This window comes from Saccostrea echinata, unplaced genomic scaffold, assembly GCF_033153115.1.
Source record: "Saccostrea echinata isolate AGI-Se365-2 ecotype Australia unplaced genomic scaffold, CSIRO_AGI_Sech_v1 ptg000009l, whole genome shotgun sequence".
Classification (NCBI taxonomy): Eukaryota; Metazoa; Mollusca; class Bivalvia; order Ostreida; family Ostreidae; genus Saccostrea; species Saccostrea echinata.
In genome coordinates, this window is record NW_026889758.1 from 35,990,281 (window position 1) to 36,134,459 (window position 144,179).

The 144,179-nt window shown below is 33.1% G+C and overlaps 7 protein-coding genes across 9 annotated transcripts; 1 reads left to right on the forward strand and 6 right to left on the reverse strand.

Moving 5' to 3' along the window:
* Positions 1 to 4,119: 4,119 nt before the first annotated feature.
* On the reverse strand, positions 4,120 to 6,184 carry LOC133183639 (tyrosine protein-kinase src-1-like). The gene is made up of 6 exons (XM_061318572.1): positions 5,984 to 6,184; positions 5,681 to 5,884; positions 5,434 to 5,537; positions 5,091 to 5,238; positions 4,629 to 4,777; positions 4,120 to 4,501 (listed from the first exon to the last, which is right to left on the reverse strand). Exons 1-6 carry the CDS (start codon positions 6,065 to 6,067, stop codon positions 4,282 to 4,284), a joined length of 909 nt encoding a protein of 302 aa, XP_061174556.1. The 5' UTR covers positions 6,068 to 6,184; the 3' UTR covers positions 4,120 to 4,281.
* Positions 6,185 to 8,421: 2,237 nt separating this feature from the next.
* LOC133183640 (uncharacterized) lies at positions 8,422 to 9,848 on the reverse strand. Its single transcript, XM_061318574.1, has 2 exons — positions 9,697 to 9,848; positions 8,422 to 9,271 (listed from the first exon to the last, which is right to left on the reverse strand). The coding sequence occupies exons 1-2, from the start codon at positions 9,818 to 9,820 to the stop codon at positions 8,457 to 8,459; spliced, it is 939 nt and encodes a 312-aa protein (XP_061174558.1). The 5' UTR covers positions 9,821 to 9,848; the 3' UTR covers positions 8,422 to 8,456.
* Positions 9,849 to 13,360: 3,512 nt separating this feature from the next.
* LOC133182684 (chitin synthase chs-2-like) lies at positions 13,361 to 40,383 on the reverse strand. The gene is made up of 16 exons (XM_061317536.1): positions 40,307 to 40,383; positions 39,599 to 40,070; positions 38,530 to 39,479; positions 38,252 to 38,342; positions 37,290 to 37,399; positions 36,679 to 36,776; positions 36,370 to 36,523; positions 33,901 to 34,303; positions 33,474 to 33,608; positions 32,306 to 32,489; positions 32,016 to 32,216; positions 30,557 to 30,954; positions 28,212 to 28,376; positions 27,701 to 27,920; positions 25,209 to 25,749; positions 13,361 to 13,634 (listed from the first exon to the last, which is right to left on the reverse strand). Exons 1-16 carry the CDS (start codon positions 40,381 to 40,383, stop codon positions 13,361 to 13,363), a joined length of 4,473 nt encoding a protein of 1,490 aa, XP_061173520.1.
* A 7,322-nt stretch (positions 40,384 to 47,705) lies between these two features.
* Positions 47,706 to 95,746, forward strand: LOC133182302 (DNA polymerase subunit gamma-1-like). 2 transcript variants are annotated; one of them, XM_061317086.1, is made up of 25 exons: positions 47,706 to 47,862; positions 55,509 to 55,817; positions 56,072 to 56,295; positions 59,780 to 59,940; positions 60,262 to 60,457; positions 60,630 to 60,785; positions 63,048 to 63,191; positions 63,502 to 63,581; positions 63,986 to 64,168; positions 64,477 to 64,570; positions 64,698 to 64,786; positions 65,207 to 65,443; positions 66,572 to 66,752; positions 66,891 to 66,953; positions 67,166 to 67,320; positions 67,556 to 67,609; positions 74,293 to 74,410; positions 75,241 to 75,373; positions 75,686 to 75,792; positions 80,535 to 80,671; positions 82,942 to 82,974; positions 83,848 to 83,962; positions 84,221 to 84,472; positions 84,628 to 84,745; positions 95,401 to 95,746. In XM_061317086.1, exons 2-25 carry the CDS (start codon positions 55,568 to 55,570, stop codon positions 95,496 to 95,498), a joined length of 3,378 nt encoding a protein of 1,125 aa, XP_061173070.1. In that variant the 5' UTR covers positions 47,706 to 47,862; positions 55,509 to 55,567; the 3' UTR covers positions 95,499 to 95,746. The 2 variants fall into 2 exon arrangements, with proteins under 2 accessions (XP_061173070.1, XP_061173071.1); XM_061317087.1 differs by lacking the exon at positions 95,401 to 95,746 and adding an exon at positions 85,011 to 85,055 and having other exon boundaries at positions 47,707 to 47,862.
* Positions 95,747 to 97,026: 1,280 nt separating this feature from the next.
* On the reverse strand, positions 97,027 to 105,509 carry LOC133182304 (uncharacterized). Of its 2 annotated transcripts, XM_061317089.1 has the most exons (9): positions 105,413 to 105,509; positions 102,211 to 102,391; positions 101,751 to 101,792; positions 101,366 to 101,473; positions 100,552 to 100,680; positions 100,214 to 100,336; positions 99,608 to 99,940; positions 98,352 to 98,687; positions 97,027 to 98,076 (listed from the first exon to the last, which is right to left on the reverse strand). In XM_061317089.1, exons 1-9 carry the CDS (start codon positions 105,458 to 105,460, stop codon positions 97,820 to 97,822), a joined length of 1,557 nt encoding a protein of 518 aa, XP_061173073.1. In that variant the 5' UTR covers positions 105,461 to 105,509; the 3' UTR covers positions 97,027 to 97,819. The 2 variants fall into 2 exon arrangements, with proteins under 2 accessions (XP_061173073.1, XP_061173072.1); XM_061317088.1 differs by lacking the exon at positions 105,413 to 105,509 and having other exon boundaries at positions 102,211 to 102,581.
* Positions 105,510 to 121,650: 16,141 nt separating this feature from the next.
* LOC133182307 (cytosolic iron-sulfur assembly component 2A-like) lies at positions 121,651 to 125,296 on the reverse strand. Its single transcript, XM_061317096.1, has 5 exons — positions 125,192 to 125,296; positions 124,615 to 124,779; positions 124,032 to 124,081; positions 122,085 to 122,130; positions 121,651 to 121,864 (listed from the first exon to the last, which is right to left on the reverse strand). Exons 1-5 carry the CDS (start codon positions 125,250 to 125,252, stop codon positions 121,770 to 121,772), a joined length of 417 nt encoding a protein of 138 aa, XP_061173080.1. The 5' UTR covers positions 125,253 to 125,296; the 3' UTR covers positions 121,651 to 121,769.
* Positions 125,297 to 132,043: 6,747 nt separating this feature from the next.
* LOC133183641 (uncharacterized) lies at positions 132,044 to 134,750 on the reverse strand. Its single transcript, XM_061318575.1, has 3 exons — positions 134,602 to 134,750; positions 134,067 to 134,480; positions 132,044 to 132,973 (listed from the first exon to the last, which is right to left on the reverse strand). The coding sequence occupies exons 1-3, from the start codon at positions 134,675 to 134,677 to the stop codon at positions 132,519 to 132,521; spliced, it is 945 nt and encodes a 314-aa protein (XP_061174559.1). The 5' UTR covers positions 134,678 to 134,750; the 3' UTR covers positions 132,044 to 132,518.
* Positions 134,751 to 144,179: the final 9,429 nt, after the last annotated feature.

Here is a 144,179-nt window from a genome sequence, read left to right on the forward strand (position 1 = left end):
AGAAATACACGTATATATTTTGGAAGATTTTTTAATAGGTGTAATAAAAATATTGTTTAATAAAAGAAATTTAAAAAAAAAATATTTTGCTATAATATGTGGGTTTTGTAATTGTTTTCTGCAATAGCTTCAACGTTAATTACCATAGTAACAAAAAGAGACATTTTATTGTTTATATATATGTTTGTATAAATAATCATATAAGTAAGAATTAAGAATTAATTTTTAAAGTACTTTAAATATTGCATGATTGATATGTTCATTATTGTATTATTCATTGATGGAAGAGCCACTGCTCAAAAAATAATTACAGATTTACCATGGTTTTCTTAAAGATATAACGGAGATAATATTCAGTGAATTGAAATATAATGCTTTTATTGCAAAATTTCCCCAGTATCCACAATTTATACATATTTTTAAAGTTACAATTACCTGAAACATTAGTCATTAAAAGAATGTCATTTATGCCAGTTTTCAGTGATTTGATCATGTTGTTTACCAAAGCTGGAGATATTTTTTTAACTAAAAGATACTTCTGTTTATCTTTGTCTGACATGGCGGCCTATACAATTTTTGTGATTATTAATTTTTTAAAACTATATTCAGTGGAAATTAAAGCAGTTTTTCAACTTTTAACCTATAGGAATGTGAGTATGGAATAACCATAAGATAAATAAGAGATACAACACTATGGCTGTTAAATATATATATGGCAGAACTGGAAGGAGGGCAAATACTCAGTATGCTTTGTATTTATTTTAAGAAAATCTAAAAAACTTCCAAATAATTCTACATTAACGCACCTTATATTTTCCCACGAATAACATATTCATTATACACTATTTATGTAATACTAGTGATCAGCCTAAATTTAAGATGAAACATAACTAAGACAAACAATATTGAGTGAGAATTGTCATTTATTAAATGACAATAAACATATAATAAAATTATAGTTAAGGGGAGGTTACTGGAATAATAACAGCAACATTTTTCTTAATACAAAGGCTGATAAAATTTGGCAATGGGATTTTCCCCTGTCACAAACAATCATTAGTCTGGCAGAATTTATTTGCCTAATAAAAAGTACACAATACACAAAGTTGTGAAAACAAAAACCTGAACTTTGAATTCCTATTTTTAAAATTATTTCTTACAAGTAAAATGGCACAAATTATAATAAAGTTGACATAAATAGTATTATACACAGCATTACAAAAAAAACCCCATCTAAAATGATAGTTCGTGGAGCATATGAAGGGGGTGGAGATTGGGTAAATTCTCTGATAAATTCCGTATCTTGTTGGCAACCAGTGAAGGAAGACTATCTTGTGTCAATTGATTCGAACAGTAACTGTTCTTTGGTAATTAATTTTCTAAAACACTGGAATTGTTTTCAGAACATACACCCGCACTGGTATTTCAGAGTCAACACTCATGTTTATATTTTCAATATAAATGTCTTTTCATGTCATTTCAAAGATTTACTGTAGCATCTTAATTAGAATATTGACTAGTTTATCTCTTTGGATATAAGCAGCACTTTAAAAAAAATTCTGGCGAGTTACATGAAAGATATACATGTAAATTTTTATCTTGCGATAAGGGTTGACTCATGATTTTAAGAGTTTTATTGCCTCCTAAATCTTACCTCTTTATGGTGATTGCTGCTGCTGCAAGAACAACAGCTGTACGGAAAACAGACACCCATACAGCTGTTCAAATTACATCTAAAATAAAAACTGAGGACTTATTTTATTTTCCCCAGCTGTTTCTATTCTTAGATAATCATAATCTACAAGGTTATTAAACTACAGATCTATGTCTTTTTAAGACGAAGAATATGATAAGGAAACTAATCTAAAAACTAACTAACTAAGGATAAGTTCGTGTTTGTCAACAGATTATAATACTTAAGGAGGTAAAATATATCAAATTTATACATGTTCTCTGAAAACTCAAAAAAAAAAAAAAAACAAAAAAAACAAAAAAAAAAAACATATTTATCTGTACGCAATACATCTGAAAACACATATATCAGAAAACGTTACATTGTCTTTCTTTAAAACATTCGAAAACGTATATATTTTGTAATGAAATTGACGTATAGTATATTTTAATCAATTTTGTTGGTGTAGCATACTGAGTATGGGAAAAAGGTGAAGATAACGAACAGTAATGGATAAAAAAAAAGCCCCAAAGCAATACAATTATGTAAACAGGGGAAAATCCAGAGGTAGGATCAGGAACCTAGGAGGAGTTAACATCCCCTGTTGACCAGTCACATCCGCCGTGAATCCTTTGTATTGATAAGGTAGACAGACTATTCCGCAGTCAAATTTAGTATAAAACAAATGTCTAACAATTGGTATGAAACACGTCAGCCAAAATACGTCCCAGTGATAGGTTATATTTGTTAACAATATGCTGACGTTAAAAGAGGTTTTTAAAATCCCTATAACATCAACTTATCTGTCAGTAGCCTATCATCGGTATAAAAATTGATCGTATTCAGAGCATTCCCTTGACCCTAACAAAAATTTGCTATAGTTAACTATAGTTTACTATAGTTAACTATAGTGAAAACTTTGATACTTTGATTTACTTTGAAACTTTACTCTAGAACTTTTTTTGAGATTTCAAAGCCTAAAACCTCTAAAATCCGATAACAGTAATGTAAAATTTGGAAATAATGTGTGAATATACAAATAATATTTCAATTCAATATATAAAAATGTGTAGGTGTGAATTGAAGAACAAAAAATATAACGATCTGAAATCCATAGTAAAATACTTTGATTTACTATAGTAAAAAACTTTGATGCTATATTAAACTATAGTTAATTATAGTAAACTACATGTATAGTTAACTATAGTTAACTATAGTACTTTTTTGTTAGGGGAGAATCGAATAAGTTGAGAGATGTAAACTCCTAATATAACTGCATAAATAAGAAAGTTGACGTTGGAAACGCAGAAATCTTGTTTGTCATACAATTTAATTGTTAGTTGGCCCTTATCGTCTACAATCAGTAAAACATTAAAATATGAAACAGATGTTGCAGATTTTGTGGTGTATTTTATTTCAAGTTAACTGGGAGATATCGAGTTGAATGTCGAATTGAAGGTCATAGCAAGTGTCTTCTTTTAAAGTAGAAGTTTTTTCTTAAAAATAAATTCTGCTTCATGGAAATGTAGACACAAGTCGGCTTATTAATTAGCAAAATTAATTCCCATCGAAATTTCAACAGTCTGTTGGAAGACCTGGTTTTCGAAGATCACATAAATGTTGCCAATAGGAACTCTAGCATCCTTTTAATACCAACTTCAGAGCACTTTTGTATAGAAAGTAATTTTTACAAAGCAATTTTGTTGATGACCAATTATTGGATAAAAAAATTCGAATTCCATTTTATTGAAGAAGCAGTTGTCTGTGGTATCATAAAGCCTACATGTAGTTTTTAATTTATCATTAGGAATGGCTTTATAAAGTGTAGAAAAGTCGCACCGTTTTGATGTTGTTGACCTTAGAAAAAAATTCTAAATGTTCTTTGGGGTTTTCAGAATCCACTTTTAATTTACACCATTTCTAGTTCGTATTTATCTTTATATTAAGTTTTCTTTAATATATTTTTCTGTTTAATGGCAGGAAAGAATTTACTATATAGTATTATTGATTACACAATAAAAATCTTTTTCTCTTTTTTGTGAAAATGGTAAGAAAATTGTCTTATTTAGAGGAAAGGTAACCATCCACTATGTCTAGAAATAGAGTTGAATAGGCCTTGTTAGTTGAATTTTAATCTCTGAGATCAACATTTATTGATTACAAATTATAAGAAGAGAGATATTGTGTTTAATGATTAAAAAACCGGAATACTTTCGATACAGCATAATATTTTCTTTTTTTAAAAGTACTAAATCGTCGAATTTCTCAGAATGAACATATATAACAATAAAAAAACATTCTAAAATAATCATTTACCTTCTTATTCATAAGAAATATCTTATTTTCACAACATTCCTTCAATTGAAGATTTTGAAAATTTAGATTTTCATAAAAATCGTATATATGAGGGACAGGATACAACACAGATAAAACAACATATGCTTGAAAAATATTTGTAATAAAAACATTGTAAAATCAAACTATCATTGTTCGTCATGTCATTTTTTCTATATGAAAATGCATTTTAAAACTAGTTACTTTACGTCGATCTTGTACTACTGTATTCAAAATTAATTCTCTTTTTCTCTCTGTATGAAAACTGAGCGTTATTAATTATTATGTTGGAGAAAATTTTCATTGATGATTTCATAATGCCCTTCATCGTCCTCTAGTGGCTTGTGATAGTCATCGTGATCCTGAGAACTAACTGACGAATTTGCTACAACGTCCAAGTACCCCTCACCCCTGTGTGGACTACTCTGATCCGTCCCCTTGTAACTACATGTAGACCCTGATGCTGAGGTCAATGATGCATCCGATGAATCTAACCTTTAATCATAAAGCAGTTACTTGTATATGGTAACTTTTTAAGTCAATATACGATAATCAAAATCATTTTATAATTCATAACACAGATTTTAAAATTTTTGACGCTATTTTTTCTTGTCAAACTTACTTGCTTGAAAACAGTGAAATTATCTCATCAACATGTGGACGACTGGTTCTGTCAAGGTCCCAACATTTCAACATAACTTCCTCATACAACCAACTTGGACATAGTTCCGGTTTTTCAGGAACATGTCCATCAATTAAATGTTCCAACAGCTGCTTGTTAAAATTTAACATAGTGTGATAGACTTAAAAAAAAACATATCTATAGATGATTAACGTTAGAAACAATATGGTACCTTAAAATAATTTAATCCCAAAATATTTTAAAAAATTGTTAAGTAATAACACTTTGTGAGGAAAGTACATTACTTTGTATTTCAAGAAGTTTTTTTGGTACATTGATAAGTTGTTAATATTTTATTGAAGAAAAAGGCGTGGGGTGGTAAACGTAATAAAATCCACATCAGCAAAGCAAATGTGGTGTCCTTATTTTTGTGTATTTGAATTATTTAACTGTTACATTTACCTTGGATTTGTGTTTGTTCCCAAATGGCACACAGTCTAGACGATCCCGGCCAGAGAGAACGGAGAAAACTTCATAGAAAAGCATTGCCATCGTGTAAACGTCACTGCCACACGATAGTTCGTTGTGTCCGATTACTTCCTTGGGAAGCCTTAAAATATTAATGAATGCATGCTTTATTTAATTTCAAATTGCCAAATGGTTCGGGAAATATTTGCCTTTTGATTAAGTTAACTTGCTATTCAATGATATTGATCCATGTGAAAAAAAAAAAATAGGAAACAGTTATTTAGTTTTTCCATTCAGATTTTAATCAATCTTAGGAGAGTAAAATGAGTCATTTTACCAATATAGCATGTCTTGTAGGTCCTGATTGACTATAATGCTATCTTCTTGGATATCACATTCTTGTGGCAAGCTATGCATCCTGCCAATTCTAACCATAAGTGCCTGAATATAAGCATACAGATTTTCCATATTTCTGAATGAAGTAGAAATTAAAGCATTTGACCTAACATCATAATGCTCTTTCACAGTAATTATTATCAACGAATGCTTTACATTTTCGGATTTCACATTGCTTTTTGGAATACCTTTGGTATTTCTTGCTTGTCAACAATAAAAACATATTTCCCAGTCAAATCTACCATTAACCACTTCATGTTATGGATTTGTTTAACAAGCTTGACCACCGCAAACAACAATCTCAAAAGAGTGTTTATGTTTTCATCTTTTGAATTCTTTGACAGTTCTTCAGCTATGTCCAAAATCTTAGAACTTGAAGGAAACGTATATTGCTGAAACGAAAATTATCTTGTTAATCTATAAAAAAAACTTGACAGTTTTACCGAGATGCAATTCGATAGAAAACAAAGTATGAAAATAAAACTCCTTACGATTGTCATTTTTGCATCTGTGCTTGATGTACATCTACGGATTTTCTTTACTGGCCATTCTTTTAAACCCAGATTTTCTGCCATTGTTTTACTTAATTTTGGTAACACTTCTTCATAAAAAGTATCAGATACTAATTCTTCAACGATTATGGAATTTCTCTATAAATAAATAAATGAAATATGATAATATAACATGCATCCATATCATTTCAATATTTGAGACAAAACCTTTACCTCGTTTCTTATTTTGAAATCCTCCCTCGACTCAAGGTCTTCTTTCCGCAAATTAAACTCCAAAGATCTCCTTCTGCCACACATGCTTGTCCTCAAATCATTGTAACACATCTCAAAATCTTCTGAACTCATAAAACATGATGCATATAAAATAAAGATACTTAAACTTTAATTTTTTAAATTGTCTGTTAACAGTAATGCAGTGAAAAATTGTTAACATTGTCGAGAAGCATGGGAAAATACTGCATTGCCTATCGACATGTGTAATAAATGGTATCTGTTTCCTTTCATTCGAGTACTATAGTCCCTTTTGCATATCCAATACAAATCATATTTATGCATGTTTTTGTACATGGTAATTCTATGTTTAAGCTTGATTTTATTTGCATTATAACCTTTTCCACCACTTTTCTGTTGTTTTTCCATGTATTTCATGAAAAATATTTATTCACAATTAACTTTGAAAACGTTATTTGAAAAAAATGGATATTTTAATGAAGCAATCTTTCCTTAAACGATTTTTTTCTAAAACTGTTAATTTGAGAAAAAATATTCATACCTGCGCTCGTAGTTGCTTTTTCTCGTAGCAAGTTGATCACATTTGGAATTCCCTATTTATATATTATCACGCTAAACAAATATGTTTAATTTCAAAAAAGTTTGCAGCATTCTTTTCATCTTATGAAACAGTGTACAAAATTTTCAAATCGTTTATCAACAAAAAAAAAAAAAAAATACTCTTTCTGGTTTGTGTTCCCTCTTCAGCTGCTTATCCCCAATGTGTGGTACAGTATCACTGCCAATATCTATAATACAGTATCACTGCCAATATCTATAATACAGATTTGTAGTGTTTCTTTCAGGAAGACGGAATTTTGCTTATTTTATGTCTGTCTTTCAGTATAAAGTCGAGCCTCGTTCATCCTGAAGCCAATATTCCGGACACAACATTCCGGGCGAAATTTGCTTGGAACAAAATACATTCACATACTTTATTCATTTTATACTATATGTTTCGCTTAATTCATCCGGCCCATTTGCTTCGGAACACAAGCATCCGGATTCACGTGGCTTGACTGTATTTGGGAATAAAATTATATTTTTTCTTTGGGCTTTGAATAACAAATGATAAATTGATAATATCGATAAAAGCCGATCTTGGTTTGAAAGGCCTTACCCAAACTTCTCGAAGACAATTGATCTCTTCTTAAAATTTGTATTTTTTTTTCAACCTCACACATGAGGGGCCTTTTCTCTGGGTTTGTGTTGAAACATTGTCTTGAAAGAATGTGGAATGCATGCGGTATGCATTTCCATTTGTATGGTTTGAGCTTCCGTGTAACAACCTGTATGTAGCAACAGACAACTTTATCAGTATGATAAAAAAGTACTGATAAAAATAAAGATAAAGCAAGGTAATTCAAATATTGTTTGTAGATGCAGGTTTTACCCTTATGATGACATCTTCAGTGTTTTCGCTGTAAAGATCCGTATATGGTTCACAACCATATGTAAACATCTCATGTATCGTATGACCAAACATCCAGACATCTGTTTTTGAGTCATACTTGCCATGTAGTATAGACTCAGGAGCCGACCATCGGATAGGTATCCAATCCCCACTGATCACTGTAAATTTTAAACTGTTATTTATCATTTTAGAGGAAACTATTTCAAGGAATAAATACCGAAGTGGTTTTATTTCAAAAAACATTTGGAAGAACGACTCGTGCCCCCCTCTTACTACATGTACATCAGTAAAACTCGGCTATAAAAATAACTCATTTTATTAGGAACTTTTTACAAATCCCGTAGAAGATTTCCACTAAGTTTTTTTTATACAGATATAAACAATCCCTGTTATTAGGAAGCAGAATTCGAGTTCACAGTGACTTCGTTATAAACGAGTTTTACAGTAACAGTAAAGATATTTGCTATCAGCATCAAATAATTCGACTTCAAAATCTGAATCACTTCCGAATTTCGCCATAAAAAAAATCATTCACTGATGAGAAATATATGACAAATACCTTGGGTTAAGCTGAGAATATTGGCAAAACAGTTATTTTTACCCAAAAATGGTGACAAGAAAGCATTTTTTTTCAATGACATTGTTATCGCTTTGAGCCAAAGTGGAGTGATTACCCGACATTAGAAATGACGAGAACCATAGGCATGCATTGAATATAATCTGCCCTCTTGTGACATTTATTACCAATCATAATCGACAGTTTTGCTATTAGTTTGAGATGGGAACAAATATACCTGCAATATGCGCGCCAGAAGAGGAAATGTCGTCTGTTGTGCTATGAGCAAGTTCCAGCTTTTGTAACACAGCCATGCATTTACCTGACGTCAGACACGTTTTCAAACAGAATGAATGCAATGCGATATCGCGATGGACAATACGCTGTGAATGCAGATAGGATAAACAGCTCGCCATCTCATGCAAGCGTTCGTACATCCATGATAAAGGTAGCCACTTGTGGGATCTTCTTGCTTCCAACAACCTTTCCAACAAGCCTTGAGGATGATTTTCAATCACATAAAATGGCAAAGGCAAGGCAGGGGAACCGAACGCCAAAAGTTTCGCTATGGAATTATGTTTAAAACCTTTCTGCATAGAGAGCAGAATTTTAAACTCATTGGTTTTGCGCATATGCTTTGACTTTGCTTCATCAGTGTGGTCATTAATTTTCAGATTTGAAATATCTGGAATCAAAATTGAAATTGTAACACTGTAATGATACAATCTGCCTCCACGGATGGACCAGTAGTACTTGTCGTTTGTTTTACAAAAGATTTCCCTATCTTTGTCATGTACATGCAGTCCTGGCACTGTATTCCTAATATTGGCCTCTGCTAACTCTCGAAACTTTGTTTCCGATAAATCTAAAGCTTCTACAACCAACTGCAAAACTGGATGACCAAGAGTAAAAAGAAGATCGTGAACTTCGTCTGGAATCGGCAGAAAAGACCATTTAGCATGGAAACCTTGGGAACATATCTTTAAAACTTCTAAGAGCGTCCGGAAATCTTCACTTCTTTCATCAACTAAATAAAACGAATGAAAGTAAGCATAAGCCAACGAATAAGATTTTTATAATGTGAACACAAACTTGTATATATAAAGATAATATATATTTAAATATATAAGTTGCTTTAATATTTTAAAGCGATCTATACTCAAATTGTCAGAAAAAAAATTAGATAAAATACTTTACTGTAAAAACTAATTGATAATATAACCTCTGTTAAACACATCCGATATTCCGGACAGGATTAGTTCTCTTCCACCTGATTTTATATATATATATATATATATATATATATATATATATATATATATATATATATATATATATATATATATATATATATATATATATATATATATATATATATATAAAGCAATTTACAGTCACATTTTCAGAAATATGTAAATAAATAATTTCACTGTAAAATCTAATTGATATAACCTTTGTTGAAAACATCAGCTATTCCAGTCAGGATTAGTTCTGTAAGAGGATGAAATAACTCATTATGCCACTTCCTCTCCACCTGACGATGATGACAACAATATGTTGCTCGAAGAAACTGCATGAAGTTACTGAGAAACAACGGTGGATTTGTTGCCAACTGAATACCAATAAAACAACTAATTAAATAATACCATTTCTACTGATATTTTCGATTATCTTTAAAGCTTTTAAATTGTTTTATGTGGGAAATCATAAAACCATTTCCACTTTATTTTTAGTATGTAACTCTAGTTGGTACACTGATATGTTGAGTAATGGTTCAAGACCTTATTTAATATACGATCTCATGTTTAGTATTTAAATTCAGCAATTGAACACTGACATGATTTTTATCAATCATCATACGTTACTTGAAATCTTGACCATTTTCCCTCACTCTCTTCTGAAAAGCAATTCACTTCGACAACGAATTGACTAGAATGCACAGGAAAACGGTTTTATTGACTTAGTGCATAAGCGTTAATTCTTCTACCTTTATCCATTGTTGTTGTTTTTTTTAACACTAACTTGATTGACACGAAATTTAGAATTTAGAAAGAAGATACCTTTGAGATCAATCCAAATGCGAGAATGTATTGTTCGTGGATCTTCAGCTTTGCTAATTCTTTGTCACTGTCTGATGTTGAAAAGGCATCTTCCCAATTTCCAAGAATTCTCATTAGAGTATCACTCAATTTAAACTTTTCAAACTTTGATAGGAAATGCACTATACAATTAATAGTTTTGTGGATCCTCATATTTTCCTTATGCCAGTGTTTTGTTAATTTCTCGGCATACTCCCTTAATTGTGAGATTATTGGAGATATTATTTGAGACGTCTCCTTCCTCTCTGATTTCACATAACAAAAGTGTATGGAAACAAATGATATAACACACAAAACAACGGGACATATAGAAAACCACAAAACTTGGGGTGTGTCATCTGACATCATCAACACTAAGATATTTTGCAAACAAATTTCCAGAGATTGAATTTCAACCATATCAATCTTAAGCTTCAATAAAATTGATTTCAGGAATTTGAGCGTAGTGGATTGTATGTCTTCATCATCACATGTTAGTAAACTGGACAGGCTAGGTATGTCCTCTTTTTCTTTTATGTGGGGCAACAGTTCGGTTTGAATTATTTTTATGATCTCTGTTCTTTGGTGTGGTTTTGACGTCTTCAGTTTTTCAACGTAGTCTCCGATGTTATGAAATTCATTACATATTCCTGAAAATATAAGAATTAAATACTTTTAAAATAACCATCAAATGGAAAGAAAAATCATTAAGCAATCAAGAAAGGCAATAATGAAAAAGATCAATCTCATAAATGTTATAAACAATGCAAAATTATGAAGAGGGGATAAAATACGGACCCCAAGAAAATCCAAAGGTAGAATCGGATGCATAAGTGGAATAAGCATCCCCTGTTGACCGGTCACACTCACCGTGAATCCTATGTATTGATCAGGTGGACGGGATAATCCGTAGTCAGATTTAGTCGACAGATGCTCACTTCTCCATGGCACCTGATACCACTTCTAAATTTTGAGGTCCGTGTTTGCTCTGCTCCAAATTTGTATCGTTTCACTGGACTTCCGATATTGAATACTGTTCGTTATCTTCATATTTCATTAGTATAAAACAATAGTCTAACAATTGGTATGAAACTTATACATAAAAAATCCGACTCATTTGGAGGATGTATTTAGAAATAAAGTCATTTTAACGATTAAACTTTCAAAATTCTGACTTAAACGAGATTGTTGAATCCCTGTAACAACTTATTAGTCAGTAATCTGCCTCGATTTAAATATTAAAGAACAGGCTCTTGCGTATTGAATAATCTGGGAAACACAAACACTCAATGCAGATAACAGTTGAACATTATTCGTAAGTTAGGGAAGTTGACGACGAAAAAGCTGATGTTATCCCTTTTGTCATAGAGTGAAGTTGTAAGTTGGCCATTATGGTCTATTATCAATAAAACATACAAATATGAACAGATATTGGCGTTCGCTGGGATATATCGAGTCGGTATATGAATGAAAGTAAGTATTGCTAATAAAACGTCGTCGATATATCTAAATGTCAAATTGAAAGTTATAGCAAGAGTATTCTTCTCATCATGTAGGAACTTTGAAATAAATTTTGATTCATAGGAATGTTAAAACAGATGGGATATTAAAGGACAACAATGAGTTGCCATATCGGAATTATAACAGTTTTTTAAAGAACTGAACTTTATTGACTACATAAATATTGTCAATGAGGAACTCATCCAGCATCGATATCCTTTTAACATCAACCCTAGAGTACTTGTGTGTATGATCAGAATAATTTTAACAAAGTAATTTACAGATAAACAATCACAAGACTTGAAAATTTGCAGTATTGGGAGAAGCAATTGTCTATATCAAAAACCGCCAGAAATGGTTGTATAAAGTGTTAAAAATAAAATCTTACGTTTTCACCGTTTTGTTGTAACTATCTTTAAAAAAAAAAGTGATTTTAAATTTTCTGAAAATTCTTTGGAGTTTTTGATAATCCATATTTAATTAACACAACTTCTTGAATATGTTGTAGCGCAGGACGTCTGAAGTTTCTCCTTCACACAGTTAATATTTTTTTGTGAGGAGTAAAGACAGGGGCTTGGTAGAGCATTTACTGGCCCCTGCAATGTTTCTTTTTTTTTTGTAAAGATTTCTACAAAATTAAGGAATTAAGTATAGCTAGGGTAAATCAAATTCCCTTTGTCGACTGGAATGTTAAAAGTATAAAAGACTGAAACGCTATTTTGAAGAATTTCACTCTTAGAAAGTTAACTGTATACTAATATAATCACAAACCTGGCTTGTATATTTTGCAGTTTAGAAATCCAAGTATGGACTTGCCTTAATTAGCTTCTTCAAATAGTTCCTAAGTAATTTCATCGCATTCACACTGGCACATTGTTAACATTACATATGTGGTCATTGTAACCATATGGGTATAGAGCTCCTAATTTCCTGATCCAATATTCACATCGTCTACGGAATGGAGTACTTAAATGGGACTACTTGCTGGATCGTAGATTTACCCCCAAAGTCTAACCCTCATTGAAAGAAATGAGTAGTCAGCCGAATTGAAATGCATATTTGACGTATTTGGCTGCAGTCTTTGGCACGTATATATATTTAATTGCTGTGGTAAAATTTAGAAATTTATTTTAAAATCAAAGATTATCTCCCTGATGCATAGCTCTGATCCTTAGACGTATTTGTCTCCAGTCTTTGGCACGTTTTTTTTTTTTTTTATTTTTAGCTCTTCATATCCTTTTTATTTAAATATTTTGGATTTCCAACGTTTCGGCATTAGCATCACTGAAGAGACATAATTTGTCGAACTGCGAATCTGGTGCATCAAAATTGGTACCGTATATGATTTACACAAAGATGCCGAAGAGCCCATTATCTAACATATGCCCCGACATTCTCTTATGGAATGAACTCTTCTTTTACCCAAGTAATATAAAGCGTATCACGAAATATTAAAAAGAAATAATGAATGACATGTTTTTAATAATTTGGACTTTCTGTTTTTAAATACGAACTCGTAATGTTTTAAAATTTTACTTTCATGAGAGGTAAAATAAAGATTTCTTGCCTTCGGCTTGCACTATGCTTCGGAGTATATTTGGTTCATCAATCCCCTCCTTTTCAAATGTTTTAACGCTCACAAAATCGTCTTGTTGTAAGTCCTCGAGACTTGGAACTCTTGAACAACCACTGTATCCCGAACTCGAAGATGAATTGGACTCAAGTAAATTATCGTTTTCCACAACCTTTGTTCCAACCTCTGTACTTTCATGTGAAGCGTTACTTGCGTCCATTTTACTACTGTTCAACAATCTGAAAGATTGATATAAAACTTAGAGTACAGAAAGAATATGATTCGCTGGTGTGTAATTATTTCCTATCAATTTTAACAAGACTTCCTTAAGAATATGTAAGTACATAGATATGCAGTTGCTTAACTTTATTTTTCTATCCTGATAGTTACATGTAATATTATCTTGATTACTACTTGAGGCGTTTTTGTTTATTTAGTATGTAAGGAGAAAATAATGGCGTAAGTTTAAGGAAATATTTTCCACACAAAAAGTAAATATCACATTTAAAAAAATTTTAAACCATTCATATAAAAAATAATAGTAATTTTTCCTGCTTCACTGTACCACAATTATATATCTCATTCCTTTCACAATTTTTTTCGCTATATATGATCATAATGCATTGCAAAGGAACATTTCAAATATACAATACGAAAAATTGAAAATTAAAGAAATAGAAGAACGTGTAACAGCAATATTCTTTCAAAATACATATTATATAAACCTATCATTCATTATTATTATTTAGAAATTTGTATTTTTAAAAAAAAGTCAAACAAATCTACCGATTCCAAACGCATGTGAGAATCAGCAGTTCATGCAGAGAAATAAAATTTGATTTTTTAAGGGGGCCGACTGGGGTTTTCATTGCGCAATACTTCGCGCAGAACAGTAAAATAAAGCGTATTTACTCTTTTAAACCAACTATTTTTACATAATTTATAAAAATTAACAAAATTAGGAAATCTCAGGTTAAAAAATCTAATTACGTTTTTAAATAACTGATTTTTTAAAACGATTTTTCAAATGATGGGTAGATAGACGTAGTAATAGTGTGTTTTTGACGTTATGAATAACCGCAGTTCTTTAAGAGGGGTCGTGAATTATGTCAAAAAATAAAGATATAAAAATAGATGCTCTTGAAATTTAAAACATAGGAAATTGAGAATCTCAAAATCATTTTTATGTCTTCTAATGCTTATAGGCAAGCTCACCGCAGCTAGTTTTTGCTAATTTTGTACAAGTCAAATAAAACACTTTCACAGAGATGAATAATGTCATTTATCAAAATGACGGTATAAACATAAACAATTTTTATAATTTTTTATATAAATCTGTCTTGTTTTGTAGTACTCCATAAAAACAGGAAAAAAATCATGAATTTTGAGACGCCCGCTCTGCAAACCAGATGGTAGAATTTTGTGTTTTTTGCATAAAATGTACAATATAGTATTACTCATCAAATAGTATAATTTGAACAAAAAGTCTATTATAATAGTAGCATTTGTAAAATTTGCTCCGAAGTGCGAAAAAATAGTATTTTCCTATATAATCCTATAGTAAATGTACCTGTATTTTGAGATGGTCCCTAAAAAATAACCAGACGGTAGATTTTCACTAAACTTGGCGTGTATACTGAAGTCAATGAAAGGTACATATGGTATAAAATTAAAGAGTTTCTCTATAGTAGTTTTCACTCAATAAAACCCCAGTCGGCTCCCTAAAACGCATACTAGTATATCATTCGTTTTATTTAAATGTTATAAATATTTCGTGCATTTCAACAGCGCTTTCAATTTATGCAATGAAATTGCATTATTTCATTGTGAAATTTAGATTGGTACAATTCAATCTTTTTATTAGAATGATCTGTCTTTATGATAAATTGACACCATTGATCAACTTCAATATACATTATGTGGAAATGATTCCATTTTGATTGAACAAATGTATCATTGTTTTTAAGATTAAAAAAATTCCCTTGTATATTCCAGAGAGAGAGAGAGAGAGAGAGAGAGAGAGAGAGAGAGAGAGAGAGAGAGATCTATACTTTTAAATTTAAAAAAAATTGCAAATAAACTCCGAGACACCTGCATGCACCATAGTTCATACTTAATCCTCTATTATTCCACTAGATATGAGATGATGTCCGTAAACTATATTCAGATTTCATTCGCATACTAATCATAGTAAATTTAATTAAAAGTCTACTTTCATTTTCGAAAAAACAGTCGTGAAATAGCAAAAAAGAGAGTACGGTGGTGGTTATGGTTGGTGGATCTAAGTTACTGGCAATTTTTAGTGAATCTGACGACAAGCAATCGTTTATAATAATTATTTGATAAAACGTCACTCATGATTTATACAGTGAAAACCTGATACAGAAGAAATGTTTTGATTTAAAAAAACAAAATGTGCTTTTCTCCAGTATCTGATCTTAGTTTTATACGTCTACATTCCCATGGAAAATTCTAGAACCTCAGATAGCATCGAACCATAAAAGGATTTTAACATTTTTTACAAAGTATTTCGAAATTTTCCTGCTAAAAGCCTGCAATTAATTGTCAGTATAAACTATGATGTACATGTATTACTGGAATTATTTCGTCAGCATTGATAAAGTTTACGGCAACGACAACAACAAAATGACCCTCTGTCAATACTGTCTTAACATCGGCTCAAATAATTATCAATTTATAATGAAACAAAGAGCGAATAATAAGGTAGAGCTTTTGATAAAGGGCTTAATACAAGGCAAGTTCAAATATGCGTTATTAAACACATTTCAAACGGAGAGGTAGACCATTTTTAATGTTAATTCTTTCTTGTAAATCTTACTGTGATATGATCCGTAGCTTTTATATGAAATATGAAGATAACGAACAGTATTCAATCTCGAAATACCAATGAAACGGTACAAAGAACTATATGCGGTATATGCACATTTTTGCCCCCACAAAAGTCATATTTTGAAAATTTCTTGAAATGTGCTGAATTGTATATATTGTGTGAGAAATCTAAATTAACAAAAAATATTATAGTTTCGAAGTAGATTATTGGCAACTTTTGTTTCTATGACGTCACAAACTATTCGGATTTTGTGTTATTTTTCAGAAAAAGGAAAAATGGACAAAATTTGATCAATTTTTACTATAAAATTTATAGAGCGCAGGCCTGCTCAAGAACAATATTTACATATTTCATTGATATTATCATTCTACACATTATATCAAAATATTGAGTTGGAGCAGACCTGCGCTCGGTGACTTTTACTCAAAATATCGACGTAATATACACTTTTTTCTGTATAAATCATGGAAATTTTGAATTTACGTCATCTTTCTGACGTCATATCTAACATATGGCGTCATGGCTTATGAAAATATTCAGTGCTTTGAAGTCTGCAGATATTCCCCTGTTTTAGAACATAATTATATATTTCTCCGTCAAAGTTTGATTTTGGGGGCAAATATTGCTCATTACCATATATAGTCCTTTGGAGCAGAGCAAACACGGACCTCAAAATTTAGAGGTGGGATCATGGAGGAGTGAGCATCCCCTGCCAACCTGTCACATCCGCAGTGTGCTCCTTGTCATGATCGAAAAAAGACAGAAAAATCCGTAGACAGCTCAGTATATAAATAATGGCCTAACAATTAGCATGAAAAACGCAAGTCAGCATTTGACTCATTGATAGGTGTATGTGCAGACAAGGTCATTGTATCGACCATAAAACTTACGAAATGATGACTTGAAACGAGACTGTTGATATTCTTGTTTCATCAATTTTTTTGTCAATAGTTTGCTTCGTTTTAGAAATTGTTCGTACGTAGAGTATGCTCTTGCGTATCGAATCAACTGAGAGAAATAAACCCCATATACAGGTGATAAGGGTTTATTGCTACATATAAGGGAATTGATGATTGAAAAGTTGAAGTCATCACGTTTATCATAAAGCTTTGTTGTTAGGTTACTATTAACGTCTTTTTCTAGTAAAATATCCAAATATGAAACAGATGTGTCAAACTCTATGATATATTTTATTTCAAGCTCACTGGGATATATCGAGTCGACATATGAATGGAAGTAACTATTGTATATTGATAATACGTCGTCGATATATCTAAATGTCGAGTTGAAGGCCACAGCAAGTGTTTTCTTCTTCTCGTGTAGAAGTTTTGGAATAAATTCTGACTCATATATATGAATACAAAATTAGGTCTGCTAATATCTGGGTGCAATTGGTACCCATGGGAGTTCCAACAGATTGTTGGAAGACCTGATCTCCAAAAACTACATAAATATTGTCAATTAGAAACTCAAGCATCTTTTTAATATCAACTTCAGAGTACTTTTGTGTACAATCAGAATGCTTTTTAACAAAATGATTTTGCAAATGACCAATGACAAGGTAAATATATTTACTAATTCCATTTTTATCGAAAAATATTTTGAGATAATATTTGGCTAACAGATATATCTTTTTCTTTGCCTAATTTGTGTAGATTCTGATAACTACGGCATTTCAAAGGTCAGGTCTCATGGGCAAAATAAAAATGGGGTCAATTGAGATTTGGGGACTTCGAAAAATCTATCTACGTACGAAGACGAAAAAATATTGTGATGGAAAATACCGTTTACAGAAATAAATTCAGTTATGAATTGGTTGGAAAAAAACACAGAGGCGTAGTTGGTCAGTACGTTTTGCATGTTTATCTTGCAGCAAAACGCGTCTTTCGACTTTTTCTCTCGATAACAAATATTTGTTAATAAAAATGTTTGTGTAATGCATTATATCTCGATGTGGCTGTCGAAATTAATGGACATTTTCATAATAAAAAAATTCTAACATTTATTTACTATTGTTTACCTTGCCCCGGGATCATGAAACAACTTAGACATAAGTCAAAAATTTTAATTTAGTAAATGTTTATTACTTGTGAACTGAATCTCTTAATTTGCATATTACAGTCTATTTGACGCAAAGTTAAAATGCATTTTAATTTTGGACTGCTTGATTTCTTAATCATTTCAGTGCAATATACATGGCCCTGCTATACTTGTAACTTAAGGGTAAGATGAGCTTTGTGTGTAGTTTACACCTCATAACAAGAATGAAGGGAATTACCCTGCATTTTCCATCTGAATTTCCAATTGAATGACTTTTAGCATGGTATCCAGGAAGTTCTTTTTTAAATCACCAACTATTGTTTCTTAGATATCGCGGAAAATATAAGAAATTTTCTTCTGGACGTCCCCTTCCTTTTTATTAAAGTTGAATACTTTAAATTTGATATGATGACATATTTCCGCCATTCACGTACACATTACAATACATTCACATAAATATTCTGTTAACTTGAAACTTTTAAATGAGCTAAAGAAAGTCCATACTCCAGAATAACGGCGAGTGTTTGTGACTAGGGATGTGTCAATCACAAGCTCTGTAAACCACATGATAATTCCGAAACACTCCATCGGTTATTTACCAGCAAAATTATAATTCTATATATGCTGAAAATATTAAAAACACTCTTAATCATGAAGTTGTTGACAGTCTTGCTTTCCATCATATTTTAGTTGAAGTCTATACAAATATTCTCCTGTTAAACTTAGTCATCAATCATAAAATTACAAACTCTATAATGCCTCTTCTTTAACCTATAGTCCTGCAGGACTCATCACTACTGATGATGTAAATAAAGTTGAAAGTGACGACCTGAACAGTTGAAAGCATCGTAATTAATCCTACAAAATTCAAGTAGCCCTAATCTTTTAAACAGCAGTAAATCTACATTTCTATTATGAATTCCGATAAAGACTATCGAAAGACGATGCGCTAAATATGAAGGGTAAGACATTTCTCCGTAAGGTTGATTTCAACTTTCATTACAGATGGCTGACGGCACATGTGATTGGTCGACACTTCTAGGCACAGGTTTTACAAAAGAACTTACGACTAAGACCAAAATTTAATTTTGCGTGTTACTTTCTTTTTTACATAAATTTGAATATACTTTTCAGTTTTTAAAAAGTAATTTAGAAAGATATTTTGTATTCTAGCAATTTTTAAAAGAATAATTCATTTTGCAAAATTTTAAAATCAATTAAAGTTTTAGGTCTTAGTCGTAAGTTTGTTTGTAAAACGGGCTCTCTGATCCCCGGCACAACTATTCTATACTGGATTTGTGGGATTGATAACTGTTTGTTCATTTTTAATAAAAAAAAAAAAAAAGAAAAAGAAGAAATACTACAGGAACAATATGTAATGATTTGAAAGTAATCAAATGACCTTGTCATGTTCTCCAGAATTTTTCACTCATATGGAGACGCCACCACTTGCCGGGGTGGAGAGTTGCAAATTTTGACCTAAACTCGGCACTCAGGGCCATTGAGCAGTGAGGGATCTTTTTCGTGTCAACATCTACTGCGACACGGGACCTCGGTTTATACGGTTTCATCTGAAGGACCGGTCACCACGTCCCACAGTGGGATTTGAACCCGCCACGTAAGGATCAGCTCCTTACTCCGCGACTCTAGAGCAGACGGTCTACCTATGCGCCACGCGGGCGACTAGAGAAAGGTTAGTAAACGATCAATTGTAATTGACGTTTGTCGGAATTTCTTTGACACAAGATCTGTTGAAATAAAAACCCCAAAAATCAAGCCTCGTGACTATCGGAAATTAGAAAGGATTGTGAAAACAAATCGTTGATGTTCATTTATAATATTACAAATTTAATGAAGAAAGTATAAACGGACAATTCAGCATACTTTGTGCAAACAAAATAACAGGAGGAGTGTTACCAAGAAGATACTAGTTATAAAAGTTATAAAAGGAAAAGAAATGGTAAAAATCGGTTTGTATTGGTGTCAAGGGAAAAGGACAATAAACAATGGAGGACTGGAAGTGAGTGATTTTTTCAGAGGATTCGGATTTGGTGATAAAAGAACGAAGGATAAAGACCCAATCATGTCCAGCGGAGGACTTCTCACTCAAGCCAAACATGAAGTTATGATACGAGGGTGCATATGCAAGGACTGTGCTGAAAGTATTACGCCAGTAGAAGGATATAGAAACATACACAGTAGTGATATCTTTTATAAAAAGAAAACATGTGACCCGTTTTCGCAAGGCATTTTCCTCAAAACTTTCATTTATTCAGGTTGACAATGCACTCGTCCATCGAGCTAGGTTGACACAAGCTAACGCTGTGGCCAGAAATCGAATTGTTTAAGCTGGCTTGGAAACGCTAGAGGTAGGATCAGCTAGCTTATAGGTGTCTAGAGGAGTAAACATTCCCTGTCGACCGGTGACACCTGGAGTGTGAATCTTATGTATTGATAGTACATGGCCGTAGGAACCGGGGGGCACGGGGGGGGGGGGCGTGCCCCCCTAATAATTTTGCCGATATATAGATTACTATAGTAAACATAGGTAGTATATGCTGGTGCCCCCTCAATAAAAACGTCTGATGACCTTTTTTTTTTTTTTTTTTTTTTTTGCTTGTCAGGAAATTTTTGGTAGTGCCCCCTCAACTGTCAACTGAAAAATGTATAAATGTATGGCTGTGCCCCCTCAAACTGAAATTGCTTCCTACGGGCCTGTAGTAGACGAGTAATACGTAGTCAAATTAAGTAAAAAGTATGGTATGAAACATGTCAGACAAAAATACGACCCAACGATAGGTTGTGTATACAGTCAAAATTATTACAATTTCTATTTGCGAAAAGCTGACTTTAAACGGGCAAAACTCTTATTTGCGACTAATTTTATTTCTATAAACATGTATTTATTTTGAAATGTGATTTGAGATTAATTTATCTCTGATTAAAGAAATAATATATGGGTGAATTTAAAAAAAATTGACCACCAAACTAAAAATTTTTGAAAATTCAACTACTTCTAACATATTTTTCACTTATATCATCATATTGCACATGCATTGTAGTTTAAATTCCTGAAGTGGCAAAACAATAGACAAGTAAAATTTCTTTTGAAAAAAGAAAATATCATTACACCTTAAAAGACTTTCTAAAATTCATAATCACAAGAAATTATAGTTTTTTATGTTTCAAAATGATATAAGGGGTATAAATGATTAAATCTAGACCTTGATTGAGTATCTTATCTTGTATGTGTGACAAAAAATTGGCTTTTGATTGTTATTTTACATTATTTTTTTCAATTCTGGTTTGAAAAGTTTTAATATGAAAAAAATATGAAGCAATAGAATTCCCCAAATTTCACTTTTTTGTCCGTTCAAGCCAATTCTTTAAATCTAAGCCAAAAAAGAATTTTTATATACGAGTTCTCTTACAAAAAATACTAGATTTTGAAGTGAACCTATGTTACATTATTGTGTTGCACTCCTGACATCTGATATGTATTTCATTTAACATTGTTTTAAAAATTATAACACGCAATAACCCATTCTTACTTTGTAAATTAATTTATCGTTTTGATATTTTTGATCGTTTACGGCAGGTTTTTCATATATTGAAGACCTTGACACATGATTATTTGCAAAGTGTAATATATATATATATATATATATATATATATATATATATATATATATATATATATATATATATATATATATATATATATATATATATAAATTGTATATAAAACTATGTGAAATGATGAAAACTATTCCCTCAATTGACTAGAAAATTTCTGTAACTTGTTGATAGACATAGTGTTTTGAACATCAAATAGTATCAAACATTTTTCAAACTCATTTTTTAGTAAAGATAGTTGAAAAGCATTGGTAATTATAAAGCAGTTTTGTTGCACTCCTGACTGCAGTAAAATTTAAAATTAAAACCGTAGAACACAAAAATTCATAAAGTGTTGGCAACATCAAGTGGTAATGAAACTGTGCAATGTTTATAGTCCAATACTTCAGTATTAAAACAAATGAAAGTATTTGAAATTCGCATTTTATCTGGAATTATTCCCTATTTATGCCAAAAAACTAGCTTAAATGTATATTTAGAAGATAAAATATATTTTATAGCATATTTTCCTTTAGAGGACAAACACAGTAACCCACCAGAAAAATTCTACTCATCATTTTTTTCTTTATTTTTGTTCTTATTGGATGACTTATAATTCTAACATATTTGTTGCACTCCTGACCAAAAGCATTGGGACCTTTAAACTAGAATTGTGAAGTGAAAATTACATAAGAACTTGTTCTGTTGTTTCAGTGAAATCGAGGAGGAATTACTTGACTTGTATGACAATTTTTTAGTGTGTTTATTTTTAACATTCATTAAAAAAATCACAAAAAAGATAAAAACACATCTGAATTGATAAAATTGAAAATTGAAGGATTTTAATAATAAAACTGTCAATAATTTAGTATTAAATTATACAAAAAGATCCTTTTTAATTATTGAATACGTCTAAGCATGAATAGAAGTGTTTTCGTCACACAACTAGAATCTTTAAAAAAAATGTGTTGCACTCCTGACCATAGAAATAAAGAGCTGATGCACAGACAGATCCGGTAATTGATAAATATATTTGGTAAAAATGTTCTTTGTGTTTTCTTTTCCAAAATAAAAATCAGAAATCATATAATGATAATAGTTTTTTTCATGCTTGGGAGCAAAACATCAAATGTTGCACTCCTGACATTATTAGGTATGCACATATACTTGACTCTAATTAATGCTGCTTGTGATTTATATAACATTTTTAAGTTTTAAAATGTATATCAGTTATTGTTGTACACTTCGAAAATTCTTTTTTGTCTTAATTTTCTTTCAGAATTTTACAATTGATGTTTTTTTGGCAACATTACATTTTTTCTGTTGCACTCCTGACATGGTATAACATTTTTTTAAACATCAGCCACGACCACAACTTGATTAAACAAAAGTTACTACTGCGCACATTTAAAGCTCAATACTTTGAATATTATCAGGAAAGTCTTTATTTTCAACATAAAACATTATTATTTATTTCACAGATCTCCAAAAAATATTGAAATTTCAAAATGTCACAAAAAGATGTTGCACTCCTGACAATTTTAGCATCATTTTTAGGCATAACTTTTTTGTTGAGATATCAACGAGATATTTGGCAGGTATTTAGACACTCTCTAAAGACATATGCAGAGATATAGAAATCTTTTTTCATTGCCTGCATTTTTATTGTGGGTTGATAAATATGCTTTTGGTCATTTATTTTAATTCACCAATATATATAATCCGTTACTGTTTTATTTTTCAGTTCTAGTTCTACTTGAATGAATTATATTCTGTAACATCCCATTCTTCTAAGATACATAAAGTTATCTTTTCAAAAAAAATATACAATCATATCAGTTAATACACACACACACACACACTCTCTCTCTCTCTCTGTCTTTCTCACACACACACAAATATATATATATATATATATATATATATATATATATATATATATATATATATATATATATATATATATATATATATATATGATGTTACAGAATATAATTCATTCTGAGTAGAACTTAGTAGAACTAAGATACCAACTTCCGTCCAAACCCGGTATTTAACTCTCGACCTACGGAATCATATATATATATATATATATATATATATATATATATATATATATATATATATATATATATATATATATATATATATATAACTGGAAAAAAGTTAGTAAATATTCTGCATAGGAGATTGGTTTTATACGTGTATTTTTTTCAAAGTGCGTTAAGTGTCTCCATGGTAAAAAAAAGTTGATGTACATTCTTAACGCACTTTGAAAAAAAATTTCAAAGTGCGTTGATTTTGTCCCAATTTTAACGCATTTTGAAAAATTTTTTCAAAGTGGGTAATTTCTTCAAATCGCGTCGCCGCAATACAACCTTTTATTCACGTTATACATTTGACTAGAATTCATGCATTTCCTAGAGCACCGTCCCTTGATGTATTCTGTAGACAGGCAACCATTAATACACCTTTATCTTGTAATCTATTTACATTTATACACCACCATGGTAAAATTTGTTTGATTTTCGATTATGTACATTTTCTCAATTTTATGTGATACATACATTATTGAATTGCTGTTCTACGTACATAAGTTATGAGGAGGAGTGCTGTCCAGACAGTTACACTTCTGAGACATGTATATCCTGTCCCTTGAAATCTTTTGTAGTATAGGGACTCAGTTGTAATGTCATATATGGCTTTCTGGTGTAAGGGAGATAATTCAAATTACTCATTACTTCTGTTTTGCTTAGACTCAACATCTAGTATTTTTATGTTCAGTATTGCTGTATGTTCATGCATTTTCTTGTCCTCTTGAGTGTTACAAATTATGCTTGTATCTATGTTATGCCCCCAGTGGGACCATGATTGGCAAATAAATTCTATTCTATTCTATAATATCCCAGCTGAACATGTAATACTCAAGAACATAATCTATTTATTTTTTTAATTTGCTGAAAGAAGACAACATTATTAGTAAGGTGTGTTTAGGATATACAATGCAGCTGATAATCTCTTATAATAAGAATCACAAAACAAAGTATATTAGAAAGAAAGAAAGAGAGAGAGAAAAAAAGAAAGCTCCAGAACCTAGGGTTTCCGGCATAATCTGAAATACATTCCACTCAAACATTTAGAATATTTATATCACATTGTAACACATGCTCACTAGCATCATTTGTGAACATATTATTTATACTATGGAAATTGTAAAGTTCTATATCTAAGTCAATTTGTTGTTATAATTATCATCAATATTTTTTATTCCTTGATTGTTACTAAGTTATGCTGTTCAGTACCTAACCCTAGGAAATTAATCCCTTTTTTATCATCTGTAGTCCCTTTTATAATTCTGACAGATGTGTTCAATTCGGCTTTTCTTCGTTCAGTCATGCTTTTCACCATGATGTCTCCATTAGTTTCATTTAACATTCGACTAATCGCCAAATCCCATCTTTTCTTCCTTTCCTTTTTTTCGCGGTCTATAAACGATTTCCCTGTTATTTTGGAAACGGCAACAATATGGGTAAAGGTGGAGAATCTATGAATTATCATTCCGATCAGCTGGAAAAACAGAACTAGTCCAAATGATATGCAGAAAACAATAGAAATGGGATCTACATCGAAGGAGCCAGTCCTATTTGGACAAGGTAGACGTACGGTAAACACGTCATTATTGAGCTCATTTGCTTGCGTTATTACAAAGACAATAGTTATGTAGATTATATTTATCATAATAAATCCAGCATAGACAGAATTTCGTAGATTCAATAGATTCTCCTGTTTCTTAGTGTCCTCTTGAATATTGGGACTAAGGTATTTATCTATGATTTCGTTCCAGAATCCTTTTCATCTTTTTCAATATTACCAGCATCGGCTAACAATGCTTGTTTTTCTTGTTTCCTTGTGTTTACGTCAGCAGGAGGTACCTTCCCTGGGAAATTAGAAAAGACAACAGTCATGTCAAAAATATCATAATTTAAGAGAAAAATGTGTATGAAATTTAAAAGTTGAAGAACATACCTTTATTTTTTTCTTTCTTTTCCATATTTTCTTTTTCTTGCTTTTTTGTTTTATCTACAAAAGTTAAGATTTTTTGTTATTATGAGAGTAAAGTATAAAAAAAAATTGCATAAATCTTGGTGAAATATTTATATCTATTCAACGTTTTAAACTTAATTATTTTAAATTCATTATTATCAGGCCCAGTTCTCTAGATTAACTTTGAACTTTTGGTAGAAGTACTGTACCTTTCTGCTTTTTCTTCTTCCCCATTGCCCTTAAGCTTGGCAAGCAAATACATCTTCAAATAAATAGAGGAGAAAAGAATAGTATGTAAAAAGTTTCGTACATATTTTTTTAAATTACGAGGGGTGATCAAAAAGTTCGCGAACTATCTCAATATTTACAAAACCACTATTCAGATCAGAATGAAATTTGGCACAGATATAGTCATACAAATGTTCTATAAATAATGTTTTGCTCCGTGTTTGTGACGTCACAAAGTGAAAATGACGTCAATATATAGGTGACTTGTGACAAAAAATGGTTGACTCAGTCGTACTCGAGAAACGAAGGGCTGCAAAGTTTAACGTTATATCTTTGAAATTCCTTTGCAATAGAATATGATAATTTGTACAAGGTTTATGAAGACAACAGACTTACCAGAAGTCCAATCATTAATTGGATTGATTATTTTAGTGAAGACAGGGAGATGGTTAAAAATAATGTTTGTTCTATTGCCCAGCGAAAGCAAGCCGGGGAAAAGATGTGTCCGTAGTTGAGCAATTTGTTTTGAAACATCGCCAAGTTTCGATTAGAAAAATAGTTGAATATCTTAACAATAATATAATTATTAAATCCCTAAAATATCGTTTACATTAGACTTTAAACATATGAGATATGATAAAGAGAAGGCGTCCATACTTTATCCACACTGGATAAACGACGCTCCCAAGACAGAGGACTCGGGTTGTGATGGTCACCATGTTAATTCTGGGAAGGGATATCCTTATCCACCTATCCTATTGCCGAGATTTGGCAATTTCTGACAGATGGACTGTTCTTGTTATAAAAAATAACTCACATGGTAAGAAATGTAAGTCTCGGAAAAATGTTTAGCTTCTGTGAACAGACCGCTACGGGGCATGTCACGTGACCGCCTTGCTCACGTGATTCGCGCATGGGCAGAACAATGGCAGATGTGCATTATAATCGGAGAGGACCACTTTAAAAAATAATAAACATTGAAACTTCATTTCATTTCTTTTAAGGAAGTTATTCAATTAGTTCGCGAACTTTTTGATCACCCCTCGTATAGTATGAAATGGTGTATAGTGATGCACGGCCAGGGGGAGGAGGAAGGGGGTGCTACTTTGTTGACTGAATCTTAACCTTACATAATATACATTTGCATCGAAGTAGGAATACTCTCCTGTATCATGTATGTTCGCTTTCTTTTTTCTGAATCTTTGAAATTTACACCCAACCGAGCAAATTATTGATTCAGTTGATAAATAAGATAAATAAACATTTCAAAATCTTCTCCAAAGATGGACTTGTGTTGTCAAAGCTGAATTTCCTTCCTACGCACCGAGGCTTTGTCTCGGTTTAAAATTTGATTGACAAGTGTTTTTCCCTTTCTCATATGAGAAACATTTTCGTTACATATCATTTTACGATATTCAAGGAGCATTCTTTCGGGTTTTGTTATAATTTTTTTTCTCTCGATATATTACTTGGTTATGCTTTTTTATTTTTAATTAACATAATATTTTTATTTCGAAATAAAACTACTATGTATTTCTATGTAGACATACCTACATAATCCAAAGCAGGAACATGTGGTTTCCTCTGGGTCTTCTGGTTTTTGTTTACTTCTCTTACCCGGTTTGTTGGACTCTCTTGTACCCCATGACGTCACGTGCAGATTACCCAGAGCATAAATCAATAGTAACATTGACGTGGTGGGAACCGCCAGAAAGTATACGATACCATAAAAAATGTTGTGAAACTCCTGTTGTACAAAACGTCAGAAACACTTACAAGAACAACGTTACTACGTATACGATGGATGTAAATATAATCCGGCTGTACGACAAAAATATGTCAAATTTTATCGCTAGCCTCTAGAAACAGTAGATCAAAGCTTTCTAAATGATAACGATGAAAATAATATGTATCAATTTAAAAATAGATATTTAATTCATCGATAATTTGTTTTCATACAATTTTATTCATTACAAAATAGAAGTAATGGATATTTTTTAAAGTTTATAATCAAGCAAAGAGATTTTCAAACGAATACCATTGGATGCATAATTGCCGCCAAAAGAAATGCTCCCGCTACGTAGCAGAAAAAGTAGCTTGTAACTGAACAAAATTCACTGTTAATTGCATCAATGATGAGGCCGAACAGCACAACCACCATCATCAGAGCGTAAATTGCAGAAATCACAGACGCTATGGTGAGCTGTAATGATTATGTAAAATGACATTTGTCTAAAAGGATAAATGAAAACAGGAGCGTCTCTAAATAGTTTATATACATTTGTTTTGTTTTTTTCTTATTCCCTTCAGTTTCCTCCAAAGGAATGCACATAAGGAATTTTCTTAAACTCTCTAAAGGATTCAACAAGTAATGAGACAAAAAGGGATTCAAATGATGGCATTCTAAAAATACTGAGAAATTAAAGAAAATGTTATACAATTTGTCTGACATGTTTCATACCATCTGTTAGGTCATTACTTTTATACCAAATTTGACTATTGATTACTCCGTCTACCTGATCAACACATAGGGCTCAAGGCAAGTGTGATGTTTATCCTCCTAGGCATCTGATCCCACCTCTGGAGTTCGCAGTGATCCGTGTATTTGCTCTGTTCAGGATTCGTTTTCTTTACTGGATTGATTACACATCTTTTACACATTAATTAAAGTATATCACTGAGGGAGTCAGCATGATTCCAGTTGCCCAAGAACAAGCCTAGTTTCGAGGCGAAGCCTTAATGATATACTTTAACTGTTTATTCTACCGATACATAAATTAACAAGTTAACTTTTATATGCAGTTCAGTTATGGTGCGCAATTGAAATACCGCTAATTTTTTGCGATAAAAGGATACATTTTTATAGGGCTGGCGTTTCTTTATCAGAACTTTTAAAATATTGGACAAAGGTAACGTGGATAAAAACAAAATGTTAACGACGATTTGAACCTGCTACTAATAACCCACTTTTCATCCAATCAGCAATCGTGATGCATGTTGTATCCGACACTATCACTTTTCCACCAGTTGATTACTAGAGAATGAAATGTGAAGAAAAGGAACAATATTCATGCTTAAATAGATGTTATAGTGAGCAGAGCAGTGAAAGACCTCTGAAAAACAGAAGTTGAATCAAGTGCCATGGAGGAATGAGCATTCCCTGTCGAACGGTCACATTGACCGTATGCCCCTCATCAGAGAAAACGGGAAAATCCATAGACAGTTCGATATGTAAATAATGTCTTAACAATTTGTATGAAAAAAAAATCAGTCAACATTCAACCTAATGATAAATTGAATTTGTAAACAAGGTCATTGTATCGACCATAGAATTTGCCAAGTGTTGCCTTATTCGAGTTTGTTGATGTCCTTGTATCATCAACTTGTTGTCAGTAGCCTGCCTTGTTTTAGAAATTGTTCGCATGTATGCTCTTGCGAATCGTTTAATCAACTGGGAGACATAAACCTTATACTGCTATATAAATAAGTGAAGTTTCCAGTAGAAAAGTTGAAGTCATCACATTTATCAAAGCTAATTTGTTAGTTTGCCATAAATGTCTTTCTCTAGTTAAAATACATATATGAAACGGATTTGTCGTGTCTTTTATTTCGAGTTCAATGGGATATATCGAATCAACGTAGGAATGAAAATAGGTATTACTACTTGATGAAAACATATCTGAATTTTGAATTTAAAGCCATAGCAAGAGACTTTTTCTCCTATAGAATTTTTTGAATAAATTCTGCTTCATAAAAATACAAAACCATGTCTGCTCATAACGGGCCACAATGATGTAGATAAAATAAAAGAATAAAATTATTAGAAAGGCATTGCATTCAAATGAATGGTTTGAAAAATATTTGCAAGCAATATTCTGTTTTTAAAATTAAAAACACATTTTTCACTGTCAACAAATAAGATCCGCATCTCACTGCACAATAAATGCGTCAAATTTTATCATGATGTTGACATATTCACGTTACTCATTTCCCACGTTGTGCTGCTGAATGAATATTCACGATTTTAATCTGCAAATATCGAAACTTGTAATAAGATTAAAAGAAATTGCTATGTGGTCCGAATAGATGAGTAACAGTTCATCAAACTGATTAACCTTTTTGCAGGGAATTAGACATTTTATGGTTATTTTCATGGAATCAGCAAAATACCGACTTATGCTTATATAGTGAAAAATCAGTAGAGGTATAATAAAAAACAAAGTATATTAATGAGGGAGTCAGCAATATTCTAGTTCCCCCCGAGCAAGCCTATTTCCCTTGGCTTCGTCTTGGGAAATAGGCTTACTCTTTGGAAACTGGAATCTTGCCAACTCCCTCACTGATATACTTTAACTGTATATAAACATGAACCGGGATAATTACCTGTGTTTTCTCCTCTGCAAATACACACGATAACATAAAGATACCAATAAGTGTGATGTTAATGATGAAGGCTACCCAGAGTGGAATGACTGGAAATGCCAAAACAGTAGCTCCAAGGATCATAAGGAAAATTGTTCCCGGGGTAATAATGGATGAAGCGAAAAGAAACATGTGGTACACCAGGTACAACTTACTGACATAGCCATTTTCGGTTGTAACAGATGAAATACTAGAGATAATGTCAAAAATGTTAGCTAATGTTGAAGGGGACCATCTTCTTCTTTGATTGAAAAACTCGAAAAACCCTTCAGGTACAAATGTATTGGCATCAGAAGCTGCTGTGTATTCCAGTTTGTAGCCTTGTTTTAATAGTAGAGTACTCAACCACCTGTCTTCCCCTGAAAACATGGAATTCTAATCAGGTAAATAATATGTAGTGGCATATATATATATATATATATATATATATATATATATATATATATATATATATATATATATATATATATATATATATATAGATAGATAGATAGATAACGAGCAGTACCCAAGCTCATTAGTCCATGCAATCAATACAAATCAGGAGGAGGGCAATCGCGGAACTATGAAATATTAGAGGCGGATCAGGTGCCATGGAGGAGTGAGCATCTCCCGCCGACCGGTCACACCCGCCGTGTGCTCCTTGTCATGATTGGGAAAAAACGGAAAAATTCGTAGACAATTCAGTGTGTAAATAATGGCCAAATAAATAGTATGAAAAACATCCGTCAGCAATTGACTTAATGATAGATAGTATTTGCTGACAAGGTCATTGTATCAACCAAAAAACCTTACGAAATGATGGCTTTAAATGAGACTGTTGACATTCTTGTTTTATCAACTTGTTATTAGTAGCTTGCCTCTTTTTAGTATGTAGAGCATGCTCTTCCGTATCGAATTAACTCAGAGACATTAACCCCATATGCAGTTGATTAGGATACAGTGAACATTTCTACATATAAGGGAAGTTGACGATTGAAAAGAGAAAGTCATCACGTTTATCATAAAAAAATTATTGTTAGGTTACCATTAACGTCTTTTTCTAGTTAAATATCCAAATATGAAACAAATGTGTCAGACTCTGTTGTATCTTTCAAGCTCACTGGGATATATCAAGTCAACATATGAATGGAAGTTACTATTGTTAATTGATAATACGTCGTCGATATATCTAAATGTCGGGTTGAAGGTCTGCTAATAATGGGGCTTAATTGGTACCCATGGGAATTCCGACGGATTGTTGGAACACCTGGTCTCCAAAACCTTCATAGATATAATTATCACTCGAAAACTCAAGCGTCTTTTTAATATCAATCAGAGTGTTTATATATATATATATATATATATATATATATAGAGAGAGAGAGAGAGAGAGAGAGAGAGCGAGAGAGATGTACTAGGTCAAAAGAGTTGAACTTACCCTGGTCAAACTGGACGTACTCAACAGCAGTTGATGGGATGCTTGTGTAGATCTTTATGATATCAGTGCTCATCAGAGCAGAAGCTCGAAAGAGACTGAAACAGCCAGGTGAACACAGGACACATCCGAAAACGTGCTCAGTTGATTTTTGTAACCAATGACTCGCTGCATACTCAAATTTTTGATACCACACAACAGGACCTACAGATTTTTCAGATACATGTTATTTGTAACCTTGAATATTTTGATATTATTAAGTTAGAAATTTTCTACTGCTCTTTTGCAATTACCTCCACCCATTGGTATTATTCGTCCACAAGCTGCTCCTACATCATTGTTTTTCTGCATTCGTTCCAGCAATCTTAGGACAGCACTTGGTTTGAAATCAACGTCGCCATCTAGAGCGAGGATAAACGTGTTTGGGGCTATAACGTTCGCAAACCTCTTACGTTTCTCCTCTAAAGTGTCATTTTCCTGTCAGTAATCATGTAGAATGCTTAAATTACATAGTTACATATTTTTGAAATCAGTTATGCTAGTAATTATTGTTTATTATTATAATTTGAGTTTTATCAGCATGATTTAATTTTCGTGTTCATTTTGAAATTTCATTGCTAAATTCAATGTGTTCATTATTGCTATACAAAGAAGAGTACTCTAAATCACTTTTTATTCGAGAGATCTTTATTTTCGCGTAATTACGCGAGACCGTCTAGTCGTGAAAATTTCATTTGCGTATAATTCTATTATTAAAGATTATATAGAGCAATTAGCAAAATTCGTGAAAATTTTGTTTCGCTTTTAAATACCAAACAACAATCTCGCGAAAAGAAGGTCTTGCAAAAAAAAGCGATCTACACTAGTTCCATGGGCTGTTACGGTCACCAGGGTATCATAAGTTTCTCTTTCTATGACCACTTTAATAGATAACATTTTTAAAGCTGTAATGTATTTTCAATATATGACCAACTTGGACCCACTATAAACCCAGGGAATATGAATTTTACAATACTGGTAAAGAGGTGTAAGTACTTATGTAATTCTATAACCAATTTGCTCGCTACTTTGATTTAAAAAATGATTTTCACAGTTTTGGTAAAAGGTTGAATGCTCATTAAAATCAGGCAAACAGTTTGTCATCTGGATGTTCATGAGTAAAGAAGAAGAATTTAAAAAATATAAGGTATTTTCTTTGCATGACTACTACGCCCTATCCCGGAGTCTGAACCTGAACGAAGGGGCCATGAATTTCATAATTTTTGTTAGGGCTAATAGCTCATTACAATAATTCCATAAGTTTGACTACTTCATTTCCAGGAGAAAAGATGTTTTTGAAGATTGCATTAAGTTTGATGGTGTAGCCAAATCCTAGGCCCCTAGGCAGTATAGATCATGTAATTCATAATTTTGATTCCCCTCTACCCATAAATATCAAAACGTTTATTAGAAATGACTTACCTCTTCTCTCATTTTTTCAGATCCACTAGCCTTAGTTGAGCTTGTTGATTTTTCTGAACTTTCGGGCAATGCCCCCTTTCTGCCAAGTTTTTTAGATATCGAATTGTAGCTCAGAAGAAAATACATGTACATCACCTACAAAAAGCTTCTATATAATACTGTATACATGTAAATATTCACCCCTTCTATCCTCTTTGCAAGTGGACGAATTTAAAACAGATCGAATTTAAAGAGGACAGCATTATCCCTTTACAACTTACTTTGGAATCCAAGTTTGCAGGTGTTAAAGGGTGAAAATAACATGGGGCGAAAATAACCCTGTATACTGTACAATTCGGTGATGCAACATGAACAAAATTAGCCTTGGCACTTTTTTGTCTATTCCATAACTTCATAAAAATATATATCATATAAATCTAAAATTTACCTGACTCCACCTCTTCTTATTGCGAATAAGAGCTTTGTCTTTAAGATGGAGGACAAGTTTACATGGGACTGTCCAAATATTTGCTAGATTTTCTGATGATGTTTCAGAAGAGTTTTTATCAGAACTACCTGCTCTAGAACTAGACTCATTGCTTTTGTTTTCAGAACTACATTCAGAACTGGATTTATCGTTTTTGTTTTCAGAAGAATTGCCTCTGGGACTGGATTCATTGTTTTTGCTTTCAGAAGAACTACCTCCAGCACTTGATTTATTCCTTAAGGATTCACGCACGCTTGACTTAAGATCATCAAAATTCGGAACAAGTAAATCCCATTCTAGCCTCCCTCCATACGGTGTCTTATATTTCCTAGAGGTAGGAAACTCCTCAATTCGATAAAAAGACCTGAAAGAAGAAGAGTAGAATAAAAAATATATCATAGAGACATGCTTTCAGGCATCTGACACACACACATACACACACACTCTCTCTCTCTAACATCCTCATAACGGCTAAGAAGAGAGTCGACAAGGCGCGCAGAATGCCTATAGTTTCAATATGTAAAATTCAAATTCCATTTATGAATTAAGTACACGTATTTAGAGCAAAGTTCCAATTACTTAAAAGTATGAAATTGTGACGAAAAATTCCTGAAAGGGAAAAATAAGGATTTCTTGGGAATTGAACCCAAACCATAAAAATGCTGGATATTATTTTTTTCCTTTTGAGACTGACAGGCTAACCACTCCACAACACAGCTCGTAAGAGGTACTAGTATATTTAAATTTTGTTTGTGATATGACCCTTGAATAACTGAAATTTTTCTCGGAAAGATACGAATTTCGTGTAATAACATGTATTTATAGGTCACCTGGGTCACTCAGGTGACCTATTGATATACGTTTTCGTCCGTTGTCGTGCATCGTGTGTCGTGCATTAACATTTGAACATTTTCAGTCTTCTCTGGAACTACTCAACCAACGTAAGCCAATTTTTGCATGTAGGTTGGGTAAATGGGGAACAAAGATTGTGCATTTCATGGTCCCTTCCTCCCTAGGTCCTGGGGGGTGAAATAAAAACCATCAAAATTAATGCAATCTTTACCTTCTTCTTTACTCCTGGAAATCAAGCAGTCAAACTGTTAGCATGATTATAAAACTTTGAGCCCTCTACTAAAATTGTGAAAATCATGGCCCCAGGGTTAGGGCTTTTAGTGTTAGTGTGGAGCTCTATTGATAATATAGTGAAAATGCATAAATTTTTCCAAAAAATCTTCTTCTCTCCCCTGTATATTTAGCAGACAAAGTAAATGCATGGTCTACATGAACAAGGATGGCTTTTTCAAAATTGTGAATTTCATGGCCCCGGGGTCAGGGATACTGGTCCTAGGGAGGGGTTCTATTGATCATTTAGTGAATTATTTCTTTAAAAATCTTCTCTGCTCCTGGGTATAAAGCAGATAAACGAAGTGCACGTTTGTGAAGAGAAAGGGTCCTCTTTACAAATTTGTGAAATTCATGGCCCCTGGGTCTGGGGTTTTGGTATTAAAGTATGACCCCTATTGATCATATAGTGAAATGCATAAATTCTTTTAAAATCTTATTCTCTGTCCTTATGCTGCAGCATATTCAGGTAGCTGTTAAGGCCTATGGAACTTTTGTTAAGACGGGGGGTCCTTGCTCCATATTTTGGTTTAGCAAAAAATAGCATATTTTGAAGATATACTATTAAAAAATGGAGCGATGATCCGCTTATTTAAAGAATTGTGCTATAGTATGAAGAAATGATCATTTTGGGCTCTTTGGATTGTGCATGCTTTTTCATGTAAGAATAATTAAAACACTTGTGAGATTGTTGAAAAGTTTGTAGATTTTACATAAACTATACATTAATCTAAACTGAAATATCACACAAAATTGTGATATAATTGAGATTTAACTTTTTAACTTTCTTATTTGTCGAACCATAGGCATTTTCCACGGCTTGTTCGCCCAGCTTCTTTGAGAGGTTTAAAGTCTTGTCAGTATTATAACGTTATCATGTCAGTGTGGCATAGATTGTAGTGAATGTATTCAGAGGAATTTTTATTTATCTAGGAATCTGAATGAGAAAGCTTTTTTCTCAGTTTAAGAGTTTGAAGGCAGTTTTCCATATATGTATATATTTTTGGCTATAAACCTTTTACATTACATGCTTTTTAGCGACATGATCTAGCACGTACCATCGTTTTTGAAAGTGGAGGGAGAACCGGGGGAAAAAATTGACAAATAACCTGAAAAATCTTTACCAATCAATAAAGAAAAGGAAAATTATCCAAGCTCCAAAATCCTATTTCGGACGGGGTTTGGGGTGGGGGGTTCAACTTTCCAAGAAATTTTTAGATTTAAATTATGTTGTAGTAATTTTATTTTCAACCTATTTAGTCTCTGAACAGTAAAAGTTAGGTATGAAAAAAATGCACTGAAAAATACCTTGCAGTATCCTCGATACATTTTATAAACTGTGTAACATATTCGTTAGTCTCTCCTCCAGGGCAAAGCTTCGATTTTTCTTTGCTATTTATTCGGTCCTTTGGTTTTACTTTTTCCCTATTTTCCTTGAACGCGTCGTCAAAAAATATATGGGCTGAAAATAAATCATCATTACATATTAGTTATAAAGAAAAAAAATACATTGCCGTCCGTTAAAAATCCTTCTTTTCCGTGACAAGTTATACTGCTTTTCTGCGATGATATGTTTTCATTTACCTACGAAAACGAGATCAAAAAGAATACTCTAACCTTCAAACTGATAAAATTGTTCATTTGGCTCCTTCCGAATTCCTTTCTCCAGTAGGAATAGTTGCTTCACTACCATCATAAATTGATGTCTGTTTAATCTACAATTATTCAATACATTCAAAATACTTACACTTTTTTATTCCATAGCAACGAAGTTGGAGGGGATATAGTAATGTGCTTTTTTACGAGGACATGCTCTACTTTGTCCTGCCCTTGTTCTTAAAACTTATGACTTTTTTGTTACAGTGCACACTGTGTATCCATTGTTAATTTTCGCGAATTTGTTGAAAATCAGAGAAATGAAATAAACATAACAACCTGGTATTTGCTGAGACGAACTTGTTGCGCAGCAAGGTCATAAACTTACTATCTTTTTTAACATTGTATTCTACATATAATGATTTCATACTTCACATTAAAGGTAACTTTAGTATCCTTTCTTGAGTAATAATGATAATTTAACACTTTTGTGAATAAAACTGGAAGTTGTTAGTTTTTCTCCCATCGGTAAAGGTTATATATGTACATGTATCCTGTTGCAGATCGGAATCCTAACTAATGCAAAAACTCCAGTAGAGCTAAAAACGGCTTGCTTCTAGAAGAAATGTTACCTGAAAATAGATCTCAAAAGTGTTTTCATTTCCAGCTCTGTTTCATGCCACATTGTTGCACAGAGATAAATAACTGGAATAGGCTTTGTTTTCGCTTTATTGATGTCAGGCTAAAAAGAAGAAGAGTTAGAATTTTTACCTCATCATCGACATAAATTTTAGCTAAAACAACCAAGTATCATGAATTTTAAATATATCATTAGTATTAATATGAATGACTCGCCAAATTAATAAATAAGTTTTGTCTTGTATAAGTAATCAATTTGGCGAAAGCTGTAAACTTTAAGAGTATATGTAAGGAAATTACTTAATATTCTTTTTAATTATTTCATTTTCATGAAGATAACTTCATGTTCAATTATTTATTTATCCCAGCAGAAATATTTTCATAATTACATGTATTAGAGAGTCCAGAAGTAATGATATCCCTGGCGTATATATATAGAAGTTATTGAGCAAAAGGTGCACTGTGTACAATGTATAAATACCAAAGGGTAAAATGATACAAATTTTCAATATCATTTCCCTGCCCCAGCAAATTAGTATTTTTAATCGAAATTTGATGTAGTCCTTGAAATTTTCGTTAATATAAAAGATTCTAATTTTTAAAATTCATTTTAACACTTCAATCAAAACTGACACAAAGAGGATTTACTAATCAGAAGAGGCCTTTCGGGACCTTGTTCCATCTTTTCTTTCAACAATTGATTGTTGACATGTTTTTAATGTGATTCCAGGCCACTGAAATTTGTTAATGAAGATAGCGGACAATTTTAAATACATTTCTTTTCTTTTTTTGTTTGTTTGTTTGTTTGTTTTGTTTTGTTTTTTTTTTTAATTTTTTTATTATTATTATTTTTTTTTTTGCTTCGCTCATATTAATTTAATAGTTAATACATAATACTTATTTTAGAGGCTATATTTCTGCTTTATGTCTTTCAAATAAGAGATTACAATATTACATGGACATGTCCACTTTTCCTCAATCGTCTTCTTGACCAAAGTAATGTTATGTCAACTGCATAACCAGCGTAAAAAGGCATAGCAAATATTCTGTAAATAGATAAGACTGAGATAAATTGAAAGTTGTAATTCGAAGATCTACTTCAAATACATGTAATTATTGAAAGTATGAAGTAAAATTAAGATAGTACTGATTAAATAATAAATTGACCAATCAATAATTAACATACATGTATTAGAATTTTTTCCAATAAGGTATGTGGTAAGTAAAATTTACTTTTCTAGCTTTTTAATCCTCATCCCGTTTCGCCAAACGTACGTCGTCAGCAGAAGAACACTAAAGAAGGTGGAAACCCCGCAGAGCACGATCATCGATTGGCTGGCGACATCTCCGTTGGCATTGAAATCCCAGTCGTTAGAAATTATACTACATTTTCCAACTGTGGCGAAAGCATATGGTTTCAAGTAAAATCCAAGAAGTATAGGTACCAAAACCAAATTTAATATAAGAGGAATGGAAAAGCTTGGCCATTGTAGGTATGTTCTGCATGCCTGGTAGCTAGCCTTAAAACAGAGGTACGATGCAAAGAGACTGACAATAGCTACGTAAAACGGATGCTCTGTATAACAGTGTTCTCGGAAATTAACGGTACTGACGAGGCGGATGTTTTTATCTAAAAAAGTTACTGTGGCATTGGTTCTTGTTCCAAACAAAACTTCGATGCCGTCGTGTTCACTCATGACACGAAAAGCAACCAAAAGAGTGATAAAATTAGTAACAACTTTACTCACTGACAACCCCATCATTATTATCTTTCTATCACGAAGTCTTTCAAAATTGAATCCCGATACATTCTCCCAAAATCCAATTGACGAAATAGAGAAAATTATAATTGTAAGAATAATTATACCCAAGGGAGAATTGACATCATTTTTTTCTGTTAGCAAGGAAGCATATGCAATAAGAAAAACAAAAGAACAACTGGTAATAAAACCCATTAAAATTTTAAAACCAATTATTTTCCAAGGTTTCTGTTTTAGTTTTTTATGACAACGAAAGTAAGGATTCAGGTATCCGTTTAATACAGTAGGCACCAGCAAAGTCATGTTAGTGGCTATTATTCCAGCGGACGCCTGATCAAATGTGGGGAGCAGAAGAAAAACAGCCAACGTTTCTCCAATAGCTTGTACTGCTCCAATTCCTATAATTACAGCTGCTTGGATGCGCTATAAAAGAAAATACAGCATTAAAAAACAAATTAATTATTCGTTAACAAATACATTCTTGAGTTAAACTTTGGACTCAACGAATGGAATTAATTTGAACTGTAAACATGTGTACTTACTATATCAATTTTTTCCTTGAAATATTCCTCAACTTTTTCATCGTTTGGAATATAAAAACCAATCGAATTTTTTAATTTGGCATTTTCGTCATTACATTTTATCTTAATTTCCATCACATCAGACCTTTTGCAAACTTGCAAAAAATGATAAGCAAAAGAATGTAAAGAAGGCGCTAACAATACCAGGAAGCATGCCCAGACCCATGATATATGAACTTCCGCTGGTACAAACGAAGCCGTGATATTGGTTGTGTCACCCCCAAATTTGTTTAAGGCTGTAAAAATGGTTGGGGGGTTGAGATTTATCAAAAGTAAATGAAAACTGAATCTCGAAATCAAAGCCGTGAGTAAAATAAAAATAAATAGGGACAAGAGGAAGATGAGACGCAAACAGCCATGAGTTCTGTCTAGCCAGTTCCGCCTTACGTCATCCTCGACAACCTCAGGACTTTTGTCAAAAATGTCATATTTACTGCAAAAAAAAAAGAAAGAAAGAAAAAGAATAACATTGAATATAAAAATAATTGTGAATCTAAAAGCCGTGATCTACATTTATTTTAGAAATAATATTATTACATGCAACTGTTCTTTCAATTTTCCAATTACATACACTAGTTATATACCTCATAAAATTGTTAATTTCAGAATTTTAGAATTAATATTTCACAAACATTCAAAACTTTGCGAAAAAAAAATCTATAAAAATACTTTTTAGGGTTTTTCACTTTCTGTTTCCTCGGAGCTGAAGAACTCTGTGGAAGATCCAAATGTTGAACACTTGTCATCTCCAATGTAAGATCCTCATTTGCTGTTTTTAAAAATCTCAGAAATCTAATTCAAGAAAGATAAATCTTTGTGAGATGTTTGCAAATTTTTAAGATTTTACATATAAAGTATAATTTATATCAAAGAAAATGTTGTTTTACATGTTGTAATACATGTAACTGAGTTCATGTTTATCGCACTATAGGCACTTGGCTCTTCTTGTTCACCCATCTTCTTTAGACAAAATTTGGGCCTTTCAACAGGTCGAGGAATCTACCTTATACGGATATTGTTGTCATTGCGCACAGCGGTGCATACAGCGAACAATGAATGAACAGAAATGGTCTACTATATGTTTATATTTTACACGTTGTTCAGGCAAAAGTATCCGATTTCAAATGACTGCGGGAAAACTAGAAATTAAAAGTTAATGCATTTAAAAACATAAGTTTATTGCTGCACGGCATTTATTTTACAGAGTATTACTTCTCATTCACATTGATCATAGAACGTATATTGAGTAGTATATATATCGAAGTTGTATTCGTAGTAAACAATGAAAAGTAGGTGAATACATCTCAAAGTCGATTGTTTTAGACTAGGGAATAGTCACAATGAAATTCATATTCACTGATCGTACAGCACGGGAAAAGCTACATGTTGTATTAAGTGTGTAAAATGCTTGGAAAAATACATCATGTCTTTCCGAGGGCGATTTGAAAAACTGGCCTTTTCAAAACGTACATGTAGTATTTGTAGTAACCCATAATGCACCTCATTTAACTGATTGGACGGTTTGTTAGGTTTGGTGCCTAATTTATCCCGACGTCACAGCAAATAGTTTCCTCGACCTGTTTAATCGACAAGTGCTCAATTTTTTTTTTCAAAAATTCTAGCAGTTTACTGATTTACGGTACCGCGCATCTCTATATATAGTTGTTTATAAATGCATTAGCAAATAAGGTCATTTTATGATTAAGTGAACATATACAGCTAATTATTTAAACTGACTGCAACGTGAACTAAAGCTGCTTAGATTTGTTAAACAAAGACTCGCAAAGTTGTCGGTGCATTAAAAAAAAATCAATTGCATTGAGCAGTATTTTACTCAAATATCTATTATTATGTGTATTTTTCGTAATCAATGATCTAGGCCGTCATGCAATTTTTTCCCGACTGTTTATAATCTGACAAGCCTTGTCATGCTTTCCTTACGAAGTACAAAATAGCGGTTACCGTAGTATTTTCGATTGCTTGCTAGATAGCTCAATTAGGTAAACAATTTGGTCTGTATCTATCAAAGACATTTAAAAAAAAAAATAATTTTACTATTTCTTTGCATGTTGAAAAATTGTTCGTTGATCAAAGGGTTGTGTTGCCAGAAAGTAAAAATTCATACTCTGAAGTGCGAAGAGCATTACATTGTCCAAAAATTATTTCAACCTTATCAAAGAGGGAATTTTCCATTCATATAATCAATTTTAGCTTAAAATATGTTGCACAGCATTTATGAACACAAAAACAAATTTTTGGAACAATTTAATATGCTTACATATCGAAACCTTTCGTAAAGATACCGTCCTCTACAAAAATTTTGAATTTTTCAATTTAAATTTGTATATGAGAATTCCATCGAAAACTTGACTTTTAATTTGTAGAGCAACACACACATGTATTTTACAAATGTATGATATATCGTGTCAAATCTAAAACCAAGAGTGTAACACTTTTTTAATTTCTTTCTGCTCAGCTGCTAAAAAATGTTAAATTACATATATTTGCAAGTCTTGGGCTTATTATTGTCACAGAATCTTAGCTGGTCTGCATATATTGACGGTATTGTAAACAATGCTTATAAAAACTTGGGCTTTTGAAAAAACTAAAGTTTAAATTGAGTAGAAATAACTTCTCAAAGTTGTACACTACATTTGTTAGACCAATGCTTGAATACGCTTCTATTGTTTGGGATGGTTGCTCTGAATATGATTCTGAAAAGCTTGTAAAAGTACAACTAGCTGCGGCTAGAATTGTCACAGGACTTCCTATTTTTGCGTCTACAGAAACACTTTATTTAGAAACTGGTTGGGAAACTTTAAAATTTAGGCGCTATATTGCAAAAATGACTACTATGTTCAAAATTCATAAAGGGACTGTTCCTGAATATTTAAGTAATATTACTGGTATACCAAACAAGCATGAAAATGTATCAAAGTACAATACCCGCAATAAAGAGCAGTTTATTATTACTTACTTGTACTTACTAATAACAATATTTTTGCTGCTGTTCATAAATTTATTGATGAAACATGTAGATTTTAAATTGACGTCTTATTCACTTATATCACTTGAAAATATTATATTTTAATGTATTATTTGCATGACATATTGTTATATTTAAGGAGAGGAACCAGTAAGTTGCAAGAACTGTTTCCAATCCTTTTGATTAATTCAATAGAATATGTTCAAAACAATGTTAAATTACATACCTTTGCAAGTCTTGGGCGGCCTCTCAGTTTCTAGTTTGCACACGTTACAATGAGGGGGAGAAAAAAGACCTGGAAGTTCGTAAATGTTTTAAACACCCTTGAATCTATAATTGGTTGTTAGGTATGTCAAGGAAATATTTTTAAGCTGAATATTCTTGATTGTTTAGTATTGAGCAGAAATATAATTGTGCTTTCAAACCATATCCCCGGTCAGTCTCAACCAATCAAAATTTATGTATCATCGAAACAGATCAGTGCATGTTGAATCAAAGACTTGTGTGTGTAATGTAAAATATCAACCTATGTTGTCAGTACTAATATAGGTAGTACAGGTCAGGCAAGATACCGATAAGTTAATCCTACTAGCATATGTATACAACTGCGAAATGCACCCCACCCCCTCCCCGCACAAAATAAAAATTGCAGGCATTGTCAAACGTTAAACTGCCACCTGAACTGCAGAATAAATAAAGACAATATTAAAACTCTTGTTGCAACAACGTGCCATATGTTTACCTTTTTCATGATTTTTTTTTTATTTTATGAAAATATATTTTTTTTAGTTCTCTGTAAGAATTTTGAACGATTCTAATCGTGTATTTTGTATATTATTTGTAATTATCACTTTTTTTTTTATCAGATCTGATAGTGTTTACGTATAAAAAATGAAAATGAACTTCTGTTGTTCATGTGTATTTTAATACATAAAAATATATTTGAACAGCTCATTCTATCAATTCTTAAAGTTAATTAATTAACTCTAATGTAAATTTTGTTACGGATAATTTACGGGTAAATTTAGAACATGACAATGCTATCAAAATGTATGCACTAGCAAGGTATCGTCTCTTCATTACCTTGGGTCAATTGAGTAAAAAAAAAATCATCCTCACAATTTCAAGGTTTTGTGATTTCGGAAGTTCCGAAATCACAAATCTTGTCATTATGAGGATGGTAAAAAGTCTTTTAAACGAATGTGGCTTTAGCCTTACTTATGGACGACACCATAGATGTATAATTTATTATGGGTTAAAAAAAAGCAAAAAACAATGCTTGTTGACCCAAAAATTCAAAATTAAAAAGGAATGTTTATAAATAATTCATCTAAGGAAGACAATTATCGAATTTTGAAAGATACATGTATATTAGAACCAGAAAGAAAATCTTATGTAGCTTAAAATTTTCAACTTTGTTAATATTCAGATTAAGATCTAACAATTTTAAACTTCCTGTACTGGAAGATGGAATAGTTCTCTAGAGAACAAAGGATTTGTACTTTATCTGATCATTTTAAGATTTGTGTCTTTGAATGCGCACTAAAATAAAAGAAGCTAGGTTGAAATATATGGAGACCATGTCGGTAGATAAAGTGGATAAGATGTGACAGTATTTTACGAATAATAGAAAATGTGCAGGCCCATAGGAAGCAATTTCAGTTTTTGGGGGGCACATGCAGCCATGTATTTTCAGTTGGGGGCGCTATCAACTACCAAAAAATCCTTGACAAGCAAAAAACAAAAACAAAAACAAAAACACCTCAGCTTGCGATTTTTATAGACGTTTTTATTGAGGGGGCACAAGCATATAGTAGCCATGTTTTCTTTAGTATTCTATATATCGGCAAAATGATTAGGGGCATCCCCCCCCCCCCCGGTTTCTACGGCCATGATGTGTACGTATGATATAAACACATTTACCAGGCACTACTATAAATCAGCTATAGAACTTTAATACCGGCGCGGATCCAGGAATTTTTTAAAGGTCCACCTCAGTCCCAAATCCAACCCAAAATTCTTGACAAGCAAAAAAAAAAAAAAAACGGAAAATGCATTTCCCGATCATGGAAAACACCTAATTCGTGGAAGTGAAGGTGGGGTCCACGTTTTCTTGGGGGGGGGGGGTCCAAAGTCATTTTTACTTGCTTCAGTATACTCTGCAAATTCCAGGGAGGGTCCGGACCCCCCCCCCCCCAAGATCCGCGCATGTGATACATCTTAAACCACTAAGGGTGTTCATATAGCGCCGAGCGGGCGTATAAAGTTTATTTATGAGCGGGAAACTTAATAAGAATTAAGTTATAAATTAATACTTATAATAGACACAGAATCGTCAATCCGGAGATGTTCAAATATGTCACAACTAGTTAACAGAAACACTCACAAGAGGACATTTACCACACGTGGACAACACAAACATACACAAAAAGATATACATGTACATAAACATTGAAACGGATACATTTAATTAATTACACTGGTTTACATATATATCAAATAATCAAACACACAGGCAAAATATAGGAAAAAAATTGATCAACTCTTTTCAATAACAGACTTTTCTGAAGTTCAGTATTGAAAAATCACGCAAATATCTTTTAAATTAATTGTGAAATGGAAATTGTATACTGTTAATTATGTATCAATACATTTTCATTTTTCCTTATACCAAACAATGTTTTACATTCTTAAAATGGAATGTAAATTTTGGTGTGGATTTCTTTCTTAAGGTCTGACGACATATTGCTCGAATATGTTTAGTATTTCTTCGTATTATACAACAAATGAATCTAATTATCAATCTCTTGTGATTTTTGAACTGTTTTTGAATCAAAATGTTTAAGTAGGCTTCAATAACCTCAGGTCTTTGAGAATAATTATTGTTCAGGTAATCATTTGAGCTTTACATTCAATAGGATACAGTGAAATTGGTTCAGCAAAATTGAGCATTATTACACTGTACACAGCGGCACAGACAGTGCACTGTGCACAGTCCATTTAAAGTTTATTGATTTGAACATATTTTATTGTTTATATATTACAACAAAAGGATCGGACACAAGTTCTTAAAACTTAGAACGTCCTCTCCTTTATAACAATTAATTACACAAAATAATGTTAAAAATTTAAGCTACACTGGAACCAAAGGTCAATATGATTATCTTTCATAGGTTATGCATGTACAAAATTGATTTGATGTAGTATGTACAAATGAATCTAAAGATATAAATTCAAAAACGACCAGATCTCTTAATAAACAATTGCACATTTAAAAATAAACTTTCATTTTCAGAAATGCTAATCGAATCATCTCCCCATAACAGTTCTACAATACGTAAATTAATCATTCTAAAAATAGCATTAAAAATCGTTTCTTGGGACAGTGTATTTCGCACTAGAAAAAAGTAATGATATGCGTCTTCTATTTTTCCGCAAGTGCATAATGGACTGTCAATGATGTTACACCTAAATAAATCTTTATTCAGAACGCAATTGTGTCTTAATCTAGTATGAATTACATTCCAGTAACGAACACCAGAGAAAAAAAAGGCAGGAGTAGGTGTTTTTTTTGAGAGTTTATACAATTTTTGAAGGAACCTATAGTAGTGGATTGTCTTGTTTCAGGAGGTAAAGAGTTCCATTCCTTTATTGCCATTGGGACAAATGATGATTTATAAATATTTAATCTACACTTAGGGATGCAATAATTTTGTGATTGTCTTGTTACGTAATTTGATCCGTGTGATCGAATGTTTGGAAATATTTCTTTCAGATACTCGGGTACCATATTATGAAAAATTTCATACATAGTTGTTCTTACTTTGGACATTCTTCTAATAGCAAGTGGTTCCCATCCAGTTTCAAAATAGAGAGAATCTCGCAATGCCAAAGAAGTTAATCCAGTGACTATTCTTGCTGCTGCTAACTGTAATTTTTCTAGTTTTTCGGAATCTTGACTAGAACACCCACACCAAACTTCAGTTGCGTGTTCTGGGGTCTTATAAAAGTAGCATATGACAGAGATAAAGTTTTAGCACTTACCCAGACCTGCAATTTTTTAAGTAGACCTAATTTTTTATATGCATTGGCAACGATAGAATCAATGTACGCTGACCATTTAAAGTTGTGTGAAAAGAGAATACCTAAGTGGTTGTGTGATGATACAAAATCTAAATAACAGTCCTGAAATTTAAGCCATGGTAGATCGACATTTTTCTTAGTACTAAAAAAGATAGCTTTGGTTTTCGAAGGATTAAATTTCAATAGCCACTGTTTAGACCACTGTTCAAGTTGATTTAAATCATAATTCAATCCTACTTGAATATCATGTATATTTTCTGAACAGTTCTGTAAAGAATTATCATCAGCATACAACCTGCTTAAGCTCGACATATTTTCAGCAACATCATTGGCATATATCAAAAATAAAGTGGTCCCAATACAGACCCATGAGGGACTCCTGCATGTAAAGGTTTAAAATTAGACATTGTATTCCTATGCAATACCCTTTGTGTCCTTAAATCTAAATAACTTTGAAACCATAGGAATAATTTATCACTAACACCATATGTTTGTAACTTAAATAGAAGACCTTTATGCCATACCCGATCAAATGTTTTAGCCATATTTTCCTATCATATGATTGTTTTTGTATTGTACGTGATTTAAGATAGATGTATGCGCCTTTGTGATCGCTGAGAGAGTGTTCTACGTCTATTGTCCCAGAGTCCAATACATCGACTTGTAGATTTTCGCTAACAAGAATTGGGTCTACAGTGGGTCTATGAAAGTTTTCGTGTTTTTCGTGACTCTAGTTGCGTCGCAGACTGTGTTTTGAAAGGAGTATTTTAAGAGAATTTCATTGACAACATGTGTGATTTGGAGATTTAGAAAGTTTACATTTAAGTCACCTAAGATTAAAATTCTATCGGATATATCAACAGCTTTTTCAAGGGACCATTCAAACTTTTTCCAAAATGAGAAAGTTTATTATGATCGGGTTCGTTATCTAAGTTATTTTATACGAGATTCCGAGATTTTGCGGGAAGACCAGCACTCGCTGCACTGGCAACAGACTAAGAGACTTCGTGATAAGAAAAAAAAATTAGGATGTGGATTGCTGATGTCTTTATAAAGGCGATTGAATCTAATTGTAGATAGAGTTGTTTTACCATTAAAAGTGATCGATAGACAGGATAGCACTCTCTAAAAATGTTTATCCACCGCAAAGGAAAAGGTGAGGAAAACACTTGTAATTACAGTATTCTTTGTAATGTACTGGTTTGTAAATTTGTCATTTGACACAAAAAATCGTTTGCATCTTGTATTTTGATTGCTCCAGGACAGGGTTACCCATCCATTGAAGGAAAAAATTAAACGGTGTGAATTTATCACACCAGAACAGGTCCAGCACAATCTCTTGATTAAGCTATAGCTTTATTAAGCTATTCAAAATAGCTTGATAAAGCTATTTATATGCAGGCTTTCACAAAAATGTTATTTGTACAAAATAGACAAAAAGTCGCAAGTATTTGACTATTCATATATGTAATATGGGTTATCAAATCAACAACCCAAATCAAAGATAGTTCCAACATTGCAGCGTTTGAATACTTTTAAGCAAAAGATGAATTTCCATTGTTTGGGTAACTCTACACTACCTTGTGTACGTTGAGGCATGGATAAGTATGATTGCTTCTCATTGTACAGAATTATTAATTTATTACCAATCAGTTATCTTGTGGACCATAATTGGCCTCCTCTATAATTTCATTGAAGAAGTAACTGTATCAATTGCTTTATATAGCCCCAAAATGTTTAGAACTTTAAGTACAAAGTCTGTTAAGGAGATGCAATTTGATGAGTGATTTTTACATGCATTATTTTCAGAAGAGTTCAAGGTTGAATATTATCACTGCACCAAGGTGCGACTTTTTGTGCATATTTGGAAAATAACACATTTGAGAGAAAAATGTGATAAAATAGCTAAATCAAGCTATTCTGAATAGCTTAATAAAGCTATATAGCTAAATCAAGCTATGTAGCTTAATCAAGAGATTGTGCCGGACCCGCAGAACTAATTGTTGGGTAAAATAAAGAAGAAAATCTTTGACCTTCGGGTTGACCCCCCCCCAACCCCCAACCCCCAACCCCCAACATGCTGAAAGGGAAACAAATTAATTTTATTTTTGAGAAGTAACGTAGCGATTGAAGTTATTGTTTATTCGCAAGCTGAACTTATGAGACAGTTTGAGTGAAAAAGTCCTCATTAAGTCTAATTGTTTAAAATTGAATTCATAACACATACTGATTTTATATAAAAAATGGAACTAAACAAATAATTCTTGAGGTTCTTTTTAGGGGAATAATAAAAATCCTGTACATCATAGACAAGCCATGATGGATGTAGTTGACTAAATTAATAATATAATTATATAAATATATATGCTGTCAACATGTATGTAATTGTTTTGTTTAAAAACAAAGTTTGCAGTTGCACTAAAATATGTGTATATTGAGCATTATCTAAGAAAACATGGTAATGAATGATTCACTGGATATTATGAATTATGATAAAATGAAGCACTTTTTTCTATCCCAAGATAACTGCGGGTTTCACTGTATGTGAGTTTGTTCGAATTTTGATACTTATATATGCACATGCTATGGCTTCATTTAGGTCGGACATTTGCATATACATATATTATAAATATTATAACAAACTAGAATATATTTTCCCTTGTACTGACTAAAGATAAGACTCAGAGCTCCAGATAAGGTGCGTATTTGCAGAAATATGCATTGAATTTTTAGGTCACCTGAGTCACTCAGGTGACCTATTGCTATCCGTTTTCGTCCGTCGTCGTGCGTCGTGCGTTGTGCGTTAACATTTGAACATTTTCAGCTTCTTCTCTGAAACCGCTCAACCAATTTCAACCAAATTTGGCATATAACATCTATGGGTGAAGGGGGACAAAATTTGTGAATTTCATGGTCCCTGCCCCCCTGGGGCCTGAGGGGTGGGGCAAAAACCACTAAAATTAATGCAATCTTTAAAAATCTTCTTCTTTACTCCTGGACATCAAGCAGTCAAACTGTTAGCATGATTGTAATAAGCATTGAGCCCTCTACCAAAATTGTGAAATTCATGGCCCCAGGGTAAGGGGTTCTGGGGCTAGGGCGGGGCTATATAGATCATATAGTAAAAGTGCATTATTTCTTCAAAAATCTTCTTCTCTGCTCCGGGGTATAAAATAAACTAACTAAGTACACAGTTATGATAAGCAAGAATGCCCCTTCCAAAATTGTGAATTTCATGGCCCCTGGGTCAGGGGTTCTGGTGAAAGGGGGGGGGGGCTCTATTGATTATATAGTGAAAATGCATTATTTCTTTGAAAATCTTCTTCTCTGCTTATGGGTATGAAATAAACTAACTAAGTACATAGTTATGATGAGCAAGAGTGCCTCTTCAGAAATTTTGAATTTCATTGCCCCTGGGTCAGGGGTTTTGGTGAAGGGGGGGGGGTTATTGATTATATAGTGAAAATGCATTATTTCTTTGAATATCTTCTTCTCTGCTTATGGGTATTAAAGAAATTAACTAAAAACATAGTTATGATGAGCAAGAGTGCCTCTTCAGAAATTGTGAATTTCATGGCCCCTGAATCAGGGGTTCTGCTGTTAGGGTGGGGCTCTATTGATTATATAGTGAAAATGCATCAATTCTTTGAAAATCTTCTCTGCTCCTGGGTATTATTTAAACAAAGGAATTGCATGGTTATGATAAGCAAAAATGCCTCTTCCAAAATTGTGAAATTCATGGCCCCAGGGTCAGGGGTTCTTGTGAAAGGGGGGGGTGGCTCTACTGATTATATAGTGAAAATTCATAATTTCTTTCAAAATATTTTTTCTACTCCTGGTTATAAAGCAAAGAAACAAGTGTATAGTTATGATGAACAAGGATGCTTTTACAAAATTTTTAGGTCACCTGAGTCACTCAGGTGACCTATTGCTATCTCTTTTCGTCCGTCGTCCGTCGGTCGTAAACTTTTGAACATTTTCAGCTTCTTCTCTGGAACCAGTGAACCAATTTCAACCAATTTTGGCATATAGCATCTATGGGTGAAGAAGAACAAAAATTGTGAAATTCGTGGCCCCTGGCCCCCTGGGGCCTGAGGGGTGGGGCCAAAACCATCAAAATTAATGCAATCTTTAAAAATCTTCTTCTTTACTCCTGGACATCAAGCAGTCAAACTGTTGGCATGATTGTAATAAGCATTGAGCCCTCTACCAAAATTTTGAAATTCATGGCCCCAGGGTCAGGGGTTCTGGTGCTAGGGCGGGGCTATATAGATCATATAGTGAAAGTGCATTATTTCTTTGAAAATCTTCTTCTCTACTCCTGGGTATTATTGAAACAAATTGAATACATAGTTATGATGAGCAAGAGTGACTCTACCAAAATTGTGAAATTCATGGCCCCTGGGTCAGGTGTTCTGGTGTTAGGGCGGGGCTATATAGAACATATAGTGAAAGTGCATTATTTCTTTGAAAATCTTCTTCTCTACTCCTGGGTATTATTGAAACAAATTGAATACATAGTTATGATGAGCAAGAGTGACTCTACCAAAATTGTGAAATTCATGGCCCCTGGGTCAGGTGTTCTGGTGTTAGGGCGGGGCTATATAGAACATATAGTGAAAGTGCATTATTTCTTTGAAAATCTTCTTCTCTACTCCTGGGTATTATTGAAACAAATTGAGTACATAGTTATGATGAGCAAGAGTGACTCTACCAAAATTGTGAAATTCATGGCCCCAGGGTCAGGGGTTCTGGTGTTAGGGCGGGGCTATATAGATCATATAGTGAAAGTGCATTATTTCTTTGAAAATCTTCTTCTCTACTCCTGGGTATTATTGAAACAAATTGAATACATAGTTATGATGAGCAAGAGTGACTCTACCAAAATTGTGAAATTCATGGCCCCTGGGTCAGGGGTTCTGGTGCTAGGGCGGGGCTCTTTTGATTATATAATGAAAATGCATTATTTCTTTGAAAATCTTCTTCTCTACTCCTGGGTATTATTGAAACAAATTGAATACATAGTTATGATGAGCAAGAGTGACTCTACCAAAATTGTGAAAACAATTTTTTTACCGTATATTTTTTTGAAATTGATTTTTATTACTTAAAAAAAGAGGGAGATAACTCTTCAACAAAGGTCAAGTCATAAATTAGGACACTTCCATTCTTTACTGCTAATAGTAATAAATGTAGATTATGTCTAAATATTCTGAGTATTCCACCCGTACACATCTGTTATGTATTCAAATTCATTGAATCTGAGGCTATTAGGGATGGAATACCAGTACCTTAAATGTTCATCAAAGACCAAGAGTCTTACTCAGGCCAATGTAAGAGATTTCCACAAGGAATTGAAAGAGTACAGAAGCACTGATAGTTTCTTAATATACTGTCTGGTGAGAGTGATAAATGGGGAACAGATTAGAACCCAATTTATGAACTTTTAATGAATACTAGACTAATTATTTTGTTAATCCTGATCACCCTATTTTTCTTGCTTTTGGGCAACAAAGCTTCACCTTTCAGTTCATTTTATACTCTATGGATCCTCTAAATTGTTGTATTATACTCAGGTGACCGTTAAGGCCCTTGGGCCTCTTGTTCAAAATACGCATTAAAAATTAAAACAGGGCGTACAATTACGCATTAGCAATCATAAATAAGCATTACACTACGAAAGTACTACGTACAACGGATTGAATGATACAAGTATTATTTAACTAATTATGTGAATTGAGGTCAGCTCAGTGTTTGAATTTTTATCAAAAAGAATTTTGACTTATAAGCATATTCGAAATAACTTAGGTCGATTTCCAGTTCGGAAGAAAGATTTGAATATTAAATATACTCGTACTTTGTCTGAAAATATCTCAGATTTCCACTGTTCCTATACATGTAACATCCAAATTTTCGTTCTTGACGCGTACACGTCGATCGATATTGTCAAAATTGCGCAAAACACGCATGGTGTCTAATTTATCCTTTATCACTATTTATTAAACAATTCTTGTATATTTACCATTTTCTGTAGCAATAATATCATCTAAAGTGCGCTGACAACCTTTATTAATTGTATAAAAATTATTGCTTTTTTGCTTTCCATGTGTTCCTGTGCTATAATAGCGCCACGCGACTTTTAATGCAAACGGGGAGTAACTCTAAAACTTTTATCTCGATCGATGCCAACAATTTACAGTACCAACCAGACCCAACCTGACACAAAGCAGTCCCAGAGCAGTCCCGGGGAATGCTTTCTGGGACTGCTCTGGGACTGCTAAAGCAGTCCCAGAGCAGTCCCACAGCGGTCCCAGAGCAGTCCCAGCAGTCCCAGCAGTCCCAGCGGTCACAGAAAGCAGTCCCAGCAGTCCCAGTGGGCGGGGTTAATTAATTTAATGGGCGGAGCTTACTCAGAAATGAGATTACCAATAAACAATGTAACTATAAAAGGCAGTTGAAATTGATGATCCATTTCTTTCTGAGCAGTATCAATTTCATGCAACAGTCATTTTTGAACTGTTAAGAAAATCACACTACGCATATAGAAACAAATAATAGATAATGAACAAAAAAGACGTTCACACCTACTAATAACATGAATATTTAAACACAGTTTTGTGGTATATTAATTTTTCACCAAAATAAATCAATTTCTAAATTACTGTGATTGATATTGGTTTCCATATTTATTTATTTTTTTTTTTATATAGAAAATTAAACTTGAGTTTTTTTTTTATTTTCTATCAAAACTAGCTTTAAATAGGCCTTATAATTATAGAGCAAGGCCGATTTCCATACTATACTCTGAATGCAGTTTTCTTAAGTACTGGAGCTTTTGAAAAATTCTTTGTGTATTATATTTCAGTCACAATTATTTTCACTGACTTGCCAATTTAATTATCGTTAGATTATCTATGTAACAGAAAACAATAATTACACATGCATATAAACGTTTGAGTGTACATGTGTAAATCACGCGAATGGAACCCTCAGATTATGTTCAAAATTAATTAATCCCGAAGTAAATTTATACACATTTATTGAAACGAAGATTATTTGCAGTACATAGATTGAAATTAGTGTCATTGTTGACCAGCATGTTCAGTGATGTGTAACACTGATACCCAAATAACATGCATTGACTTTCTGCTAATCATGCCCGAAGGCGATTGAAACCTCAGGTGTTGACACCATTTTATACAATTGTATTGCTTTTTATTAATCGGCCAGGAAAACACAAACAAAACAAATATGAAATAAGTCACAATTCCCAATATTTTAAAATGTTTATAAATTTACTCTTTTAATAACTTGTTTATAAATCAAAAACAAATTCATAGATAAATCCCTCAATAATTGTTCACAAATATAATTGTTTAAATGACTGAAGAATGGTAGAATAATTTTATTTCATGGTCATTTAATAAATTATTAGGTTTTATTTGAGGGCGGTAAAAAATAGCATGGAATGCTCTTTTTTAGTATGCATATGGTTTTAGCTTTTTCAATTTAAAAAAAATCCAGTACAGTACGTCCCTCTGAATGTCTTATTGTAATGACAAGTTTTTTTTTTTTTAAATAGTGCTAATGCAAACTTTGAGTACATTCCGTAACTTGACAGCATTAATTAATTAAATAGGCCTCTATATTTTTTTTCAAACATCTGTATTAAAGTTTTAATTAGCATTAATTAACTAAATAGGCCTAGATATATATATATTTTTCAAACACCTGTATTAAAGTTTAATTTAAAGGATAAAAGTCATCTCCTGACATCCCTTTTAACTACTTTCATTTTTTAAAATTAATTCTAGACTACAATTGTGTAAATTTACAGCCCCTGAAGACATTTAGTAATTACATGTATATCTATCTCTACTTATTAAAATGTTGTAAAAAATCCTTGGTTTTTTTTTTTATTCTTTATCTTAAACACCTCTCTGCTGAAAGTAAACAAAACAACAACAGGGAGCCTGCAAATTCAGAATACACAAGGGGCGGAGCTATCATGTCACTCAGAACCTTTTTCATGCATGAGTGAACAAAGCAGTCCCAGAAAGCAGTCCCAGGGACTGCTGGGACTGCTGGGTCTGCTTTCTAGAGCAGTCCCAGAGCAGTCCCACAGCAGTCCCAGAGCAGTCCCACAGCGGTCCCAGAGCAGTCCCACAGCAGTCCCAAAGCAGTCCCGGGGACTGCTTTCTGGGACTGCTTAGGTGTCAGGTTGGGTCTGGTTGGTACTGTATATAGTAAAACCTAATTATATATTTATCATTGAAAGCAAACAAACAAGCAAATTCAATAGAAAACAACGGGGCAGGATATTTTGAGAGGGGCAGGTGGAGATGAGAATTTAAAGATTAATTTTATCTGGCCAAAGGAAGGATATTTTTCTCGGTAACTCTTGCTACGGTTGATATAGGCCTAAATCTTAAATGGAGTTCTGTGTGCCCATGGTAACTTTGCCTACCGTATGGTCTTTCTGGTGAAAAAACGAAATGTTTCTCAATTATAGCTAAAAGCTGACAATTTTTTTAAAAAATTTCATTAACCTAATTGATAAATGCAGAAACTGTCTTTTTTTTTCATTCCTCTTTCAAAAACACATTTCGATAATAAGCTAAATATCACATTAGATGTCAAAAGAGCAATAGATTAACAAAATACTCTCTGATTATTTTTCTGAAAAGTAAAATCTGCATTGATTTGAAAATCAGGGAGTAAATACACTTTGAGGTAAAAAATTATCTGGAGCTCTGATAAGAGTTTGTATTTTAAAATTTATTATGATCTTTTTATTTTCAGTTTTACAAGAGAATTGTATACATAATGAAGCAACCAGTTAAAGATGCAAAAAAATTAAAATGATAGCACACATGAACAGCTTACGGACTGGATACTGCAGTTGGAGATATCACAGAAGATTGTTGAAGAAATGGTCAGAAAAAAGAAGGATTTCTTTAACCCATTATCTATGTGAGAACAACATGCTTCAATCCAGCTCTGTAACAACAAAAAGTATAGATACATTCAAACCACAAGTGAATGAAATTGAAATCCAGATGTTGCCAGAAAATCTTCATCAACAGATTTTTCCCAACATAAATTCCACAGGTGAATTGTTCATAGAAGTAGAGTTTAGTAATATCAGCAACATACAGAGAATAAATGTATCTGATTCTTTGAATAGTGCAATTAAGACATCCAAATAGTCAGTAATGTTAAACAGAATTCATAATCTCCCAGTCAATGAAATTTTGTTTAGGAAAATCAATAAATAGATCTGTTCAGTTCATTATTTAATGACATTTACTACATGTATCTGATTAATCATTATACTGACATTTTAACTAATGTGTGATTTTTAGAGGGAGAAACCTCCACTGATTTGGATGAAATCAAGAAAAATCTTTCTAAGCATGGTTTGTGGGGTAAAGAGACAGCAGTATTGGATGAGGTTAAGGTGGATCTCCCCGAGCTTCAGGGGAAGTCAATCACAGAGCACTTCTACAACATAGCTAACCAGCAGCTTGATGGCTATGTACAACTGACAAAAGAGTTAATGTGGGAACCAGTTCCAACTAAACCAAAGGTGCATTACATGTATAGTATTTATACATTATGATACCAAATGTTTATTGAATTTCATATGGGAAGACAATATTTTCAAGCATTACACACACTCCACTCAAGACACATGCTTTAAATTTGAATAGCTTAAACAGTCTAGATGTACAGTTAAACCTCATTATCTTGAACATAAAGGGACCAAGGAAAAACTTGGAGACATCCGAGGATTCAAGATATCAGGGGTAAAATACTTAAATAATAAGTGGTTGGGACTTCTAAATCACTTCAACATATCCATTGTATTTGAGATATCAGTGTTCGAGATATTGAAGTTCAACTATATGTCATGATGTGAAAAAGGATGTGCTTACATTTAAGCAGTATTTTTATGTGGTTAGCGATGATTAAGTTGAGTTGAATTCATTAAATAGAGACATTGTTTAAAACAGTGTACGCTAAATAATATTCATAATATTTTGCTGGTTAAATTGACAATTAACTGATATGTACAGACCCTGAAACGTGCTACTACCCCACACGCACGCTGCACGAATGGTACACGATCGATACACGGTTTGCACAAAACGCTGCACGTTTTACACGATACGCTACACGGTTTGCACGAAACGCTACATGGTTTACACGAAGTGCTTTGCACGAAAGGCTACACGGTTTACACGAAAGCCTGCACGAAACACTTTGTACACGTTTCTCACACGCTTTGTACACGATTCTCGCATGCTTTGGCTCGATCTTGATTTTCTATTCGGAATCTCTCGAGCTTTATTTCAATTATTACGGATTAATCAAAGATTAGTTAAGAATTGCAATCATTCAGATTAAGTTAAGATTAAAACTCGCTACACTAGTACTATATTAACAGATAAAATACTCAATGTTCAGTTGTAATTAATAAATAGTTGTCAGTGAGTATGTGAACCGCAGGGTGAAATACTTATCATCGTCTGTGTACAAACCTTTTTTCACTAGACTCTAAATTATGCACTGAAAAAAAATATTATATTTGTAATTCATAATCTTTCACAGCATTTATTGTTTTTCCAATTATAGTTTGATATTGAATAGTCGTTTTATTACTTCATGTAACAAATAAACTCAGTTATTGATTTGAAAAAAAAAATGATTCAATTGCGTATGATTTCTGTAAACAGATTGATTTTCTTTTCCTTTTTTTAATAATTGATTGATTTATACATTTTTTGATAATAGGAAAAAAAAATTTCATTTGATAAAATTAGGTTCTGTTTATAATTTGCAAAGGTAATATGTAAACTGCATCTAACAGGAACATTGTGTAGGAAATGGGGGGGGGGGGGGGGGGGGGGGTAGATTACCGAGATCTTACTGTTGTATCTTCAAATCTGTACATGACTAAATATAACGGACACTTGTTTCAGTAAGTATACCATTGGGGAAAAAAAATACTTGTATTATAGAAACAAGTACCCGTTCTAAGAAAAAAAAAGGATATTCATATCTCCAGCGGGACCTGATACATGCACTTTATTCAAAATAGTAAATATATCATTTCATTACAGAGTTAAGCTTTAATTAATCATTGAAATTTTATATGGTAGAGAAGCCGGGGAATAAGTGTTGTAATTATTTAGTTCTCTTTTGAGGCATTGGTTTATCAAATAAAAACAATATTATACCCACCATCTTTTAAAATCCTTGATTTCAAACAGCGTCTAGACAAAAAAAATTTAATCAATAGTCACGGCTCTTAACAATACATTCAGTATATATGTATACATGTCCAATGTCCTAAAAACTAAAAAAAAAAAATATATGCTCTAGAACTGCATGATTAATAAAACAACTACTATATGATTATTCAGGATTTATTTTATTTACGAATGCACTGGCAAATTAATTCGCTGTTTAAGGACAATCGGATAAATTTAAGAAATAAAATCCACGGGTATTTATTTTTACCAATTAAATAATAATAAAACCGTTTAATTTCACAAATTAAAAACCAATCGTTATTGTTGGTTGTCATCTTAGCTATGATTGACAGGAGATACTTGCAGAACAAGTTTTCAGTCCCTGCACGCAGAAGCCGTGATCTCTGTTGTAAATGACCTTGTTCACAGTCGTAAGAAGAGTGTTGAAAGTATAAAGAAGATTACAATATTTTTTTAAGGGGTGCATCAGGCGCACCCGGAAAGAAGCAATAAATTATTTTAAAAAAGAAAATCATCAATAAAAGACTTGTTTACAACAAAAAATCAGTTAGTATTTTCATTTGATCATGCCCCCCCCCCTCCCGGAAATATTTAACCCTGTATTTGTCGATGCATGTGAATTATAATTCATTTATATGACTATTATTAATCCACCAATTTTATGCATAAAAAAGACTATAAATGACTCATCGTTCCAAAATAATTTGTATCACAATCTTGTAATATAAGAAAATTATGTTCGTTTATAAAGAAAATCAATTAACTGTGCTCCCCGACCTAGAATTCCAATACTTCACATTTATAGCAACACACTAAATTTTGCATTTTATTTTTCATGCCTGCCATATTTATCTATTATTTTGTATTAATCACCGATAGTTCTTGTAATCCTACATCCCATAATTGTAGAATGGTGAAGAGATTCAAATAAATGAATGAAAAGGACATGACCGGATTTCTAATGAATTTTCTTTTAAAAAATGTTCAGTATTGCTCCCTTTAAAAAATGTATTGAATCAAATACCTTGAAATTTATGTGCATATAATTAATTATACTTTTAACACATTTTCTGTCCATCTTTATTGAAGTAAAAAAAAAAGAAAGAAAATCAAACAAATATGTACATTGTAATACATTACTGAGTAATTTTATTTTGTTGTTTCCGTATTTTTTCACTCTTAAAATACCACCGGTATGATATATCCGAATAATATTAGTTACAAACAACACAGAAAGACATGTTGATCCATCAATAGCCATCTTTAAAATAAAAAAGACTTCCGAATGAATCCTACACGTTTCTCACACAATTCTTGCACGAAAGTTGCACGTTTCTCACACGGTTCTTACACGAAAGTCGCATGTTTCTCACACGCTTCTCGCACGCTCGCTACACGGTTTGCACGAAACGCTTTGGAGCTGACACGAAACGCTGCACGGTTTACACGAAACGCTACATGGTTTGCACGAAATGCTGCACGGTTTACACGAAACGCTACACGGTTTGCACGAAACGAAAAGCGCACGAAAGTCACACGCTTTTTTTGGGTAATAGCACGTTTCAGGGTCTGTAGAAGTTCATTATGAAGACAATTATATGTCCTCAACAAAACTTTTCCATCTCTGAAACATAGTTTTAACGGTCCTTGATGGTTTTATATACTGAGAATCGTCAAAAGAAAAGGTATTTGTGTCTTTGACATATACATGGAGTTTTTTGTAAACTAAATGGTGGACATTTAGTACATATCATCAAGTAAGCTGATGGAGCATTTTGTGCAATGTTTGCCTAGAAATGGTCCCAGAGAGCAGGCTGGACAAAGTATGATGCTAAGTCGGGGAGGGGCACCCCAGTGGAATATCCAGAGGAGGACATCTTGGTGTTTGATGTTGAGGTCTTGGTACAAGAGGGACATTATCCAACCCTGGCAACTGCTCTCTCTCCAACAAACTGGTCTGTTGTTCCACCTTGCAAGCTGGGATTTTATTTGTAATCTTTTTTATAAAGGAGCCTTTTCAAACAAATCATTTTCAATGCTCTCATTTTGTTTTGATCTTTAAATATTTGCAAAATTGCATTATATTTGGTGATTTTGTTTATTAAACATTTTGATAATTGTTAAACCATCTTTTACTGGCAATTATCTTGATAAAACTTACGTGATTGTATGTATATTATGAAATTTAGTCGAGAGGAGGAAAAAGTTTGTTTATAAATGTACAATGTATAAGATTTCAAACAGTCCTCTAAAGATCTTAGAATTACATGTAACAGGTATTCTTGGTGCTCAGAGGCAGTAATGAAGGGAAAATTCCGATGGACCAAAAATCCACAGCCATGTGACCTGATTCCCTTGGAGTCACCAGCCCAAAATTACGGTTCAAATAAAGAAGGAAGTAGGAAGAAGGTGGTGATTGGTCACAATGTAGGCTTCGACAGGTCATTCATCAAGGAGCAGTATTATATTAAGGTAGAATAACAGGGAATTGCAAAATAAATACAATATGTACGACTTAAAATTCAAAACGAAAAGATTTGCAGACACTGTTGTTCACAGATGATCAAAAATGCATTTAAGTTGTTAAGAATGGAGAATATTTATGATAATAAACATCTTTTAAAAATCTTTTATTTTTAAAAAGAAATCCGGTGGACGTTTTTTGGACACCATGTCCCTTCACATTGCTGTGTGCGGTATGACCAGCTTCCAGCAAGTTCTGTTTCAGTCCAGCAAGAAGGAAACAAACAGGAAGGATGTTAGAGAATACATAGAGATGAAGCACTCCAGAAGGGAAATGGTAACATACTTTGTTAAATTAAGACTTCTCAAATAAACTTAAGTGTAAATATGACCTATATGGCCTTAGAGATCTCCTTTGTTCAATGTAAGACTTTTTCACCCAGGCTGTATAAACATATTTCTAAGATAATTAAATAAAAAAAAATTGTTCAATAACATTACTCTTCTTATTTATAGATACAGTGGATGTAACAATCAAGTTTCAGTTATACTTTCATACATGTGATTCTTCTGGTGGGAGACGAAATCTCCCGATATCTCACCCCCATCCGCCCCTCCCCATTAATTTTTAAATCTTCCGTGTTTTAAAATTCTTCAAATTAAATATTTTTTGCAATATTTTTTTAAACATGTTTCATATAATTGCTTAGAATGAAAAGAAATTGAGATAACAACACCAGTGCAATAAATTTTCACAGCGGTAGGCTTCGTAGGAATCAACATGAGGTTGTATAATTATGTTGTAAAAATTAGTGATACATGTATATCAACTTGATAAAAGACCATTGATGTTTATTACTGAATGCAAAACATTGTAATTAGTTGCTAAAATACCCAGTTGCCATCTTCTAATGCTGCTTTGATCATTAAAAGATGCAGTTATAATGTAGGTCACACTACAGGGTATTGCTAAAATATTCCTGACTCTAATTTGTTTATTTTTTTAGAGGGTACTTTTTATGCCCCCGGATCGAAAGATCCCGAGGGTATATTGTTTTTGTCCTGTCTGTCTGTTTGTCTGTTTATCTGTTTGTCTGTTTGTCTGTCTGTTTGTTGACAACTTTAACCTTGCCCATAACTTTTGATTGGTTGGAGCTATGACTTTCATATTTCACATGTGTATTCCTTGTGACAAGACCTTTCTTTGGGTACCATCATTTTTGACCTTGACCTTGGAGTTTGACCCACTTTTGCAAAATTTTATGAGACTTTAACCTTGGCCATAACTTCTGAAGAGTTGGTGCTTGGGGTTTCAAACTTCACATGTGTATTCTTTGTGACAAGGCCTTCCTTTGGATATCAACAACTTTGACCTTTTGACCTTGACCTTGGAGATTGACCTACTTTTGAAAAACTTTAACCTTGGCCATAACTTTTGAACAGTTGGTGCTTAGGGTTTCAAACTTCACATGTGTATTCCTTGTGACAAGACCTTCCTCTGGATATCAACCACTTTGACCCTTTGACCTTGACCTAGGAGTTTGATCTACTTTTGAAAAACTTTAACCTTGGCCATAACTTTTGAATGGTTGGAGCTAGGGCTTTCATACTTCACATATGTAATCCTTGCGACAAGACCTTCCTTTGGTTACCATCCACCACTTTGACCTTTTGACCTTGGCCTAGGAGTTTGACCTACTTTTGAAAAACTTTAACCTTGGCCATAACTTTTGAATGGTTGATGCTAGGGCTTTCATACTTCACATATGTAATCCTTGTGACAAGACCTTCCTTTGGATACCAACCACTTTGACCTTGATGTTTGACTTTTATTTAAAAAACTTTAACCTTCGCCATAACTTTTGAACAGTTGTATATAGGTCTTTCAAATTTCACAGGTGTAATCCTCGAGACAAGACCTTTCTTTGGGTATCAACATTTTTTATCTTTTGGCCTGGATTTTGACTTGCATTTGAAGAAACTTTAACCTTCACCATAAGCTGCCATACGGGGGCATCAGTGTTTCACAAACACATCTTGTTTTCATCTGTACATATTCTATTCAAAAACAAATTACTGACATAGAATTTGTTACATAAGACCTAGCTATGTTTTACTTCACTTACTAGTTGATATATCAATACTAAATCAAAAATAAAATTTTATCCAATGTTTTAATGATGCTGTTAACTCTTAATTAATTTACTAGGAAATGAGTTGATTTCATTTTGAATACTCAATTTCACTTCATTTGAATAAAAACTTTATCATATTTTTCTTAAAACTAGACAACAACTTTATAAAATAAAATTTGTAAAGTAACAAACTGGGAGAAGGTATTTTTTCCTGAATTTTGGGGGTTGTATGGTCTTTTGCAATTTGAAAAAATGTCGATAAAAAATCTCCAGCTTTGAGACTCAAACTCCAGCTGAAAAATTTCAAATCTCCAGTTGTGATTTTTCAGTTCTGTCACGTGTATGTACTTTGTCATATTTTTAAATATACATGTATTTCATCCTAAACAATGCAATGACCTTTTTCCAAATGTGCATTTTTATCAGCTGACTTTTGGATGACAGTTAACTTGATTGTGCTTAAGGTTGATAACACTTGGACCAGCGAGAGTACTATGAATAATCTGAATGACGTGTACCAGCACCACTGTGGAGGAGAATCTCTTAAGAAAGCCACCAGGGACGTGTTCGTGAAAGGTAGCATGGCAGATGTCAGGGAAATGTTTCAGGTGATTGTTCTTTTATGTGTTTATAATGTAAATAAAGAGAATGTTGGTTTATTTGAAAGAAAAGCTAAGATATCACACCAGAGATAAGTTACAATTCAGAAATAGTGAAAGTTTGCTGGTGTTTTGGTGTAATTGAATGTAGTACATGTACACACATTGAGAAGTAAAAAATTTCATTCTAGTCTTAACAAGGGCATAACATTGATTACACAAACCAATGTACCAGTAGTTTACTCAGTGATCTTGAGACAAAAATTTACAAACATTCTGTCTTCTTTTACTTCTGATAACAATTGTATTGATTCAACAGGAACTGTGTTCATATTGTGCTGGTGATGTGGAAGCAACTCTGCATGTTTTTAGAAAAGTCTGGCCACAATTTCTTGAGAGGTATTTTACTCAATGTCTAAATTTATAATAAGATTGGCTTAAAAAAACTTAATTCAGCACTGGTTTTTAAGTCATATATAATATTACTTGTTTTATATACAGTTGAACTTCGATATCTCGAACACCGACATTTCGAACACCATGGATATGTCAAAATGAATTGAAAGTCTCAACTTTGTATTTTTTAAGTATTTTACCCCCGATATCTTGAAGCCTCAGATATCTCGAAGTTTTTTCTCAGTCCCATCAAACTCAAGATAATGAGGTTTGACTGTACTTTATTTGATTTTAATAACATATTGAATGTACTAAATGTTCTGAAGATCACTGTAATGAATGAAGTGATATAATAAGGACATTGACAAAATCTTAAAATGTCTTTGTTTGTATAATACATATTGAAGATTCCCAAACCCAGTGACTCTATCAGGAATGATGGAGATGGGAACAGCCTACTTGCCTATCAATCAAAACTGGGAGAGGTACATCAACCAATCAGATGATGTATATGATGATCTTCAGAATGAGCTTTCTCGACTGCTCCAAAAGATAGCAAACGAGGCTTGTGAATTACTACACGATAACAGGTAATTGCAAATAAAGCACTCAGAGGAAAGTAATGAGGGTATGCTGGATGAATTTAACCCAGGGGATCACATTTGCCCTCTAGGCAAGTGTTGTCATAGAGAGCTGGAGAGATCCTTGATGGGATTTACAGATCTATAGTACGGTGTATAACAGATGCTTTTTATGTCTTGTCTTGATCAAAATATAAGTATTAAGGTAGATACAAAATTTGCCTTATTAGGGAAATGCTTCCCTAGTGGGCACTCAGTCTTGAGAAACTTGTATGTCTCAATACCTTTTCCAAAGTTATCATTTTTTGCATATGTAGATATGAAGATGACCTTTGGCTGTGGGATTTAGACTGGAGTGTTAATGAATATAAGCTAAACAAACCAAAAAAGAAGCCCAAGGACACTAATAAGGTAGGGAGATCCAGATTCAAAATTGACCTATAATTAACTTTGAAATTTTCTGACTTGAAGAAAATACTGTGGACAATAGTTGATTTAGTGTGCACCAGTAAAAATTCATAAATGATATTTTTTGAAGGCAAAAACACCAGAACAAGTGCTTGAAGAAATCCTGGAAACAAAAGACAGAATTCCTAAGGTTGGCCGTCATATGATTGGATATCCTGCGTAAGTGAAATTCTACAGTCCTGTAAATTCTACTACTCCAGAAGATTGGTAAACACATTGATAGTGAACGGTGACAACAATGAGCAATCTAAATGAGTGTGAATAGAAATCGAAAACTGAATTGTTTTGATTGAATTCTGATCTTGTACATTTCACTTAGAAGAGTGAGATGAGAACAGTGACTATGAGTTGTTGAACTAAGAGCAAACAATGAGCAAATTGAGTAAATGTTGAGTCAGTGGGGAGTGCAAAGTGTTAAAGCGTGAAAGAATGAGAGCAAATGTGAATGCTTAATCTGTGAATGAAAGTAAAAGAAAGGCTATAAAGTATGGGACTGGATTACACCTATGATTTACAATTAAACTGATTTGTCCACTGAGAAGTTTTTGTTAATAATGGTTTCTCTGCATTTTTCTTTAGATGGTATAGAGAGTTATGTCCCAAGAAGACAGCCAAAGACTGGAAGCCAGGTCCCTCCCTAATCACCACCTCGCGACGCATCACCCCCAAGCTCCTAAGAATGACCTACAAGGGCTACCCCCTACATTATGATTCCAAATTTGGATGGGGTTTTTTAGTTCCTGACAAACACAAGGCTGCAGCTGATAGACAGAAGTTAGCCATGGCTGAAGAGGATATGTCAAATTTCCCCATCATGTAAATTGTTATGAAGTGTTTTTGTTATCATGAATTTACATGCTTAAATTATTACTCATGTTGGAAGATAGTGTATAAATTATACCAATTGAGTACGAAAATAAATTTTAGGCATTTAACCCTTTCAACACTGTAGACCACCACAACGGTCTGATAAAATTTCTCCTTTCAACACGGTAGACCGTTGTGGTGGTCTCAGATAGAAAACTCAAAGTAAACATGTTTATTCTTAGAAATAGAAAGTATTCTCTGTGCAAAATCTTTCCCTATGAATTATGGATAGATTGATATAAACATCCGTTAACAAATATGGCGGACCACATGGCGAAAATCATAGAAAAATTAGGAAAATTGGATGAATCTTGAAGGAAACAAAGAAGAAAGCAAAATGGCAGTTAACATTGAAAAGTCCAATCTTTCTGACGACAAAAACTTATATAAAAACGGGGACTTAGACATTATGAATGTTCCTAGACAATAAAGATATGAGTAATAAGCAATGTCGTGAAAGGTAGTCGGAGAAACTTGACTTGGAATCGGACTATGAAGGCTCTGAGACGGAGCACGTTTTACGAAGTCCAGGACTTTTCTCAATATCCTAAAACACCATGTTTTATTTATTTATTTTTCCAGACTTATTTTTCAATAGATTATGACATATTGCATATCATTTTACTCGGGAATGATTTCTCTTTTAAACAATGGTAAGAACATGTGTGATTTTTGAAACTTCATAGCAGCAAATTTATCAAGATATTACATAGGATCATTTAAAATATAAAATAATAACTTTTATTAGAGCTTCTATCTTCTTAAATAATTTTGAATACATATAAATTTTATACCATCTGAAGGAGAAATGTCTTATCTTTCATATGATGTGTCATTTATTAAAATACTTAAAGAAATGAAGTTATTGAGATTTTTCTGATGGCAGTTGGATTTTCTAATGATGGCTAAAGTTACTCAGTGTACTGGGGGTTGGTTGATAAAAGTTAGTCAGTGTTGAAAGAGTTAATAATTGTGATTTGAAGAATTCTTGAAGCTGAAGGTTATCAGTGAATGTGTTTTTTTTATAGGCAAAAAGCCTGATTTTTCAGACATTGAGTTGATTTTTTTTCCTAACAGAAACTTATTCAAGATGTGTAAGGAATCTGTGTCTGAAGATTTACTGGTTCCCATGACTGACAATGAAATGGAGAAGATGTTAAACACAGCAAAAGATGACATGGAGTGGAATGAACGAGCTAAACATCTGGACGAGGCGGGCATCAAAAAACAAGCCAAGAAAAAAGACGATATCCTAGAGGTAAATATGAAAGTTTTAAGAAAATGGAGATTTCAACAGATTTAATTGCTAGTGTGATTAAATTTCATATAACTTAATATAAATTAACTAACAAGTGATATCTTTTTCATGTCACTGCAATGAATCTTTGTTCAACAGGTGAAAGAAACAAAGTATGATGTTGGGATTCCAGGCTGTTGGTTCCAAAAATTGCCTCACAAGGTACTGTAGAAATCATTTATACTGGGTGTACAGTGTCATTGTCTGACTGAGGTTGAAACAATCCTGTCCATATTGACATTTTAAATTTCTTCATTGTAAGAAAGTTTTATAAAAAAGTCATTTTTATACTCTAAAGAAAAATGTTTGAGAAACATCAGGATAAACTCAAATGGAAGGATCATGATTGAACCATTTTGATTCAATGTTTATAGGATGGCAAAGGAAGCAATGTGGGTAACCCGCTGTCAAAGGACTTCCTTCCCCTAATAGAGACCGGTGTTCTGAAGTCCCTTTTAGTGACAGCAGAGACTGTACTGAAACTGACCAAGATGTGCTCCTACTGGCAGAAAAACAAAGACAGAATCTCGTCAGTATAGGATTAAGATCTCATTAGTAGGATCAAGTTGATTAGATTAAATGCTTTAAGACATTTTTAAGGACAATGTATAACTCAAATTTGTATAACTCAAATTTCTGGTGAATGTGTTGGGTAAAAAAAATATGAAATCAAATCAAATGAAGAAAAATGATGAACATATAAATACAGAGGATTGTTTGGACATGCACTTATTGTTTATAAAGAGTTTGTTAATAATTTACAGGGGACAGATGGCAGTGATCCTGAATGAAGAAGATCTACCAGACACTGTTACAAGGTACAAAAATCACTGATTTCTCTTTTCACGGAACTTTAATGGAACAAACGTAAGATTATGTCTTTAAAGACCCAATTTTTTTACCGTACGGTTACCTGAGAAGAGGGAGTGGTCTTATTAGTACAGATGTTATTTACCTGGAGTGCCCTAATACTCAAGATGCCAAAAATTCATATACACATTGCATTATACAGGAAGTCTTTATGGTGATCATGGCCAACATTACACACGTTTCTTGTCTAATTCTGAGTGAAACAGTGGTGAAACCAAATAATGCTTTTGCACGAACTTGATAATCTCAACATTTTCATCGAATATTTTGATAAAAAAAAATATCATGAATAAAGAAATATCCTTTTACTAAAAATTATATTAAAAAAACTAGAGTGTAAGCTACAAAGCAACCATATCAATGATTTTTTAATTGTCAGTAAAAAATAATTACAAGGTATATTGTACGTGTAAATATTGAAAAAAAGTTCCATTTCTCTTCAGTACATTAACAATCTAGAAATTATTGATTTCCCTGGCCGACACTGGTGCCCACGATGTTCATTTACGAATAAGGAATTTAGAGGAAATCCGAACTATGATTTTGACATTTCTTCCACTACGTGGTGAAGAATTATTGCCAATTTTTGTAATCTAAATTTCTTAAATAAAAATAAATGCCATCCGAAGATAGTGCAATTTAAAAATAGTCCCCAATTTATTGTACACGAAATACAATATTTACGTAACATGTGTACCATTTGTGAGTTTTTTTTAAACATCTGCTTTTACAGATAAAACCTGTGATAATATAAAAGGAATCTTCATAATTTTCAAACTTATTTCATGCAATCAGTGTCTAATTATCTTCTGTCAATTATTTTATTCCATTTTGTGTTGATTCATTTTATTGGGGGGGGGGGGGGGGTCGCTATATTGTTACTGAATTGAGTTTCTGTGGACCCAAGCGACAAATCAAGTGGGGCACAGAAAAGAGGTTGTCGCGTAGTCAGGTAATTGTTATCGAAACATCCTATCTCGGAACATCAGGTAGCACCGGTAGCTGCATGGCCTGTCAATCAGATCAGTAGCTATCGTTTTATTTATGATTGACAGGCGGTATATTATTGATCTTGAACCATGTAGATTTTGGGGGCGTTAACATAAAATTGGGTGTTTAACTGTGCAACATAAATACACATGTAAGAATATATGTGTACAGTCTTGGGAGAAATTTTTGATGCACAAATATTGCATGCAAGGCAGTTAAAAAGAGAATGTCATCTGCAATTCAACTTATGTTTATGTTTTAAGATTGCATGCAAGGCAGTTAAAAAGAGAATGTCATCTGCAATTCAACTTATGTTTATGTTTTAAGATGTACCTATTGGTTAAAGATATCCATAACTACATGTATTATAAGATTGAATACTTCCCAGCTCTCTAATTGCAGACCTGCCAACTTTCTGCTTTTGGTGTAATTTTTCAGCTTTTTACACCTAAAATATGCTGTTATGCCATAACATTCAATTTTGCGCTTTTAAAATTTTTATGCTTAGAAGTTGCATTATTTTAATTCAGTAACAATTCTTACAAATTGCACTTTAAAAAAGCATAAACTTCTGATATTTTTATCACATTTTACTTACCTTCTGATTTTAATATTGAGCTGTTATGGCTCCTAAATGTAATGCCAAAGAAGCAGATGAAAAAGACTATGTACTGTAGATCACATAATATTTACAACACCTTTTCTCCATGAGATTTATAAGTGAGAAAAAGTTTTTTTTTACAAATGCTATATATCCCCTGCCAATAAACAGGTTGGGGAGAAACGTAAATTCTGCTATAATAGTGGTATATCACTATTATAGAGAGATTCCGCTATATTTTCAGCCGTATTTATCCTCGATTTCATCAAATAACATGCTTGCTGTTTAAAGCACAAGTCATGGTGGGTATAAAAATGGACATTAATTGGCACCCTTACATGTTATGAATTTTATTTAATTTTCTGCCGATGCGTTTAATAATGCAAACACACTTTTTAAAATGGAAGTTACATTTTTAACATAGCAACCAGTGATTTCGATGGTATTCAAGCAAGACTGAATCTCAATTTCTCTCACACATGTGCACAAATTAATGCTTGTAATAATTTTCAAGCAGCATTGAAAGAGGTTTGTCCAATTTACAGAAGAAAGGATGATTTGTGTCTGCATGGTAATGGGTATGGAGGCCCGTTGTGACAAATGAAAAAAAAACTCATTACATGTATACTTTATTCTGGTTGAACCGATTGATATAGATCGTAAACAATCTATAAGATGTCATTTCTACAGGTAATCCCAAGTATATTGTTTCTTTTCTTGATGATGAAACCAGAAGTTCAAACGATTAGTCTTATTCGGAAAAGACAAATTTTTTCTTGCATGGAATTACTTGTAGAAGTGACATTTTACATGAATAAATTTGGCACAATTTATTTATTGTCTAAATTGCTTGAAATTTTTACTACATTCTGTACTAAAAAAGGCTATGAAATCTTAATCAAAACTATAAAAGAATTAGATTATTTCTGCAACAAGAAATGAAAAAAAGGAGAAAAACTTTGTAATTTGAGAATTTAAACAAGTACTTTCAATGAAATATGAAGATATAGAACAGTAATCAAGCTCAAAAGGCCATTGATACAATATAAATTTTGAGCAGAGCAAACACGAACCTCTGAAATCAGCAGCCATGGAGGGATAAGCAACCCCCCCCCCCCCCCCCCCGTTGACCGGTCACACCCGCCTTGTGCTGTTTGTCGTAATCATATAAACAGAAAAATCCATAGTCAATTCAAGATGAAAATTTCGCATGAAAGTCGTCGGTCAACATTCGACCCAACTTGTCAGATTGTATTTGCATATAAGCCTGTCATAGTATTGACCATGGGATTTGCGAAGTGTTGACTTCAAACGAGATTTCAGAATACCCTTGATTCATTATTTGTCAGAAGCCTGCTTCGTTTTAAAATTGTTCGGACGGAGAACATGCTCTTGCGTATATTAAATCAACTGTGAGACGGAAACCCCATATGCAGGTAAAAATGGTTATTCCTACATAACTAAGGGAAGTTGACGATAGAAAAGTTGAGGTCATCAGGTTTATCATAAAGTTTGTTGTTGGTTTGCCATCAATCTCTTTCTCCTATATCCAAATATGAAGTAGTTCTGTCATACTCCGTGGTGTCTTTTATCACTAATTATAAACGTACTTTTATTTTTGGAAAGTGCAGCTACATTTCTTGAAATTTTTGTTGGATGAAAATGTAATATGAATAAATAGGGCTGGGTATTGGTTGGAAAATTCGTATTGCGATATATTGCGATATTAGGAACTGTATTGCAATATGTATTGAAATATTTTTAACAGTTTAATGCATTTTTCTTATCTTATTAACCTCCATTTAAAAGCAGAGTGTATAAAACTTTTATAAATACGTTTTAGCAAAGAAAAAGTTATAGTTTATTTCACTACAGTTTGGCAACGAATGTAACCACACAACAGAAACCTTTACTGTTTGCACGTTTCTGACATCTTTAATTCATGTTTTACTTTATAACTCTAAATCCCAAGCATTTTGTCGGCATATCGGTACTGGAAAAACGTATCGCAATACAATATATTTTGTTAACGAATCGCAATATACCGGAATATCGATATTAATGCATAGCTCTATGAATAAATTAATCATTAAGTACTTTTATTCTTCATATAACGATTTATTGCAATTGAACTATACATAATCGGTTCAATCAGAATAAAGTATACATGTAATGAGTTTTTTTTTCATTTGTCACAACGGGCATCCATACCCATTACCATGCAGACACAAATCATCCTTCTGTAAATTGGACAAACCTCTTTCAATGCTTCTTGAAAATTATTACAAGCATTAATTTGTGCACATGTCTGAGAGAAATTGAGATCCAGTCTTTCTTGAATACTACCGAAATCACCAGTTGCTATGTTAAAAATGTAACTTCCATTTTAAAAAGTATGTTTGCATTATTAAACGCATCGGCAGAAAATTAAATAAAATTCATAACATGTAAGGGTGCCAATTAGTGTCCATTTTTATACCCACCACGACTTGTGCTTTAAACAGCAAGCATGTTATTTGATGAAATCGAGGATAAATATGGCTGAAAATATAGCGGAATCTCACTATAATAGTGATATACCACTATTATAGCGGAAGTTACAATTCTCCCGTACCTGATAAAAGTGAGAATAAACTTTTTGTGAGCAGACCATCTTGCGTAATTACACCAAAATAAAGTTCTAACAAATAAAAAGTGATTTACAGTATTAATCTATTAAATGATACATGTATGTGCAATGTCTAAGTTGTGATAATTGCATTTGTTTACCTGCATTTGACCTTCCAGATAAACTTTGAAAATATCAAGAACTTCCAGTTTGATACAATTAGTTATGAAAAGTATATTCACCTGCACCCTACCTTCCAGATGAACTTAACATTTATTTATAGCTCACCTGAGCCGAAGGCTCAAGTGAGCTTTTCTGATCAAATTTTGCCCGTTGTCTGTCGTTGTCGGCATTGGTGTTGTCGTTGTAAACTTTTCACAATTTCATCTTCTTCTCCAGAACTACTGGGCCAATTTCAAATAAACTTGGCACAGAGTATCCTTGGGTGAAGGGGATCCAATTTTTTTTCAAATGAAGGTTCACGCCTTCCTCCAAGGGGAGATAATTATGTAATAGCGAAAAATTAATGTCATCATTGAAAAATCTTCTTCTCAAGAACCAATGTGCAAGGAAAGATGAAACTCATATGGAATCATTGTCAGGTAGTGTAGATTCAAGTTTCTTCAAATCATGACCCCCGGTAGTAGGATGGGGCCACAGTGGACAATCAAAGTTTTACATAGGAATATATAGGAAAATATTTAAAAATCTTCTTCTCAAGAACAGCAATGCAATGATTGGTCATATTTATGTGAAAGCATCCTCAAGTGGTGTAGATTCAAGTTTGTTCAAATCATGACCCCCAGGGGTAGGGTGGAGCCACAATGGACGATCAAAGTTGAACAGAGGAGTATATAGGAAAAATCTTCAAAAATCTTCTTCTCAAGAACAGCAAAGCTATGATTGGTCATATTTATATGGAAGCATCTTCAGGTGGTGTAGAATCAAGTTTGTTCAGATCATGACCCCCAGGGGTAGGGTGGGACCACAATGGACGATCAAAGTTTTACATAGGAATATATAGGAAAAATCTTCTCTTTTTTTCCCTCTTTTATTGATATAGGAAAAATCTTCAAAAATCTTCTTCTCAAGAACAGCAAAGCCATGATTGGTCATATTTATATGGAAGCATATGAAATAAAGAAACCGTGAATAAGTTTCCAGTAACCTCCATGTTTTATTTGGAAATATGAGAATAGACTACGATAGGTATATATACGTGCAGTACATGGTCATTTCAGTTATTACTAAGAGTACAATGATAAACCGTTTGACAGTATATCGCGATATATTTTTCAACAATTCAATTCACGGTATGCTAAACTGATATTGCAGTTCGGTTCAATCGGTCCAGAATTATTTGACCATCCATTTTGTTTTCTTGTTTACAATTTCAAAATGGCTTCCGGGCAAAACATGAGGTCAGCAATAATGCCTTAACGGCAGTTAAACTCATCTCCAGCATCTTGCAGACCTCAGATTTAACACGGTGAAGGACTTAATCTCATTCCTAATGTGATTAAAAGTTATACATGTTAAGACAAGTGATAAACCCTTTAGATCTAAACGTATACTATAGTAATACACGATATCTCATCACGCTTGTATTTCGATGAAAATTCGCTGTCTTGTTGACTAAAATGTGTTAACACGATAAAGATGACAAATGGTTTTCTACGTAAATAAAAGGAATAAAAGAATAAATATCTTCCTTTCTCATTCCAATTTAAAAGAAGGATATGAGGAAAGGTCCCCATAGTTCCCTGCAAATGTTCGTCATTGGTTTAGAATATTGTCACAACTCAAAGAACTACCTATCAATCCAATTCAAGTTAACAAATTGATATTTAAAGTATTATCAAAAAATATGAAAATTTGGTATAACCCTGTCAAGTTTAAAAAAATATATTTACATTTCCAATAAATTTCCCCTGTGATTTTTTACAAAATAGAATACAGTTCATTTTTTCATGAACTACCGTGAATGAGTATGAATATCTCCATTGTTACGTCATAATACCTTACTTGACGTCAAAACTACAGTGCAAACTGTTTTGCTTTAAAAATGAAAATTGAATGGCATTTGTGGCAAATCATCATAAAAATAATGTAAATATAAGAAATGAATTTAATTTTTAAAAATTCATGAGGTTCATGAACTACATGATTATGATTTATCCACCCTCAAAGTACAATATTCACCTCGTCCTTCTGGCTCTGTGAATATTGTACTCCTATTCACCTCGCCCTTCTGGCTCTGTGAATATTGTACTCCTCAGGTGGACAAGTCATTGTATTGACGTTAAAAACAGCAATAATTGTATATTGACTGCATGGGTGAGGAATGTATATATAAATGCAGATTCCTGAGAATGAATTGGATAAGGGGTCAATCTGAAGGAGAGATTATGTATATTAGTATGTATTTTCAGTGACCCAAGTTACGACGTTAATGATGCCTATGGAGCCATCATTCCAAGGGTTATATTTGCCGGAACCATTACAAGGAGAGCTGTGGAGAAGACTTGGATGACAGCAAGCAATGCTTATGTAAGTAAAGGACAAATTCAGTATATCTAGAGCTACTTATCAAATATAAAGTATGATTAAATTGTTACCAGAAAAAAATTTAACAAAATGAAATTGTTTATCATACTGCATGCTTTTGTTGAGTCAAAGTATCTTTCCTGTCTCTTGCATGGTTATGATAGATTCTTATTTTTGTAAAAAAAGTAATGAACTATTTCATATTGGAATAAGAAAATACAATATAATACATTGTCAGTTAAGGAACAATGCAAGTAATTTGAAGGCAGACTTATATAGCCAATGTTTATCAGAGACATCAATGTGTGAACACTGTATCGATTCTGTTGAAGATGCTTACCATTACTTTTTCGCGTGTTCAAAATATACATCTTATAGAGATATACTTTTTCAGACAATTCAAAATATCATTGACTGTAATCAGGTTTCTGAACTTAAATTATTATTATATGGTAGTCCTGATCATGGACTCAATATTAATATACAAATTTTTGAAGCAGTACATGCATATATAGCAGCAACAAAACGTTTTACTTGAACACTGTCATGTAAATGTATATACATGTATAACTTTTGTCAATTTTTCCAAGCCGGCACTTCATTGTATTTTTTCCCCGTTTTTTTTTCCTTCGCATTTTTTAAATGTTTGTTTAATTAATGTAATGCAGTGTATTTACCTTGACCTTGCTGTAGGGAGAGGGCTAAAATAGTCTATGCCTGCTGCCTAATCCCATTCACTTTATGTGAATGAAATTATGTATAAATAAAAAAAAAATAGATTTATAAAAGAAGGTTTAGATGAAAAGCCATTTAAGAACTATGTGATCTTGCAGATTGACAGGGTGGGTAGTGAAATGAAGTCAATGATCCAGTCTCCCCCAGGGTACCATTTCGTGGGGGCTGATGTTGACTCTCAGGAGCTGTGGATTGCAGCCATTATTGGTGACTCCAAATACAAGATACATGGTAGGTGATATTTAAATCATTGTGAAGCTTCCTTTCTAGAATACAAAGTATATTGAGCAACATTTGCTTTTTGTTGATTTAAATATAAAGTTACATGTACATCCCATGCACATGTATATATCTCCTTATAAACCTGTAAAGAATCACTAAAATGTTATGGGAAATAATGAATAATGTTTAGAATATGAAATATTTTAAAATATTTGATCAAGTGTAACATCATTTTATAGTCTATATTGTTCATTAAGTGCTCTACTTATTTTCCTTTATATACATGTAGTTAATGAAATTTTAGCTTTGAACCTGTTTTAGGTTCTACCCCATTTGGCTGGATGACACTACAAGGAAATAAAAATGACAAAACAGACTTACACAGTAAAACAGCGGAGACTGCTGGAATCACCAGGGACCATGCTAAGGTGTGACACTCATTGACAAAACTGGGATCTCATAGTTATTTAAGATTGCTCTGTTTTTACAGGGATTTTTAAGGCAGCTGACATTTATAGCAAGTCTGTATACTCCTTTCATAGGTATAATTTACAATCTTTCATCTTGTCTGTTAAATTGATTGAAGTATTCATTTACAAAAAGGATGCCTGAAAAATAATTGGATGTAAAATTCAAAAAAAGTTGGGTTTTTTTTAAATGTTGATAGTTTAGAATTCTTTTTAGTTGCATAAAGTTTCATTTTTCATTCGAAGTTTCTCTATAATGAAACTTTTTATATATACCAAAATAATGTCTTATTTAAGGAATAACTGTCTAATTTTTTGGATTCATAATGTGATCAATCGAGTGGCTTGCGTGATAATTTGCAGAAACGCCGAAGGCGTTTATGCATAAAATTATCACGCAAGCCAATCGATTGATCATCGTCATGAATCCAAAAAATCTTACAGTTATTCCTTATATTTACATGCTCCTGATTCTGCAAATTCCCATGCTAGTAGCCCCGCGTCTGTCTCTATTTGTCCCGCCCCGCACGTGATTTTTTTTAACCGCACCTATCGATGAACCAGTAGATTTATGTAGAAATAAAGTATTTTTACAATTTGTAATTTTATCTCCGACAAAGACATTGGAAATGTAAATATAAAGTGATAAAAAATGTTTAGATTTACAAAAGAAAGAAATTGAACATTATAGAAAGTCTAAAATATTTGATTTCATTCATTATAATTTAGCAACTCAAATTCTATCCATTGCATTATCTGCATGTTGATTGTAGTGAAAGCGAATCTTAAAATTATTGTGACGTTATGTTTTTTTGGAAGTCAGGACAGCATCATTACGCCACAATAAATCATTCTACTAATCAGAATCAAAATTGATAGTATTGTGGGAAAACTCTCTTTGCCAGTCAATAGTTAAAATTAAATGACCGTCAATATTTTTCGGAGGTGTATGAAAAGATTATAGAGACTATTTTTTACTAAATATAACGAGTCTTTTTATGCCCCCAGATCGAAAGATCCCAGGGGTATATTGTTTTTGTCCTGTCTGTCTGTTGTCAATTTAACCTAGCCCATAACTATTGCGCTGTCAAGGGTAAGGTTTTAATATTTGACATGAGTGTTCATTATGACAAGACCTTTCCAATTGGTACAGAAATTTTGATCATGTGTCCTCAACTGTGACCTTTGACCTACATTTGAATAACTTCAACATTGGCCATGCATAACTACTGCACTGTAGTCTACGTCCCACTCCAGAATTGTGTTACCATCGGGGTCATAATGTTTCACAAACACATCTTGTTTCATTTGTATCATCTATTCTTAAAGGCTGAGATTTTTAACTGTACTGTTTTCTCTGTAAGGGGAGGGACTTAATTTTACATGCTTGGTACCCGGAGGCATTAATGATCGTGCAGATAGCGCAGAGTGCTTATCCCTATACACCAACAGTATACACAGGAAGTCCATGAGTATTACCTGTACAGCTTGTTTGGCCTATGTTTTATCAAGAGATGAAATTAGTAGATCTTAACATTGATAGAAAATATCATAATAATAGCTAATATTTGTAAAATTCCATAATTTCATTTTTAGCTCACCTGAGCCGAAGGCTCAAGTGAGCTTTTCTGATCACATTTTGTCCGTCTGTCCGTCTGTCTGTCTGTCTGTCCGTCCGTCTGTAAACTTTTCACATTTTCGACTTCTTCTCAAGAACCTCTGAGCCAATTTCAACCAAACTTGCCACAAAGTATCCTTGGATGAAGGGGATTCAAGTTTGTTCAAATGAAGGGCCACGCCATCTTTCAAGGGGAGATAATAAAGAATTAGTGAAAAATTAACAGCATCTTTTAAAAATCTTCTTCTCAAGAACCACAAAGCCAGGGAAGATGAAACTCATGTGGAAGCATCCTCAGGTAGTGTAGATTCAAGTTTGTTCAAATCATGACCCCTGGGTGTAGGGTGGGGCCACAGTGGAGGATCAAAGTTTTACATAAGTATATAGGAAAAACCTTTAAAAATCTTCTTCTCAAGAACAGCAAAGACATGATGAGTCATTTTTATATGGAAGCATCCTCAGGTAGTGTTGATTCAAGTTAGTTCAAATCATGACCCCCGGGGGTAGGGCGTGGCCACAATGGAGGATCAAAGTTTTACATAGAAATATATAGGAAAAATCTTTAAAAATCTTCTTCTCAATAACAGCAAAGCCCTAATTGGTCATATTTATATGGAAGCATCCTCAGGTAGTGTAGATTCAAGTTTGTCCAAATCATGACCCCTTGGGGTAGGACGGGGCCACAATGGAGGATCAAAGTTTTACATAGAAATATATAGGAAAAATCTTTAAAAATCTTCTTCTCAATAACAGCAAAGCCCTAATTGGTCATATTTATATGAAAGCATCCACAGGTAGTGTAGATTCAAGTTTGTTCAAATCCTGACCCCCCGGGGGGTAGGGTGGGGCCACAATGGAGGATCAAAGTCTGAAATAGAAATATATAGGAAGATATCTTCTGATGAAGAACTGCAAAGCCATGATTAGTCATTTTGATATGGAAGCATCCTCAGGTAGTGTAGATTCAAGTTTGTTAAAATGATGACCCCAGGGGATAGGGATGGGCCATAATGGGGGATCGAAAATTTTACATAGGAACATATAGGAAAATATCTTCTTCTCAAGAAATGAAAATCATGTTTAGTCATTTTGATATGGAAGCATCCTCAGGTAGTGGAAATTAAATTTTGTTCAAATGATGACCCCCGAGCGTAGGGTGGGGCCCAATAGGGGGATCAAAAGTTTTACATAAGAACATATAGAAAAAAATTCCTTCTCAAGAACAGAAAAGCTATGTTTAGTCCTATTGATATGGAAGCATCCTCAGGTAGTGTAGATTTAAGTTTGTTCAAATGATGACCCCTGGGATAGGGAGGAGCCACAATGGGTGATCAAATTTTTACAAAGGAATATATGGGAAATTTTTTTTAAAATCCTTTCAAGTACAACAAAGCCATTTGTTATATTGACATGGAAGCATCATCGGGTAGTTTAAAATTCAAGCCCCCCCCCCCCCCTCCCCCCTTAATCTTTTCAATACTGAACTGATTTGTGCTTTTGCCTTGCCAATATGCTCAGGTGAGCGATGTGGCCCATGGGCCTCTTGTTATAATTAATGTCAAACAAACAGAATTGTCATAGATTTTTGTAAAAATGTATGTACCTTATACAGTGTTATACTGTTATATCATTGAGTTCGTTAAAATTAATTATTTCAGGTTAATTTTATACAGTTATGGAATGGGTATGAGGGAGATAGCAAATTTATGGTTCCCTGAGGGAGGAAACTATTTCCGGAGGCAGTGAAAATTTTGTTAGATATCTAATACATCAGTATCGAGGAAAATAATAACATGTTTGAATATTATTTCGTAGATATTTTAAAGAATTATCCTGATCGTCATTTTGCTGTAAATCCAGTATGATTTTGACATCGCAAGTCGAAATGTTTTGATGTCATAGTTGCATTGCTAATAACATTATCTCACAGACTCGAGATTCCTTGAACGCTCCACCCACTAAGCATTTTGATTGGTTAAAAATAGTTATGAATATTAATGAGGGAGTATTTCCAGGGAGTAGCTCTGATTTTACAGGGAGTAGTCCTCAGATGGGGGAAGTAGTGCCGTCTCAGGGAAATAGACAGTTTTATGGTATTCATTTTATATAGAGTAATAACAGTAGAGGTATATAATAATAAAAAGTAAGATACTAATCCTTGCCTGTTCCTTTCAATTTTTTTTTAAAACTATTATTATCGTAAAAAGCATTTGAGCTTCAATCATGGCCATATTTAGAGTTATTCCCGTTTGTATGAAAAGTCCTGTGGTCCTTCTTTAAGCAAATCATCCCTTTGGTGAAAAAAAATTTGCGAGAACGCCGATTTCAGAGTTGCAATATTTATTCAAGTTAATTTGAATTATACATGTAGTTAAAACAATTTTAAAATGAAATCTATATTAGTTGTTAACATTTGTATTTCTATCAAAAAATGTTTTTAATACTCCACGTGGCAAGAAATGCTGGGTAGAAAAAAGATGAAGAAAACCTCAATACCTTGTCAAGGCAAAGTTGGCACTGTATCGGACTTTTTGCTTTCATCCTCAATATCCGATCATTTATAACCATATACAATATTTTATTTTCTTCTCTAGTTTCATCATAATTTTTCACAAACTTGTCTCAAGAAAAATAAATGAATAAAATTAAATCTACTAGTAAATTTTAATCTCCTATGTAATCATATTGTGCTTTGAACCGAAATTTACTAACACGTATAAGAAAAAAAAAGAAGTTATTATACACAAGCATGCTTTATCCTACTGAATCATTATAAGATAAAATTACTTTTCATGTGTATGTACTACAAATATTTATATCCAAGCTAAAATGTTTGTATTGATACGGCTTTTTTATAGCGCTGGTATATCTGCGGCAAACATCAAAAGACCGAAAGTTTTTTTGTTGCTCACCACAAGTGCCAAACAAGGTGTACAAGTAATACACAAGGACTAGTAACTAAATGTCAATTTCAAGCACCCAATGATGGACCTTAAATCACTTGATTGACTGGGGAATACAGACCAGGTAAATCAGAAGGTGGTGCTCGTTATCTCGGGCTTTGATATGATTTTGATCCTTGTAGATTTTAAACTATGGTCGCATTTATGGAGCTGGGCAGAAGTTTGCTGAGACTCTGCTAATGAATTTTAATCACAATCTGACCCCAATAGAAGCAGCTGCTAAAGCTAAGAAACTGTACGAAACAACCAAAGGAAAAAGGTAGGCAGCAAGGATACTTGTTTGTAAATATGACAAAAAAAATATAGTATAGCACAAAAGTTATACTGATGTTAAAGAAATTTCTGAATTTTTAGCTCACCTGAGCTGAAAACTCCAGTGAGCTTTTCTGATCTCCCATTGTCTGGCACCTGTCCTTCTGTCCATCCATCTTTCTGTCTAGCAGTCTGTCTATTCATCCATCTGTAAACTTTTCACATTTTCAACTTCTTCTCAAGAACCACTGGGCCAGTTTTAACCAAAGTAGGTACAAAGCATTCCTTGATGAAGGGATTATAAACTGTTAAAATGAGGTGCTAAGCCCCCTTTCAAGGGGAGAAAATCAAAAAAAGGTGAAAATAGGGTGGGGTCATTAAAAATCTGAGCTAAAGGCTCAAGTGAGCTTTTCTGATTGAAATTTGTCCATTGTCTGTCATTGGTGTTGTCATTGTAAACTTTTCACAATTTCATCTTCTTCTCCAGAACTACTGGGCCAATTTCAACCAAACTTAACACAAAGTATCCCTTGGGTGAAGGGGATTCAAGTTTCTTCAAATGAAGGGCCACTCCCTCTTCATAGGGGAGATAATTAAGAAATAGTGAAAATTTGGTGGCATCTTTTAAAAATCTTTCCAAGAACCACTTGGCCAAAAAAGTTGAAACTTATGTGAAACCTTCTTTACATAGTGTAGATTTAAGTTTCTTCAAATCATGACCTCCAAGGGGTAAGGTGGGACCACAATGGGGGATCAAAGTTTCACATGGGAAATTAGGAATATATAGGAAAAAATTTTCTTCTAGAGAACAGCAAAGTCATGTTTAGTCATATTTTTTATGGAAGCACCCTCAAACAATGTAGATTCAAATTTGTTCAAATCATGACCCCCAGGGATAGGGTGGGGCCACAATGGGGGAACAAAGTTTCACATAGGAATACAATGTATATAGGAAAAATCTTGAAAAATTTTCTTCTCAAGAACAGCAAAGACATGATTAGTCATATTAATATAGAAGTATCCTCAGGTAGTGTAGATTTAAGTTTGTTCAAATCATGACCCCTAGCCTGGGGGTTGGGTGGGGCCACAACAGGGGATCAAAGTTATAAGAAAAGAATACATGTATAAGGGATATTTCAATACATGTAAAATATTTCTTCTCAAGAACATCAAAGCCAGTTTTATTAATTAAGAAGCATCCCAGGTAGAGTATTTTCAGATGTGTGCCAATCATGTCCCTGGAGGTAGGACAAGGCCTCAATAGAAGATCAAATGTAGGAACTGCATTATTTAAACTTTTCAATATTGAACTGATTTCTGCTTTTTCTTAGCCAAAGTGCTCAGGTGAGCAATGTGGCCCATTGGCCTCTTGTTATTGATGCTTTCTGAGGTGTAGAATGTGAACTGTTAATATCCTGGGGTAGGGGTGGGGCCACAATAGGGAATCAGAGTTTTACATTACTTAAGAAAAAATCTTCTCAAGAACCACAAGATCAGAAAAGCTTAAATGTACGTGGAATCTTCCTGAGGTAATGTAGATTCTAAGTTGTTCAAATTATGGCCCCTAGAGGTAGGGTTGGGCTGCAGTAGGGAATCATAGTTTTACATCGAAATACGTAGGAAAAATCTTTAAAATCAACTCTTCAAGAACCACATGACCAGTAATGCTTAAATGTATGTGGAAGCTTCCTGAGGTAGTGCAGATTTTAATTTGTTCACATTATGGCCACCAGGGGTAGGGTTTGGTCTTAATAAGGAATCAAAGTTCAACATTGAAATACATTGGGAAAAGCTTTAAAAATCTTCTCAAGAACTACTGGACCAGAAAAGTTTTATCTTATATGGAAGCTCGCTGAGGTAGTGTAGATTCTAAATTGTTCAAATCATGGCCTCTGGGATAAGGGTGAGGCCACAATAGGGAATCAAAGTTTTACCTGAAAAAACCAAGTAAGGTGGCAACAATGCATTAAGTGCACAAGATGAATATTCTGAAACTTAATATTTTAAAATATTTTATAGGGTCAAATTTTCAAGGTTTGAGGGAAAAATATGGATTTATGGGGATTTGATTTTGTGGCTGAAGAATTGTTGCATAGTTATGTATCAAATTATATTTTGTGGTGGACACGAAATTGTGGATCGATCTCTTCATACCTGGAAAACAACGAAAATTTGTGATTTCATAGTACATGATATGCACATGGTTTTCATCTATGTTTTCAGTTCTTTCAGGTTTTGGGTATACATGTGCATGTATTTATATTTCTAAAATTTCAGGAAACGTGATCTGAGGCAGTGGGAAGGAGGGACGTAAGTAGAGATCAATTATTTCATATTGTTTATAATGAGAGTGTTTTTATAAGTAAAAAAAATTCTGAAAATTGATTCAAATATTTGTGTTGTAAATCAGTCAAAAATGTAAATATAATTTACAAGGTATCAATTTAATAAACTTTTATGGGTATATACAGTTGAACTTCGGTATCTCGAACACTGATATCTCGAATACCATGGATATATCAAAATGATTTGGAAGTCCCAGCCACTTATTCTTTAAGTATTTTACCCCTGATATCTCAAATCCTCGGATATGTCGAAGTTTTTTATCAGTCCCATGGAGTTTGAGATAACAAGGTTTGACTGTACACATAAGTTGGTATTTGATCAGATCTACTAGCATGAATGAAATTGGATTATTTGACCAACCCATATTAATATCTGGATTATTTCTGAAATATAGTTCAGTTTACTTTCCATTCAGTACATGGACATATAAGATATGAAATGTGATATAATCTGTTGTCTTTAAATATATATAAGAATGCCAAAAAGTAGAGTGCTAAATGCCTCATTTTATTTTTTTACTTACATGCCCTCAACTTATGCTTCTTTTTAAAAACGAAAATTAATTCATTCTTTTAAGATCCTACAATGCAGCTATTGTCATGCCATTTCTTCTATCATGTAGAAATACACATTTTCAACAAAAAAATCTTAAAAAACTGACAAATGATAGCTAATTACATTCCCCAGTTTGGAGCAAAATATGAGGCTTATGTATTTATGTGTATAATCCTATAATATGATATTCAGGTATTTACAAAATTATGATAATGTAAAGGCAAAACCTCACTATTAAGCTTAGTAAAGATTAAAATAACAAACTCGTACATTTTCTGATAGGGAAAGTGTGATGTTCAACATGTTGGAATCGATAGCCAGGTCCCCCTCTCCAAAGACGCCAGTACTGAGTGCCTCCATCAGTAAAGTGTTAGAACCAGAGGTTATAGGAGATGAGGTAAGTAAGCCAGGTTCTATGTAATATGAAAAATTAATGAATGGTGTCATACAAATTAGTTACATACAAATGAACTTCGGTATCTCGAACACTGATATCTCGAACACTTTGGATATGTCAAAGTGATTTCGAAGTCCCTACTGCTTATTCTTTAAGTATTTTATCTCGAATCCTCGAATACCTTGAAGTTTTTTCTTGGTGCCTTTGAGATAACAAGGTTTGACTGTACCTAACAGTATCATTATTGACTAATTTCAGTTCATGACAAGTCGTATTAACTGGGTGGTACAGAGTTCAGCTGTGGATTACCTGCACCTGATGTTGGTGTGTATGAACTGGCTCTGTAATCAGTACGATATTGATGCCCGGTTTAGCATCAGTATCCATGATGAGGTTCGGTACCTGGTGGCCAGTAAGGACCGGTACAGGGCAGTTCTAGCTTTACACATCACAAACCTCCTCACCAGGTGTATGTTTGCTCATGCTCTAGGAATGAACAATTTACCTCAGGTAAAAATTAAAATACTGTAAGTTAGAACCCCAATCAGGAACCATAAAACATTCCATTTATCTTCTGCAAGAGTTGGAAATGTAACGAGCCATTAAGAATGATTACACAATATATGATGATGCAGTTTTATCCTATGGATCCCTTTTTTTTACAGTCAGTGGCCTTCTTTAGCAAAGTAGATATAGATCAGTGCTTAAGGAAGGAAGTGAACCTGGAGTGTCGAACTCCCTCCAACCCTAGTGGTATGGAGAGAGCCTACAATATCCCCATGGGTAAGTCTACATTTACTGCTTTACTGCTGTCCACTAAAGCAATCCACCTCTGATCAATAAATTTTTCTTGGTCCAACAGTAAGTGGTGTACATTGTTTGCTCAATGAAACAACCGTGTTTAAAAGAAAGGAACAAATGTTGTGTATCTGTTGTGGTATTGATGCATATAAGAGGGCATTCAGAGAGTGCATATTTGCCAACCAGACTTTTTAGATCATTATGTAAGTAGTTTCCAGAACAGATCCTGATGCAATTTCTTCTATAGGGTAGATATTGCACATACATCATCTAACGGATTAAAATGTACCGGTAGGTATGCATATTTGAGTTATCTTTCTTTGTTTTATTGCATGAAATGTAGCCACATCCAAGGAACTTTAATCATATTTTTGGTAGGAATTTAAACTGGTTTCATATCAAGATCTTATCAGTTTTTTCTTACTCCAGGACATTTTACTTAAAACATTTTGTTGAAAACTAATCATGTATAATTTATGGACATTTAAAATTATGAAGGGAGAGAGAGATGGGGGAGGGGATAATTTCAGAATCTGTAATTAATCCAGTCTAATTCAAAATTTCCTCAGGGCACTTTGATCCCCCCCCCCCCCCCAAAAAAAAATTGTAAGAATCTGTTCACAAGAATTTGAGATATGGTGTTCTTATTCATTTTAAGATAAGGAAAGTGTCATCATATTAAATCCACAATGTTCAACAATTTTTCAAAATGCTAATTCTCCTACAGTTTTGGTTCATTTTCAATATAACTTGGTACATGAGTAGACTACACTAATTCTGTGTAACCATTTTTGATTTTAATGAATGGTGTTGCCATGGATTCTAAAAATAGAAATTTCTGTGAAATTCTTTCAAAACGCTACTCCTCCTATATGAGTGTTTGTTCTTTGCTTTTATAAGATACTAAATGTGTTATACAAAAAATGTTTTCACCATGGTGAGTGACATATCTGTTGATGGCGACCAGAAATTCTGAAATGGCAACCCCCACAGGGCTTGACATTAACTTTTTTCCTACTTGTCCATTCGGACAAGTGACCAAGACATTTACTTGTCCGAACTTCAACTTCACTTGTCCGAAAAATTTTCAATAAAGATCTAATACTGTTAACTGAAAAACTAAAAATAAAGTCCATTATATGTGCAAGATGTTATATATAAATACATTGTACAACAAACACATAAAACAAAATTTTATCTAGACTTTCTGTCCTGACAACATAAATGCTGTCAACATAAAACAGAATCCAAACTTCGTCAGTTCCATGCCTTTGCAGTAGTATGCAATTAGTGAACTTCGATCCCGATTGAGTGTACTCAATTACATTGCAATCTATATCGGGATCGAAGTTCGGTTTTTATACGCTCGTCTTTAGACGGGATGTATTATGTTATGGCGTTCATGTCCGTCCGTCCGTCCGTCTGTTAGCTGTTCTCGTGTCCGGCTCATAACTTTAATACTATTAGGCCTAGGATTATCAAACTTTGTCAGCTGATACTTCTTGGGTAGAAGGTGTTCGCGCACTAAAAGTAGGTTGTTCTGACCTTTAATTAAGATGCTATGGAAAAATCCTGTCCGGCTCATAACTAGAAAACTATTAGACTTAGAATCGTCAAACTTGGCCAGTTTATGCATCTTAGGTAGAAGGTGTGTCGCGACCTATTTCAAGGTCACTGTGACCTTTAATTTAAGTGAAATTTAAAAAAAAATCTGTCTTTTTACTATTAAATTACACAATCCCAAAAAATGTAAAAGTGTTGCAGTATCCTTACTAAAAAAATGTTAAAATCAAGAAATACTTATTTTTTTCATTATATACTTTACAGCTATCTATAACAAATATAATGTTACAAGAGAAAATCCACCTCTCCCATGGATGTAATTATCAGGCACTGGTCAAGAAGAATTTTGATAACAGAAAATTGCATGTCAAATTAGAGAGAAATGAATGAGTTTAGTGTGAGGAGCTAACTGGTAGAGCATCTCTGATCAAGCAGGTGTTATCTATATCTCTTGGGAATTCAGGGCAGAAGAATCAGCCATGTTGGATTAAATAGTTTTTGTGAAATGAATTGGTGAAAAGTAATTAAAACTAATTTGATATTGTGTAATAAACTAATTTGATATCTTATAATAAACTAATTAATTAAAACTAATTTTAGTGGGGGGGGGGGGGGGGGTTATGATATTGGAATTGGAATTAGCATGCCCATTGTCCATATGAATTGCAGCTTAAAACCAGTCTGACATTGAATCTAAAAAAAAAAACAACAAGTATTTAAAAAAGAAAAAGTTTTAATTATGGTAGATAGTCCCTACAAATCTAAGAGTTAAGCAGAAACCTTATTAAAAATGTTGCATCAAGATTACAATTTTTTTTCTTTTTATAAATCTTTGTAACAAATTGAAAAAAAAAATCTTTGTTTTCAAATTTAATTTCAGAATGACATAAATATGCATTTTAATTGCACTACAAAGCAGATAGTGCAGATCCATTCATCCCTTGGGAGTAATGAGTGGACATGCATCCAGTTAAAGATTAATTAATGAGTTCAGTGTAGGAAGGCTAGCTGTCTCAATCATTTCTGTTAGAGCATCTCTGATTAAGCAGTTCTTATCTGTATCCTTTGGGAATTAGACAGAAGAACTGCTGGTCAGTTTATAGCATATGTCATTTGATGGCCAGTCTTTTATTTTAAAATTAATTTGGTATAGATTAAGTTGTTAAGACTAAATTGATATTGTTTAATATGATATTTTTATTTAATTTTTTTAAAATATCAACTAGCAAATTTCAGAGCATCATGTCTCACAAATATGAAAGATGTGTGTGTGTGTGTCACTGTGTGTGTGTGTGGGGGGGGGGGGGGGGGGGGGGGGCTGCAGATGGGCATTTGTCAAGCTCTAACACTACCAGTTGAGGATCTATAATTTAATATTTGTTATAATTATAATGCCTACACCACAGGAAATGTATAAACAAAAATCTTGGAAATCCTTGTATCAAGGTTGACTTGATTTTCTTGCACTCTAAACTGTTCGTGATAATTGAACAATATTTGACGGGCGTATCATGCTGTGGCGGGGGCTGCAGATGGACATTTGTCAAGCTCTAACACTACCAGTTGAGGATCTATAATTTAATATTTGTTATAATTATAATGCCTACACCACAGGAAATGTATTAACAAAAATTATAAGAAATGGAAAAATCTTGGAAATCCTTGTATCAAGGTTGACTTGATTTTCTTGCACTCTAAACTGTTCGTGATAATTGAACAATATTTGACGGGCGTATCATGCTGTGGCGGGGCACTTTATTATGTACTGTTTCCGTCTTAAAGTACTGGTAAACTTTCAACAGTTGTTCTTTATTAAATGTTTAGAGACTTCTTTACATAAAAATGCACTTGTCCAATCGGACAAGTGCCCATCAATATTCACTTGTCCGTATTTTTTTTTCACTGGTACCGGACAAGTGGACTAGTGTTAATGTCGAGCCCTGCCCCAAAAATTTGGGTTGCCATTTAGCGACCTGATAGTAGGTGTGACTTGGAGCACTGGACTTGGTACACAAGTAGACTATACTAAGATAATTTATTCTATTTATTGGTTTTTGATTTCATTGAAAAGGTTACTAAAAACAGAAATTTTTATGCCCCGCCATGAATATGGCCGGGGCATATAGTGTTTGTCATGTCCGTCTTCCGTCCTTCAGTCCTTCTGTCCTTCCGTCACACTTTGCGTTAAGCTCTGTTCAAAGCTCAGTTTCAAAGAAACTATCCAAGATATTTTTATCAAACTTCATATGCTGATAGATATTGATGAGAGCTATGCAACTGCATCAACATTTTTTTACCTTGACCTTTCCTTTGACCTTGACCTCACTTTTCTTAAATTAGTGTTTAGCTCAGTTTTAAAGATACCATTCAAGATAGTGTAATCAGACTTCATATGTTGATACATACTGATGTAAGCTATTCAACTGCATCAACATTTTTTGACCTTGACCTTTCTTTTGACCTTGACCTCACTTTTCTTAAAATAGTGTTTAGCTCAGTTTTAAGATACCATTCAAGATAGTGTAATCAAACTTCATATGTTGATACATACTGATGTAAATTATTCAACTGCATCAATATTTTTGACCTTGACCTCACTTTTCTTAAATTAGTGTTTAGCTCAGTTTTAATGAAACCATTCAAGATAGCGTTATCAAACTACATATGCTGATACATACTGATGAGAGCTATTCAACTGCATCAACATTTTTTGACCTTGACCTTTCCTTTGACCTTGACCTCACTTTTCTTAAATTAGTGTCAAACTTTATATGCTGATACATACTGATGAGAGCTTTTCAACTGCATCAACATTTTTTGACCTTGACTTTTCCTTTGACCTTGAACTCACTTTTCTTAAATTAGTGTTTAGCCCAGTTTTAAAGAAACCATTCATAATATTTTTATCAAACTTCATATGCTAATACATACTGATGTAACTTTTTCAACTGCCTAAACAATTTTTGACCTTGACCTTTCATTTGACCTTGACCTCACTTTTCTTATATTTGTGGCAAACTTCATATGCTGATACATACTAATGTTAGATATTCAACTGCATTAATATTTTTTCACCTTGACCTTTCCTTTGTCCTTGACCTCACTTTTCTCAATTTGTGTTAAAATGTTGCATTTCTGATATACCCTCGACAGGGCATTCATGTCCTATGGACATATTTCTAGTTTTTGGAAATTTTTATAAAACACTTCTCCTCCAGGGGTGTGCAATTACCATTGCCTGATGCCCGGGGCTACCAATTTTAGAGGTCAGGCTATCATAAATCTATACTGCATTAGCCTGACAGCTAGTAAATCTAAAACGAGTATACGTATATTTACGTTGACTGAATTGATGTACGAATTAACTTTGTTGTAAAATCGTAATCTTTAATAATTCCTTTTAACCTATATGTATTCGGAGTAAGGAGTTGATCCTTATGTCACGGGTTCGAATCCCACTGTGGGACGTGGAGACCGGTTCTTCGGATGAGACCGTATAAACAGAGGTCCCGTGTCTCAGTAGGTGCTGGCACGAAAAAGTCCCCTCACTGCTCAATGACCCTGAGTGCCGAGTATAGGTCAAAATTTGTAGCTTTCCACTGACAAGTGGTGGCGTCTCCATATGAGTGAAAAATTCTCAAGAGGGACGTTAAACAACAAACAAACAAGCCTATATGTATTGTGTGTTGCTATCGCCAGTCATTTCAGTGATAATTATAGTTGATAAAAATAGGGAAAGTACCTGACAATAACGAAGCGCAAACCATTTATACATGTATTGTTTTCGGTAGTTAATGGGCTAGTGACTGGCAACTTTGGGCTAGTAACTTTGTTACTGCCACTAGCCTGACGGGCTAGTAACTAATTTTTGTAATTGCACACCCCTGTCCTCAAGTTTTGCTGCTTTTCTCTCTCTAATATACATGTAAGAACAAACCAGTAGAGCCCAGTCTCGTCAGAGACTTCTGTTTTTGTTTTGTTATATATGGTCCTTAGACTTAAAAATTCCTCATTATTCAGTTGTTGGCCTTTTTTATGCCCTGCCATCAATATGGCCAGGACATATAGAGTTTGTCATGTCCGTCTTCCGTCCTTCCTTTGAATTTTGCATTTAGCTCAGTTCAAAGCTCAGTTTCAAATAAACTAATAAAGATATTTTTATCAAACTTCATGTGCTGATAGATATTGATGAGAGCTACTCAAGTGCATCAACATTTTTTTTACCTTGACCTTTCCGTTGACCATGACCTCACTTTTCTTAAATTATTATTTAGCTCAGTTTTAAAGAAATCATTGAAGATAGTGTAATCAAATTTCATATGCTGATACGTACTAATGTACACTATTTAACTGCATCACCATTTTTGACCATGACTTTTCCTTTGACCATGACCTCACTTTTCTTAAATTATTGTTTAGCCCAGTTTTTAAAGAAACATTCAAGATGGTGTAATCAAACTTTATATGCTGATAGATACTGATGTTAGCTTTTCAACTGCATCAACATTTTTTGACCTTGACTTTCCTTTGACCTTGATCTCACTTTTCCTAAATTAGTGTTTAGCTCAGTTTTAAAGAAATCATTCAAGATAGTGTAATCAAATTTCATATGCTGATACATACTGATGTAAGCTATTCAACTGCATCAACATTTTGACCTTGACCTTTCTTTTGACCATGACCTCACTTCTTAAATTATTGTTTAGCTCAGTTTTAAAGAAACCATTCTAGATAGATACTAGGGATGGCAATCGATTACAGATTTGCTAATCGGTTAACCGCAAGACGTTCCGACCGATTAACCGGTTAATCGTATCAAAATACACATTTTCTTGACATTTTTTTTTCAAGTATAGCTCTACTCATGGTAAGATGTTAGAAACAATCTGTTTATCTTGATCAGGAGACTACATGTACATATACATGTATTTCATTTCAATAGCAATAGATAGGAAAAAATTACGAAAACCATGAAACATGCCTGAGAAATCAGACGTTGATAATTTTTTAGAGCAGATGTCACACATTCTGCATTGTCGCCATAATCAAAACTAAGTCTGAACTTTCACTTAATATATAATTTGATAGATAACTGCAAAAGATAGACATAATGATTCACAGTGCTCAACGGTGATTTATTTAACATCATTAAAGAATTACAGGACAGTCGGGGTAACATGTTGTTTGTACAGTAAACAACACTTCACAAACTGACCAATTACCCGCGATCTCAATGAAGAGAACAATAATTACCTCCAAATCAGCTTACATAGATTTGTGAAAACGCTAAATTATCAAACGTGTATGTAGAAGTTTCATTTTTAAAAATGATTTGTAAGAAAATTCCGTTCAAATTTACATATATTTTCCTTTTTTCCGACTAACCGATTACAGATTTTCTAACCGATTACCATCGTTTCGACCGAGTAATCGGTTAACCGGTTGCAAATTGCCATCCCTAATAGATACTGATTGTGCTTTTCAAATGCATCAACATTTTTTATGTTGACCTTTCCTTTGACCTTGACCTCACTTTTCTTAAAATTAGTGTTTAGCTCAGTTTAAATAAACAATTCAAGATATTTTTATCAAACTTCATATGCTGATACATACTGATGAAAGCTATCAACTGCATCAACATTTTTTGACCTTGATTTTCCCTTTGACCTTGAGCTCACTTCTTTACGTAGTGCTTAGCTCAGTTTTAAATAAACCATTCCGGATAGTGTTATCAAACTCCTTATGCTGATATATACTGAAGTAAGCTATTCAACTGCATCAACATTTTTTTACCTTTACTTTTCATTTGACCTTGAGCTCACCTTTCTGAAATTAGTGTGTAGCTTAGTTTTAAATAAACCATTCAAGATATTTTTATTAAACTTAATAATCTGATATGTATTAGTGAGAGCTATTCAACTGCATCAAAAACCTTTGACTTGCACTTTCCTGTGACCTTCACTTAACATTTATTTAATTTGCATTTTGCTTTGTTTTTAAGTTTTAACTACATGAATTTTTTACTCTCATCACATCTTCGGAAAGATAGAAAATCACGGAACATGTCACTTTCAGATAAATTGTAAATTAATTGTAACGTCGGATAGAGTCAAAATTAATTGCAATTTAACCTTTGAATTTTCAAATTAGGGCAGGTCAAATAATTATTCAGTCAAAGCTGTCGTAGCGACGAGCTGTCTAACGCGATCAGCGGCTGTAATATTACTTCCATTCCATGCGGTTTTATGGTTATTATTTTTAATTTAATGCATACTAGTATTTGATGTACGTTCCTTGATTTAGTCGCTTTAACCCTAATTTTTAAAGAAATATTTCTTTGTCTCACTTAATTTGCGTCTAGTAAACGTCTCCAATAAGTACATATTTCTTTCAGTGTACCTCAGAAAAGTCGAAAATGCTAACCGGTATTAAGCAACCACCTGCCATGTGCGACCTTTTTAAAATCAATGCTGAATGCAAATCCTATATGACACGGTGACGTACATTAGAAATTGTTCTATTTAGAAGTCTGCTAAAATGGGTTCTGTATGTTGTACGTCAGTGCATGGAAATCAGCATGTGGATAAGCAATAAAATCTTAAAGAATAAATTATCCATGTATATTTTATACCTTTCATTTTTAACTCTGAAATTAAAATTAACAAAAGGAAAATTTGCTTAAGTTTTGGGTTTTCTGTATTAGGGAAAGTTCAGCAATAAGTTTAAAGTTTAATCGTGAAAGCTGAGCTTTAATTCTCAGAAGATTCTGTTATATTGCTGTTTTTATTTCTGCTGGAAGAAGATATCATTAGGCTTTCTTTCGTGATTGTGCACACAGGAATACTGTTGTATCATATACTTCCTCTAATAAACAATTTGTACATCTCTGTATAGATTCATTTCTATGGAAACAAGTAACCATCAAATTTTTCGATTTGATGAAGTCTTGCATAAACTTGTATATTTTGTATTCCCCCCTTTTAGTGGTTCATGTATAAGATATCACTTGAAATTTGAAGTTTATAATTTTGTTTTAAAGGAAGGGGGGGTAAAAAGAAAAATGTGCATGGAGAGAACACGATTTTATATTTGCAGACCTCATATACTACCTGTAATACTTATTATTTTGGTCCCTTGCGTTTGTATTTCGTAAAAACTCTTTCCAAAATAATGTGTTCTAGCTACTAAATATTCTATCATGTTTAAGAGATTCTGTAACAAAAAACTCTTTTAAAAAAACAAAAACAAAAATACATTTATGAATAATACATGTAATAAATGCAGACTGCGATTTATTTTAAATGGCTTTATTTTACATTGAATTTTTAAGCAATAAATTTAAATAAACATATTTTGGACACTATTGTATCATTGCTAATTTCATATTTTTAAGAAATGTAGCGGTTTGCGTCTTTCTTTTAGAAAATGATTAACTGAATCATTACATGACCACAGCAGTATGTAAGCTTGTACGGTTGACAAATGACAATGTACTTAAGTAAAGTTTACAAGATTAGATATTTATTAAAAACGGTCACGTGATTGCGATCATTGCTACCGCGCGATTTGTGCATATGCAGCAAACCATCTTTTAAAATGTTAAACATACATGCATTACATTAGAAAGTGAAAATCTTAATTGAATCTTATCTAGTTATAAACTTTCAGTGCAACTTATGTAACAAAAAAAAAACATTTCAAGGTTGCCCAGTTTTATAGAGGAATTTTTCTCAAAGTTAAAATTTGATAATTAAATTGTTTTTAAATAAACATATTTAAACAATAAGATGTTTTGTTTTGTTGTTGTTGTTGATAGTATGTTGCAGCTGTTGCAGAAAAAAAAAATACATTCGGATTAAGTAATTTTTCTGCAATAGCTGCAACGTTATTTCCCATTGTAACAAAAAAATAGAAACATTTTATTATTTATGTCTGTATAAATAATTATATAAAGTAGTATTAAGTACGTTTATATTGTATATTTACATTCGCTGAATATTACCTCCTTTATTTCTTTATGAAAACAACGGTTGTTCATCAATAATTTAACGCCGCTAAGTAAGCCACATGTGTAGATTCTTGAGCAGTGGCTCTTCCATCAAAACTTCTTTTGTTAATAAAGTGAATAAAAAGCAAGCCTCGGAACATTCAGTTACTCTTGGTAACGTGTTCTATACTTACTTAAAACTCTCATCAACGAACAATACAAATATGATTTAGATTTCTTGGAGGAGAGCGCTTATGAATACCTCGCAGGATGAAAATCTTTATCCAAACGCAGTGCACATTGCTATATAAATATGTACATGTATATACATGGATCCAGCTTTTGTCTGTTTCCTTATCATTTCAAGTGTAAAGGTATGTTTGTCTTCTTTGTTGGCAGGTGTTATGATAAAGAGGAAAATGTGTTTCGCATATTGCTTTTCAGCAAAACAAATAGTCAAAATGCTTTTCCCCTTCTGAAACAAGGCGTATAAATGAAATTGTCTATATTTTATTATTTAAAATAATTATTATGGATTTGTTCAGAAAAAATTTTCAGTATATTCATCAAAATATTTGAAAACCCGATGCAATGTGAAAATACGACGTCGCTTTCCAGTGCTCCTGAAAGAACATAGTAAAACATCATCGGACTGGTTCAACTAAATCGATCAAAAACTAGTACTAATTGTAACGGGAACCGTTACAAATATTCCCCAAATGGCTCCTGTGACCCTTATGGTGCCCCCTTCACTACAACCTTCAGTGAATTAGGAAATACCTTCACTTTTTTTTTTACCAAAGTACATTTTTTGAAGAACAACGTAGATATACATACAGCCGTATATGAGTACAAGGCAGTCAGATACCTGTGCACGTGAATGCGTGTTTTCAAAAATGTGTTTGGGGGAACACATTTATTCTTTATAAATTTAGACGTTAAATTGAAAAACTTAACATCAGCATAACTAGTTCAAATACATAGCATTTGTTGCTAATTTGTTGATTATGTATAAGAAAGAAAAAATTAAAAGTTCTTTGTATTCTGTACTTTTCTATGATTTCTTCATTTAATTTACATCTTTTAGGCGAAGGTCTGGATATCTACAGGACCCTGGAAATCACGAAAGGATTACTACATTCTGTAGCGGATTCTAGCAATATAAGGACGGAACTTGCACTGTGAAAAGACGAAGAAACAACCTTTTGTGTAATTTATACAGGTGCAAGCTAGCATTTGCAAGGTTATAGAACAGATTTGAAATCATAATAATATTGTAATTATCTTTCTTTATTTGTATTTTTACAGGTAAAATGTCTTTGTTTTTAAAGGAAATGTTTACATACGTTGTTTTAAATGGTGCTTGGTTTTAGCATTGAAATCCATATACACCGGTTTCAATGGTTTGGATATACCGTATAACGGGTATTTTCTGCGGTTGTCCAATTTTTGCGGAATTTTGCGGATAGGACAAATCCGCAAAAATTACAATCGCAAAATATTTTTCAATATTTCTTCAGATATATTTTTTAAGTATGATAAGTGGTGCGTGTGTCCTCGTTGGCAAGAAAATTCGGGTGTCATCGAAATTCGAAGATTTTAGATATCAGGATTTTTCCAAAACATATTGAATTAAAACGTTGCTGTAAATAATATCAATTTAATAAGTTTATACAAAAACATTTTTTCTTGTACCTACATGTACTTCTTTATACGGATATACATGTACATGTAAATGACTAAGAGATATTTCGCAATTAATAGTCCAAACTCCGATAGCTGCAAACAACACATAGTAGCTTTTTCTTTAACACTTTTTTCAATCTTGTGTTTTATCTGGAGACCATAATTACTGCTTGTATACACAAAGTGGCTTGATTGTCTCGTGAATTTCACACAATGCAGACGACTGACAGGATTAGTTACGCCTCAATGCACATGGCACCTGTGATTGTACACGGTCAACTTTAGGTTATTTGATTATGCAACTGTTTGTTTGAGCTTAAAATATAAACACCAGATTAATTTTGATGGCAATTATCTATAAGTGTATTTTTTAGAATATGGCTTGGATGCATTAATTATCTATATATTAAATATTTTAATATATCGCATAAAACGTTTGTTACAATGTAGAATAAAGATTTTTTTATTGTTGTTTGGGTGGACCGATACTGCAATAATTCATTTCAATTGGGACTCGACATAATTTTACAAAGACTAACTGAAAGATAGTAGTTTAATTAAGCTTAATAGCTTAATACCAGTTCTCATGCAACTTTGATCAATATGTCTCAATGAATTTATAAAACGTAAACATGGCAGCTATCTAATAATTCTTAGAGATTGGTGATCATACCCAGTAAATAATTTTTTGCGGTATAATGCAACCGCAGAAATTGAAAACGCAGAAATTAATTTGCTATCTTTTAGGGGTTAAATCGCAAAAATTTCCAACCGCAGAAAATACCCGTTATACGGTATAGTTTTGCCTATACATGCCCCCCTTTTGAAATTCTGTTACTTTCTGTTTTGTTTTTGTTTTTTTCTGATGAAGATAATGCTTTTTATGCACATGTTTCTGTTCACTGATATGTAAATTTGTACTTTATATCGAAGTACGTGTATATCACAACTTGAAATAAAGTATATCTAAACATCGTGAGTTTTCAATGCATTTTAATGAATGACATTAAAAAAACACACACAAATTTACGACGATAGAAGACATTTATACATACATTGCCCTGACATATATTTGATGTGATGCCACATATTAAACAGCAAAAACAAAGTAAAGTGCAAACTATTTGTTTAGTAATCTTTATGCATAACACATAATAATGAAGGGACTACAAAACGGTTGGATTTCATTTTGACAGTATGTAAATATAAATTAACAGTTTTAGGTATGCATGATCAAGGTAAAAAAGAAAAGTCTATATGAGAGTGGTCCATGACATTGATGTTTCATAATTTCTACCTATCACTGTGATTAATTCGTGCTTATTTTAAGAATTCCACAGCTTTCCTCTATAAATGTCACCCATGTACTTTTCTTGGACTTGCATTTATGTTCAGGTTGTCTTTGGTCTGCTTTATAAATCAACGTTTAATTACACGACTTGTTGATGAACAGATTTGAAGGAGTCCAGAAGGAACTAAATTTAAACAAAATTACACAAAATGTTCACCTTAATACACTTAATCACTATAACGTTTCCGGGTTTGAAGAAACAAGAACGTTCATTGTCATCCGAGAAGCCCATTCTAAGACGGTCGCTGCTGTTCGTTGAAAGACGGCGACCACTCGCAGTCTAACGTTGTCATGAACACAATGAATAACCTTAATCCCAAGAAAAATGCATTTTTCAATATTATTTTTTTAGGGAATGATTGATAAAGAGAAAATTAGTTTCTCTTCTATTGACTTTTGGGTTTCTTCAGAATTGCCAGATGGCGTCAATGATTACATAATGTATTTTTCCTATCAGATATCCGGCATTTTATGTGCCTTTGGAATCGGACGGAAGTCCCGTTGTTTGGGTCTCCACCACGGTGGCGTTGGCGGTAGGGGTGGTGGTAGGAACTGACGTGTAACCCACCTTCACACAGTTAGTTTTAGTCGTGTCGTAGCAGTATCCGGCCCCACAGTTTATTTTGTAGACCTGTGGACTGTTCATATAACAATACACAACGCTATTGCAAGTCTCATAGGGATGAGGGTAAATGGCGTAAGCATTCTTGTCATTACAGAACGTTTCTGGAAAATAAACGGAAAGAAATGTGAATTAGGTAACCATATGTGTAGGGTAAATATATAGTATAAAGAATCATTCTTTGGTATACATGTATTTGAAATTAATTTTAAATAGACCAATAACAATTATTACTGTAACATTTCTTAAGTACATTTGTATGTTAACTTTCAAATAAAAGAACGCCAATAAATAAAAATCAATTTTACATTTATAAAAATTTTAATTCTTATTTAAAATACAACGAGTATTCCTAATTTGCTTTTTGGGGTCTACTTACTTGGAATGACGTTAAATTCGGCTTCTGATACGTATGTAGTGATGGCGTTGTTACGATATGTCGTCACCTCGCACATGAAGACAGATCCGTTATCGTGCATCTTAGATACCATAGTGAGGGTGCTCTCAATCAAGAGAGAACACCCTGTCCAAGTCCTAGTAATGTTTGGGCTCAGGCTAAGGTTAAAGTACTTATCCAGACCAGGCGGACGAAATTTGTAGGTGATGGTGGCGTTCGGTTCAATCAGCTCCATAGAACACGTGATGGTGGCAGTGTTGTCCTCCACTACACTGGTCGAAATGGTCAGTTTAGGCTTTGACTCTTTTTTATTCAGAGCTAGATGAAGAAATTTTTGATAAATGAACAATTGTAATTATTTAATGCAGAAAGTGATGCTTTGTAAGGAAAGTTGAGAAATAGCATCATACAAGTATAAACGGATTGATTTAAAATACAGAGTCATATATATAGCGTCTTTCAGTGTGGTTTAACAAGCATTACTAGTATCAACGGTTAAAAATAAGCGCCCCTTTAGCAGGACAATTGTCGATCAGAAAAGCTAACTTGGTCTTCGTAATTTATTTATGAAATTAGTTATGCACATTATTTTTGGGTTTTCTATTGCTTCAAACCAAAGGTATTTAGAAAGTGGCAAGTCAAATAAAACCGCATCTTGGTACCAACTTCTGCTGTGTAATTGCATTTTACTGTGGAATTAAAAATGCTCTGGCATATCAGTCAAACATAAAGCAAATTCAATAATAGTTTGCTTATAATTGATAGATCACACGATTTGCATGTTTATTAAAACTGAAATTATGCAATGAATAAATATATGATTTGTTTTTACTGAAGCAACATGTATGTCGAGTTAAGCATAATGTTTATCAAGAACTAAATTTTGAATAGCGTTCATGAATAATGGAATTTACATCATTATTCATTCCTCTATGATGGATTATCAGCTACAAAGAGAAAACAAGTTTACCAGAATTTGGTTATGGAAATGTCACAACATTATCGACCAAGTTTCTGCGATGTAATTTTTTTATATGTGCATCAATTTTCTCTCGTTTCTTTACCAATACCTTTTAAATCACAAGATTATTCAATTTTTTTATTGCTTTTATTAAAACTGGCAGTAAAATGTCCTACCCCTGTCATTGATTCTGATGAATGTTTGATACATTTTTGAAAATTATATCATTTCAAATTATCAGTAATTGTTTGAACAACGATCTTAAGATTTTACATACCTTGGACTTGGGTGGTGTTCTTGTAAGTTTCTTCTGGGAGTACCAACAAGCAGGTGTAGTTTCCAAGGTACGAGCAGTCCACTTCCTTGGAGTGAATTGTTACTAGTAAGGCATCCTCTTTGTAGCTTATCTCCGACGTAAAATTGGCGTTAATTTCCACGTTCGGGGAGCCCATGTATGACTTGACCACAACGAGGCTTACGATGGAATCCCCCTCCATTTGACGGTAGATCCTCATCTCCCTCCACTGTCTGGCATACATCGTCACACAGCTGACACTGAGCACGGCTTTTGAGTACGGTAACACAATGTTGTTGGTTTGGACGGTTAAAGCTTGAAGGAGAGAAAGATTGAAAGTTTGTTCTTAATTGCTTGTATTCTATGCAGATGATAATTATTGTATCGGTAAGCACATCAAGTAAATATTGGGAGTTCCATGGTTTTATTTAATTAACAGTGGAGTTGTTAGCTGAGGTACGAATATGCTCCAAAATTTAATTTTAACTTTTAATAATTTTACTTGTCTGAAAGATCCTGCATTGTAAATCAACCAGTTTGAAATAAGAGGAAATTGTAAAATATCATCAGAAAAAAAATATTGCCTACTAGGTCTTAGAGGGTATTCTGTGACGGTTTCCGTGGATCCTTGAGTGGACTGGGTGACCTTTGTGGTTTGGTCGTCTGCAATGGTGGCGGATGTATGGGAACTCAGTGAGGTAGTTCGAGTTTCTGTAGTAAATTTAATGCAAAAAGTAAATTATAGTAACCGATCTGTTCCAAAAGTAAAGAGAATCAGTGCAAAGTGTATTTAAAAACTCTCCCATACATATATTCGTATTCTCCTAAGTAAATGCACTGCATTACAATAGAATGTGTAAATTCCTTGAAAAAAGATTAAAAGAAAAAGAATAATGAAGCAGTTACAAACAAAAATAATATATTACCTGTGGTGGAACGGTGTGACGATTTTGTCGTCTGACTTGCAGACGTTGACTCGCTGCTTCTGGACTTAGTCGTCTGTTTATGCACATGAGAAGTTGCAGATTTCGTGTACGTATCGTCAGAAGAGATTCCTAAAAGATGTTCTTATACCACTTAGATTAAGTATGTTTGTGAAGGAATAATATCATCAGAGTATATACACAGTATATACAATATGTATACTTTTTTTTGAGGTCAATATATTTATGGATCGACCTCATAAAAGGGCTATATTTGTAAAATATTGGAACTGTGTTAAAACCACAATTTTTTGTATATAAATGGACAATTCTTTAAATTCCAATTCATGTCATAATCATTTGTTACAATTTTATGTTCAAAACCACACATTAGAGTAACATCGTTAATTACAAATATGTCACACCAGATAACCACACGCTGCCCCAGGCATTCGTCACGAGAGAGGAACCAGGAAACAACAGGTTGGTTTCTTACATGAACAGTTTATGACCTTATTTGTAGATATAAATATATATGGACATATTCTTTTTCATGATGAATGGTCTATTTCATTATGTAAGAATAACATTACCTATTTTAATAAGTTAATTCAATGATGTCATACTGTCAGCTTTATCCCTTTTAATCTATAAGTTATTAATGTGTTAGTTACAAAAAATTATGTGTGTGTTTGATTTGTAGAATTTACAGATTATATGAGATTGGAGTTCTAGACCGGCCAATCATACACAGGAAAAAAGCATATCATGAAAATATGAGGAATTTATGTTTTACAATAATGATAATGTTAAGTACCTTGAGAGGTTGCCTTTTTTGAGGTAGATGATGGGTAATGAGAGGTCAGTTTGGTGATAAATGGACCCTTTGTCGAGGGACTGTCTGTAGAGTCTTGGGCATCTGGACCTGAAATATGTGCACACATTGTAGGTATATTAAATTTACAATTACACTCGCGACCACAATTTAGGAAATTGATTATTATAATTAAGTGAATACATGTACCTTAATTTTGATTGAGTGTTCTTTTCCGTGTATGTATGTTTTATTATATTTTTGTGATCTCAAGACAGAAAAAATGGAGGACATACATGCACTTCTGAAAATATTATTTATACATTTGTATAACGATAAATGACTTGCATGTATTTAGCAAATTCTGAAAATAAAAAAAAAATCTTACCAAGGCGAATGGTTTCAACTTGTCCTTCATCTGAATTTACATCTAAATTTGTAAGAATATTGCATAAATTAGTTATAGCGGTAATTCCCAGAAAACATTGGCTTTTGTTTATCACAAAATATAACGTTATTTATCTTAGACAAACTGCAAAGTTCCAAATTATTGGATTTCAATGATAATGTGACAACTTTCCTTTACGTAAAACTTGAATATTTTAAGCATGTCAGTTGGTTTTAACAAATATTTTCGTCAACCATATTCATAAAACCATAGGATTATGCAAAACTTGATAGTGGAAATGTTTTTTGTACCGAATTGCATCCCCCCTAACCAGCCCCCGTGTTTTTAGATGAGCTTATTTCTACAGACTTTAACAAATTTTAAAGAACAACAAGAGAAAATAAATAAATAATAAAAGAATGAAGGAAAGAAATAAGATTATTGATTTTTAATGACTTACTGTCTTTCCCAGTTCCAAAATAAATTGCTAAAGTGATTGCCACGACTGCTAAAGAAGTGACCAAAACTGCTGCTGCAAACAGGATATACCAGCGTGTTCTATTTTCCCTCGGTTTCCTAAACCTCGTAAAAACGTTGCTTTGCAGTGCGTCACGTGACTTCATTGCTTTAGCAGTGCAATCCTGCAAAACGTTCATTTCAACGTGAACAAATTTGAATAAATGTCTGCAATAGTTTTTAAGATCACGTTGTTTCTTATCCTGATTTTTTTCCATTCCAGAAAACAGTGCTAGTTGAGTAATCAGAGCATTTCAAAATCTCCCAAGGGAGCCAAATAGCGGTTTCCAAGAGGTTGTGCGATACCATTTAGCGACACAATGAACTCGTGTCCATTCGCACATGATGTTAAGAGGCGTGTGTATAAGATTTATTTATGGAAGCTTTATTAGGCGTACAAAAAGTTTTAATCTAACGATTTAAATAACATATGGATTCTCTTGATTTATGAATTCATTTTATATAAGTATGATTTACATGCTTGACATGACAATAAATTCCAGGCAGTAGACGTGTGAAGATTTGGTATGCGGTCTTCGTTTTTTTAGGTTAAAGGTGACAAATTTTGCTATCAGAATTAGAACTAATTTGTTTGAATTTTTTGCATATAAGAATTCTATTCCATTATTTCTTGCAAATGAAGGATGTATCTGGTTTGTATTTAAATGTGTTGGTATGAATAAATTAGAATCGTTGTTTAACTATTATCTATAGAGCAGTGATATGCATTGTTTTTATTTGATTGATTATCCAATATTATGTATGATTACTTGTTTACTAGTCTTTTTGTCATTCATCAGTTATTTAAAAGAATCATTTAACACTTTCAACGTAGGTGTTTGTTAGATGAATACTAGTTTTTATATGAATATGCCTATAACTTTGTCATTCATGTCTATGTTAGTCAACAGAGTCCAACTTAAACAAAACATTTTTCTGTAGAGATTTATTTGTCTTCAGGCTGCAAGTAATGTTAGTCGAATGCTTTGGAAAGCACTGTTAAACTTCAGGAAATATCTTCATTTAACTCTGTATTATGATCGTAATATTTATCACGATTGATTTTTATGCAATATTTTGGGGAAAAAAAAAAGAAATCATTAAGCTGACATTTAATGGTTGCATATTTTTTTTTCTAAAGGGTATTTTGTTTCATCTTGAGCTGTCACAGTTTTGACTACGCCTTTACTCTTGTCTGTGATCTGTCTTGCACTTCTGTACACTTTTGGAATATTAAGCAGTATTACAAGAAGAAAAAACATATTAGATGTGTTAATCTCCACGCGGTAGCTGTCATTCTATCGTCAAAATGTTAAAACAGTACACAAAAAATAATATACTGTCCGTGTGTACTTACTGTGAGCCAATGATATCTGATCCAAGCGGTCATTGTACGAGGTAGTATTTCAGATAAAAAAAAATCTCGCTGAAAATTATAATCACCTGTTTAACAAGTTAATTTGTGACCGTTGTCTTCGAATTTCCTGTATAAAGTGCTGCGTCTTTTTTCTCTATAGGTCAACCGAAGACGGAAATATTGAATAAAATTAAAATGGTTTTGCTTGATTTATTCACGTTGACAATACAAGGTCATAAATTTATAAGCCATACCCAAATTGACAATCATTATACTAAAATTATACGTATGTATGGCAATTTGGGTTCATTACACTAGTTTTCATTGTTTTTTATCTCTTAAAATCTCTTGAAATTAAAGGTATTTTGCACGTTAAATTAAGTTGAATCCCAAATCTTGTGATTTAAACATATCATACGAATAGTAATGAAACTTGTTGACTTTCTGCTTAATTTAATCGGGAAAATATTTCCAAGAATGGTTAAGATTGTCCTAAAAATTCACCCAAAGTTTTCATGATGAGCAATAAATGAAACCACGTGGCTATCTCCATAATCTTTCGAACCCTTCGGCAAAAACCTAACGGAGCATAAAGATCAACTCGGCAATCAGGAACATTTTGTTACAGAGTATGTGGTCAGTAGGTCGCAATCAGTCAGCGTAACGGGGTGTTCGGGAAAAAAGTCTGAAAATGTTTGAAAGTTTTACCAACTTCTGGCAGCTGTAATTCTGTAGTTAAATTTCACATTACACCCCGGAAAGCGCTTTTTAAAAGATTGCGGATTTTGTAAATAATTTATTATTAAACATATCACAGAAAGTTTTCATTATTTGGATTTGTGTGATGCATGCAGTATCATTCTAAAATACTTTTAATTGTTGAAAAAATAATTCATAGAACTTAAATGCGTAATGTTCCTGCATCTTATCTCAAAATAACGTTCTTTCAGAATTTTTGTTTGTTTGGACGAATAAGAGAAAAATGCCAATAAATGAAAAAAATAATAATAATCATTACAAAACTTTCGTTCATTAGAAAGAGGCATTGCAAAATATGGAATATATTTCAAATCCAGTCGTCAGAGGGTTAAAATTTGAATGCAATTACATGAATTTGTTGCAAGTTGCGTGACTTAGTGGTAAAAGTGGTTTGACCCCTGCACAAAGAACTAATCACTAATTTTTTCCTTTCATTTTTTTTCCATTCTTATTTTCTCTTTTCCCATTTCTTTGACAACAGAATTTTATATAATTTTTTGGCAATTTTCCCTATGGATTACAAATACAATGCATTAATCACCAAGTTTAAAAGCGAAGTTTACAAACGAAGATACATTTACATATGTAGGCATTTCTTTCTTTGACGACAGAATTTCATAGAATTTTTTTATTGGCAATTTTTCCCTATGGATGACAAAAGTATTTTATTAATCACTAAGTTTAAAAGCTGATTTCTTTACAGTCGAAGATGCATATATAGTTATTACTGATGCCTTGTACCCCCCGCGTTATCATTTTTTTCTTTCAAAATAATAGACAAGCCTTGATTAAAAAATCAATCATGTGCTGATTTTAAATGCAATTTTTTTTTTTTTGAAATTATGAATGAAAATTAAAAAGTGACGCGCAACAGCTTTAAAATCTTTTTTTTTAATTTATCACGATGATTTTTGAATTTTTCCTCTTATCTAAAAGCAATAAAAGATTTATGAAATATGTAATGATTTTTTTTTTGTACATAGACATACGTACTATTGAATAAATTTATAAATCTACAAAAAGTACTTACGTTAATAGACTGACCATTCCCGATAGGATGCCCAGATGGCTCTCCCATGCCTGTTTTTACACTGTAGACATACCTCTGAATAGACAAAACACGGAGATCTCAGGGCATGTATGCTTAAAAAGTGATAAAATCTCCAAATTTTGCCCGATCGCACTGCAGTGATAACAATGCTGCACGCTTGATCAGTTTTCTCTAAAGCAATTAATAGATAACAGATATTCACGGTTTATAAACGAAAATCCTCTACCTATATACTTCATAAAAATATCCAATAATAAACGAAATCTTTCATTTTTAAAAAAAACAAACAAACAAGGAATTGGTATGAATTTTCTAAAGATAGGATACAAAGTTAATTTTTCTTAGTCTAACAAGGCCATATGACAGGTCAATGGCTTCAATCCATAGGCGTTGTCAGACATTGTTTTAGTACACGTTTCCGCATATTGCTGTCTTGTCATTACAATCAATCAATTCGCCTATAAGCATTCACATAGTCCCTTCAAATTCAATTTGCTTTCGATTAAGATTCGGTCCACATTGATGAGAGCAAGGTGTGTTTTCAAGAAAAATTGAATTGTTGTTTCTACCTTCTATATCATTTACGACCATGTTTTTCTTCTTATATAAAAGTAAATGGACAGACGATTCAAGAGGAAGTAGGTTGCAAGTTCAAAATTCTAATTTTGTTGGAGGAAACTTAGTTGGTTAAATAATTCTGAATTTGTAGTATTTTCAGTTTGCAGCGATGCCATTTGTCATATTGAATGAGAAACTAGCACGCACTGACTCATGTCCCCTCAGAAGGGATGATTTCTTCCTGAATATTATGTTCTTTGTTTAAATCTTATTAGATGACGTTACTTGAGAGTTTAAGACGATTATGTTATTTTTTTAAATTATTTATGAGTTGAACAGGTGTTGTATTTTTTTCTATATGATATCTTCCATACATAGTTAACTTCTGATGTAAGTATAATGAACGCTAATGTTGTCTAGAATGAAACCAAGATAAATTATATGTACCTCAGATATGTTTTGTTTGTATTTTTTTTAATTGTCTGATCTTCAGTGTAGACCTTTTATACAACTTGAATTACGTAGTAGAGAGATGAAGACATTTCATTTTAATGTATGTATTTTGCATTTATTTTCCCTTTTTAATTTTTAAGCATAACGTATTTCAAAACAATTAAAAATCAATTTTATATATATATATATATATATATATATATATATATATATATATATATATATATATATATATATATATATATATATCTCTTTCTATTGGTTAAAAGAATACGATTAAAATTAGGTTTAAAGTATGAGCATGCTCGCCAATGAATTGTTCCTTTTTCACACACCTACGAGAGTTGATCCAAAAGTTATGTAACAACTGCTATAAAATCTTTAATAATCGAATGTTATCAACAAAATTTGATATACTTATACCCCTGTCTAGTTTGATTTTGGCCTTAAAATTTCATGCAGTTATATAAAATACTTTTAAAAATATTAAGATGAACACAACGTTAGGTTTTGTCTGACGCCGTTACTGACGTCGTTGTGACGTTACTTTTCAGCACGCATTTTTAGTTCCATCTACAAATCTTTTTAACATCCAACATGCTTCTTTTAAAAATCTCAACAGCCATTTTGCTATGAAGCGTCTTGTTTTAAGTTGTAGTATTGAAATTATTTGATTTTTGTCCAAATGTTGCTTCTTCATTCTTTTGCATATATGTTAAGTATCGTCAGCTTCAAGAGTTTGTGACGTTATAAAAACTTGACTAATCGTCCACCTCACATTTCTTCTTCCACAGTGAAAAGTTCGATACCTGACTTAACGCCCTAAACATTATTTTTTTAAAGAAAAAAACATTGTCAATAAATTTGTTTTTAACTGTTATTATTATAGTTTATCAATTTATCTCGACGATTTATTAGTAGTGTAAAAAACAAGATTGGGTAGGACCCGTTTTTGGCCTCTGGATGGGGGTGTCTCTTAGATAGTATACATCATCAAAAATCTCTTTGCATCTCTGCTGAATATGTGATGTTGTAAATAAGAATTGATGATACACAGGAAAGTCACAAAACATAAATTTATGAATTTTCTTACTTTTATTCTAGTTTTCGACAATTTTAGAGCACATTTTGTTTCAGAAAACGTAGAGCAGATGCTTGCCTATCTACCAATTTCATATATCATGCACTAGCATCAGATATATCTTGTGCATAAAAATCACGGATAGGCAAGCTTGTGCTCTTTGTTTGCCGAAGTAAAAATATCTCAAATTTGACAAAATTCCATCAAAAATGAGGAAATTCAGTAAAATGGTAAAATTTCTCACCCTCTTGCGACCTCCATGTACGCTTTTAATCAAATTTAATGCTGGTTTTAAAACAAGCATCATTTAAGGCTCCTAATTGCAAACTATCGCAATTTTAACTGTGTTTTGATTTTTATATCAAATAGGGGGCCAAATTCGGCCGCTACCATACCTTTTCCTTTTAGAAGAAGTATTTCAAAATTTTCATTTTTCCAACTTTGAAACCCTTTGCAATGGAAACCATTCATCTATGAAATCCCAGATTTGCCAAACTTGCTTCTTAGAGAAAACCTTTTTGCTATACAAAGTTTAGAGGGTCTGTGATCATGTTTGCCAGATCTCTTATATGAAATTGCAAATCCTTACATAGAATGACGTACTCTTATTACCTTGCATTTGAATCAGTGATCCTTGAACTTTTTAATAATACATGTACTTGCAGTGTATTATGTATTACCATTGATGTCCAAGTTGGCGTCGCCTACTCTATTGGGTTCATACTCTCAAAATGATAGCAAATCATTCGAGGAAGATCCCTATTGTTGTTGTTTAAGATCATCATTCAAAAGTCATGAGCACCATGTTATGGGGAAGGAACTCATTTCCAGATAACATGTATATTTGGACTTCAAATTTACCTATTTGATTTTTCACTTATTGAGTGTTATTATATGTTGATTATCAAGGACATAAACCGAATGTCAAGTCTATATTGCATGTTAAAATCGAAAATAAATGATACTTCATGAGGAACAAAGCAAAAATATTTTAAATAGCAAAATTAAAATCAAGTTGAAGGTCAGAAGTTCAAGGTCTATATCATCTTGATTTTTTTTTCTCTGTCTGGCTTTTAAATGAACGTGAGACTTTATGTGAGTATACATTCCGTTTCATTTCAAGGATAGAATGTATCCTTAAAGTTAATGTCAGGCCCGTAGCAACGGTTTCAAAAGTGAGGGGGGCTACCCCCCCCCCCAAAAAAAAAAAAATTGACAAGCAAAAAACCTAAACTGACCAAAAAGGGGGGACTTCCCAAAATTATCTTACAAGCAGAAAAAAAAACTAATTTACTGTCCAAATCCTGGAATTTGCCAGTGCTCGACCTTACAATATCAAAAAGTGGGGGGGGGGGAGGTGGGGGGACCAGCATCTACAGCATCTAAAGGAAAATTTACTATAGCAAAATACTATACTAAGGAAAAAGTTGGGGGAGGGGAAACGGGTCCTCCCTTATCCCCCCCCCCCCCCCCCGCATTCTACGGGCGTGAATTTAAAGTAACAACAGAAAAAAAAAACAAATATAACACACGTGGCTGATTTTAGAATTACGAAGGAAGAAATTAGCTTCAAATGTTACATAGCAACACGCGATCTTTGGCATCCAATCTTACGTGACTTTAAGAAATCTACTATGCATTACTTTTTTTATTATCTTTGAATTAATAAAGAATTGCATTCAAAAGAAATCTGCATTTTGAAAAAGATATACACTTTAAAGACAAAGAGATAGGACTATCTTTCCTTAGGGATTAATTTATAATTATCTAGCTTGTTGACACAAGCTTCAAAGCCTACGTGTGTCAAATTAAAGGTCACTTTGTAGCCCTGTCTGCAAAAAATAATATATAATATATTTTTTCATGTTGTGTTACTTGTGACAAGACCTTTCGGATTGTATGCATTTGGCCTCATGACTTTGATCTTGAAGTTCGATGCAGTTTTAATAAACTTTAATCTACGCGGTAACTTTGATTCATTCAAAAATTTAAATCTTGTTTGTATGATGGACAGACAAGACAGGACGCACAGACAAGTTAGTAATAATTTGCCATAAATAATTGCATCCCAACCACTAAGACACCGGGAGACCACAATTCTCTAAATTCGTTTATATTACTTAATCTTCCTGCATGTATATTCCATTTTTCTTTATTCTTTTTTCTTTTTAAACAGGCAACTGCTTAAACTTTTTTTCTGCTTAATTCTTTTGTGATGTTTTAATATATACAACTCACTGGTGTTGTGTGCCTGTTAAATATATGTAATATAACATACTTTATATAAGTGTATTGATACACTTTATTGTATGTAGGCAATACCTGCTGCCCAATCCATTTAATTGATCATAATAAAATATGTTCAAATTAAGTATGTATACCTAAATAAATAAAGTGAATTAAAATATAAGGTTTTGTTCAGAAAAATTAATGGTACCTCAGATATTCCCATGCTTCATTTGGGTTGTGAGCTTTTCTCAAAAGTTGACCGGTAATAGAGGATTTTGAATTTTTAATAAAAATACTAAAACTTGCAATAAGGAAAAAAAATCCCGCAGATGTCTTGCTTCGTTATTTTTTTTTTTTTTTTTTTTTTTTTTTTTTGTGTGTGTGTGTAAGCTATTTTGGTCTACTTTCAAATGTTTCCCTCTATCTGTATATATGCATGTACATGTTATAAATTTCCGGGTTTCATAAACAGGATAACGGTCAGATAAACCTATTGGGGGTTAAAAGGGTCATTATTGAGAGGGCACAAGCATAAAGTAGCTATGTTTTATAAAGTATACTATATATCGGCAAAATTATTGGGGGCACCCCCACCCTCCGGTTTCTACGGCCATGCGCAGTCACATATCTGATAGAGTAGTATACAATTGATTAAACAGGGTACGAGTGGTGTTAGTAGACCTATAGTTGTTGTATTAACTGTTCGTTATTCGCATGAGTCTAAAATCCTCTATACAGAAGATGCCCAGCCTCATTGCCGGGGGGAGCAATTTTAGATTTAAGTTACTTCAAAAAAATAATTTTGTCGCAGCAGGAGGCAAGGTTTGTACACTGATGGTTGCATTATAACAATAACTGTTAGTGTATAAACATACATATACCGTATACCTTTTACATATATCAAATTTCAAATTTCAGTATTTTGTACCTAAAATTTGCTAAATTGTTCTTCTCCAGGGGATTAAAATAACACTTTTAACTTACTGTTCAAAATTCTTGGAATAAATATACGTTTTATAAAATAGTTATTTTAATTAGCATCGTGCCAGGCGTTTTTGCTATTTAGTTTTATTTATTTAAATGTGTTCTCCTCACAGAAAACGCAAATATCAGTATTTACAACCAACAGACAGTTAGTCTCCTTCTATTCTTTTGACACTAATTTATTAACAGATTATATGCTAGCCAAAATTATCTACATTTTTTGAAAATACAGTTAGCTCATAAGAATGCATTGTGGAACCTTGCAAAATCATGTCGAAGGATACAGCTGAAAGATTTGTGTGGCGTGACATGCCAATTCTTTTGAACAGCTAGAGACAGCAAAATTAATGTTTTTAGCCAGTTTGTTATCTCTTAAAAAATAAAAATGTGCACTTATATCATCTAGTTTATTTTTTTATTAAAATTGGTGCAGTTCTAGTAAGTTACACCTAGCTACAGTGAAGTCCATGCTTGGTTAAATTTTGTAAATTCTTATGTTTTTTTTTTTTTTTTTTTTTTTTTTTTTTTTTTGTTGTTGTTGTTGTTGTTGTTGTTGTTTTTTTTGGGGTTTTTTTTTTTTTTTTTTTTGGTTTTTTTTTTTTACAACAGTGTTTCGGTTATAAAATCATTAAATCGATGGTTAGCGAATTGGATTTTTGATTTTTAATATCTAAAAATTACAAAGCCATTTTTATTCTTTGAAAATAAAACCTAAGAAATTTCGACACATCATGTACTGTAACCCAGGATTGTGGTCTATTGTTTTCATTCTCTAAGCTGTATAGTAGTCACTGTTGCATTAGAACGTATACTAAATCACAGTTAAATTAGCTTCATATGTTAACTTGTAAAAATATGAAACAAGTTATTTGTCATACTTAAGTTGATGTAGTATTTTATCTCGCATGACATATTGATGTGTTTTCAAGTGCGCACTTGTAAAATTTTGCGTTAACACCTTAAAGTTTTCAAAGAACCCAGGATTCGTAGTCCATTGTTTTCGTGTTTTCATTCTCTAAACCGTAGTATTCACTTTTGTCATTGAACGCATGTACATTAATTCATACGTTAAGCGGTTAACTTGTAAAATGTTGCTTTTTCGCACAATCATGCAATCCAAAACTTCCTTTTTGATTTCAATAAATTCGAAGAAAACTAGTTTTCCTATCACGCGCAATAGATACTGATTATTTGAGAGTAGACAAATGCAGTTATACTGATTTCGTTTTGGTACAAGTTTGGATAAACTGTATAGGGGACATTTATAAGAATCCTACCTGAGTTTTTTCAGATTATATTAATTTTTGAAAACTTTTATGTGTTCTTTCTCGAAGCATTCTGAAGCACGGAATTATTTTTACAAAAAATGAGGAAAAATCTAAATATTCAACAGAAATTCTTCTCACGAATATAAATTTTCTCAACAAAAATGCTTTCATTTCTTGTTGCTTTGTTAACAAAGTCCTTATTTATACTTTATACTCCAAAACCTCAGTGTAAAGGATGTCTAATGGCGATTGACGATGCTTGCCTCCTTTTGGAAAGCCTAATTATCACACAAACAGGATAAAGATAACACATGTAGATATATGCATGTTTATTTTAATTTCCTGGCGCTTTGGAGTTGTATTTAGATATATATGTTACAAAACCTTAAATAACAACCGCCCCAGCTGAATTTTGATAAATCTGAGAATTTTTTTTTTTGCACAAGATACTTGCGTCATTGTCATTAATTTCTATCAATCTTCATTAAAAATTCATGTTAAAACGATAAAATTCAAATGTTTTTTGCAGGTGAATGACTTCAGCTGAAAGAGAGGAGTGTTATATCTGATTTTACATCTCTTGCAGCATGTTGTGGTCAAACATTCAACAATTCAACAAGCATCATCATTTATAAACATTGTAATTAAAGAACGTGTAAAGTCCATGCATGTCATAAACCTGATCTGACCTAATTTTTCATGCAACTAAATTATTGCTTGAAATAGATTAGCATGCTCGACATTGAACCAATAAACATAACATATTTGACAGGACCATTTGAATTCTATTGAAACATTGGATGAATTACATGTTGTAAATTAAAGGAAACGACATGAAGATATTTTCCATACGGAGGAATAAATATCATTATGAATAGTGTGTACTAATTAAAATTGTAAGTCTATAACTAAAAACATTTTATCGAATGGATGCCGGAAAAAAATCAATACTTTTCCTACCCATTGTTGCTATTTTTAAATGTTTATTCAATTGTTTAATTTAAATAAGAAAACATCTGTATTTTTGGGACATGTACTTGCATAAAGCTAGACAAAATATCATTTTGTACCAATAATAATAACAAAAAAATAAATAAATAACAATAAAGTTTTTGGGCTACATGTAGGTACATGTGTATCACGTTTCTCTCTCTCTCTCCCCTGATCTCGGATATCTGATTTTGCCAAACTAAGTAACAAGTTTCAAGTTTCTTTATTTCCTTAAGCCAACTGGCTCATCAGAATAATTACACAATAATATACAACTTTAGTTCCTATGCATTCTCGGTTGTGAATCAAGAGTAGAAACCATCTAAACAAGATCAATCATTGTGTAAGGTGTCAAGTCATTCATTCATTTTTAGGGTTAGGAGAAGTGGATCGGGCATTATCTTTAATGACTTGAGATTTGAAATATAACCTTGATTCGAAAAAGAAAAACAACTTAATGATAAATGAGAGACGCTATCTTCACAACAACGTTGGCTTTTGACCTTGAATCAAGGTCACATTACTTAGCCTAACTAAAATTGGCCAAATACTTATAACCTCACAGGCTACATACAATGACCTCAACATATGAACTTGAAAATTCTGATAAAGTAGCTGAGCACGAAATGTTGTGAGAAGTATCAAGTCTTTCGTAATTGAAGGGAATTACGTATCTCTTATTTCTTAAAAAAAAAAAAAAGAGCTTTTTCTGAATACTTCGTAAAATGGCATTGATATGGGTCTTTTGAACTTTCAATAACTCTGCCACTCCCACCCCCAAGTTTTTATAACTTGATGTTTCATATAGACATTGTCTATAGTCATGCTGCTTCGTCAATTACTCGCAGTAATTTAAAACTTCACATAAAATACAACAATCCAACCGATGTATATTCTTGCGAAAGTAAGTCACGAAATTGGTGAATAAATGCAAAACCCGAATGGCATCAGTTATTTATGATCTGTTCTAGATTGATTGTGATTTTACAATTAAATTGCTATTTATGGAACCATGATTTAGCGCTGCCTAAGATTGTCTTTTTCAGACTTAGAAAATAGGTTAGCTACGCGTACCATAACGAACATTTATGTCTGCATGACGACAGGTATGATTTAGATATCAATTCCTAAAGAAATATTTTAGCGTCCAGCATATAGTAAAACCTAAAGGAGATGGGTGAACAAGGCGTGCAGAATGCCAGTATTTTCAAATATAGTAAAATCATATTCAATTTGTGAATCTAGCATTCAGTGTAAGGTTCTCATTATTGAAATTTATGAAATTATGATAAACAAAACTTTTCTGAGGAAAATCTTCATGGCAAAATCTTATTCTGTGATTAAAAAATAACGTGGAATTCATGGGGTTCGAACCCTAGCAATAAAAATTCTGAGTATCATTTTCCTTTGTGACTAACACGCTAACCACTACGCTACCCAACTCCTGATGAATAGTGGCATTTAATTCATGTTTGTGAAATGACCCTTGACTAAATGGACTTAAACATTTCCCGGAAAGATGCGAATGTTGTGCCATGAAAGTGTATTTTTAAAGTATAGTGGGTCTTTGCTCCATGTTTTTGTTAACAAAAAAATGGAGCGAAGACCTACTCATATCGAAAAATCGTGTTATAGTATGAAAAAATGGTCCTTTTTTCCCCTCTTCAGTTTGTGTATGCTATTCTACAGGCAAATAATTTCAATTTTTGTGAGATTTTTTTTACATTAAGTATACTTTAGTGTTAGATGAATTATCAAAGAAATTTTTTTTTTTATAATTGAGTTTTAATTTTTCACCTCCATGTTTGTCGCACTATAGGCATTTCACTTAACACTATGGTCGTCATGTACGTGTATATTATATAAAGTTTGTCCACTGAATTGACTCAAACAATCTATATCTCCCCTCTTTCTGTTTTCTCCCTTCTCAGCTGCATCTTTTGTACATGTAATATTAATCTGATTCCTTTTTGGGGGGGGTGGGGGAGGGGGGTGGGGTGGTTGGTTGAAGGTATATTTACAACTTTATAAAGGATCTGTCTATGTGTATATGGACCAACACCTCTTATTTAGAACTTGGATCCACTCCTGAGTCAGGAGTGAGAGGTAAAGCATACATGAAGCCCTGTGATCCCATGTACGGTTAAATATGCAAGATGCACGAAAACAGCATTGTACAATCAAGGTTCAGGCAAAGCTGTTCAAAATAGAAGTCAAAAATTTATTTCTACTGTCTACTGATTAAAGAGAGTAGGGTTTTTTTTTCAAATTTTAAATTTAATTAATGTTACACTGCTCATTTACGTATCTGACTCATAACAATCAACATGCAATACGGCGTTTCATACCCAGTAATGGAATAATTTGTTCCATTTTGTAACCTAAATATACTAAAGTATCCAATAAAAATACTAGTAGATCTGATGCTTGAATATAATTCCAGTTTGTTTAATCAATATTTTATTTTGTTAGCAAAGGATTGGACAGTGGGCTGTGCCAGCCTATGAAAGTTCTCTTCTCTGCATTTATTTAAGAACGCTCCGAAGTAATTGGTCCATTAACTATTTATTCAAACGTTAAGAACAATATTTACACGTCAAAATTTAAGAAATGTAACTATGTTCCCAGTTTAAATCAAATTGAAGTGCAAACGATTTAAAACAAATCTGAAAGACATGGTCAAAAGATAGCATAATCAGATTTATAAACACATGACGCATACACATGTATTCTCCTTGAATTCATGGCAATCATTAGTGAGTGATAATGATTAATGAAGGAAGTGTCATTTTTAAAGTTCATTGTGGAATTGGGGGAAAAAATCATTCTGGTGAGAGTTGAATGATTCATACTTACATGTACATATATGCAAGAAGGATAACAGAAAAGGATATTTATCAAAATAATTAACATACTGACATGACATAACATAAATATTTTCTATCTTTAATAACAAATCACTGCTAAAGAATCTGTACATGTATGATAACTTTTTACTCAATACTGTTTCACTGTTTAAAATAAAAACAGTCAAATAATTTGATTTATGAATGCAAGTCATTTGTGAAATATCCAATCTAATTAAAATCAGACTTCTTAGATCTGCGCCGTATACACTCTGCGCGGACTGAATACGGCGCGAATCCAAGAAGTCTGATTTTAATTAGATAGTGAAATATCTGATGTCGTTTTGTGACCAGAAAATAAAGTTTCCTACAGAAATTATAGATAAGTACTAAATAATAATACAGGCTGCTAAAATCTGAGTCATTTTAATCATTTTCCTGATTTGAGAGTGTTTGGAATAGTCTATAATAAGAAAAATGGACATCTCAAATATTCTAATAAACTGTACTCTATTTAAAGCAATATGAGCTGCAATTTTGAGAATTTTATTTTGCTGTTATAATGTGTTATTATAAATTTGTATGCAATTTAAACATTTTTGATCAATTAGCAGAAATAAAGTATCAAATTGTTTCAGAATATAGGATTCTGTATAATCAAATATATAGTATTATATAAGAAATCAATATTGTACAGGACGACACTAATGTAATTTTGCTTAAAGCAAAGCTTATAAATACTTCATCCATCACAAATATGAACAACAGAAGTTTATAAACGTTCTTTTTTCTGTCATTGAAATAGTTAATTACAATTTTGCAACAAAAATTTCTGACATCAAAGTTGCAGCTCATATTGCTTTAAAATGCATGTGAATAAACAAAAAATCTTGATAGAACTGCATCATATGAAATGCATGAGGAAAATGAGGCAATAGATGTATATATACACATATGTAAAACATCTGCAATGAAGGCCCTGAAATTCATTAAAATATATGCACTAGGTAAAAAATGTACCATTCATACCACCCACGGAATATCTGCATTCAGAATTTACTAAAAAAAAAAAATTGCAAAACACCACCTGTGACAGAGACAGACAAATAAGTCACACGTATTTGAAGTTTATGTTGACATTGCATTCATCTGGACAATACATAACCTATATATCTTGTATACTTAAGCAATGATTATTGAAAGGAAGAAAGAAAGACTTAACAAGAGCCCCACTGGCCACAACGCTCACCTGAGTAACTATGGCCTGTTCTTCATAAGTAGATTCTTTTTTCTACATATTCTTATGTTCTTATGTAAAACTTTGATAACATATTATGGCCCTATCCTACCCCAGGAGGTCATGATTTGAACAAACTTCAATCTACACTAACTGAGGATGCTTCCATACATGTATAACAAAAAGAGATGACTTATAGCAGATGACATTTTGAATAATAATATACTCCAGGAATTGAGTGAATTAATCACATATGAAAGTGACACGATTTTACCTGCACGTTACAACCCTGATAGTACTGTTAACGACTATGGCTTAAAAGTACTGAACTTGTGTAAATCGAGTGGTCTTCGAATTTTAAATGGACGTCATAAGTTAAGCATGGATAGAGACTTTTCTTACATGGGAGGAAGAGGTTTTAGTGTAGTTGATTACTGTATATCCACACCAGACATCTTTGATATGATATATAAATTTATTGTTGCGAGTTTTACTACATGGTCAGATCATGCCCCGCTACATCTACAAATTCACACCCGTAATCTAAAGGAAGCCAGGACTACAAATAAGGACAATGATGAAAATACTGAACCATATAGAACTTTTAAGTGGAACAAGGAGTGTCCTGATGATGCCCGAAATGCACTACAAACATGCCTCAATGCACTTCATTCAGCAGCTGAACCACCGGAGGTCGAGAACCAGGAATCTATTGACTTGTCTATTGGATTGTTGACATCTCAACTCTCTGACGCAATGGCACCATTTTGTGAATTAAAAAAACCGACACACAAATGACCAGAGTAAACATGTTTACTCAAGCAAAACGCCTATTGATAAGCCATGGGTAACACCCGAGTTAAAGAGAAAGTACAGTGTGTACCGAAATGACCTTCGGCTATTCAATAATAGGAAAACGCCTGAGGCGCACCAGAAACTCCTGCATTCCAAAAAGGCATACAAGGTACTCTCCGCAAAACTGAAGCGACAATATGTACGGCTAGAGGGAAATATGTTGGACTACCTGCGTAAACACAATCCCAAGGCATTCTATCTGCGTTTTCAAAAGAAAAAAGGTTGTCGATCTGGCGTGGATCCTGCAGTTTTTGTTGAGCATTTTAGGGAACTGGTAACACAGACAGCTCCATCTCTAGACATATTAGATAACAATTTCGCTTTTAATGATCAAACTGTTTTTGATGAGCTTGATAGTGAAATTACTGAAAAGGAAATACTTGATGCTATTAAGAAACTAAAACGTGAAAAGTCACATGGTCCAGATTTACTGTTGAATGAATATTTTATAGAGTTTCAGAATTATATTTTGCCTGTCATACGCAATCTGTTTAATAGAATATTTACAACTGGTATATTTCCAAATACATGGTCTGAGTCTATTATTGTGCCAGTGCATAAGAAAGGAGATCTGTCAGATCCCAGTAACTATAGAGGTATTAGTCTAGTGAGCTGCTTTTGTAAGTTATTTACATCTATCTTAAACCAACGACTCATTTTATGGTCGTATAAAGATAACATAATTACAGATGCACAATTTGGATTTCAGCCCTGTAAGGGTACACCAGAGGCTATTTTTTGTTTGTCGTCAATTATCAATTTGACCCTATTTAACAAAAAAAGGTTATATTGCTGTTTTGTAGATTTTAAGAAAGCATTTGACACCGTTGATCGATTTAAATTGTGGACTGAACTCAGCACGTATGGTATAAGAGGTAAATTATTGAAAATTGTACAGGCTATGTATGAAAGAATGAAATATAGTGTTAAAACACCAGGTAAATTGTCAGAAATTTTTAAAAGTCACATAGGTCTTTTACAAAGTGAAGTGTTATCTCCCATACTTTTTTCTTTATATGTGAATGATTTTGAAGTAGAATTTCTGAAGAATGATATTGTTCCTGTACACTTGCGTGAACTTAATCTATTTGTATTAATCATGTTAATGTATGCCGATGATATGGTAATCTTTGCTGAGACTGTAAATGAGCTTCAAAAGATGTTAGATATATTATACGAATACACAGCGCGCTGGGATCTTTCTGTTAATATAGAAAAAACAAAAATTGTAATTTTTAGAAACGGAGGTAAAATCAAGTCAACAGAAAAATGGAATATTAATGGGCACCCAATTGAAGTTGTCGATAAGTTTGTTTATCTGGGTGTGTTACTAAATTTCAATGGTAATTACAACAGTACACAAAAGCAACTAGCATACCAAGGAAGGAAGGCCATGTTTGCATTAAATTCAAAAGTAAAAAGTATGTGTCTTAATACAGAAACTCTTTTGTCACTTTTTGACACCTATGTAACAAGTATTTTAAACTATGGTTGTGAGGTTTGGGGTAGTCATAATGCTAGTGACGTAGAAAAAGTACAGTTGGAATTTATAAAATCTGTTTTAGGCATAAGGAAAAACACAAACTCTGCTTCAGTGTATTTGGAAACTGGTAGGCTACCTATGAAGATTACTCGACTGTATAGAATGTTCAAATTCTGGTTCAAGGTTTTATCTAGTGAAAATTGTATAATAAAAAACTGTTATGATGAACTATATGATAACTGTGACAGAATGAAAAACAGTAAGAAAAATTGGGCCTTTTGTATTAAAGAAAAATTGTATGAAATTGGGTTAGGATATATGTGGTGTGAACAAGATAGAGCTTGTTATAGAATTTTTTTCCCAATTATAAAACAAAGATTGAATGACATATGTGTTCAAAACCTTATGGAAGAAATCAATTATTCATCAAAATGTAACATTTACAAACATATAATAGACAATTTTTCTTTACAGTATTATCTTTGTAAGCCCATACCTTCTATGTACAAAAAGCAAATTAGTCGAATTAGGCTTTCATCTCATAACCTTGAAATTGAGTCAGGACGATATAATAAAATACCTAGGGAGAGTAGAATGTGCAGAATGTGTAAAAGTGAAATAGAGGATGAATACCATTTTGTTTTAATTTGTCCATATTTTGAAAAGCTCCGTAAAAAATATATCAAATTGTATTACTGGCAAAAACCATCTGTTTTTAAATTTGTACAATTATTAGGTACACGCAATGTCCATGAACTTTGTAATTTAGGGAAGTATATTCATTTTGCTTTTAACTTGAGAGAAAGCATTCTCTCATATGGTAATTCTCCATGAAATCATGATTGCTATATTGTATTATATTTTTGTAATCAATAAGGACCGCTATACAATGCCATTTTGATATATTTTGTATTATATGTTGAAATGCGATAAGATGTATGTCTTAAGCAATAAATAAATAATAATAGTAAATATGACTACTCATCGATTTGCAGTTCTTGAGAAAACTTTTAAAGATTTTTTTCTATGTATTCCCATGTAACATTGATTGCCCATATTGGCCCCACCTTACTCCCTAGGGTCATGTTTAAACAAATTTGAATCTACACTACCTGAGGATGATTCCATATAAATATGATTGATCATGGCTTTGCTGTTCTTGAGAAGAGTTTTTAAGATATTTTCTATATATTGATATGTATATATATATAAAGATGTTTCCCATGTATTCCTATGTATAACTTTGATCCCCTTGGTGTGGCCCCACCCTACCCCCAAGGGTCATGATTTGAACAATCTTGAATCTACACTACCTGAGGATGCTTCTGTATTAATATGACTAACCATGGCTTTGCTGTTCTTGAGATTTCTTAAATATTTTTCTTAATTTCTATATATTCCTTTGTATAACTTTGATCCCCCTGTTGTGGCCCCGCCCTACCCCCAGGGTCATGATTTCAACAAATTTAAATTTACACTACTGAGGATACTTCTGTATTAATACATGTATGACTAATAATGGCTTTGCTGTTCTTGAAAAGAGGACTTTTAGAGATATTTCCTATATATTCCTAGGTAGAACTTTGTCCCCCTGTTGTGGCCCTGCTCTACCCCCAGGGGTCATGATATGAATAAATTTGAGTCTACCATATGTAATGAAGCTTTTACATAAGTTACATCTTTTCTGACCAAGTGAATCTTGAGAAGAAGACTTTTAAAAGATCCTACCATATTTTCACAAACTCTTTACTATCTCCCCTTGAAAGAGGGCATGGCACATCCTGTGAACAAATTAAATCCCCTTCACCCAAGAATGCTTTATGGCAAGTTTGGTTGAAATTGGCCCAGTCGTTCTGGAGAAGAAGTTAAATATGTGAAAAGTTTACAGACAACACACAACAGACTGACAGATGGATGCCAGCCACTTTTTAATCAGAAAAGCTCACTTGAGCCTTCAGCTGAGTTGAGCTAAAAAAAAAAAAAGTGCCCCCCCCTTACATGCTTTTGTCCTGACAACATAAAAATGAAGACAGACCCCCTTGAACCCAAACAATCTTCAGTCTCAGTTAGTTAATTGCCAGGAAGATCTTTCTACTGATCTTAAGTAAGCTTTTTCCTTTTAAAATGTCTTGTTTCATCATAATTATCATACATTCACAATGCTAAACCAAGAGGGACAACTCAAGTTTTCTCGAAAGGTGTTTTGTACACATGTCATAATGAAAGCTTGAGGTAATTATCAATTCATGTATATTTACATATACAAAATAAGAACAAATCTATCAGAAACTCAGAGATATATACAATGTAAAAAATAACTTGTAATTATTTATACTATATATACAATAAATATCAGGAATTTTCCAGACACTGGTTAATAATATGTTGTAAGTTCGGATTTTCCATAGCAGCTGCTATTCTCTCCTTATCATTAATCTGTTTATTTACTAGAAAAAAGAGTAAAACTTAAGGAATACAAAGTTCTAATAATTTAATTGATTTTCTTAATAACTGAGCATCACATAGACAATTTAAAAAAATATTTTTGGCAGGTGTAAGTTGAGAGATTCAGACTACATTCAATTTCAAAGGTCAAAGAAAAAAAAACAACAACAATAGCCTTTTGATATGATTAAGTTTTAGTAAGCAATATATAACATCACTTACTTTCACTGGCTGTATCGTGTGTTCCATCTTTAATGAATATGTCCAACTACAAAAATATATAAACACTTCAGTCGCAGTTCCTTGTATCTCTAAAACTCTACCAGTGGTGTGTACTAGCATATCCCTGGAAAGTGCATGCAGGCTCAAAATATATCATACATGCATTTCAAATTGTATAAATAAATTCGTCCAAAAATTCACCAGTAGGCAAGTTTGATTTTTTTCTAGATAGTATCTGAAGCTCATCTGAATCAAGCTTTAGACAAAACAATTATTGATGCACCATGTGTACATGCTCAGTCTGGATATCACAAATGAAAAGCCAGAAAAGGGGTCAACAGCTTTCTCTGACCAAGAGCCACTCAAGATAAAGTGTTGAACAGATAGCAGATGCAGTATCCTGTATCTAGCAAAGCATTCAAATGCATCTTATGTTCAAGTTTATTTAAATATCTACGTATGTGCTCTAATATTAGCTGTGGACAGATCTAAATGCTATCCTCAACAAGAAAACAATGAACAGTGATGTCATGTAAAATATCAAGCATCAAGTTGATTAAATATTCATAGATGCATGATACCTTATTTTGTAACCAGTGAGGAGAAAAATGCAACGGACCAAATAAGGATTCAAACCCAAACCCCCTGAATCACTAGACAGGTGCTCTATCAACTGAGTTATCTGGCCACTGGCAACTGAACCTGTTTGACTGCCACATCCCTCCCTTCTTAAAAACCTCCCTTCCTAAAGTCCCCAACCCAGGCTCTTCCCTGGCAGGTCTTTAACTTGTCACTTCCAGGGCATGGCCATGGCACTAAATGTAATTGGCAAGGAGAAAAATGCAATAAACCAAACTAGGATTCGAACCCAGGCCCCCTGAATCACTAGTCAGGTGCTCAACCAAACTATCTGGCAAAAGACCTGTGAGTCACACTTTAAAATTTCATATATTGTGTTTTATAATCACAATGTTCTTATGAATCTATCATAAATTAAGTTGTTAAGATGATAGTTTGTTTGCCAGCTTTATATAGTATTAACGTGAGAGTCAATGTCTCCAATTTACATTTTGTTCATATTACTGATGATATACAGCAGCAAACACAATCATACATGAACTTCAGCACATAAAAACTAAAACTATATCCTTTATTTCAGCGTAATCATGGTAATAAACATCGTATATTTTATACCTACGAAGATCTGGGTCAGATTCATGTATATTAGGTCATGTATATCAACTTTAGAACTTGGCTCAATTTTTTTCAATCAAGTTACGAAACATTAACAGTTAGAATTAAGTACCTCTTTAAAAATAAAGCTACGTAAAGGGGTATCTTGATACAGATTTATAGCAAGATAATTATCCCAATTGGCAATTGACACCTTCACACACGACGGTTTGTGTACACTACACAATTATCGGAAGGTCAAGTGTCAAACACAGGTGACGTTTTCCAGTGTCTCGTGAGCGAGAATGAGAGGAAAATGGCGGCATTTAGCGAGAAATTCAAAATACTGTACAAATTTTCATATTCCGTGAATTTTGGTATCCCGCCTGTACACGATGAATGGGCTCGAAAAACTGTACATTTTGCATACAGCCGGTACATATCACATTTATGAGCCTGTCTGACTGCCACACATGAAAAATCTTCATAATTATATTAAAAACGTTTTTGAGTTGTCCAATTTAGCAACCATTTTGAAATGTTGCACAATTCAAACTTAACTCTGACTGATATACAAGTTTGGATTGTATACTACTTGAGTTAATCTGGCAACAACCTTAACTCTGATCAATTTAACCAAGCCTCTAGATGGATAGATACACTAGAATTAATTTCCAGTGTATTACATGTACTTAAGAACATTGTTGCTGGGGTCACATTAGAAAAAAGTTTTAGTTTTCCTAACATTTAGAAGCAATCTACATGTAATTTTACCTTAAATTTTTCTGGCATAGATGTCTCCAACTTTGTCCTTATGCTAAGTCCTAAAAATACAAGAAAATAAAGTTACACACACAGTATGACATATATCCCAGATGTACAAGAAATTAAAATTTCACATATTTACGGTATGAAAGGTATCCTAAATTAATCCTTATGCTAAGTCCTAAATGTGCAAGAAAAGAAAGTTTATACATATTTAAAACTGTTTAATTTGTCCTAATTGTACAAGAACAGAAAGTTTCCATCAAGTAAAAAAAAAAAAAATCAGATAATGATTTTCCAATTGATTTTTCTGTATTACATGCAAAAAATGTATTAAAAAAGGGAAAGTTTATTTACTGTATGACATATGTTTTGAAGGTTCCAAATCTTTTGCAATTTCATTTCAATTTAGGTAGCATTCAAATATCTGTATTTGCATTTTGCAACTCCATTTATTTGACAATATCAATTATCAACATACAAATGCAAATTATATTTGTAACTTAAAAAAAAATCAAACTAATATTGCTATTATCATGACTATATTTAGGCTAAAATGGTTTTTACTTTTTTCTGATGTACAATACTTTACCAATGAGTGAGGCTAATGAGCAGTGAGGAACTGTGGGTACAAACACCACTTTTATCAGGTAATCTTCCTCATTAAAGCGAGTGACCTGGATATCTTCCTCGCTAACAACATTAAGTTCCTCCAGGGTCTCAGGCTTTTCAGGGTCGATAATACCTCTAATCAGATCTGAAATGATAAACACATATTTAAAGCCTACAAACAGCTTTGCATATTCTAGATAATTTGTTTTAAATATCTATCTCAAGGTGCATTATGTAGTTCATTTCATAAGAGATTTGCATGTAAATATCGCCGAATTTTCTTCTAATAACTTTTTAGTAGTATTTTGGATTTTTTTCTTCTATTACTCATTTAGTCTCTTTGTTTCACATGACAGTAAACACAAGGCAACGTTTTATGGCAACATGCCTGGTGAATCAGTAAATAAAATTGAATTGAATTATTTCACGCAAAGCAAACAGCCAAACACACACCCCTCGTTTTGTTGGTGTTTATAGAGGAAATTCGAGTTTATGTAAACGTATACAATTGTATCATATGTTCATTTTAATAAAATAGCTTTTTCGTAAAAACCCACCAAAAACCTGTTCTTTCATCTGTTTTAAATCTTCATAATCATTTTCAATAGATTCAGACATCACAAAGCAAACAAAATTTCGTGCTTAATCCGGTTTATTTTCGTCCATCCGAGTCGATTTGTTTTTACTTATATCTAAAGACCGATCCCGATTATATTTTGTTACAATTTTCTCATAATTATGTGAGTTATCAGAAAAAGCTGAAAAACGTTTTCTGTTATAAAAAAAATATTGAACAGTTTTTGTCCCTCGCTTTCACTGAAAGTGGATGATATTAATTTCGGTCTGTTTGTCCGTCCGTCTTTCTGTCTGCAACACTCACTAGAACACTATCGTTTCCGCGCGATATCTCGAGAAGCCTTTGAGCGTTTGCAATGAAATTTTACATAACAACTCCCTTTGGCCTATGGAAGACCCCTATAAATTTTTAGGTCAAAAGATCAACGGCTTTCAAATTTTGTCTCTAGTTTCCGCACGATATCTCAAGAAGCCTTTGACATGTTTGAGCCTAAGGAAGATCCCTTTTGAGGTCAAAAGGTCAAAGGTCAAGGTAGTAAATTCATACATTTTGTCTGTGTGTAACAATTTCATTTCCGGGCGATATCTCAAGAAGATTTTGAGCTTTCCCGATGAAATTTTATACCATAACTCAGTATGACCCCGCTCGATCGCCCCTCTCAAAGTGTGCCGCCTTTTTTTTTATTTCGGTCATTTTTTTTTTTTTTTTTTTTTTTTTTTTGGTTAGCATCGATCACGCTCAAAGTTTTAAAGTTACTCCCCGTTTGTATTAAAAGTCACTTGGCACTATTTTTAGTACAGGAGCATGTGGAGAATAAGTCTGGTTCCCGCCACTGCGTTTTTTAATTTACCTGGTTTTGGGTTCCCGCCCCCGCCACTGCCTTTTTTCACTTCGTTTTGGGGTCCAAAACCTGGAGGTTAACAAAAAGTTTTGAGTCCGGCCATTTTTAGCCAGTCGGTCGGGAGGGGGCAACCAAACAATTTTTTTAAAGTCAATAGAATAACGAATGGAATCATTCAGCAATTATTTAATAATTCTTGAATAAAATATTATTAGGATCATCTACGAAGCGTTTTAGCAGTGTTTCACAATCCCGATATCCTGTCATGCAAGTTGATGTACATGTAGTTTAAAGTCGACCAATAAATTCGCTCAACACTGCATCCAAGTTTTAACGCGGAATGTTACTGGTCAACGATGTTTTTCTAGAACATTTTTGACCATACATTTTCCGCCTCCCAAATAGCATGGGGTTCCTAAAATGTCGTCTGTTATCGGCTCGGGCCTCACTGTGTGCGAAAAAAGCGTCCGTAACTCTTTAAATCGGAGAGATGGGATGTTTAAATTGCAAATATGCTTTTCATGAAAGCTGGATCTATATAGACTAGTTTGCGTTTTCCAGCTTTGGAAAAACTTTAAAAAACAGGATTTAACGTGCGAATTTCACCTCGTTTTAGTGGAAGACTTATTAAACAAGCTTAATCAAGAGATTGTGCCGGACCTGCTAAAGTACATCGACTCGCACTACTGGATATCGAGTAAGAATAACTCAACTTAAACGCTATATAAATGAATGAGGTTACATTTTTATTAAAGAATAATTAGTGTTGTATGATTCCAGTTGTTATTTTATCTAGGGCTGGGAAAATATAATATCAAGATATCGATAATATCGATTCTGTGTGAGGATGATACGCATATCGATACTTATGAAGAAATATCGAAATATCACCAGAAAAATCTGACTTATGTTTTTCTTTGTTTACTTAACTTTTTGGGTGTAATGTTTTAGGAATGACTAATTCTTGGCCAAATTATTCGAGTATAACCTGGTTTGGGTTAGTTTACGCTGTTTTATAATCCGCTTCCGCTGACCCAAACCAGGTTATACTCAAATAATTTGGCCAAGAATTAGAGTCATTCCTTATAATTTAATTTTAAAATCATTAAATAACTATGGGTGTAAAATTTCGTTGCTTTTTATTAGTTCAAATTTGCCGCTCAATAATACAACCGTAGTAACGGAGGTGATGGGAAGCGAGGGGAGGTAAAAACTGATTCATAGGCCTAGCAGCCTTGTTGTTTGTTTACATGTGGTAAGATCGAATTATTGTTTGAAGTTAAAGGTACATTTATTATACATGTATCTGGAATTTTCCATGAATCCCGAGGACTGGAAATGAGAGGATTGTATGGATACAGATGATTCAGCTGGTTGTCGGGGGGGGGGGGGGGAGGGGGTCCCATACCAAACCAGGTTATACAGAAATAATTTATGTTCCTTTTTGGATATTAACCAATCAGAGGCTAGAATACAAACGAAATTAAATTATATGAAAATAAATATGCTAAATGTAAAGATAAATATGAAATATATAATAATTAACACCACTTGTGAAAAATAATTTTGTTTTTTAACATATATACAACTTCTTTGAATAAATTTATTCTTATTTGTGAATGTTTTAATTTGTTCTTTCAATTAAAAAAAAGGATTTTATAACCAATTCAATATATCATGATACATATCGTATCGAGGCTCAAATATCGTGATGCGTATCGATATAGAAAAAGGCTAGTTGTATCGTCCCAGTCCTAATTTTATCAGCAGAGATATTTATTGGCTGCAAGATAATTTCTATAAGAAACGGAGTATTTTGGAGATCGACCCCATGTAAATTCGGGCTGTCGGACAGTACGTTGATTTACTTTTCCTTTATGTATACATATTATGATTACGTAAAATTAAAAATAGTATGTCATCGGTCCCTGTGATTAGAAATAAACAACAAAATTTGAAAGACTGAGACCTGGCAAAGACATGGAAACAGGAACCCTTTCTAAATATTCAAGAAGCATGCCCGTAGCAACGGTTTCAAGAAGGGGGTGGGGCAACCTCTCAAAAAAAAAAATCCGACAAGGAACACAAGCTCATTCAGAGAATCTATGTCCCTCGCTTAGGGAAAAAAGAAGAGCATGCGCAGTTCTGGGGGGGGGAGGAATCGGACCCCCCCCCTCTGGATTTGTAGAATTATTAAATGTATACATGTATATTGAAGCAAATATAAAAAATGCCAATATGGATATAAAGATTTGATTGCTTATTCTTTAATATGTTTATAGATATAGAATATTTATCACACTGTAATAATGATTTCATGAGTTTGTACACGCCAGACGTCATAACTTTTTCATTTCATATGTTGGATACTATCATTTAGTAAATCCAATAAATAAATAAATAAATAAAAAAAAAACACAAGCTAATTCAGAGAAATTGTGTCCCCCGCTTAAGGAAAAAAAGAAGAGCATGCGCAGTTCTAGGGGGAAGGGTCGGAACCACCCCCCCCCCAATCTCTCACCAGAGGGCGTATTAGGCTTCGTTACAACACGTATTAGTGTAGCGTAGCGGGAACGATAACTCTGGGTAGAGACACCCACCTACCCACCCCCACTCGGATTTGTAGAATTATTAAATGTACACATCTATATTGAAGCAAATAAATAATGCCAATATGGATATACAGATTTGATTGCTTATTCTTTAATATGTGTACAGAAGATTCTTTTTATACAGAATATTTAACAAACTGTAATAAGATTTTATGAGTTTGTACACACCAGACGTCATAACTTTTTCATTTCATATGTTGAATACTATCATTTAGTAAATCAAAAAAAAAAAAAATTAAATAAATAAAAAAAAAAAAAAAAGATCGTCCGAGATTTGAACCCAGGACCTCTCACTTGCTAAGTAAGAATCATATCCCTAGACCACGGAAGCACCTGATTAAACATTAAATTAATTGCAAACATTAGGTCACATATAACGTTTATATTCACGTTCGATATTGTCAAAATTTTACATAATACATGGTGTCTAATTTAGCATTTACTAAGCAGTTCTAATAGATGTAATTAGAATATAAAGTCCGCCGACAACCTGTATTATAATTTTTTTTACGTAATTACTCTCCACATGCCTCTGTGCTAAAACAGTGCCAAGCGACTTTTAATGCAATAAATTAAAAAAAAAAAAACGGGGCGGGACACTTTGAGAGGGGCGAGAGAGGCCGTGGGGAGTTATGGTATAAAATTTCATTGCAAAAGCTTCTTGAGATATCACCCGGAAACGAAAGTGTTACACACAGACAGAATGTATGAATTTACGACCTTAAACTTTGACCTTTTGACCTCAAAATCAATAGGGGTCTTCCTTAGGCCACAGGGAGTTGTTATGTAAAATTTCATTGCAATAGCTGAAAGGATTCTCGAGATATCGCTCGGAAACGAAAGTGTTAAAACAGACAGAATTTATGAATCTATGAGTCAGACCTTGATCTATTGACCTCAAAATCAATAGGGTTCTTCTTTAGGCCATAGGGAGTTGCTATGCAAAATTTCATTGTGAAAGCTCAAAGGGTTCTTGAGATACCGTGCGGAAACGAAAGTGTTACAGACAGACAGAAATACAGATGGATGGACAGACAGACAGACCCAAATTTTGAAATATCCCCCACTTTCAGTGAAAGCGGGGGACAAAAAAGAACTTAACTGCCAAAAATCCTGGTATTTGCCAACAACAAAAAAAAAAGAGGAGGTGGGGGGGGGGGGGACCAGCATCTAAATGAAAATTTACTATAGCAACATAGTGAGATAGTTTTCGTATGATGGATTTTCCCTTCGAGTTATTCCCCTTGGCCACCAAGTTGGAGGTCAAACTAGTGAATTTCTTCTTTGAGCAACCAATTTGAAATATGTATGGCAGAAACATAAGGGCAAAAACCTTTAAAATACTAAAATTATGAATTAAAGGAAGCTTTTGTTAACATACTTTCATAAGAAAAACTGTGTTATCTTCACCTCATTACCCAATATAAGTTTAAATTGGTTGAATAATGAAGGAATCAGGCCTTGTTGACCTCCAATATGCTGATATGGCGGCCAACGGGGAAATCGGGGATCGCGCCTATCGAAAACTAATGCAGGCCTGTAGAATGCAGGGGGGGGGGGGCTTTTTTCTGCGTATAGTATTTTTCTATAGTAAATTTTCCTTCAGATGCTATTTGCCCCCCCCCCCTTCCCCTCTACTTTTTGATGTTGTAAGGTCGAGCGCTGGCAAGTTCTAAGATTTGGACAGTAAACTCCTCCCTTTTCTTTTTTGATGGTCAGATAATTTTGGGAAGCCCCCCTCCCACTTTTGCTCAGTTTAGGTTTTGTTTGTTTGTTTGTTTTGCTTGTCAGTTTTTTGGGGGGAAGTTGATCCCCCTTTTGAAACCGTTGCTACGGGCCTGAATAGATCTACATGTATACTCAGAAAAAAGTGGGGGTGGGGGAGGAAGTGAACCCCCCTCATCCGTGCTCTACGGGCCTGAGAAGGGTGACCAAAGGGACTGCATCAATTACCTGGCATGAAGTGATCCTGCTAACCATGCCAACAGTGATTAGCAAAGTTTTTCTGCAGAACGATTATTGACCGAATAAAGAAAGTAGACAGGAAACTCGTGAAAGAGCAGGCAGGATTTAGAGCATTATAAGGGGAATAACAGAACAGATATTTATTTGAAGAAATATTGCTAGAACAAGACCCCCAGGGGCCACATCGCTCACCTGAGCAAGTTGGCTAGGAAAAGGCAGAAATCAGTTCAGTCTTGAAAAGTTTAAATATAAAAGTGGTTGGGGGGGGGGGGGGTATGATTTGAACTTACTGAAATCTACACTTTCTAAGGATGCTTTTGAAGTAATATGACACAAAATGGCTGTCCTCAAGTGAGTTAAGGCTTAGTATAGGCATTTCTATGCAAATAAAGTAATTAAAATGCCAAAGGACTTTACCTATTATACAGAGAAAGATAAAACTTATTGTCTAATACATACTTGGTACCCACGCATGATATAGCCAGTATACATTATGACGTGATTGTTCATTGCAACAACAAGATTATAAGAGTTATCAACAAAAAAGCTTCAGCACAAGGGCATGCTCTATTTTATTTAACTGAAACAAGGTATATTTAGAAGCAAAATATTCCAAGGATTGCTGGTATTGCTCCACAAATATCAGCAGCTCAGTTGTTTAATAACTATTTGTAAAGTTTTAAGTTGAAACAGGGTAAAAATGCACAGTCCGGTATAAGTTTCCTCAAATTCCAATCAAATGAGAAAATGCCTAGGATTTGTGCAGCAATTTTCTTAGTCTTTAGGATATTCTTCTTAGTAATATACAATTTTTATGTTCAGTTAAATAGGATAATCCCTTGTGCCGAAGCTGTTTTGTTGATATGTCTTTTTACCCCCAGTAGGTAAGAACAATTACGTCATAATATGACGTAATAATGTGTACTGGGTATAACATATAGTCTTATGATATAGTGGGTACTAAGTACGTATAAGAAATTAAATCAAAACTTTCTCTGAATAATTAATATACCTCTTATTCATTTTTATTAGCTCATTTGTATAGAAACGCCTATTCCTAGCCTTAACTCACATGGGGTTGCTGATTTTTTTGTAAATATACATTTAATATGCTAAGATGTACAAAATAATTCCCCATTTAGTAAAAATCATATGTGCTGCGAAGTTGTAACTAAAGAGGCCATCTTGGATTTGGTACTTAGCATCAAATATTTATGCTAGTTCTCCTTATGTAGCGTCTAGGCTAGCTCTCCGTTCAAGAGCGTAGATTTACAAAGAGGCTACATAGCAGCTACGCTGTTGAATGCACCCCAGGTTTAAAGTTAAATGCAGAGAAATGTAAGAACAGTCTAAGGATATGAAATATTTCTATATTATAAAAGCTTCTTGGAAATTGTATTTTTGTCTTGATGACATTAAAATTATGAACATAAAATTACATTTAATGTATTCAAAAAAATAGAACAGTTGTAATTCCACGCAGTTGAACTCTGTCATGCAATGTAAAAAATATTATTGCTCAGCAATATCCACAATAATCAACATCACCTTGTGCTTATGAATTTTCAATTACTTCAATACCATAAATATTTTTTTTTAATATGACAGAAATTTCTCTGTGTAGAAAGCATCAGCTTCATTTCTGAACAATTGATGCGGCATCTGCAAGAATCTTTTTAAAAGATTTTAACTTCTCCATGTACACAACAGTGTATCTAATGAATATGAAGTTGTCAGGTTGTGATATTGCTTCACACTTTGTGTATATCTAGACAAAAAGGCAGACATTGATTGCATAGAACCCTCATTTTGATATGGGACTTTACAGATATTGGTACAAAAATCCAGAATATCACAGAAATCCTCAACAAATACTGGTTACTGCTGTTTTAGAACATTTTAATTTTTTTCCTGCCATACTCGAATGCTTTTTCAAACTGGATAAAGACTCTTGACCTATCATCCTTTTGCAATGATAATGAATAGTCAATGCCTTTGAAAACAGAAAGTTCCACCACAATGTCTTTTGCTCCTATCTCTCCCCATACAGGAATCACTCTTTCATTCTTTTCTGGGTTTTCAATGGAGTCCTTTAGTGCAATCTCATGTTGAAATCTACTAAAACTTGCCTCTGTAAAGTTTTTTGTAACCAGCACAAGTAGATATCTACATCTTTGAAATAAAACTGTCATCGTCCCAAAGTGGGACTGAACTTCTGGAGCAAATTCTTCATACAGTATAACATTGAGATTAGGGAGATTCACATTAGCCACAAGATCTTTCTGTAGTTGTTCTGCTAAAGGGGCATCTTTCTCAGCATACAGAATGAGGGCATCATGTGTTTCTGTAACACATTAAATCATATTAATTAAGTATACAAATAATAGAATCTAGCTGTTCTAATATCATCATTTTATAAAACAATTCATAGTATATCAGGGTGCGAAAAAAAACCCCACTCATCCACTCGTCCTGGACGAGTAAAAATCGACCTGGGACAAGTGAATGTCATAATCTGCTTGTCCCTGGTGACAAGTAAAATTTTTGGTGAGATAATTTTCTTCTGTTTATATCCAGTGCTAAAGTCAGGAAAATGAAACTAAATTCTTCCAGACTTGACAAGAGATGTAGACTCTCAATAAAAAAAAATATCATATGTACATCAGACACAGTTTGAGAAGAAATCTGAAACAAGTTTTTTTAATTATTATTACTTGGTGAAAAGCAAGCTTTATAAGGGAAATCATCATGGAGACAAGTGGGTTTGATTTCATACTAGTCTTGTCCCCTGGGAAAGTATAGTCACTGACTTTTTTTTCTCACCCTAATAATATATTATAGGAACAGATTTTGTCTCTAAAGAGGAAGATTTAATGGAATTTTTTTTGAAGAAATATCCTAGCAATTTTAGCAATTCAATGCATTTCGAAAAACTTGTTGGCAAAATATCTAAGAGTTACACTGATTCTTCAATAGAAAATGTGGAATCTTAATCTATTTCCTGTTTAATAGTGCTCTAAATCAAATAACTATTAAAATTTAAAAAAAAAAAAAAATGATTTTTTTATAATCATATTCGCAGTCATAAATTGCAGATTCTAGATTTTTTCATTAGACTTTCACAAAGAATAAACATTATTTACATAAATGTGAACAATATGAACATCCCACTTTTACAATTATTAAAAATAAGGGTAATAATGATCCATGATCACAGGTACAACACACTTTACAGATATGTTGTATCATGAAATATTAACAGTGTGCAGTACAGACATTGCAAGATCAGTACTATCGTGCATGCAAAATACATTCAACTATATTTACGAATTTATGTATATATTTACCATGTTTACTGAAAATTACATTGTATAATGCTGATAAATTTTTCTTTAATAATAGAACATAAATTTTCACTGCGTTTAAATAATACTTACCAGCAGGGATCTCTTGATAACCACAGTTGGATTGTGTAACCATTTTAGAGTGCATGGGAGGTGTTGATGGAATGAGATCAGCATCCATGCTTAGTGGTGTATCCACCTCTAAATCACCTGGATCATTATTCTGATTGACAGAAGATCCCTTCTTTGTTTTATTTCTTTTATATAGGACAGTCTGTCTTCTCCCTTGCTCAAAATTAGATACGTTTCTTTCATATAGGACAGTCTGACTGGTCTCATGCTCTAAAGTTTTAATCTCTGTGTTCTGATCTACTGGTAGAACTTGAGGTGGTTTGGAAGATTTTACATTTGTTACTGGTTCATCAATGTTGGATGGTGGATCTTTAGTTGGCGTTTCTCCATCCTCGTCATTTGTTGCCTTTCCTTTCCCTGCTCTCTTTAATGTCTCTGGAAAATATTTATTCATAAGACAAAATAATCAAAGCTGTGTTGAGGACAATTTGCAATATCTCTGCAAGATCGCAAGATGTTTGGAACTGTCGATGTGTTAAAAAATTCAAATTGTTACCTCTTCTCCAAAGATAAAATCCAAATATTCCCACAGCCAATGGAAAAACTGTTAAAACAATATTTGATAGACCCATAATTTTAAATATCTGTAAGATTTCCCTACGTTAATATCTAATATTTTTATCCAGCCTTCCACGAGATAAGAGATTCAGTCTTCACTCTTCTTTCGTTTTCTCCATTCTTATTTTGAAGATAACGAACCCGATTTTAATAACCCAGAAAAGACTTTTTTAAAGTCTAACCTAAATGACTATCCATTTTACTGTTTTACCGACCGGGTAAAACTGTGAAGAGTCAAGTTTTTTTCACTTCATGATCCCCGGGGGTAGGGTGGAATGCGGGACGGTTCGCCCCTAAAGACCATTCGCGCTGAGACGTTTCGCGCCCCTTCCTTTAATTAAGGTATTTAATTAGCCGCCGTTAGAAGTAATTAAATCTTAATATTTATGTGTTCAGTAAGTTTGACAAATCGATACACGAAATATTGTAATATTTTGCAGGGGTGTAGATTGACTTTGAATTCTAGTGAGGCAAAAACATGGTGGCAGGGGGCCCGGGGCCACCTTAGGTGGAAAGGGGGTCAAGGGGCGAAGCCCAACGACAGAAAATAGATTAATGGGTTTTAGAATACAACAATCATAATTGTCTAACAGTCATATTTGTCCTGCACAGAAATTTCGTAATTTTACCGGTTTCATTATCGAAGACTTCAGCGTTCATATGATGCTACATATTATGAAACTTCTAACACATTTAAAGGTGAATAAACATTTCATTTAATTTTTTTTTAACTTTAGTTGCCCGATTCAGTGATGTTTGGAGTCAGCAAATCTATTGATGAAATTTGAACTGTCTGGTATCCTGAACAAACCAACCAGCCAGGTGATGATTATCATTAAAGAATTAAGTAAATTGCAATTAGTTTTAAATTAAAAAAATATTTTCTGCAATGTATTGAGTATAATTAAAGGGAGTGGTGGTGGTGGTGAAAAATTTAGTGAGGCAGTTGCCTCATTGCCACAATGGAAGCTACGTCCCTATTTTGTTGAATGAATTTACTGATCTGAGATACATGTCTGTTTTCAGCAAACGATATTTTATAGTGACATGTAGACTTACATTTTAATCAAATTAACGAAATCAAACAGCCGACCCATACCGTACGCACAAGTTGAACGTTTTCTCATTATTAAAAACAGCAGCTGGGTGTTTTTCGAATAAAAAAAAACTTTCTAAATTGGACATAAACAACTTCGAAATAAGCAAGATAAGTATAATTTACACAAAGTCTACATAAACACCCCAATTGCACACTATTTAAATCGTTATTTTATTATATATTTATTTTCTTTCCTTCTTCTATCGAAATCATGAAAATAGACGTATATGTTAATCAGTTATTAGTACAGTACATGTAACTGTAAAATGAACAAGAATCGTCAATAGGGGCGAAACGTCCAGTTACCGTAGGGTGAGGCCACAATGGGCGATCAAAGTTTTACATAAGAATATATGAAAGTGTTCTCAAGAAGTACAAAAAGCCAGAAAGGGTTGTCATACTCCTTCACACCTCTTTCCTTTCGCAGGAGTTTCTTCGATTCTTCTGTCCCTCGCATATTTAGATCTTATCTTTCTACCGTACTCTTTCTTTCCCTAAGTTCTTTCTCTCTGCTTTGTTAAACAACTTTCTCGATCTGTCTGCCTGTGAATCACATTTGAAATTTGAAGTCAACTATACATTTAGGGTATATAACATGATCATGAGCAGTGTAATTTAAACATTTACTTAATTATTTCTTCCGGCTATATGTATATATGTACCTCTTGTACCATTCATATGGTTTTTGAGAGAATAAATGAATGAATGAATGGTTAAATGCTTTCAAGTAATTTACTAAATTATTTTCGTATACCAAGTTACTCGGTTTAGTTTTCAAATAATTATGAAAATAATCAGTGAAAAGTTTATAAATAAATCATGCATTGCAATACACCCATAGAGTGTATACATGTTTATAAGAACTAGACAATTTTCAGTTATACTTCATGAACAGCAATCATTTTAGTCATTTCTATTTTTCCCAGTCGCGCAAATACTTTTCACTTCTGATATTTTCCCTGACCCAAATTTGATCAGCACGGACTAAGTGTATCAACGTACTAGGCTGTACAAAGTAGCGTCAGTGTATTTTCTGTTGAGTTTTTATGGAGTTTACTACCTTTTTGTGATGCAGATTTCAATAAATGAAATTCAGGGTGTAAATCACTTGGCATGTGCACATCTTCGAACTGGCACAGTGGTCTTTTTTCAAGGTATGGATAACATTACAGCGTTCGACGCGTTTTCTTGGCATGCATCAATCAGTCAAGTGCATATTATGGAATACACAGCAATGAAGCTGTTCCATTCTCATGATTCTAATGATAGTTATTTTCAAATTGTGTTTACGAGTTTCACTGCTTATCAATCCAAGTTTATTCTACATATATTGACGTACTTAAAAAAAATACACGTGCAATTATCTGACAATGTTTTTCTCCCAAACTTACATTTTTTTTTACATTTATGATTCATCATTTTCCGTGAAATTAAAAACGTTTAAATGCTTTTACGAAATTTAAATTAATTTCTTGCAGCGTGAAATTAAAACCATCGCGATTGGTACTTTTTGAGAAATCGTGAAATTTTAACATCGTGGAATGAAAACGACATACAGTATTTATTTCAGACTGTCTTCCAACGTAAAGCAAAAAATAGATAAATAAATAAATAAAAAAAAATTAACAAAAAAAAATAAATAAATAAATAAATAAACAATGGCATTCGGATCTGCAGGTGAACCACTTGCTGATACCCCGGGTCTTCGTCACGTGATGATGTCAATGATTTCTGCAGACTATGCTACACGGCGCGATGATAGGCAACACTACTGTGTGTGTGTGAAAGTTGAAAAAAGCCCTTCTTTGTGGAAATGATTTAGTGGAAAAGAATTTTAGTTAAAGGAAGCAGGGACGAAGAATCGATTTCAAGAGGAAGGGGGGTTGAAAAACAATTAAAAAGGTATACTTGAAATAAATTTCACAAATTGATAAGTTTTATAGGACCACCATTACTTTTCAATGTTAATTAATGTCCAAGCTATATACACATGTATATATTTTTTCAATGTTATGTAATTAATATTTACTTGTAACATGTATGACTTGACCTGTATTGTGGAGAGGACTTATATAGGCAGTGCCTGCTGTCCAATCCAGTTATGTATAATCATAATAAAATATTGTTTAAATTAATGTCCAAGCTAAATGAACGGGCAAAAGCCCATTCAGAATGAAAGTGGGGGTGCATCCCGCGTACTACGGACCTACATGTAGCAAGGATTAAGATTTGTCAAAGTATCAAATTAACACTTAACTAGTAATCAAATAATTCTTGTGATTTTCATACTTGTAAGGTTGTATGATATCAAGCAGTGTCAAGATTTTGGTTTAAATATAATAAGTATAAAAACTGAGTCAGCTAGAAAAGAAACATTTTCAGAATGAATCTGTGTCATCAATTTATCATTTATTATCACATACAGTTTGCTTGTCTGGAAGATTATTTTTCTGATAGAATGTAATGAATATTAAACATTGCAGCAAGTTACAAATACCATTAGTTTTTGAAATGTTACCGGAAACGTGCATATTCTCTTTATTTGGCCCGAACGCAAAATAAAAAAAAAAAACAAATAATAATGATAATAATAATATTAATTAATTTATTTGAAAATATTCAATATAGATTTAATATTTACATGTATCCATCTGACCTCAGAGATTATGAATACCCAGTGAACAGTATTCTCCATGTAATGGCGGACAGTCCAATGTCAGATATTTCACAGATTCTATAGATTTTAAGATACGTATCAATCATAAAGCGGAGGAATATTTTTTTTTTTCGTAAGTACATAAATTATGATTCGTTGTTTGCTCGTATGAATTTGTATACTCTGATGGGGTTTAACGGTAAAGTTAAACGAACAATCACCCTAAACCAAATTTATAGCCATTTGTTTGTAAAAAGAACCAATTCCTGTAAATAGATTTTCTCTGTGACAGATTTGATTCAAAATAGCGTTGGATCTTTAACTGATGTCTCCAACATGTTTAGATCTTCCTCCCTCCCTCCCTCTCTCCCTCTCACTCTCTCTCTCTCTCTTCAAAATCCCATGCAATATCAGTCATGGTAACGTGAAGGACAAGAAGAGATGTAGAATTTCTTTTTCTCAGAAGGGCGAGGGAGTGTTTGAATAATTCAGATTCGTGATTTTTTGACGAGAAAAAAAGAAATCCTTTATGTATGTGTCCTTTCATAAATGACTCTGATTGTTTTTATGGGGTGGGGGTGGGGGGGGGGGGTGGCAAAGTAATTTGTTAGTTTCCTATTTGTGTAAATGTATTAACTAAAAATTCTAGGACTTTAGGGTTTAGTTTAGTTTGGAGACTTTATACATCCTTACGAGTATATTGGGCTACACTCACAGATAAGATACCATAGATAATTGTATTTACCATGAGTTTGTATTTACATCAAAGTGCTTTTACGCTTGGGGATGGTTTGAATCCCCAAATTTTAATACATGTAATTTTATGTCCTCCAATCTTCCATTTGTCACACTATGCATTTTGCTCAGTTTCAAAGAAGCTGTTCACATGCAATATTCGAACCGAAATTTATATATTGATTCAAATTGATGTAAGATGTTATCTCTGGCATCATTTACTTATCTTGAGTTTTCCTATGACTTTGACCTTACTATTCTTTGTTTTGTGTTAAGCTCAGTTTCAAAGTAATATCATTCAAGATTTTTCTTGTCATAACTCACACACTGATACATATTATTGCTGGGAATTTTCAACTGCATCATTATTTTCTGCACTGTGACCTTTTCCTTGGCCTCATTATTCCCCATTTTATTAAACTGTGTCATAATTTTCTGACTTTAACATTCCCTATAACCTTCATCTCACTACTTACCATGTTGAATTTAACTTATTTTCAAAGAAACTGTTTCATCAAACTTAAAAAGATGCATCTTTATAAGACCTATTCAATTGTGTCAATATTTTCTGGCCTTGACCTCACTATTAATTGTTTTATATTTCATGATATTTTTTCTAAACACTATTACAAATTAGTGAGAGATTTTCGAGTGTGTCATAGTTTTCTGACCTTTCCTTCCTTGTGACTTTAACTTCATTTTTATCTCACCTGAGCTGAAAGGTCAAGTGAGCTTTTCTGATCAAAAAGTGTCTGGCATCCGTCTGCCTGGCTGTCTGGCATCTGTTTCAAATTCTTCTCCAGAACCACTGGGTTAATTTCAGTCAAACTTGCCGCAAAGCATCCTTGGATGAAGTGGATTAAGGGAATAGCCAATATTCATTACCTGGGTGGGACGGTGCCCCCCTCCCCCAATAATAATCAACTAAAAAATAGACTTGGTCCCATACCTTACAGAATGAAAAAAGTATATGCCCCATCTTCATTTTATGTGAAAAAGTCAAATATAACATAACCTTAAGTAGTGTAGGCATCTGGAGTGTCGAAGTTCACAACTTTCACTTGCAGGGTACAGAATCCATTCAATGAAAGAAATGTTGGTACTTTCTTTTCAAAACAATATTTTTGAGACTTTTAAATGTGATTTTGGATTACATGTAATCTGAAAAAAAATATATATATATATGAAAAGATTGAGTTACAGACTATGAAGTCAACCATAATTCATTTTAAAGTTGCAGGTATATGAGAGGCGCCGCTTTAGTAAAACCTTGAAAATTTAATCCAATTTAAAACGTATATTTACAATGAGAAAAAATCAAGAATTCTTAATAATTCTAATTTTGGAAAAAAAGAGTTTCTGATATTGTAAGAAAACCTGAATTTTCAAAGAATTTCAACGTCCATCTATCATCATGTTAAGGTCAGTCAGTCGATAATGTATTCTTTTAATTGATCTAAACTTTTCTCACTGAAATGTGGCAAATTTGGTATTGTTTTTCTTGTATTAACATGTACTTTCTAAATTCTATAAAATAAAACTTTTTTATTTTTCAGTGAAAGATGGCAAGTTTGGTATTGTTTTTCTTGTAATACCATGTACTTTTTAAATTGTAAGAAGAATTAAATTTTCATAGAAAGCATCCATCATCATGTTAAGGTCAGTCAATCAATAATGATTACATGTGTTTTTTTAAATTCAATGTTATGTTCCCAAAATGATGTTTGGAAACATATTGTTTTTACTCTGTTTCTATAATAATAATAATTATTATTATTCCTTTTTTAGCTCACCTCAACGAAGTTGGGGGAGCTTATGTAATACCCTCGGCGTCGGCGTCGGTGTCGGCGTCGGCGTCCCAGGTTAAGGTTTTTGGAGCAGTTTTCTTTTCATGTACTTCTATGGCCTATATTAGTCAGAGATGCATGGAGGATGCTTCTAATGTGTTTTATTGTACCAGTCAAGGTTTCAGATGCTGCAATTTCAGCTAAAGAATGACCAGGTTAATGTTTTTGGAGCAGGTTAAAGTTTTTGGAGCAGGTCTCATTTCCAAGTAACTATAAGACTTATATTGACCAAACTTGCATGGATGATACATCTAAGGATGTACACTACTGAACTTGCTTCGGATGCTGGATCTGACCTACATTTTCCGGATGAGTGACTAGGTTAAAGTTTTTGGAGTAGATCTCATTTCCAAGTAACTATAAGCCCTATATTGACCATGGAGTAGATCTCATTTCCAAGTAACTATAAGCCCTATATTGACCAAACTTGCATGGATGATACATCTAAGGATGCACACTACTAGACTTGCTTCGGATGCTGGATCTGACCTATATTTTCCGGATGAGTGACCAGGTTAAAGTTTTTGGAGCAGATGTCATTTCCAAGTATCTATAAACCCTATATTGACCAAACTTGCATGGATGATACATCTAAGGATGCACACTACTGGACTTGCTTCGGATGCTGGATCTGACCTATATTTTCTGGATGAGTGATCAGGTTAAGGTTTTTGGAGCAGATCTCATTTCCAAGTAGATTTAAACCCTATATTGACCAAACTTGCATGGATGATACATCTAAGGATGCACACTACTGGACTTGCTTCGGATGCTGAATCTGACCTATATTTTCTGGATGAGTGACCAGGTTTAAGTTTTTGGAGCAGATGTCATTTCCAAGTATCTATAAACCCTATATTGACCGAACATGCATGGATGATACATCTAAGGATGCACACTACTGGACTTGCTTCGGATGCTGGATTTGACTTAAATTTTCTGGATGAGTGACCACGTTAAAGTTTTTGGAGTAGATCTCATTTCCAAGTAACTATAAGGCCTATCTGAACCAAACTTGCATGGATGATGCATCAAGGGACGAACAATCTCAAAACTTGCTTCGGATGCTGGATTTGACTTACATTTTCTGGATGAGTGACTAGTTTTAAGTTTTCAGATAAGTCTATTCCCAAGTAACTGCAAGCCCTATCAGATCAAAATTGCATAAATGTTGTATCTAGGGATGCACACTCCTAGATTATTAGTTTAGTGTGGGACTTTGCCTTACTTAAAGACACCATTCGTTGAGGTGAGCTCTGTAATCTCTGATTACCTATGTTTCTTTCTTCTCCGGTACTTTTTTTGTCTGTAAGTGTACTCGAAAATTAGGATTAATAGGCATGTTGCATAGATGTGTGGAACGAAGGTCATTTTGCGCTCACTTACATGCACGTGCGGGCGCTTGCAATCAGTGAAATGACTGGTATACTTAATATAGCCGTAACTTTTATATTTTTGGATGAAATTCTTTGAAACATATAAAGATATATTTGTAATTGACAAGATGACATGGTCAAATTAGCATGAACGCACGCGCATGCACGTGCGCTTCGCTCTGATTGGCTGAAATAAAACTCTCCTTATCTAATATGGTTTTTGACAAAATAATTCGAAATTAAACATAGCCATACATTAGGAGGTTCTACAGTATGATATTTATGACATATCGTGAAAACACGCGCATACATGTGTGCTGAAATTTGATTGGCTTAAACTTTAAATGGCTATAACTTTCATATTTTTTTTTACAAAACAGGATGACATTTAGAAAGTTAATAGGTTTGGTGGGTTCATACATTATGCTAACATATAAATTGAATGCAAGAAAATGCATGCACGTGCGCTTCGCTCTGATTGGCTGAAACAAAACCCTCCTTATCTTTCATGGTTTTTGACAAAATACTTTGAAATATAAAACATAGTCATACATTAGGAGTTTCTAAGATACGATATATACTTGCTGCAATTTGATAGGCTTTAACTTTAAATGGCCACAACTTTCGTAGTTTTTTTTACAAAACTTGATGAAATTTTACAAAAAATAATAGGTTTGATGGGTTTCTACATTATGCTAGTATAAAAATTAAATGCAAGAACATGCATGCATGTGAGCTGGATTCTGATTGGCTAATACATGTACTTACTTGACTGTATCTCTCATAGTTTACAATGAAAATCTTCAAGATTTCACACATAGGTATTCATAGTGAGTCTCTTTACAGAAAATGTCTGTGAAATATCTTTAAAAAAAAAAAAAAAAAAAAAAAAAAAAAAAAAAAAAAACACGGATATTCACGTGTGCTGATATCTGAATGGCTATTACTCAAAGGACTATACCAGAGTTGTTCTTAAAATGCATCTGACAATAAATTGTAAAGTTATTAAACAAAATAATTGCTCAATTTAATGAAGCTTCTAAGGAATGGGGTCCATAGGGGTGGGGTGGGGGGCATTTGGGGAACATCTGTAACGGTTCCCGTTATAATTAGCACTAGTTTTTCTTGTAATAGCATGTACAGTCTAAATCTAAAATGAGATATTAATTTACAGGCAATTTAGAAATGTTAAAGGAGACAGAAGACAGTTTTGCACTCTAGATCAGGTCTATATTGTTGGATTAAAGGAGATAACCTGTGATTTTCAGGGTTTATTTTAAGGTTTTAAATTGCCATTCATGTATCATTATGACTACGATGTGTTCTCTTTCTTCCCATCCTTTTGAATACCCAACAAAGTATCTGTCCCATAATACTTTGAACCTGTTCCACCCTGGTGATAAATATTGCCTGGTTCCTTTAGAAGTTTGTTCACATGAAGGGTCCTCTTTCAAGGGGAGATAATTAAGAATTAATGAAAATTGAATGACACCTTTTAAAAAGCTTCTTCTAAAGAAGAAAGGAATTGATTATTTAAAGTTTGTTAACAAGAAGTGCCAATTCCTATTTCAAGCGGAAATAATTAAAAATCAATGAAGATTTAATCAATTAATGGCATCTTTTAAAAATCTTCTTCTAAGGAAACACTTTGCCAGAAAAATGCATCTTGACTAACCAAAGGTTCACAACCCGCTCCTTGCCTCTAACCTTGGAGAGGAGAAGAGCGGATCGTAAACCCTTGGCTAGCAAAACTGGTGAAACTTATGTGAAAGATTTATCATAAAGACTTAGTGTAGACTTAAG

Coding starts and splice junctions, on each gene's coding strand:
- LOC133183641 (XM_061318575.1), bottom strand. CDS start 134,677: ATGGGTCTATCAAATATTGTTTTAACAGTTTTTCCATTGGCTGTGGGA. Junction 134,481..134,601: donor ATTTTATCTTTGGAGAAGAG/GTAACAATTTGA, acceptor AATATTTTCCAG/AGACATTAAAGAGAGCAGGG. Junction 132,974..134,066: donor TTATCAAGAGATCCCTGCTG/GTAAGTATTATT, acceptor AATGTGTTACAG/AAACACATGATGCCCTCATT.
- LOC133182302 (XM_061317086.1), top strand. CDS start 55,568: ATGATAGCACACATGAACAGCTTACGGACTGGATACTGCAGTTGGAGA. Junction 64,571..64,697: donor AGCCCAAGGACACTAATAAG/GTAGGGAGATCC, acceptor TATTTTTTGAAG/GCAAAAACACCAGAACAAGT. Junction 66,954..67,165: donor TCCAAAAATTGCCTCACAAG/GTACTGTAGAAA, acceptor CAATGTTTATAG/GATGGCAAAGGAAGCAATGT.
- LOC133183639 (XM_061318572.1), bottom strand. CDS start 6,067: ATGGCAGAAAATCTGGGTTTAAAAGAATGGCCAGTAAAGAAAATCCGT. Junction 5,239..5,433: donor CTACAAGACATGCTATATTG/GTAAAATGACTC, acceptor TAATATTTTAAG/GCTTCCCAAGGAAGTAATCG. Junction 4,778..5,090: donor GGAACAAACACAAATCCAAG/GTAAATGTAACA, acceptor TTTAACAAGCAG/CTGTTGGAACATTTAATTGA.
- LOC133183640 (XM_061318574.1), bottom strand. CDS start 9,820: ATGCAGTTTCTTCGAGCAACATATTGTTGTCATCATCGTCAGGTGGAG. Junction 9,272..9,696: donor AGCTGATGTTTTCAACAAAG/GTTATATCAATT, acceptor CGTTTTATTTAG/TTGATGAAAGAAGTGAAGAT.
- LOC133182307 (XM_061317096.1), bottom strand. CDS start 125,252: ATGTCTGAATCTATTGAAAATGATTATGAAGATTTAAAACAGATGAAA. Junction 124,780..125,191: donor GATGAAAGAACAGGTTTTTG/GTGGGTTTTTAC, acceptor TTATCATTTCAG/ATCTGATTAGAGGTATTATC. Junction 122,131..124,031: donor CTATGCCAGAAAAATTTAAG/GTAAAATTACAT, acceptor ATATTTTTGTAG/TTGGACATATTCATTAAAGA.
- LOC133182304 (XM_061317088.1), bottom strand. CDS start 102,484: ATGGAAAAAAATCAGGATAAGAAACAACGTGATCTTAAAAACTATTGC. Junction 101,793..102,210: donor TTTTGGAACTGGGAAAGACA/GTAAGTCATTAA, acceptor TTACAAATTTAG/ATGTAAATTCAGATGAAGGA. Junction 99,941..100,213: donor AGAATACCCTCTAAGACCTA/GTAGGCAATATT, acceptor CTCTCCTTCAAG/CTTTAACCGTCCAAACCAAC.
- LOC133182684 (XM_061317536.1), bottom strand. CDS start 40,383: ATGACAAGTGTTCAACATTTGGATCTTCCACAGAGTTCTTCAGCTCCG. Junction 38,343..38,529: donor AGGATTAAAAAGCTAGAAAA/GTAAATTTTACT, acceptor ATCTATTTACAG/AATATTTGCTATGCCTTTTT. Junction 33,609..33,900: donor ATAAGAAGAGGTGGAGTCAG/GTAAATTTTAGA, acceptor AGCTTTTTGTAG/GTGATGTACATGTATTTTCT.